Source organism: Malus domestica, chromosome 02 (assembly GCF_042453785.1).
Source record: "Malus domestica chromosome 02, GDT2T_hap1".
Lineage (NCBI taxonomy): Eukaryota > Viridiplantae > Streptophyta > Magnoliopsida > Rosales > Rosaceae > Malus > Malus domestica.
Window position 1 is genome coordinate 24,163,587 of NC_091662.1, and position 131,438 is coordinate 24,295,024.

Below are 131,438 nucleotides of genomic sequence, written 5' to 3' on the forward strand. Positions count from 1 at the left end.
TGGTTGCCAATTCCGATTTAGGAAAGATCAACCCAAAATGGAAACTTTTAGGCTTAGCTTTCCTACTTCAAGTAGGAAACCTCAAATCTCGAACTCTTCAATTTCATCCCAACCTTGTGTTCCAAGCATGTCCTTTTCATTCCAAGCTCACTTTTTGCTCCAAAAGCTCCAAATTGCATCATTTCATGTAATATGTCCTTTAAACCTGAAAACACATGAAAGTAGCTTAAAAGACTACTTTAACGAAGAAAACATAACAAAGATGCGTAAGAACTAGCTAACTAAGGCGCATAAATATGCTCCTATCAAACGATCCCTACTTACATACTTTGCTACAATTGATAAAAAGAGGGTTTAATTTGTGTGCTTATATATTTCGCATCAATTCACAACTTATGAAACACAATTAGAAGTAATCAAATCATATTGCAAGCATAAACATGGTTTCGAATTCCCCCCTAGCTAAGGGGGGTTTAGTTTCTCATACTTACAAAGCAAAGATAAACAAATTTAGATATTGAAAACAAAAGAAAGAAAACACCTAAACGCTCCAACGATCCTAACTTGAATGGCATGCACGTCCAAGGCTTCTCCTCCTTCCTCTTTGCTGCGGCACAAGGTTTTGGGGATAGGTTTGGATGGTATTTGTATGGAGGAATGGATGGGAGATGGTATGGTGGTGTTTAGGATGGATGGGGGGGCGTATGGCAAAAGAGAGAGTGATTCTTTCTTTTAGGACATCTAACCTTCCCTAAAACCCATGCCGCACCTTGTGAGGGATTTCTGACCTTTCCTCTTCCTTGCCGTGCAAGGGAGAGTGATTCTTTCCTATTTTCTGAATTAAAAGACATTCCTTTTGTGTTTTAATCCCATGCCGCACCTTTTAGCTTATTTCCTTTAAATTTCTGATTTGTTTCCCTAATTCTAGAAGCTTTTGACTTAATTTCTATTTACCTAAATAACCTAGGGTTTTAATTCCTGAAATCCATTTTTATAAACTTCCTTTTTGCAGCCACAAATCATTCGTTCACTCCCATTCACGCCAGAAATCATTCACCCATCCTTGCCGCACCCATCCTTCACCATTCTCCATAGTTTCTGACCCCAAACACTCATAGCCGCACCATACATCCATCCTAAACACCATTCCACCCTTCTACACCATCCATAACCCCCAAAACTCACCACCAACCCTTGTGCTGCAGCAAAGAGGAAGGAGGAGAGCCCTTGGACGTGCTTGCCATTCGACTTAGGATTGTTGGAACGTTTTAGGTGTAATCTTTCTTTTGTTTTCAATGTTTCAATTCAATAAATTTTGTATTGTGAGTATGAGGAACTAAACCCCTCTTAGTTAGGGGGTGATTTGAAACCATGTACTTACTTGCAATATGATTTGATTACGTCCAGTTGTGATTCATAAGTTGTGAATTCAATTTACTTATCCGTTCGTATAAAAACTGATTTGTGTATGTTGGTTGAGAGTGCACGCTTAATTTTCATGCACGAATTTGACGCTAGAATATAAGGGAGTTTCACCTAATCGTTATGAACTTATATTCACAATTAGTGAAGGTTGCTAGTCACAATCGCATTAAGTAAATTCTTGGCATAAGTTTCATGCAATTCATAGTAACGAGTGCCTCATCAATGCTTATGTTTTTCATAGAACATAATGATTCTTGCTTGTATCTCTATTATGCAATTCATGTAAGGAATGTTTTGGGTTGTCGTATGCAATCATCTAACTCAATAACTTGTGGAAAAACTGAGGGTTAATTAGTGCAATTCACGGTTAATCTGGGGCGTTGAGTATTCATAGCTTATCGAAAATCAACTGGAAATCGTTTTGTATGCAAGTGTGACATGTGTGGAGAAGAACCTCCTAGCTAGCCTTCCATCCATAAGTTTCATTCAAATTCGTTCTACAATCTGTTTTAATTACAAAGTTTTGTCTTGTTTTCAATTTTGTCAAAACCAAATCCCCCTTTATTTTAAAGTGTTAGATTAGTTAGAAATCCATTTAGTTTGTGTTTTTAAGTGTTTTGATTCAAGTTGTAACCCAATTTCGTCCAAATTTGTGTTCGTGTTCAAAACTGCCCAGAAAGTGTTTTTAAGGCAGTTTCGAGTGTTTGTTTGCTGTTTTGACTCTTTTGGTTTGTTTTAGTGTTTGAAACTTTAGTTTTACATTCTTTGAGTCTAGCTTAGTGTTTTAAACTTTGTTTTTATGTTTTGAAGTCAGTTTTCAAGTGTTTAGCAATCCCTCCTAATCCCCGGTCCAGAACAATCCCTACTTACATACTTTACTACATTTGATAAAAAGAACGTTTAATTTGTGTGCTTGTATTTCACATCACTTAGGATTGTGCAATCCTTTTCCCTTCAGATTTGGGTGAACCGTAGTCCTTTTCCTTTATGAATTATGCCAAATACAGATTCCTTTCCTTAAAAAATTCGTGGGTTTCCCTAGCCCTATAAATACAAACCTTTGTGCAGCAATTAATCCGCCACCCTCTACCATAAATCACCTACATCCATCCACCACACCATCCACCACAATCCTCTTGTGCCGCAGCTAAGGAAGGAGAAGAAGGAGCCATCTGGAGTGTTTCAAGGTGTATTCTATCTTTGTTTTCAATGTTTAATTCAAGTTATCTTTGTTTAATTGTGAACATGAGGAACTAATTTCTTTATAGTTAGAGGGGAATTCGAAACCATGATTATACTTGCAATATGAATTGATTACTTTCAATTGCGATTTGATAAATTGTGAATGCAATTCGCTTAAGTGTTTTATTCAAAACTTATTCTTGTATGTTGATTAAGGTGGCCAACTTAGTTTGCATGCATGAATTTGATGCTAGAATATAAGGGTTTTTCACCTAATCGTTATGAACTTATATTCACAAGTAGTGAAGGTTGCTTGTCACGATCGTGTTAAGTGAATTCTTGGCATAAGTTTCATGCAATTCATAGTTACAAGTGCCTTATCAATGCTTATGATTTTCATAGAACTTAATGATCTTTGCTCGTATCTCTATTATGCAATTCATGTAGGGAACTTGTGGAGAATAATTTGGGTTGTTGTATGCAATCATGAAATTAGGAAAATCTGAGGGTTAATTAGTGCAATTCATGGTTAATCTGGGGTGTTGAGGTTCATGGTTTATTGAAAAGCAATTGGAGATTGATTTGTATGCAAGTGTGTCATGTGTGGAGAAGGACCTTCTAGCTAGACATCGCCCATCAACCATCCAATTTCCCAATTTTCGTCCAAAATCTGTTTTAGTCTTTAATTTGTTTGTTTTACTTTATTTTCGTCCAAAACCCAATCCCCCTTTACTTTGAAGTGTTTGATTAGTTAAAATCTGTTTACGTTTGTGTTTTTAATTGTCTTGAGTCAAGTTAAAACCAATTTTCGTCTAAATAACTGATAGGAGCATATTTATGCGACTTTGTTATCTTGTTTTCTTGCATTTACGTTGTTAGTTATTGTTTATTATAGTGATTTAAGCTAGTTTCGTGTGTTTGTAGGTTCATATGGCAATTGAAGCAAGAAAGTGCATTTTGGTGCATTTTAGAGCAAAAATGAGCTTAAATGGAATGTATGCTTATGGAGCATAGGGAATGGACAAATTTGAAGGTCAAATGAGTTTAAGAAATGAAGAAATGAAAGTGAAGAACAAAGAAGTCGGAATTGGCAACCAAAGTTTCTAATGTTGGAAGTTTCTATTCTTGAAGGTTTCCATTTTTGAGAGTTTCTATTCTTGGCTTTGGGCTTCTAGATGAAATAAGCTTTCTAGAAACCCTATTTTCCTTGCCTTGCAAGGCTTTCTAGAAACCCTATTTTCCTTGCCTTGCAAGGCTTTCTAGAAACCCTAATTCATTGTGGATCTCTACCCTTGCCGCACCCTAAACCCTAGCCCATTACTTGTGCTGATTTCTCTAGGGTTTTGTGGTGCCTATAAATACATATTTTAGGGTTGAATCACCTAATTTTCGTCCATACTTCCAGCCACACCATTCTACACATCCAAAAACCTCAAAAACACAATTCTAGCCATTTTTCTTCCTTGCCGCAAGCCATCTACCACCATTCTTCCATATTTTCTAACCTTCCCCCATCCTTTTGCCGCAACACTTCCATTCCACCAAAGAGAGGAGCTTTGCCGTGACCTTTGGAGAGGAGGAAGGCTTTGTCGCATGCAATCTTCAACCATTGGAGTTTCTAGAGTTCTTTCTTTCTTTGTTTCTGTTTTCATGTTTAATTTAACTTGCTTTTCAATTATGTTAAACATGTGGAACTAATTTCTTTTTAGTTAGAGGTGAATTTGAAGCCATGGACATATGTTTTATATGATTTGATTTCTTCCAATTATGATTTCAGAAATTGTGAATGTGATTTACTTATCTATTTGATTGATAACTTGTTTATGTATGTGGGTTGAGGGTCGACACTTAATTTGCATGCTTAAACTTGATGCTAGGGTATAAGGGAATTTCATCTAATCGTTATTAACTTATATTCATAAGTAGTGAAAGTCGCTAGTCACGATTGTGTTAAGTAAATCCTAGGCAAGAGTAACATGCGTATCCCATAGTTATGAATGCCTCGTCAATGCTTATGATTTCCATTGAACTTAATGATCTTTGATATGTGTCTCTATCATGCGTATTCCATAGTTAGGGTCCTTGATAAGAATAATTTGGTTGTAATGCGTATTCCATTCAATTCAATGAATCTAGGGAAATCTGAGAATTAATTGGTGCAATCTAGTTAATTTGGGGCATTGTCATTCATGGTTTGTTGAAAGAGTAATTGGAGATCGAGTTGTATGCATATGTTCATGTGTGGATAAGGAACCCTCTAACTAGTTTCTCACCATTCTATTTCATCACAATCTGTTTTGCTTTAAGTTTATTTTCAAAGTTTAAGTTTTAAAGTTTCAATTTTCGTCAAAATCATTCCCCCATTGATTTGAAAGTGTTAGATTAGTTAGAAATCAATTTAGTTTGTGTTTTTAAGTGCTTTGAGTCAAGTTATAGTCCAATTTCGTCCAAATTAGTGTTAGGTACTCAAAACTGCCCAGAAAGTGGTTTTAAGGCAGTTTTGAGTTTTTGGTTGATTTAAGTGTTTTAAACTCTAGTTTTGCATTAATTGAGTCTAGTTTAGTGTTCTACATTATGTTTTTATGTTCTTGAGTCAGTTTCACATTGATTAGCATCCCTAGTTAATCCCCGGTTTAGAACGATCCCTATTTGCTCATATACTACAATTGTTATCCATAGGGTTTAATTTGTGTGTCAAGTTAATTTTCACATCAATAACTCCCTAGAGTCAGTTTTGAGTCTATTTGGTTGTTTCGTGCTGTTTTGAGTCTTTCAAGTTTGTTTGGAGTCTTGTGAGTCTTGTTAAGTGTTTTTAAGTTTATTTTTGTGTTTCTAAGTCAGTTTCAATTAGATTAGCAATCCCTCCTAATCCCTGATCCATAACGATCCCTACTTATACATATACTACAATTGTCAAAAGAGGGTTTAATTTGTGTGCTTAACTTTTATCACATAAAATGTCTCAGCCAAGGGAAGGAAAATGTATTTGTGTTTGTGAAATGTGGGATTTATGGATGTATGGATGGAATGGCATGGAAAATGGAAGTGTATGGAGATGTGTTTGAATGTATGGATGAAATGGAATCGAGCTCACGGCAAGGGACTTGTGTTTGTGAAATGAAGCTCTTTTTTGATGGATCAAGATTCTGTTTAGGAAGGGGAATGGTGGATGTATTTATAGGCTAAGGAGAGGACCACTTCAATTCCTTGCATGTGCAGTTTGTATGGGTGTGTGCTGTCCATGTTTCCCTTTACATTTGCACACACATGACCTCCATCATTTCAGCCACAAAACCACCTCTTTTCTGCCCATGTGTCGTGTGTTACCATGTGATTTGTATTCTTTGCTTTCCCATGTGTGTGCTGCCATGTAATCATCATTTACACATTGTACTAGCTGTTACACTTGCACACACATGTTCTTCATCATTTCAACCACAAAACAAACACATTTTCTGCCCTCCAACATGTCCATGAGGTTTGCATGTGTGTTAGCTGTTTGATGTCTCCTCCCTTTGCATGTTTTTGTGCTGTCACCTTTGCACAAAAAGACCCTCACTTTGCGGTGGGTTTGCATGTGTGTGTGCTGTCCATGTTTACCTTTGCATTTGCACACACACATCTTCATCATATCAGCCACTAATCCACTTACTTTCTGCCCATGCCAAGCTGTCCATGGTGTGCCTTTCTCTTTTCCCATGTGTGTGTGTTTCCTTTTACATTTGCACACCCATGTTCTTCATCATTTCAGCCACTAATCCACCCATTTTCTGCCCATGCCAAGCTGTCCATGGTGTGTCTTCCTCTTTGCCCATGTGCCGTGCTGTCCATGTGTGTGTATGCATGTTGTCTTTGCATGTCCACACACATGCTCTTCACCATTTCAGCCCAAAATCAACACATTTGCACACACACATGCTGATTTCCAGCCTTCTAATCTTCAAAAACGTCCATCCCAATGTCTCCATGCTTGCACTATCCAATCTTGGCTAAAAAATGCTCCAACATGCACCAAAATGCACTTTCTTGCCAACTTTGTTATTAGGACCTACAAACACATCAAAATAGCTTAAACATACATAATTAACAAAGAAATAACAACATAAATGCACAAGAATGATAGGAACATATTTATGCGCCTTAGTTAGCTAGTTCTTATGCATTTTTGTTATGTTTTCTTAGTTAAAGTAGTCTTTTAAGCTATTTTCATGTGTTTTCAGGTTTTAAGGGCATAGTATACAAAAAAGATGCAATTTGGAGCTTTTTGGAGCAAAAGTGAGCTTCGATTGAATAGCACATGCTTGGAACAAAAGGTTTGGACGAAATTGAAGATTTGAAGATTTGAGGATTCCTAATTGAAGAAGGAGTCCTAATTGAAGAAGGATTCCTAATCAACGAGGGATTCCTAGAAGAATGAAGATTCCTACTCAAACAAGGTTTCCTACTTGAAGTAGGAAAGTTAAGCCTAAAAGTTGCTATTTTGGGTTGATCTTTCCTAAACCTAAATGGCCTTAAGTTTTGATAGGAGCATATTTAGGCGACTTAATTGGCTTGTTCTCGTGCATTTATGTTATGTTTCGTTAGCTATTTTAGTGTTTAAAGTTACTTTTGTGTATTTTCAGATTATAGAGGCAAAGTATGCATTTTGGAGCCTTCTGGAGCAAAATGGAGCTTGGAATGATTATCACATGCTTGGAGCAAAAGGAATGGATGAATTGAAGACTTGAAGAAATTAAGATTCCTAATCAACCAAGGATTCCTAATTGACGAAGGATTCCTAATTGATGAAGGATTCCTAATTGAAGATGGATTCCTAATCACATGAGGATTCCTAGAAGAACAAGGATTCCTACTTGAAGTAGGAAAGTTAAGCCAAGGTTTCCTATTTTGGTTTGACCTTTCCTAATTCTAAAAGTACTCATGTTCCAGCCATCTCAAGTACGTAGAAGTCCGCCGGGAAGATCAAATGATTAACCTGCACTAACACATCTTCCAAAACTCCCTTTGGATAGGCGTTAGATCTATCGGCTAATTGTATGATTACACCATCGTTTTTCAACGCTCCTAGGTTCATAGATGCATAAATTGAATATGGCATGACATTTATAGATGCACCTAGGTCTAACATGGCAGATTCAAACCTAGAATTACCAATAACACACGGAATTGTAAAACTACCCGGATCTTTGCATTTTGGGGGCAGCTTGCGTTGTAAGATGGCTGAGACGTTTTCACTTACTTTGACCACCTCCTTGGTCGAAATCCTCCTCCTATTGGTGCAAAGTTCCTTCAAGAACTTGGCGTACCTCGGGACTTGCTTGATTGCATCCAAAAGGGGGATATTGACTTGAACTTTCCGAAATGTCTCCAAAATGTCTTTTTCCGCTTCTTCTTTCTTTGTTTGCTTAAACCTACTAGGAAAAGGAATATTTGTAGGGAAATCATTAGTAGAAACTGAACTTGACACGTTTTTACCTTTCTTGGATGAATTGGACGAATTGGGATCACTTGGAACTTGCAGCACATTTGGTTCCACCTTGGCCGTGAGTGGCCTTTGTTCCTCCTCTTCAATTCTCAACTCTTCCTCCTCGTTGGAACGTGGCATGGATGGGTTGAGGTCAGATTCGACTTGCTTTCCACTTCGCAAATGCATAGCTTTTGCAGATTCAAATCCACCTTTCGGATTGACCACCGTTGAGCTAGGCAACCTTCCTTGCTCACGAAATTGCCCCATGAACTCGGCAATTTGTCCCACTTGCTTCTCCAAGTTGTCCACCCTCTTGTCTTGGATTTGCCTCTCTTTGTTTTGAGTTTGGACTTCCTGCGTCAAAGTAGTAAGTAATTGAAAAATCTTATCATTATCACTTGAATTACTTACATTGCTTTGGGCAGGTTGTGCTTGGACTTGTGGTGCTGCCAACGGCTTTTGATAGAACCCCGGGGGTTGTTGCCTAAATCCGCCTTGTTGTTGGCCTTGTTGGGGGTCTCGCCATTTGAAATTCGGATGATCACGCCAACCGGGATTGTAAGTATTGGAAAACGGGTCACCACGTGATTGATATTGGTTGCCATATCCCACGGCATTGAGTGTTTCCCATCCTCCATTCTCGATTAATTGTGGGCACTTGTCCGTAGGGTGTCCTTGCGTGGAGCATACGCCACAAGAAGCTACGGTTTTGACTTTTGGACCTTCCACCACCTGAGAAAGCAACGTAGTAAGGTTAGCCATTTGATTTTGAAGTTCAGTTATGGCACTTACCTCATTGACTTGTTGTTGCCGTGGCATGCTCCTTTGTCCAACACCTTCGTATTGTTGAGCGTTCAACGCTCGATTAGCAATCAACATCTTTGCAGCTGTAGGGGTCTTATCCACCAATGCTCCTCCCGCCGAGGCATCTAGCATTTGACGTTCAATTGGTAGAAGTCCCTCGTAGAAGTATTGTAGAAGTAGTTCCTCCTTCATTTGATGCTGTGGACATGAAGCAACAAGAGATTTAAAACGTTCATAATAAGTAGGAAAGGATTCACCTTCATCTTGTTGAATGCCACTTATCCTTTTACGTAGGAGGATGACTCGAGAAGTTGGGAAAAACTTCTCCAAGAAAGCTCGTTTCATGCTCTCCCATGACGTGACAGTTCCGGGAGCCAATTCGTACAACCAATCTTTCGCCTTCTCTAGGAGAGAAAAGGGAAAGGCCTTCATTTTCAAGATGCTCTCATCCACGTTCACCGGAGTCATGCTTGAGCAAACGACTTCAAACTCCTTCAAATGCTTGTTCGGATCTTCCATGGACAGCCCATGGTACTTCGGAATGTGATGTAACAAGCTTGACTTCAATTCAAACTCGGCAGTTTTGTCCTGAGCCGCCCTAGGGTATTGGATACATAGAGGTGCGGCATTATCCAATCCCGAAGCGGAAAGCTCCTTGATCGTTCGGTTGTCCACTGCCATTTCTTCCACTTCCTCTTCAAATTCAGAAACAGACTCGGAACTTGCACTTGATTCACTAGGTTCCGGGTTCTTCCTCTTTCGTCTCAACTCACGCTCAAAATCGTCGTCAAAGTCTAAAATATGTTCGTGAACCGGATTAGAACTCCGAGTCATAAACAAGTACCTAAAACAAGAAACAAAATAACATAAGAATCTGATCTACTAAGAAAAACGAAAATAACAATCCAAGGGATTAGCAAAGTTGCTAATCCCCGGCAACGGCGCCAAAATTTGATGTGAAATATATAAGCACTCAAATTAAACCCTCTTTTTATCAATTGTAGCAATGTATGTAAGTAGGGATCGTTCTAGACCGGGGATTAGGAGGGATTGCAAAATCACTTGGAATTGACTCAAATACGTAAAAACAAGTTTAAAAATACTAAACTAGACTCAAAGAATGCAAAACTAAACCTTAAAACACCAAAACAAACCAAAAGACTCAAAACAGCCCCAAAACACTCAAAACTGCCTTAAAAACACAATCTGGGCAGTTTTGGACACTAAGCACCAAATTGGACGAATTTGGGTTTTAACTTGAATCAAAACACTTAAAAACACAAAGTAAAACACTTACTAACTAATTTGACACTTTAAAACAAAGGGGGATTGGTTTTGGACGAATTTAAAAACAAAACAAACTTTGTAAATTAGAACAGATTGTAAAAACGAAATTGATTTAAATGGGTGGATGGAAGGCTAGCTAAGGGGTTCATCTCCACACATGTTATACTTGCATACAAAACGATTTCCAATTGCTTTTCAATAAACCATGAATTCTCAATGCCCCAAGTTAATTAGGTTCGCTTAAATTAACCTTCAGATTTTCCTAACATTATTGAATTGGATGATTGCATACGACAACCCAAACATTCCCCACAAGTCCCCTACATAATTGCATAATAGAGATACAAGCAAGAATCATTAAGTTCTATGAAAACCATAAGCATTGACGAAGCACTTGTTACTATGATTGCATGAAACTTATGCCAAGAATTTACTTAACGCGATTGAGATCATCAACCTTTACTACTTGTGAATATAATTCCATAACGATTAGGTGAAATTTCCTTATATCCTAGCATTCAATTTATGCATGATAATTAAGCGTGCACTCTCAACCAATACACATAAATCAATGTAATTCGCATAGATAAGTAAATTGAATTCACAACTTATGAAACGCAATTAGAAGTAATCAAATCATAACGCAAGCATAAACATGTATTTCGAATCCCCCCCTAGCCAAGGGGGGTTTAGTTCCTCATATGCACAAAACAAAGAGAATTGAATTTAAACATTGAAATCAAAGGAAAAGAAACACCTAGAAATTCCAGCGACGCGAACTTGAATTGCATGAACTTCCGAGCTTCCTTCTCCTCCTCCTTGGTGCGGCAAGGGTCTAGGGACAGGTTTAGGACCTTAGGTGTATGGATGCATGGTTATGGAGGGATGTAGTAGTGTTTAGGGGAAGGGAATGGTGCGGCAAAGGTGTGGAGAGAGTTTGGACGAATTTCTGGAGTGAATTCTGAATTGTGGTGAGTGGTGATCTGATTTAGAGGTTAATAGGAGTATATATAGGCACTTAAAACCCTAGGGTAATCAGATATGGACTTGGATAACCCAAATCCACAAGGAAATAGGTCTAAACAATCAGATTTTGCAAGGGAAAAGGGGTCCTAGGTGCGGCAGGGATAGGATAAGGTGGATAAGGCTTCTAGAAAGCCTTGCAAGGCAAGGAAATCAGATTTCTAGAAGCTAGGGTGCGGCACCAATGTAGGGATTAGGGATAGGGCTTCTAGAAAGCCCCAAAACTGATAGGAAATGTAGGAAACTCACGGCAAGGAGGGGAACACTCTAGAAACTTCTCATTTGTGTCCTACAACACTTAGGAGTCCTTCTAGCATTAGGAAAACATGTCTCAATCCTCCCTTGACTTGGAATTCTTCTCCTTCTTCATCTTGGATTCCTTTTCCTTCTTGGACTTGGAAAACTTCTTTGTTGCTGAAACTTGATGCCATTTGGATTTAAGTTTCCTACTTCAAGTAGGAAACCTTGTTTGAGTAGGAATCTTCATCTTCAAGGAATCCTAATTCAACTAGGAAACCCATTTTGACTAGGAATCCTAATTCAACTAGGATTCCATCTTCACTTAGGCGCTTTCCTACTTCGACTAGGAAACCTTGTTCAAGTAGGAAACATCATCTTCAAATCTTCAATTTCGTCCATCCTCTTGGTTCCAAGCATATGACATTCATTCCAAGCTCAACTTTGCTCCAAAAGGCTCCAAAATGCATCCTTTTTCATACTTTGCCCTTAGAACCTGAAAACACATAAAACTAGCTTAAAAGACTACTTTACTAAGCAAAAACACTATAAATGTACAAGAACAAGCTAAACTAAGGCGCATAAATATGCTCCTATCAATGATTATGCTTGCAAGATGAATTGATTACGTCTAATTGTTATTTCATGAATCGTGAATGCAATTCGCTTAACCGTTTGATTGATGACTTATTTTTGTGTGTTAATTAAGATGGCCAACTTAGTTTTCTTGCAGGAATTTGAAGCTAAAACATAAGGAAGTTTCACCTAATAGTTACAACTTTATGTTTGAAAGTAGTGGAGGTCGCTTATAAACGATCGCATTAAGTGAATTCTTGGCAAACGTTTCATGCTTTTCATAGTAACAATTGCCTCGTCAATGCTTATAGTTTTCATGAAGCTTAATGATCTTTGATTGTATCTTTATTGTGCTTTTCACGTAAGGAACTTGTAGAGAATATTTTGAGTTGTTGCATGTGCATTCCCATCCAATTCACTAACTTTAGGAAAACTTGAAGGTTAAAAAAGTGCTATCACAGTTAACCTAGGGCGTTGAGATTCATAATTCATTGAAAGAAACAATTGGAAATCAAAGTTGAATGCAAGTCTATCATGTGTGGAGAAGAACCCTCTAGTTGATCTATCACCCATCAATTTACTTAACTTTGTCTTAAAATCTGTTTACTTTGTTCTTGCTTTGTTTTAATTAATTTCGTCCAAAATCAACCCCACCTTATTTCTTTGAGTCATATTACTTAGAACTTGTCATAGAATATGTTTTTAGGTGTTTTAGGTCATTAGGGAACCAAAATTCGTTCAAGTTGTGTTAGAGTCTCAAAACTGCCCAGAAAGTGGTTTTTAGGCAGTTTTGAGTGTTTGGTTGCTGTTTTGATTCTTTTGGTTCGTTTTAGTGTTTTAGAGTTTAGTTTTGCATTCTTTGAGTCTAGTTTCGTATTTTAAACTTTGTTTTACAGATTTGAGTCAGTTTAGAGTGTTTTAGCAATCCCTCCTAATCCCCGGTTTAAGAACGATCCCAACTTATCCATACTACAATTGTCAACAAGAGGGTTAATTTGTGTGTTAAGTTAATTTACGCATCAAATTTTGGCACCGTTGCCGGGGATTAGCAACTTGCTAATCCCTCATTCTTTTTGTTTATTTGTTATTTTCGTTTGTTTTCTATTGCAGATTGCTAATTTGTTTTGTTTCTTTGTTTTTTAGGTACTAGTGCATGACTCGAAGCTCTAAACCTGTTCGTGAGCATATTTTGGACTTCGACGACGATTTCGAGCGAACTTTGAGAAGGAGGAACCAACAAGAGTCTAACCCACCTAGCCCGGAACCACACCTTGAAGAACAAGTTCTAGAAGAAGAGGAGGATCCCACGTCACAAGAGGGTGAACAAGAGCAAGGCATGGCCATGGACAACCGTACCCTCAAGGAGCTTTCCGCCTCGGGTTTGGATAATGCCGCACCATTGTGTATCCAATATTCCACGGCTGCTCAAGGTAAAACCGAAGAATTCGAGTTAAAGTCAAGTTTGCTCCACCACATTCCAAAGTTCCATGGGTTGTCCATGGAGGATCCAAACAAACATTTGAAAGAATTTGAAGTGGTGTGCTCAAGTATGACTCCGGTTAACGTTGACGGAAGTATCTTAAAGATGAAGGCTTTTCCATTCTCTTTAATGGACAAGGCCAAGGATTGGTTATACGAGTTGGCTCCCGGAACAGTTATGTCTTGGGAGAGTATGAAGAGGGCGTTTCTGGAGAAGTTTTTCCCAACTTCTCGCATCATTCTTCTTCGTAAAAAAATAAGTGGAATTCAACAAGATGAAGGTGAGTCTTTTCCTACATATTATGAACGATTTAAGTCACTTGTTGCTTCTTGTCCACAGCATCAGATGAAGGAGGAGTTGCTTTTGCAATACTTCTACGAAGGGCTCCTACCACTAGAACGTCAAATGCTCGATGCTTCGGTGGGTGGATGATGTGAAAAATAAGTTAACACACAAATTAACCCTCTTGTTGACAATTGTAGTATGGATAAGTAGGGATCGTTCTTAAACCGGGGATTAGGAGGGATTGCTAAAACACTCTAAACTGACTCAAATCTGTGAAACAAAGTTTAAAAATACGAAACTAGACTCAAAGAATGCAAAACTAAACTCTAAAACACTAAAACGAACCAAAAGAATCAAAACAGCAACCAAACACTCAAAACTGCTGATAGGAGCATATTTATGCGCCTTAGTTAGCTAGTTCTTATGCATTTCCATGGTGTTTTCTTAGTTAAAGTAGTCTTTTAAGCTAGTTTTATGTGTTTTCAGGTTTTAAGGCCAAAGGATGCAAGAAGATGCATTTTGGAGCATTTTGGAGCAAAATTGGGCTTGGAATGATTATCACATAATTGGAGCCAAGGTTTGGACGAATTTGAAGACTTGAAGATGATGATTCCTACTTGAACAAGGTTTCCTAGTTAAAGTAGGAAAGTGCTTACATGAAGGAGGATTCCTAATCGACGAAGGATTCCTAATCAACGAAGGATTTCTAATTGAAGATGGATTCCTAACCACATGAGGATTCCTAGAAGAACAAGGATTCCTCCTCCAACAAGGATTCCTCATCCAACAAGGATTCCTACTTGAAGTAGGAAAGTTAAGCCAAAGTTTCCTACTTTGGTTTGATTTTTCCTAATTGTCCCTAAAAGTTCCAGCAATTATGAAAACTTTCTAAGCATTCTAGGACACAAAACAAAAGCCTAGAACCCTTTTGAACAAAACAAAAGCCTAGAACCCTTTTGAACCCTTGCCGCACCCCCCTTTGCATTTCCTCTTCCTTGTTTCCTGTTTTTATGCTTTAAAACACCTTCCTTTTGTGTTTTAAACCCTAGCCGAATTTCCCTTGCCCTTTCCTTTAATTTTCTGATTTATTTCCTAATTCTAGAATCCTTAGACTTAATTTCTGATTTCCTAATCAACCTAGGGTTTTAATTTCTGTTTTCCTTTAAATAAACCTCCTTGTTGCAGCCACAAATCACCATTGAATCAACCATTCACGCCAGAATTCATCCACCATCCCTAGCCGCACCTATCCTTCACAAAACTCCATAGTTTCTGACCCCAAACCCCCCTAGCCGTGCCATACACCTATCCTAGACACTTTTCCACCATTCGACCTCATCCAAAACCATCCCAAACCATCTCCATACCTTGTGCCGCAGCAAGAAGGAAGAAGGAGTGCCCTTGAATGTGCTTGCTAGTCTATTGCAGATTGCTGGAACTTTTAGGTGTAATCTTTCTTATGTTTTCAATGTTTCAATTCAATAAACTTTGTGTTGTGAGTATGAGGAACTAAACCCCCTTAGTTGGGGGGTGATTCGAAACCATGTACATGCTTGCAATATGATTTGATTACATTCAGTTGTTATTTCATAAGTTGTGGATTCAATTCGTTCATCTACTTGATTGATAAATTTTTTGTGTATGTTGATTGAGAGTGCACGCTTAGTTTTCATGCATGAATATGATGCTAGATTATGAGGGAGTTTCACCTAATAGTTACAATCTTATAATCACAAGTAGTGAAGATCGCTTGATGCGAAATAGATAAGCACACAAATTAAACCCTCTTTTTGTCAAATTGTAGTAAAGATGTAAGTAGGGATCGTTCTAGACCGGGGATTAGGAGGGATTGCTAAACACGTGGAAACTGACTTAAAAACTCTAAAACAAGGTTTAAAACACTAAACTAGACTCAAAGAATGCAAAACTAAAGGTTAAAACACTTAACAAGCCTAAAACTCAAAACAGCAACCTAATGACTCAAAACTGCCTAAAAACCACTTTCTGGGCAGTTTTGAGAACCTAACAAGAACTTGGACGAAATTGGGTGAAAACTTGAATCAAAACACTTAGAAACACAAATCAAAACACTTTCTAACTAATCTAAGACTTCAGAATAAAGGGGGATTTGTTTTGGACGAAAATTGAAAACAAAACAGAGACTTAAAACTAAACAGATTGTAAAACGTTTTTGGATGAAAAGGATGGATAAAAGGCTAGTTAGGAGGTTCTTCTCCACACATGTCACACTTGCACACAAAACGATTTTCAGTTGTTCTTCCAATAAATTATGAATACTCAACGCCCCAAATTAACCGTGAATTGCACTAATTAACCCTCAGTTTTTCCACAAGTTATTAGGTTGGATGATTGCATACGACAACCCAAAACATTCCCTACAAGTTCCCTACATCAATTGCATAATAGAGATACAAGCACGAATCATTACGTTCTATGAAAAACATAAGCATTGACGAAGCATTTGTTACTATGAATTGCATGAAACTTATGCTAAGAATTCATTCAACGCGATCGTTTTCAAGCGACCTTCACTACTTGTGATTATAAGATTGTAACTATTAGGTGAAACTCCCTCATAATCTAGCATCATATTCATGCATGAAAACTAAGCGTGCACTCTCAATCAACATACACAAATAAATTATCAATCAAATAGATGAACGAATTAAATCCACAACTTATGAAATAACAACTGAATGTAATCAAATCATATTGCAAGCATGTACATGGTTTCGAATTACCCCCCAACTAAGGGGGTTTAGTTTCTCATACTCACAACACAAAATTTATTGAATTGAAACATCGAAGACATAAGAAAGATTACACCTAAAACGCCCAACAATTCCACTTTGAATTTCTGACTTCAAGCTCCTCTTTCTTCTTCTCCTTGCTGCGGCAGAGAGGGTTTAGGGTGTTTTTGGATGTGATTTTGGTTTTAGAAGGGAGTTAGGATGGTATGGTGGTGCAGCAAGGGGTATGGATGGTGTATGGAGGTGTAGAATGGTGGCTGGAAGGGTAGAATGGTTGCGGCAAGGTGGTATATGGGTGATGGTGGCTGCGGCAAGGTGGGGAAATAAGGTTGGAATAATTTCTGAATTGTGTCTAGAGATGATACATGCGGCAAGGAGTAAAACACATATATATAGGCACCTAAAACCCTAAAGAAATCAGATTAGACCATGGGCTAGGGTTTAGGTGCGGCAAAGGCTTAAAAGTCCATCAGAAACATAGGTTAAACAATCAGAAATTTGGTGAGAAAAAGGGCCTAGGGTGCGGCAAGGAGTGGGCTAGGGTTAGGGCTTCTAGAAAGCCTTGCAAGGCAAGGAAATTGGTGTTCTAGAAGGGGAGAGGTGCGGCCCAAACCCTAGGGGAGATAGATTAGGCTTTAACTTGGCAGAAATTAAATGAAAAAGGGCTTAGGGTGCGGCATAGGCTTAGGATCCACAAGGAATTAGGGTTTAGGTCATCTCAAAGCCCAAAGCCAAACATAGAAACTCACGAAAATGGAAACCTCCAAGAATAGGAACTTCCAACTTTAGAAACTTTGGTTGCCAATTCCGACTTCTTTGTTCTTCACTTTTATTTCTTCATTTCTTAAGCTCCTTTGACCTTCAAACTTGTCCATTCCTCGTGCTCCATTAGCATACACAACATTCCGGCTCAATTTTGCTCCAAAAAGCTCCAAATTGCATCATTTCATGTAATATGTCCTTTAAACCTGAAAACACATGAAAGTAGCTTAAAAGACTACTTTAACGAAGAGAACATAACGAAAATGCATAAAAACTAGCTAACTAAGGCGCATACATATGCTCCTATCAAATTCCCCCACACTTAGCTTTTGCTAGTCCTCGAGCAAAACAAACAAAAGAAAGAAAACAAAACGAAACAAACTAACCAAAACAAAACCTAAACCTTCCAACGTTTGCCTCAGGGATTTCCAATGCACATGACATGTTAAAGATTGCTATCCCCACAGATTTGAGTCATCTTTACTTAAGCACATACTTAATTAAAGCCACTACTCACTAGTTCACAAGTAATCAATTAAAACAATGCTTTGAATGTAGTAACGTGCCTTAGAGAATTCCCTCAATTCCTTACAAGATATACACTCTATTTTCACTCAGATTTTCTAACTCCACACCCTACACTAGTCATATGTGAGAAGATTGATGTAGATATGAGAACGAATGCTCACATATATGTTTCACAAAGAACGTAATTTCTAGAGTTAAGAAGCATGTTTAGATATGATCTCATGAATGGAATGCTACTACTTAGATGCGAGAACCAGTGACACCATATGCTCATACCAAATTCAAACTCCACAAATTGAAACACATAACACTCAAGATAGAAGTTACGGGTTGTAATGGGGCTTAAGGTATTGGCTAACAAAAACGGATATGGAAAACAAACGTTCTTCAAGCAATAGTAAGCAAAGCAATGAAATTGAGACTTAGAATTCACTTAGATTGCAGAAATTAACTTTAACACACAAGGGGGATACTTAAACAACTTCTTAGGCCCGAATTCATTGTTTTGGACCCTTACTTCAACAAACAATACTTTGGAACTCTTTTTCTCAATTTTTCAACTCTTTTTTGTTTTTTTTTTTTCAAACTTTTCATATTTTTTTCTTCAACTTTTCTTTTTCCACGAAATTTTTTTTTTTTTCTTTTCTTTTCTTTGCCGTGCCTTTGGCACACAATTCCTCATGAAAAACACTTCCCCCACACTTATTTTCTGCCAACACAAGTCAAAAGGAATTCAATTTGAATCATGCTTTACTATGCTTCAAGAACAAGGGTATGGATAGTCCTAATCTAGGCTAGGTGAGGGTAATGTGGGTTAACAAAGAAAAGGCTAAACAAGGCTCAACGGGGTTAAACTTAAACATATAATGGAGTAGGGCACACGGCTTTTTGGCTAAGGTGGTGGTCACTACACAACTTCATCTTGAATATGTGTTATGCAATTCAATGACATGCTTTGAATGAAATGGGCATGAGTTCTAGCATTTGGAACTAAATGATGAAACGCCTTCTAAGTAGCAACCAAGCAAGGAATAATGAGATCATGCAACGACTTAGAAAACAAAGAATGCACAGATTTTAACTCTCCAAATAAACGTTTAGGCTTAAGTCTAACAAGGTTGTAGCGTTAGTTTGAGTTCCTTCCTTCAAGCATGTTACAAAAACTGATTTTTCCTTTATGATTGCATGTGAATTCATGCGTTATAACCACAACTAAGCATAAACAAAGAGTACATCAAACTTTCATCCATGTTAATAACTATCTTTAGCAGCCATGTAATTACAAACCGAATCCTCATCATTGTGTTGGAAGGTACCCTAAGACACAAACAAACACACAAAAACAACTCTTTTTGGGTTTTTTAAAACAAATTTTTCAAATTTTTATGTGATTTTCGGATTTTTGCATCAAAACACACTAAAACACATCAAAACTGCTCAAAAACACTTAAAAACAGCAAGGAACAAGTATCCAAGTTAAGGGTGATAAAATCCCACGAATTTGCATCTAAAACACTTAGTTACCCCCCCCACACTTAAATCAAACATTGTCCTCAATGTTTCAAGCATAAAATCACACTAAACAAAAAGAAACACACAAACAGCAACTACAACAACTAAATAGGCAGATTCAAAATAAATAACAAAGTGAAGAGTTTAGGAACGCAAATCTGGAATTGGAGTAATTCCTTGGTCTTCCTTTGTTGAATTGCATGGGTTGCCTCCCAAGTAGCGCTTTCTTTAACGTCGTACAGCCGGACGAAAAGCCCATTCATTCTCCATTTGTGCCCACGGCACCCAAAGAAATATCATCCACGGTTTGTTCAACAAAGTTCTCATAATATGGCTTCAAACGGTGTCCGTTCACTTGGAATTCATGACCTGTTTTGAGACTTTGAATCTGGATGGCACCATAAGAAGATATGTTAGTAATAACAAACGGTCCAATCCACTTAGAACGTAACTTACCGGGAAACAAACGTAAACGGGAATTGAACAATAGCACTTTCTGCCCAATTGAGAATGATTTCCCACGGATCATGTTGTCATGGAAAGCTTTGGTCTTTTGTTTGTAAATGCTTGCATTATCGTACGCCTCGTGCCGTATCTCATCAAGCTCATTCAATTGCAATCTCCTTTGACTTCCTGCTTCCTCGAGGTTCATGTTAAACTTCTTGATGGCCCAAAGTGCTTTGTGCTCCAATTCAACAGGAAGATGGCACGCCTTGCCATAGACAAGTCGGAAGGGGGACATCCCAATGGGGGTTTTGTACGCCGTACGATACGCCCAAAGTGCATCATCTAACCGTAAGCTCCAATCCTTCCGTGTTGGCCCAACGGTCTTCTCAAGTATTTGCTTGATCTCTCGGTTGGAAACCTCGGCTTGGCCATTCGTTTGAGGATGGTAAGGTGTAGAAACCTTATGGGTGACACTGTATTTCCTCAATAACACTTCAATGGTCCGATTGCAAAAGTGTGACCCTCCGTCACTAATGATCACTCGTGGCATTCCGAACCTTGCAAAAATGTTAGTTCTAATAAAATCTGCAACCACTTTAGAATCATTAGTTCGGGTGGCCTTTGCTTCCACCCACTTCGACACATAATCAACCGCAAGCAAAATATATGTAAAACCATACGAAGAAGGAAAAGGACCCATAAAATCAATAACCCAAACATCAAAAATTTCAACATTTAGGATAGAAACCTGCAGCATTTGGTCCCTAGCACTAATACCACCCATTCGTTGGCTTTTATCACATGTTAAGCAAAAAGTTTTAGCATCTTTGAAAATACTAGGCCAATAAAATCCACATTGTAACACCTTAAGGGCTGTGCGTTGTGTGCCAAAGTGCCCTCCACATGCATACGTGTGACAAAAACTCAAAATTGAATAACATTCAGAATCGTGCACACAACGACGTATAATCTGATCGGGGCAAAATTTCCATAAATACGGATCATCCCACACATAAAACCGTGCATCATGCCTAAGTTTATCACGTTGGTGCCTAGTGAACTCACTTGGAATACGTTTTGACACCAAATAATTAACAATATCGGCATACCAAGGTGCACTAACCTTAATGGACAGCAATTGTTCATCGGGGAATGTCTCCAAAATTGATGTGAAAATTATGTTGACACTCAAATTAACCCTCTTTTTATCAATTGTAGCAAATTATGTAAGTAGGGATCGTTCTAAACCGGGGATTAGGAGGGATTGCAAAATCACTTGAAAACTGACTCAAATATGTAAAAACAAGTTTAAAACACTAAACTAGACTCAAAGAATGCAAAACTAAACTTTAAAACACCAAAACAAACCAAAAGACTCAAAACAGCACCAAAACACTCAAAACTGCCTTAAAAACACAATCTGGGCAGTTTTGGACACTAAGCACCAAATTGGACGAATTTGGGTTTTAACTTGAATCAAAACACTTAAAAACACAAAGTAAAACACTTACTAACTAATTTGACACTTTAAAACAAAGGGGGATTGGTTTTGGACGAATTTAAAAACAAAACAAACTTTGTAAATTAGAACAGATTGTAAAAACGAATTTGATTTAAATGGGTGAATGGAAGGCTAGCTAAGGGGTTCATTGATGCGAAATAGATAAGCACACAAATTAAACCCTCTTTTTGTCAAATTGTAGCAAAGATGTAAGTAGGGATCGTTCTAAACCGGGGATTAGGAGGGATTGCTAAACACTTGAAAACTGACTCAATGATGTAAAAACAAAGTTAAAACACTAAACTAGACACAAAGAATGTAAAATTAAAAGTTAAAACACCAAAACAAGGCAACGGAACCAAAACAGCAAATAAACACTCAAAACTGCCTTAGAAGCACAATCTGGGCAGTTTTGAGTACTAACACAAATTTGGACGAATTTATGTTATAACTTGACTCAAAACACTAGAAAACATAAACTAACACACTTTCTAACTAATCTAAGACTCTAAAATAAAGGGGGATTTTGTTTTGACGAAAATTAAAATAAAGAAAACAGATTGGAAATAGGGCAGATTGTAAAAACGATTTTTGTGAAATAGATGGGTAGAAGGCTAGTTAGGGGCTCTTTCTCCACACATGACAAGTATGCAAACGACTCAATTTCCAGTTATTCCTTCGTTGAATTATGAATGACAATGCCCCAAATTAACCGTGACATCACTAGTTAATTCTCAAGTTTTCCTTGTGTTATTGGATTGGATGACATCATTCGACAACCCTTAGCATTCCTCAAAAGTTCCCTACATGACATCATAATAAAGATACAATCAAAGATCATTACGTTCAATGAAAACTATAAGCATTGACAAAGCACTTGCAACTATAGCATCATGTCACTCATGTTAGGAATTGAACTTAACGCGATCGTGACTAGCGACCTTCACTACATATGAATATAAGTGTGTGACGATTATGTGAAACAACCTTATATTCTAGCAACATATTCATGCAAGCCAATTAAGTGTCGACCCCTAATTAACAAACACAAATAAGTTATTACTCGCACAGTTAAGCCAATTGCATTCACGATTCAAGAACTCATAACTGGAATTTATTAAATCAACTTGCATACATAGTCATGGCTTCGAAATTACCCCTAACCAATAGGGGTTTAGCCACTCATGTTCGTAGCAAAACGAAAGGAAAAGAAATTAAACATTGAAAGCATAAAACGAATTACACCTAGAATGCACCAACGATGAAGCTTAAGCATCCAAGAGTCCTTCCTTCTTTCTCCTTGCTGCTGCACACGAATGGGTGAGTTTTGGGGGTTATGAATGGTGTAGAACGATGGGTTTATGACTGGGATAGGTGTATGGGACGGCTAGGGTGGTTTTTGGTCAGAAAATTTGGTGAATGGTGAAGGATAGGTGCGGCAGAGAGAGTGGTGATGTTTCTGGCGTGAATGGGACTGAATGGGCAGATTCTTGGGTATTTGAATGATGTAGAATGGATGGAGGATGTATGGAAGTGTTTAGGGTTGATGGGTGGTGCGGCTAGGGTGGTTTTGTGGCAGAAATTTGGGTGAATGGTGAAGGAATGGGGCTGTTGAAGATGGAGAATGGTTTCTGGCGTGAAGGATTATTTTCTGGATGAATGGCTCTGTTTGTGGCTGCACAAACATGTTTATTTAAAGGGATTAGGAAATTAAAAACCCTAGGCTAATTAGGTAATCAGAAATTAAGTCTAAGGATTCTAGAATTAGGAAATAAATCAGAAAATTAAAGGAAAGGGCAAGGGAAATTCGGCTAGGGTTTAAAACACAAAAGGAAGGTGTTTTAAAGCATAAAAACAGGAAATAAGGAAGAGGAAATGCAAAGGGGGGTGCGGCAAGGGTTCAAAAGGGTTCTAGGCTTTTGTTTTGTGTCCTAGAATGCTTAGAAAGTCTTCATAATTGCTGGAACTTTTAGGGACAATTAGGAAAAATCAAACCAAAGTAGGAAACCTTGGCTTAACTTTCCTACTTCAAGTAGGAATCCTTGTTGGTGTAGGAATCCTTGTTCTTCTAGGAATCCTCATGTGATTAGGAATCCATCTTCAATTAGGAATCCTTCGTTGATTAGGAATCCTTCGTCGATTAGGAATCCTTCGTCGATTAGGAATCCTCCTTCATGTAAGCACTTTCCTACTTCAACTAGGAAACCTTGTTCAAGTAGGAATCATCATCTTCAAGTCTTCAAATTCGTCCAAACCTTGGCTCCAATTATGTGATAATCATTCCAAGCCCAATTTTGCTCCAAAAAGCTCCAAAATGCATCTTCTTGCATCCTTTGGCCTTAAAACCTGAAAACACATAAAACTAGCTTAAAAGACTACTTTAACTAAGAAAACACCATGGAAATGCATAAGAACTAGCTAACTAAGGCGCATAAATATGCTCCTATCAAATTCCCCCACACTTAGCTTTTGCTAGTCCTCGGGCAAAACAAAACAAACAAAAGAAACAAAACACACTCTTGACCTTCCAACAATTGGCTTAGGGATTTCCAATGCACATGACATGTTAAAAATTGTTATCCCCATAGATTTGAGTCATCTTTACACAAGCACATACATAATTAAAGCCACCACTTACTAGTTCACAAGTAATCAATTAAAACAATGCTTTGAATGTAGTAACATGCCTTAGAGAATTCCCTCAATTCCTTACAAGATATACACTCTATTTTCACTCAGCTTTTCTAACTCCACACCCTACACTAGTCATATGTGAGAAGATTGATGTAGATATGAAAACGAATGCTCACATATATGTTTCACAAGGAACGCAATTTCTAGAGTTAAGAAGCATGTTTAGATATGATCTCATGAATGGAATGCTACTACTTAAATGCGAGAACCAGTGACACCATATGCTCATACCAAATTCAAACTCCACAAATTGAAACACATAACACTCAAGATAGAAGTTAAGGGTTGTAACGGGGCTTGGGGTATTGGTTAACAAAGAAAGGATAGGGAAAACAAACGTTCTTCATGCATTAGTAAGCAAAGTAGTGAAATTGAGACTTAGAATTCACTTAGATTGCAGAAATTAACATTAAAACACAAGGGAAAGATTTAGACAACTCCTTAGGGCCGAATTCATTGTTTTGGACCCTTACTTCAACAAACAATACTTTGGAACTCTTTTTCACATCTTTTCAACTCTTTTTTCATACTTTTCACACTTTTTTTCTTCATTTTTTTCTTTTTCCACGAATTTTTTCTTTTCTTTTCTTTCCACACGTGCCTATGGCACACAAAATCACCAAAAGAAATACTTCCCCCACACTTGTTTTCTGTCAACATAAATTAAAAGGAATTCAATTTGAATCATGCTTTACTATGCTTTAAGAACAAGGGTATGGATGGTCCTAATCTAGGCTAGGTGAGGAAAACATGGGTTAACAAAGAATAGGCTAAACAAGGCTCAACGGGGTTAAAAACCTACAAAACATAATAACAGAGGGGATTTACGGCTTTTTGGCTATGGTGGTGGTCACTACACAACTTTATCTTGAATATGTGTTATGCAATTCAATGACATGCTTTGAATGAAATGGGCATGAGTTCTAGCATTTGGAACTAAATGATGAAACGCCTTCTAAGTAGCAACCAAGCAAGGAATAATGAGATCATGCAACGACTTAGAAAACAAAGAATGCACAGATTTTAACTCTCCAAATAAACGTTTAGGCTCAAGTCTCACAAGGTTGTAGCATTAACTCGAGTTCCTTCCTTCAAGCATGTTACAAAAACTGATTTTTCCTTTATGATTGCATGTGAATTCATAAGTTATAACCACAACCAAGCATAAACAAAGAGTAAATCAAACTTTCATCCATGTTAATCACTCTCTTTAACAGTCATGCAATTAAAAACCAAATCCTCATCATTGTGTTGGAAGGTACCCTAAGACACAAACAAACACACAAAAACAACTCTTTTTGGGTTTTTAAAACAAATTTTTCAAATTTTTATGTGATTTTCGGATTTTTACTTCAAAACACCCTAAAACACACCAAAAGAGCTTAAAAACAGCAAGGAACAAGTCTATAAGTAAAGGGTGATAAAATCCCACGAATTTGCATCAAAAACACTTATTTACCCCCCCACACTTAAATCAAACATTGTCCTCAATGTTTCAAGCACAAACTCACACAAAACACAAAGAAACACACAAACAGCAAGTTCAAAACAAAATTGGCAGATTAGAAACAAGCAACAAAGTGAAGGGTTTTAGAAACTCAAATCTGGTTGTTAGAGCAATTCCTAGGTCCCACGGCATTGTCCTCAATCTTCCTTATTTGAATGCTTCTCTTTAAGCTCCCCTAGGTCCCACGGCATGGATTTGATCTTTGAATGGACGATGATACTTGAAATGAACCGGCATTGGTTTAGATTCTAGTGTAGGTACCTGATTCATCAAAATCAGCAAGTTAGTATAAAATGTAATGGAAATTGGAGAAGATGACTGACTTGCTTTGTCCGACAAGAACTCAATGACAAACACCACTCCTTTGAAAGTTTCAGGGATATTGGACTTGGCCAGATTTACTATGATGGTTGTGACTTGTCCAATGTCATCAAATTCAACTTCTTTGGGCTTTGTTGTTTCAAATTTGTCCTCTTTGATGAAGTCTTGACATTCTTTAGCCACTACTTTCTCTTGAATCATTCTTCTTGGGAAACAAAGGCCTTTGAAATATTCAACACGATCTAGAACTTGCTTTGTTGCACCAAGAATTGGAATATCCTTTTGCACCTTTGGAAGAGCTTCCACAATGTCTTTTTCACTCACTTCTTGCTTGGGAATCAAAAACCTGCTAGGAAAAGGGACTTTGGGTGGAATAACATTAGAATGAAATGAAATTGGGACGTCCTTACTTGTGGTGGGCGGGTTAGAAGGCTTAGGGGGTTGCGGCAAGGGTTGTTCTACCCTTGCCGTGTGTATGTCTTCTTCCTCCTCCTCAATCAGCAGCTCCTCATCCACTTCTAGGCAATGTTTGGACGTTTTTAGGTCAGCTCCAACCTCCATAGCACTTCCCAAAGTGATAGCATCATGGATTTCAAAATCTTCCTTCGAATTTTCAATAGTTGAGTTGGAAACTTCACTTTGCTCTTGAATTTGTGCCATGAACTCCATAATCTGCCCAATATGCTTCTCCAATTCACCCGTCTTCTTGGTTTGAATTGGCATCTCTTTGTTTCGATTTTCTACTTCCTGGTACAAAGAGGTGAGTAACTTATTAAACATATCATTATCCAAAGACGTACCTGAATTGAATTGGGCAAATTGTTGTGATGGATGTGATAGTTCATATGGCCAATGATAGAACTCCTCTTCTTGCTGCCAATATCCACCTTGTTAAGCCTCCTTGGCTTGATTTTGTGAGCCCTGCAACAAAGAATTTAATTCATTAAGAATTTGATTATAATCTATTGACGAACCTAAATTTGATTGAGCATATTGTATATGAGGTTGTGGTGGCTGCATAGGTCTTGAATAGAACTCTTCATATGGCTGCCAATATGCTTTGTGTTGAACTTGTTGAGCTTCCCACCACATAGAGTTTGAATGATCACTCCAATCGCTTTGTGGATATAGATTGGCTTGGTATCCTTGCCTATAAGACGCACCAAATGTAGGGACACTTTGCATTGTGGTCCTTTCGGCAATCTGTGACAATTGAGAAGTAAGATTTGCTAATTGAGCTTGAATGCTAGCAAAATCCATGTCTTACTTCTCTAGTACCTAAAATCAAAGAAAGAGAACTAAATCAAATATAAAAAGTAACACACAACAAGGAAAACAAAATTAAGTCAGAAACTAAAACAGAAACAAACTAAACAAAAAGAAAAGAACCAAGGGATTAGCAAAGTTGCTAATCCCCGGCAACGGCGCCAAAAATTTGATGCGAAATAGATAAGCACACAAATTAAACCCTCTTTTTGTCAAATTGTAGCAAAGATGTAAGTAGGGATCGTTCTAAACCGGGGATTAGGAGGGATTGCTAAACACTTGAAAACTGACTCAATGATGTAAAAACAAAGTTAAAACACTAAACTAGACTCAAAGAATGTAAAATTAAAAGTTAAAACACCAAAACAAGGCAACGGAACCAAAACAGCAAATAAACACTCAAAACTGCCTTAGAAGCACAATCTGGGCAGTTTTGAGTACTAACACAAATTTGGACGAATTTATGTTATAACTTGACTCAAAACACTAGAAAACATAAACTAACACACTTTCTAACTAATCTAAGACTCTAAAATAAAGGGGGATTTTGTTTTGACGAAAATTAAAATAAAGAAAACAGATTGGAAATAGGGCAGATTGTAAAAACGATTTTTGTGAAATAGATGGGTAGAAGGCTAGTTAGGGGCTCTTTCTCCACACATGACAAGTATGCAAACGACTCAATTTCCAGTTATTCCTTCGTTGAATTATGAATGACAATGCCCCAAATTAACCGTGACATCACTAGTTAATTCTAAAGTTTTCCTTGTGTTATTGGATTGGATGACATCATTCGACAACCCAAAGCATTCCTCAAAAGTTCCCTACATGACATCATAATAAAGATACAATCAAAGATCATTACGTTCAATGAAAACTATAAGCATTGACAAAGCACTTGCAACTATGGCATCATGTCACTCATGTTAGGAATTGAACTTAACGCGATCGTGACTAGCGACCTTCACTACATATGAATATAAGTGTGTGACGATTATGTGAAACAACCTTATATTCTAGCAACATATTCATGCAAGCCAATTAAGTGTCGACCCCTAATTAACAAACACAAATAAGTTATTACTCGCACAGTTAAGCCAATTGCATTCACGATTCAAGAACTCATAACTGGAATTTATTAAATCAACTTGCATACATAGTCATGGCTTCGAAATTACCCCTAACCAATAGGGGTTTAGCCACTCATGTTCGTAGCAAAACGAAAGGAAAAGAAATTAAACATTGAAAGCATAAAACGAATTACACCTAGAATGCACCAACGATGAAGCTTAAGCATCCAAGAGTCCTTCCTTCTTTCTCCTTGCTGCTGCACACGAATGGGTGAGTTTTGGGGGTTATGAATGGTGTAGAACGATGGGTTTATGACTGGGATAGGTGTATGGGACGGCTAGGGTGGTTTTTGGTCAGAAAATTTGGTGAATGGTGAAGGATAGGTGCGGCAGAGAGAGTGGTGATGTTTCTGGCGTGAATGGGACTGAATGGGCAGATTCTTGGGTATTTGAATGATGTAGAATGGATGGAGGATGTATGGAAGTGTTTAGGGTTGATGGGTGGTGCGGCTAGGGTGGTTTTGTGGCAGAAATTTGGGTGAATGGTGAAGGAATGGGGCTGTTGAAGATGGAGAATGGTTTCTGGCGTGAAGGATTATTTTCTGGATGAATGGCTCTGTTTGTGGCTGCACAAACATGTTTATTTAAAGGGATTAGGAAATTAAAAACCCTAGGCTAATTAGGTAATCAGAAATTAAGTCTAAGGATTCTAGAATTAGGAAATAAATCAGAAAATTAAAGGAAAGGGCAAGGGAAATTCGGCTAGGGTTTAAAACACAAAAGGAAGGTGTTTTAAAGCATAAAAACAGGAAATAAGGAAGAGGAAATGCAAAGGGGGGTGCGGCAAGGGTTCAAAAGGGTTCTAGGCTTTTGTTTTGTGTCCTAGAATGCTTAGAAAGTCTTCATAATTGCTGGAACTTTTAGGGACAATTAGGAAAAATCAAACCAAAGTAGGAAACCTTGGCTTAACTTTCCTACTTCAAGTAGGAATCCTTGTTGGTGTAGGAATCCTTGTTCTTCTAGGAATCCTCATGTGATTAGGAATCCATCTTCAATTAGGAATCCTTCGTTGATTAGGAATCCTTCGTCGATTAGGAATCCTTCGTCGATTAGGAATCCTCCTTCATGTAAGCACTTTCCTACTTCAACTAGGAAACCTTGTTCAAGTAGGAATCATCATCTTCAAGTCTTCAAATTCGTCCAAACCTTGGCTCCAATTATGTGATAATCATTCCAAGCCCAATTTTGCTCCAAAATGCATCTTCTTGCATCCTTTGGCCTTAAAACCTGAAAACACATAAAACTAGCTTAAAAGACTACTTTAACTAAGAAAACACCATGGAAATGCATAAGAACTAGCTAACTAAGGCGCATAAATATGCTCCTATCATTCATCTCCACACATGTTATACTTGCATACAAAACGATTTCCAATTGCTTTTCAATAAACCATGAATTCTCAATGCCCCAAGTTAATTAGTTCCGCTTAAATTAACCCTCAGATTTTCCTAACGTTATTGAATTGGATGATTGCATACGACAACCCAAAACATTCCCCACGAGTCCCCTACATGATTGCATAATAGAGATACAAGCAAGAATCATTAAGTTCTATGAAAACCATAAGCATTGACGAAGCACTTGTTACTATGATTGCATGAAACTTATGCCAAGAATTTACTTAACGCGATTGAGATCATCAACCTTTACTACTTGTGAATATAATTCCATAACGATTAGGTGAAATTTCCTTATATCCTAGCATTCAGTTTATGCATGATAATTAAGCGTGCACTCTCAACCAATACACACAAATCAATGTAATCCACATAGATAAGTAAATTGAATTCACAACTTATGAAACTCAATTAGAAGTAATCAAATCATAACGCAAGCATAAACATGTATTTCGAATCCCCCCCTAGCCAAGGGGGGTTTAGTTCCTCATATGCACAAAACAAAGAGAATTGAATTTAAACATTGAAATCAACGGAAAAGAAACACCTAGAAATTCCAGCGACGCGAACTTGAATTGCATGAACTTTCGAGCTTCCTTCTCCTCCTCCTTGGTGCGGCAAAGGGTCTAGGGACTAGTTTAGGACCTTAGGTGTATGGATGCATGGTTATGGATGTATGTAGTAGTGTTTAGGGGAAGGGAATGGTGCGGCAAAGATGTGGAGAGAGTTTGGACGAATTTCTGGAGTGAATTCTGAATTGTGGTGAGTGGTAATCTGATTTAGGGGTTAATAGGAGTATATATAGGCACTTAAAACCCTAGGGTAATCAGATATGGACTTGGATAACCCAAATCCACAAGGAAATAGGTCTAACAATCAGATTTTGCAAGGGAAAAGGGGTCCTAGGTGCGGCTGGATAGGGATAAGGTGGATAAGGCTTCTAGATGGCCTTGCAAGGCAAGGAAATCAGGTTTCTAGAAGGGATAGGTGCGGCACTTAAAGGATAGGCCAGATTAGGGCTTCTAGAAACCCTCTAATGGCAAGGATGGATAAGGTTTCTAGAACAAGGATAAGGTATCCTAAATGGATAAGGACTCCTCATTGCATTTGGAAACTTTGCCTATTAGGATTAGGAAACCTTGTCTTTGTCATTCCTTCTTCATTCTGGATTCCTTCTCCTTCTTGGACTTGGAAATCTTCTTTGTAGCTGCAACTTGATGCCTTTTGGATTTAACTTTCCTACTTCAAGTAGGAAACCTTGTTTGAGTAGGAATCTTCATCTTCAAGGAATCCTAATTCAACTAGGAAACCCATTTTGACTAGGAATCCTAATTCAACTAGGATTCCATCTTCACTTAGGCACTTTCCTACTTCGACTAGGGAACCTTGTTCAAGTAGGAAACATCATCTTCAAATCTTCAATTTCGTCCATCCTCTTGGCTCCAAGCATATGACATCCATTCCAAGCTCAACTTTGCTCCAAAAGGCTCCAAAATGCATTCTTTTGCATACTTTGCCCTTAGAGCCTGAAAACACATAAAACTAGCTTAAAAGACTACTTTACTAAGCAAAAACACTATAAATGCACAAGAACAAGCTAAACTAAGGCGCATAAATATGCTCCTATCAAAAATCGGCAAAGACTCCTCATTATGCACCATTCAGCTTAGGTGGTCAGCCACCATGTTTTCACTTCCCTTCGTGTTCCGAATCTCTATATCGAACTCTTGAAGTAGCAATATCCATCGAATTAGCCGTGGCTTGGCCTCCTTTTTGGTGAGCAAGTACTTCAGAGCTGCATGATCAGTGAAAACAATTACTTTAGTTCCAATTAAATATGATTGAAATTTATCTAAAGCAAAGACAACGGCAAGGAGTTCTTTTTCCGTAGTGGAGTAGTTCAATTGTGCATCGTTCAACGTCCGTGAGGCGTAGTAAATGACATGCGGCCTCCTGTCCTTTCTTTGTCCTAAAACAGCTCCTAAAGCATAGTCGGACGCATCACACATGAGCTCGAAAGGTAGACTCCAATCCGGTGGAACAATGATGGGTGCCGTGGTTAACAACTCCTTGAGTTGGTTGAATGATGCCATGCACTCCTTGGTGAATTCAAACGCCACTTCTTTTTGTAGGAGCCGGCAAAGAGGTTGTGCTATCTTCGAGAAATCTTTGATGAACCTACGATAGAATCCTGCATGGCCAAGAAACGAACGAACCTCTCTAACCGAAGTCGGAGAGGGTAAGTGACGTACAAGATCTATTTTCGACTTATCAACCTTAATACCCTTTTCAGAGATTATATGACCTAAAACGATACCTTGTTTAACCATAAAATGACACTTTTCCCAATTAAGTACAAGGTTAGTTTCAACACAACGTTTTAGGATCAAACTTAGATTATGCAAGCAACTATCAAACGAATCACCAAATACACTAAAATCATCCATAAACACTTCAATTATCTTTTCTACATAATCAGAAAATATGCTCATCATGCATCTTTGAAATGTAGCAGGTGCATTACATAAACCAAAAGGCATGCGACGATATGCAAAGGTACCAAACGGGCATGTAAAAGTGGTTTTTTCTTGGTCCTCGGGTGAAATGACAATTTGATTATAACCAGAATAACCATCAAGAAAACAATAAAAAGCATAACCCGCTAACCTCTCAAGCATTTGGTCAATGAACGGCAATGGGAAGTGGTCCTTCCTCGTGGTGGTGTTTAGCTTCCTATAGTCAATGCACACCCTCCAACCGGTTTGAATACGTTGAGGGACAAGCTCATTCTCGGCATTAGCTACCACCGTCACTCTGGATTTCTTTGGCACGCATTGAACGGGCGAAACCCACTTACTATCCGAGATTGGATAGATAACCCCACAATCTAGAAGCTTTATGATCTCCTTTTTCACTACTTCCATCATCGGAGGGTTAAGACGGCGTTGAGCCTCTCTAGTTGGTTTGGCCCCCTCCTCAAGAAATATGTGATGCATACAAGTTGTAGGGCTTATACCTTTAATATCGGCCAATGTCCAACCTAGGGCAGATTTGAACTCCTTCAAAACTCGAAGCAATTTCTCCTCTTCTTGTGCCGTGAGGGAGGAGGAAATAATGGCAGGTAGTGTTTCATTTTCTCCCAAGAAAATGTACTTCAAATGGCTTGGCAAAGGCTCGAGTTCAAGGATAGGTGCCTGAATTATGGATGGAAGCAATTTGTTAGTCGAAATGGGAATGGACTCACGGGTAGTATACTTACCATCAAGCTTAGGTGAGGACTCAAGGGCAGCCACAACTTCAATTATTTCCTCATTAGGGTGCACGGCATGGCCTAGTCCATGTATGCCGTGGGTTACACTAGAATCTGCCCCCTTGGTTGTAATTTCCATGCCTCGTGTAATGACTTTTTCAAGCGCATCGTCATTCAAATCGTCGAGATATCCCTGCGCCAAAGACTCAATTATATCAATAGAGAAACATGAATGGTCCTCACTAGGGTATTTAATGGAATCAGAAAGATTAAAATTAACAACTTCCCCATCGAATTCCATGGACAAAGTTCCACTATACACGTCAATCTTTGTCCGGGCCGTCTTCATGAATGGCCTTCCAAGTAGAATGGGCAGCGAAGGAGCATGGTCCGATTCATCCATTTCAAGGACATAGAAATCCGCCGGGAAAACTAAATGATTAACCTGCACAAGAACATCTTCCAAAACTCCCTTTGGATAGGCGCTAGATCTATCGGCCAATTGTATTATTACCCCATCATTTTTCAACGCTCCTAAGTTCATAGATGCATAAATGGAATATGGCATAACATTTATAGAAGCACCTAAATCAAGCATGGCGGATTCAAATCTAGTGTTCCCAATGACACAAGGAATGCTAAAGCTACCTGGATCTTTGCATTTGGGAGGTAGTTTGCGTTGCAAGATGGCGGACACATTCTCACCTACCTTTACCACTTCCTTAGTCGACATCCTCTTCCTAGTGGTACACAACTCTTTCAAGAACTTAGCATACCTTGGAACTTGCTTGATTGCATCTAACAAAGGTATGTTCACTTGAACTTTCCGAAAGGTTTCAAGGATATCCTTTTCTGCCTCTTCTTTCTTCGTTTGCATGAACCTACTAGGAAAGGGCACAATTGAAGGGAAAACATTAGTATGAACCGAATTTGACACATTCTTACCTTTGTGGGACAAATTGGGCAGATTTGGGGCCTTAGGGACTTGCGGCAAAGGTGGAACCACCTTTGCCGTGGGCAACCTTGATTCCTCCTCTTCCATTTGCAAAATTTCATCCTCGTTATGACCTGTTTTTGATGTAGGATCTGCCCCAACTTCCTTACCACTTCTTAGGGTGATTGCTTTTTGCACTTTCGAAACCTCTCTTCGGATTTGGAATGGTGGAACTAGGAAGTTGTCCGGGATCTCGAAACTTACCTACAAACTCGGCAATCTGCCCAATTTGTTTCTCAAGTTGATCCACCCTTTTATCTTGGTTTTGCATAGCCTTAACTTGATCTTCCTGCCCATTAGACAACTTAGTTAGTATCTTAAGAAGTGCATCATTGTCAAGAGACGTACCTGAGGCACTTGGGCCGGATTGGGCTTGATTTTGGGGTGGGCCGTAGGTTTTGGGAAAGAACCCCGGGGGTTGTTGCCTAAAGCCTCCTTGGTTTTGAGGTTGTTGGGGATCCCTCCACTTGAAATTTGGGTGGTCTCGCCACCCCGGATTATACGTGTTGGAGTATGGATCATGTCTTGACTGATTTTGGCTTTGAAACCCAATGGCATTCGCACTCTCCCATCCGCCATTCTCGATGAGTTGAGGACATTTTTCGGAGACATGTCCTTGGATAGAACATACGCCACATACCACAGGTCCTTGCATCTTCATTCCCTCGGCCATCTGTGAAACAATAGAAGTAAGATTAGCTAATTGTGAATGAAGATCGGAAGTCGAACTTACCTCATGTACTTGGTGCCGTGAGGGTCCTCTTTGGCCTACACCCTCGTACTGTTGAGCGTTCAACGCTCTATTAGCAATCAAGACCTTGGCAGCCATGGGTGTTTTATCCACCAATGCTCCGCCCGCCGAAGCATCAAGCATTTGACGTTCTAGAGGTAGGAGGCCCTCGTAGAAATATTGCAAGAGCAATTCCTCCTTCATCTGATGCTGTGGACAAGAAGCAACAAGTGATTTAAATCGTTCATAATATGTAGGAAAAGACTCACCTTCTTCTTGCTGAATTCTGCTTATCTTTTTGCGTAGGAGGATGATGCGAGAAGTTGGAAAGAACTTCTCCAAGTACGCTCTCTTCATACTCTCCCAAGAAGTGACAGTGCCGGGAGCTAACTCGTATAACCAATCCTTGGCTTTATCCATCAAAGAGAATGGAAAAGCCTTCATCTTCAAGATATTTCCGTCAACATTGACGGGAGTCATACTAGAGCAAACTACTTCAAATTCTTTCAAATGTTTGTTAGGATCTTCCATGGACAAGCCATGGTATTTAGGAATATGATGAAGCAAACTTGACTTTAATTCAAACTCGTCCGTCTTACCTTGGGCAGCCATGGGGTATTGAATGCACAAGGGTGCGGCATTATCCAAACCTGAGGCGGAAAGCTCCTTGAGTGTACGGTTGTCCATGGCCATGCCTTGGACTTCTTCAAATATTGATAGGAGCATATTTATGCGACTTTGTTATCTTGTTTTCTTGCATTTACGTTGTTAGTTATTGTTTATTATAGTGATTTAAGCTAGTTTCGTGTGTTTGTAGGTTCATATGGCAATTGAAGCAAGAAAGTGCATTTTGGTGCATTTTAGAGCAAAAATGAGCTTAAATGGAATGTATGCTTATGGAGCATAGGGAATGGACAAATTTGAAGGTCAAATGAGTTTAAGAAATGAAGAAATGAAAGTGAAGAACAAAGAAGTCGGAATTGGCAACCAAAGTTTCTAATGTTGGAAGTTTCTATTCTTGAAGGTTTCCATTTTTGAGAGTTTCTATTCTTGGCTTTGGGCTTCTAGATGAAATAAGCTTTCTAGAAACCCTATTTTCCTTGCCTTGCAAGGCTTTCTAAAAACCCTAATTCATTGTGGATCTCTACCCTTGCCGCACCCTAAACCCTAGCCCATTACTTGTGCTGATTTCTCTAGGGTTTTGTGGTGCCTATAAATACATATTTTAGGGTTGAATCACCTAATTTTCGTCCATACTTCCAGCCACACCATTCTACACATCCAAAAACCTCAAAAACACAATTCTAGCCATTTTTCTTCCTTGCCGCAAGCCATCTACCACCATTCTTCCATATTTTCTAACCTTCCCCCATCCTTTTGCCGCAACACTTCCATTCCACCAAAGAGAGGAGCTTTGCCGTGACCTTTGGAGAGGAGGAAGGCTTTGTCGCATGCAATCTTCAACCATTGGAGTTTCTAGAGTTCTTTCTTTCTTTGTTTCTGTTTTCATGTTTAATTTAACTTGCTTTTCAATTATGTTAAACATGTGGAACTAATTTCTTTTTAGTTAGAGGTGAATTTGAAGCCATGGACGTATGTTTTATATGATTTGATTTCTTCCAATTATGATTTCAGAAATTGTGAATGTGATTTACTTATCTATTTGATTGATAACTTGTTTATGTATGTGGGTTGAGTGTCGACACTTAATTTGCATGCCTAAACTTGATGCTAGGATATAAGGGAATTTCACCTAATCGTTATTAACTTATATTCATAAGTAGTGAAAGTCGCTAGTCACGATTGTGTTAAGTGAATCCTAGGCAAGAGTAACATGCGTATCCCATAGTTATGAATGCCTCGTCAATGCTTATGATTTCCATTGAACTTAATGATCTTTGATATGTGTCTCTATGATGCGTATTCCATAGTTAGGGTCCTTGATAAGAATAATTTGGTTGTAATGCGTATTCCATTCAATTCAATGAATCTAGGGAAATCTGAGAATTAATTGGTGCAATCTAGTTAATTTGGGGCATTGTCATTCATGGTTTGTTGAAAGAGTAATTGGAGATCGAGTTGTATGCATATGTTCATGTGTGGATAAGGAACCCTCTAACTAGCTTCTCACCATTCTATTTAATCACAATCTGTTTTGCTTTACATTTGTTTTTTAAAGTTTTAATTTCGTCAAAATCATTCCCCCATTTATTTTAAAGTGTTAGATTAGTTAGAAATCCATTTAGTTGTGTTTTTAAGTGTTTTGAGTCAAGTCATAGTCCAAATTCGTCCAAACTAGTGTTAGGTATTCAAAACCGCCCAGAAAGTGGTTTTAAGGCAGTTTTGAGCCTTTTAGTTGCTGTTTTGAGTTTTTAGTTTGTTTAGGTGTTTTAAACCCTAGTTTTGCATTAATTGAGTCTAGTTTAGTGTTCTACATTATATTTTTATGTTCTTGAGTCAGTTTTACATTGATTAGCATCCCTAGTTAATCCCCGGTTAGAACGATCCCTATTTGCTCATATACTACAATTGTCATCCATAGGGTTTAATTTGTGTGTCAAGTTAATTTTCACATCAAATATCCCTGCCGTGGCTTCCTCCTCCTCTTCTTGTACGTTTTCTTCAAGGTCAGATTCGGAATTGGGTGGATGGTGTTCTTGCTGGTTTCTAGCTCTTCTTAACTTCCTCTCAAAATCGTCGTCAAAATCCAAGATGTTTGCACGAATCGGTTGAGAGCTTCTAGTCATACATTAGTACCTAAGAAACAAGAAACAAAATTAGGTCAGAAACTTAAACAAAGTCAGAAACAAAGTGAAATAAAAGAAAGAAAAACAATCCAAGGGATTAGCAAAATTGCTAATCCCCGGCAACGGCGCCAAAAATTTGATGCGAAATAGATAAGCACACAAATTAAACCCTCTTTTTGTCAAATTGTAGTAAAGATGTAAGTAGGGATCGTTCTAGACCGGGGATTAGGAGGGATTGCTAAACACGTGGAAACTGACTTAAAAACTCTAAAACAAGGTTTAAAACACTAAACTAGACTCAAAGAATGCAAAACTAAAGGTTAAAACACTTAAACAAACCTAAAACTCAAAACAGCAACCTAATGACTCAAAACTGCCTAAAAACCACTTTCTGGGCAGTTTTGAGAACCTAACAAGAACTTGGACGAAATTGGGTGAAAACTTGAATCAAAACACTTAGAAACACAAATCAAAACACTTTCTAACTAATCTAAGACTTCAGAATAAAGGGGGATTTGTTTTGGACGAAAATTGAAAACAAAACAGAGACTTAAAACTAAACAGATTGTAAAACGTTTTTGGATGAAAAGGATGGATAAAAGGCTAGTTAGGAGGTTCTTCTCCACACATGTCACACTTGCACACAAAACGATTTTCAGTTGTTCTTCCAATAAATTATGAATACTCAACGCCCCAAATTAACCGTGAATTGCACTAATTAACCCTCAGTTTTTCCACAAGTTATTAGGTTGGATGATTGCATACGACAACCCAAAACATTCCCTACAAGTTCCCTACATGAAATGCATAATAGAGATACAAGCACGAATCATTACGTTCTATGAAAAACATAAGCATTGGCGAAGCATTTGTTACTATGAATTGCATGAAACTTATGCTAAGAATTCATTCAACGCGATCGTTTTCAACCTTCACTACTTGTGATTATAAGATTGTAACTATTAGGTGAAACTCCCTCATAATCTAGCATCATATTCATGCATGAAAACTAAGCGTGCATTCTCAATCAACATACACAAATAAATTATCAATCAAATAGATGAACGAATTAAATCCACAACTTATGAAATAACAACTGAATGTAATCAAATCATATTGCAAGCATGTACATGGTTTCGAATTACCCCCCAACTAAGGGGGTTTAGTTTCTCATACTCACAACACAAAATTTATTGAATTGAAACATCGAAGACATAAGAAAGATTACACCTAAAACGCCCAACAATTCCACTTTGAATTTCTGACTTCAAGCTCCTCTTTCTTCTTCTCCTTGCTGTGGCAGAGAGGGTTTAGGGTGTTTTTGGATGTGATTTTGGTTTTAGAAGGGAGTTAGGATGGTATGGTGGTGCAGCAAGGGGTATGGATGGTGTATGGAGGTGTAGAATGGTTGCGGCAAGGTGGTATATGGGTGATGGTGGCTGCGGCAAGGTGGGGAAATAAGGTTGGAATAATTTCTGAATTGTGTCTAGAGATGATACCTGCGGCAAGGAGTAAAACACATATATATAGGCACCTAAAACCCTAAAGAAATCAGATTAGACCATGGGCTAGGGTTTAGGTGCGGCAAAGGCTTAAAGTCCATCAGAAACATAGGTTAAACAATCAGAAATTTGGTGAGAAAAAGGGCCTAGGGTGCGGCAAGGAGTGGGCTAGGGTTAGGGCTTCTAGAAAGCCTTGCAAGGCAAGGAAATTGGTGTTCTAGAAGGGGAGAGGTGCGGCCCAAACCCTAGGGGAGATAGATTAGGCTTTAACTTGGCAGAAATTAAATGAAAAAGGGCTTAGGGTGCGGCATAGGCTTAGGATCCACAAGGAATTAGGGTTTAGGTCATCTCAAAGCCCAAAGCCAAGAATAGAAACTCACGAAAATGGAAACCTCCAAGAATAGGAACTTCCAACTTTAGAAACTTTGGTTGCATATTCCGACTTCTTTGTTCTTCACTTTTATTTCTTCATTTCTTAAGCTCCTTTGACCTTCAAACTTGTCCATTCCTCGTGCTCCATTAGCATACACAACATTCCGGCTCAATTTTGCTCCAAAAAGCTCCAAATTGCATCATTTCATGTAATATGTCCTTTAAACCTGAAAACACATGAAAGTAGCTTAAAAGACTACTTTAACGAAGAGAACATAACAAAAATGCATAAAAACTAGCTAACTAAGGCGCATAAATATGCTCCTATCAGCTTATAAACGATCGCGTTGAATGAATTCTTAGCACTAGTTTCATGCTCATCATAGTAACGAATGCCTCGTCAACACTTATAGTTCTCATTGCGCTTCATGATTCTTGATTGTATCTTTATTGTGCTCATAAGGAACCTTTGAGGAATGCTTTGAATTGTTGTATGCGCTTTCCCATCCAATTCATTAACTTTAGGAGAACTTGAAGGTTAATTTAAGCGTATCTAATTAACTTGGGGTGTTGAGTATTCATAATTTATTGGAAGAACAACTGAAAATCGTTTTGTTTGCAAGTGTGACATGTGTGGAGAAGAACCTCCTAACTAGCCTTTTATCCATCCTTTTCATCCAAAAACGTTTTAACAATCTGTGCTAGTTAAAGTTTCTGTTTTGTGTTAAATGGATGATGGAATGGCTAAGGGGTTCTTCTCCACACATGAACTATATGCAACCTAAATCGATTTCCAGTTATCAATTGAATAACTTATGAATATCGACACTCCAAGTTAATTAGGTCCGCTTAAATTAACCTTCAAATTTCCCTAGAATCATTGAATTGGATGAATATGCATCGCAAACAAATTATTCCTAACAAGTTCTTTATATGAACAGCATGATAAAGACACGAGTTAGAATCATTACGTTCTTTGGAAATCATAAGCATCGACAAGGCATTCGTAACTATGAAAAGCATGATACTCTTGCCAGGAATCTACTTAACATGATCGTGACTAGCGACCTTCACTACTTACGAATATAAATTCATAACGATTAGGTGAAACAAATTTATATCCTAGCATCAAATTCAAGCATGCAAATTAAGCGTGCACTCTCAACCAACATACAAGAATAAGTTCTAAATCAAATGGTTAAGCAAATTGTATTCACGACTTATGTAACAATAACTGGAAGTAATCAACTCATTTCACATATATAATCATGGTTTTGAATACACCCTTAGCCAAAAACGAAATTAGCGAATCATACTTAAAGCAGAACAGAGATTACATGAATTAGACATTGGTGCGAAATAGATAAGCACACAAATTAAACCCTCTTTTTGTCAAATTGTAGTAAAGATGTAAGTAGGGATTGTTCTAGACCGGGGATTAGGAGGGATTGCTAAACACTTGAAAACTGACTTAAAAACAGAAAACAAAGTTTAAAACACTAAACTAGACTCAAAGAATGCAAAACTAAAGGTTAAAACACTTAAACAAACCTAAAACTCAAAACAGCAACTAGAAGGCTCAAAACTGCCTAAAAACCACTTTCTGGGCAGTTTTGAGCACCTACACTAATTTGGACGAAATTTGATGAAAACTTGAATCAAAATACTTAGAAACACAAATCAAAACACTTTCTAACTAATCTAAGACTTCAAATTAAAGGGGGATTTGTTTTGGACGAAAATTTAACACAAAACAGAAACTTTAACTAGCACAGATTGTAAAAACGATTTTGGTGAAATAGATGGATAAAAGGCTAGTTAGGAGGTTCTTCTCCACACATGTCACACTTGCAAACAAAACGATTTTCAGTTGTTCTTCCAATAAATTATAAAGACTCAATGCCCCGAATTAACCGTGAATTGCACTAATTAACCCTCAGTTTTTCCAGAATTTATCAAGTTGGATGATTGCATACGACAACCCAAAACATTCCCTACAAGTTCCCTACATGAATTGCATAATAGAGATACAAGCACGAATCATTAAGTTCTATGAAAAACATAAGCATTGACGAAGCATTCGTTACTATGAATTGCATGAAACTTATGCTAAGAATTCATTCAACGCGATCGTTTTCAAGCGATCTTCACTACTTGTGATTATAAGATTGTAACTATTAGGTGAAACTCCCTCATAATCTAGCATCATATTCATGCATGAAAACTAAGCGTGCACTCTCAATCAACATACACAAATAAGTTATCAATCAAATAGATGAACGAATTGAATCCACAACTTCTGAAATAACAACTGAATGTAATCGAATCAAATTGCAAGCATGTACATGGTTTCGAATTACCCCCCAACCAAGGGGGTTTAGTTCCTCATACTCACAACATAAAGTTTATTGAATTGAAACATCGAAGACATAAGAAAGATTACACCTAAAACGCCCAAGAATTCCACTTTGAATTTCTGACTTCAAGCTCCTCTTTCTTCTTCTCCTTGCTGCGGCAGAGAGGGTTTAGGGTGATTTTGGATGTGATTTTGGTTCTAGAAGGGAGTTAGGATGGTATGGTGGTGCGGCAAGGGGTATGGATGGTGTATGGAAGTGTAGAATGGTGTATGGAGGTGGATGGTGGCTGCGGCAAGGTTGGGAAGTGGCTGGAATGGATGAAGGCTGCGACAAGGAGGTGTATGGGTGATGGTGGCTGCGGCAAGGTGGGGGAATAGGGTTTAAATGATTTCTGATTTGTGGAGAGGGATGTGATGTGCGGCAAAGGGGGTAAAACACCTATATATAGGCACCTAAAACCCTAATTAAATCAGATTGAAACAATGGGCTAGGGTTAAGGTTTGTGATTAGGCCCTAGGATGCGGCATGGACTTAGGGTTCACAAGGAATTAGGGTTTAAGTCATCTAAAAGCCCAAAGCCGAGAATAGAAACTCACGAAAATGGAAACCTCCAAGAATAGAAACTTCCAACTTTAGAAACTTTGGTTGCCAATTCCGATTTAGGAAAGATCAACCCAAAATGGAAACTTTTAGGCTTAGCTTTCCTACTTCAAGTAGGAAACCTCAAATCTCGAACTCTTCAATTTCATCCCAACCTTGTGTTCCAAGCATGTCCTTTTCATTCCAAGCTCATACCAAATTCAAACTCCACAAATTGAAACACATAACACTCAAGATAGAAGTTAAGGGTTGTAATGGGGCTCGGGGTATTGGTTAACAAGGAAAGGATAAGGAAAACAAACGTTCTTCAAGCGATAGTAAGCAAAGCAATGAAATTGAGACTTAGAATTCACTTAGATTGCAGAAATTAACTTTAACACACAAGGGGGATACTTAAACAGCTCCTTAGGGTCAAATTCATTGTTTTGGACCCTTACTTCAACCAACAATACTTTGGAAGTCTTTGTCTCAACTTTTCAACTCTTTTTTTCATACTTCTCATACTTTTTCTTCATTTTTTTCTTTTTCCACGAATTTTTTTTTTCTTTTTTTTTTTCTTTTCTTTCCACACGTGCCTATGGCACACAAAATCACAAAAGAAATACTTCCCCCACACTTGTTTTCTGCTAACATAAATCAAAGGGAATTCAATTTGAATCATGCTTTACTATGCTTTAAGAACAAGGTATGGATGGTCCTAATCTAGGCTAGGTGAGGATAATGTGGGTTAACAACAACATAGGCTAAACAAGGCTCAACGGGGTTAAACTTAAACATAAAATGATATGGGATACACGGCAGTTTGGCTAAGGTGGTGGTAACTACACAACTTTATCTTGAATATGTGTTATGCGAATCAATAACATGCTTTGAATGAAATGGGCATGAGTTCTAGCATTTGGAACTAAATGATGAAACGCCTTCTAAATAGTAACCAAGCAAGGAATAATGAGATCATGCAACGACTTAGAAAACAAAGAATGCACAGATTTTAACTTTCCAAATAAACGTTTAGGCTCAAGTCTCACAAGGTTGTAGCGTTAGTTTGAGTTCCTTCCTTCAAGCATGTTACAAAAACTGATTTTTTTCTTTTATGATTGCATGTGAATTCATAAGTTATAACCACAACCAAGCATAAACAAAGAGTAAATCAAACTTTCATCCATGTTAATCACTCTCTTTAACAGTCATGCACTTAAAAACCAAATCCTCATCATTGTGTTGGAAGGTACCCTAAGACACAAACAAACACACAAAAACAACTCTTTTTGGGTTTTTAAAACAAATTTTTCAAATTTTTATGTGATTTTCGGATTTTTACTTCAAAACACACTAAAACACACCAAAACTGCTCAAAAACACTTAAAAACAGCAAGGAACAAGTCTCCAAGTTAAGGGTGATAAAATCCCACGAATTTGCATTTAAAACACTTAGTTACCCCCCCCACACTTAAATCAAACATTGTCCTCAATGTTTCAAGCATAAAATCACACTAAACAAAAAGAAACACATAAACAGCAACTAAAACAACTAAATAGGCAGATTCGAAATAAATAACAAAGTGAAGAGTTTAGGAACGCAAATCTGGAATTGAAGTAATTCCTTGGTCTTCCTTTGTTGAATTGCATGGGTTGCCTCCCAAGTAGCGCTTTCTTTAACGTCCTACAGCCGGACGAAAAGCCCATTCATTCTCCATTTGTGCCCACGGCACCCAAAGAAATATCATCCACGGTTTGTTCAACAAAGTTCTCATAATATGGCTTCAAACGGTGTCCGTTCACTTGGAATTCATGACCTGTTTTGAGACTTTGAATCTGGATGGCACCATAAGAAGATATGTTAGTAATAACAAACGGTCCAATCCACTTAGAACGTAACTTACCGGGAAACAAACGTAAACGGGAATTGAACAATAGCACTTTCTGCCCAAGTGAGAATGATTTCCCCCGGATCATGTTGTCATGGAACGCTTTGGTCTTTTGCTTGTAAATGCTTGCATTATCGTACGCCTCACGCCGTATCTCATCAAGCTCATTCAATTGCAATCTCCTTTGACTTCCTGCTTCCTCGAGGTTCATGTTAAACTTCTTGATGGCCCAAAGTGCTTTGTGCTCCAATTCAACAGGAAGATGGCACGCCTTGCCATAGACAAGTCGGAAGGGGGACATCCCAATGGGGGTTTTGTACGCCGTACGATACGCCCAAAGTGCGTCATCAAGTCGTAGACTCCAATCCTTCCTCGTTGGCCCAACGGTCTTCTCTAGGATTTCCTTGATCTCACGGTTGGAAACCTCGGCTTGCCCATTAGTTTGAGGATGGTAAGGTGTAGAAACCTTATGGGTGACACTGTATTTCCTCAATAGCGCTTCAATGGTCCGATTGCAAAAGTGTGACCCTCCGTCACTAATGATCACTCGTGGCATTCCGAACCTTGCAAAAATGTTAGTTCTAATAAAATCTGCAACCACTTTAGAATCATTAGTTCGGGTGGCCTTTGCTTCCACCCACTTCGACACATAATCAACCGCAAGCAAAATATATGTAAAACCATACGAAGAAGGAAAAGGACCCATAAAATCAATACCCCAAACATCAAAAATTTCAACATTTAGGATAGAAACCTGCGGCATTTGGTCCCTAGCACTAATACCACCCATTCGTTGGCATTTATCACATGTTAAGCAAAAAGTTTTAGCATCTTTGAAAATACTAGGCCAATAAAATCCACATTGTAACACCTTAAGGGCTGTGCGTTGTGTGCCAAAGTGCCCTCCACATGCATATGTGTGACAAAAACTCAAAATTGAATGACATTCAGAATCGTGCACACAACGACGTATAATCTGATCGGGGCAAAATTTCCATAAGTACAGATCATCCCACACATAAAACCGTGCATCATGCCTAAGTTTATCACGTTGGTGCCTAGTGAACTCACTTGGAATACGTTTTGACACTAAAAAATTAACAATATCGGCATACCAAGGCGCACTAACCTTAATGGACAGCAATTGTTCATCGGGGAATGTCTCCAAAATTGGCAAAGACTCCTCATTATGCACCATTCGGCTTAGGTGGTCAGCCACCACGTTTTCACTTCCCTTCTTGTCCCGAATCTCTATGTCGAACTCTTGAAGTAACAATATCCATCGAATAAGCCGTGGCTTGGCCTCCTTTTTGGTGAGCAAGTACTTCAGAGCTGCATGATCAGTGAAAACAATTACTTTAGTTCCAATTAGATATGATCGAAATTTATCTAAAGCAAAAACAACGGCAAGGAGTTCTTTTCCGTAGTGGAGTAGTTCAATTGTGCATCGTTCAACGTCCGTGAGGCGTAGTAAATGACATGCGGCCTCTTGTCCTTTCTTTGTCCTAAAACAGCTCCTAAAGCATAGTCGGACGCATCACACATGAGCTCGAAAGGTAGACTCCAATCCGGTGGGACAATGATGGGTGCCGTGGTCAACAACTCCTTGAGTTGTTTGAATGATGCTGTGCACTCCTTGGTGAATTCAAACGCCACTTCTTTCTGTAGGAGTCGGCAAAGAGGTTGTGCTATCTTCGAGAAATCTTTGATAAACCTACGATAAAATCCTGCATGGCCAAGAAACGAACGAGCCTCTCTAACCGAAGTCGGAGAGGGTAAGTGACGTACAAGATCTATTTTCGACTTATCAACGTCAATACCCTTTTCAGAGATTATATGACCTAAAACGATACCTTGTTTAACCATAAAATGACACTTTTCCCAATTAAGTACAAGGTTAGTTTCAACACAACGTTTTAGGATCAAACTTAGATTATGCAAGCAACTATCAAACGAATCACCAAATACACTAAAATCATCCATAAACACTTCAATTATCTTTTCTAGAAGGAATCGTTCTAGACCGGGGATTAGGAGGGATTGCTAAACACTTGAAAACTGACTTAAAAACAGAAAACAAAGTTTAAAACACTAAACTAGACTCAAAGAATGCAAAACTAAAGGTTAAAACACTTAAACAAACCTAAAACTCAAAACAGCAACTAGAAGGCTCAAAACTGCCTAAAAACCACTTTCTGGGCAGTTTTGAGCACCTACACTAATTTGGACGAAATTTGATGAAAACTTGAATCAAAATACTTAGAAACACAAATCAAAACACTTTCTAACTAATCTAAGACTTCAAATTAAAGGGGGATTTGTTTTGGACGAAAATTTAACACAAAACAGAAACTTTAACTAGCACAGATTGTAAAAACGATTTTGGTGAAATAGATGCATAAATGGAATATGGCATAACATTTATAGAAGCACCTAAATCAAGCATGGCAGATTCAAATCTAGTGTTCCCAATGACACAAGGAATGCTAAAGCTACCTGGATCTTTGCATTTGGGAGGTAGTTTGCGTTGCAAGATGGCGGACACATTCTCACCTACCTTTACCACTTCCTTAGTCGACATCCTCTTCCTAGTGGTACACAACTCTTTCAAGAACTTAGCATACCTTGGAACTTGCTTGATTGCATCTAACAAAGGTATGTTAACTTGAACTTTCCTAAAGGTTTCAAGGATATCCTTTTCTGCCTCTTCTTTCTTCGTTTGCATGAACCTACTAGGAAAAGGCACATTTGAAGGGAAAACATTAGTATGAACAGAATTGGACACATTCTTACCTTTGTGGGATGAATTGGGCAGATTTGGGAGGCTAGGAGCTTGCGGCAAAGGTGGAACCACCTTTGCCGTGGGCAACCTTGATTCCTCCTCTTCCATTTGCAAAATTTCCTCCTCGTTATGACCTGTTTTTGATGTAGGACCTGCCCCAACTTCCTTACCACTTCTTAGGGTGATTGCTTTTGCACTTTCGAAACCTCCCTTCGGATTTGGAATGGTGGAACTAGGAAGTTGTCCGGGATCTCGAAACTTACCTACAAACTCGGCAATCTGCCCAATTTGTTTCTTAAGTTGATCCACCCTTTTATCTTGGTTTTGCATAGCCTTAGCTTGATCTTCCTGCCCATTAGACAACTTAGTTAGTATCTTAAGAAGTGCATCATTGTCAAGAGACGTACCTGAGGCACTTGGGCCGGATTGGGCTTGATTTTGGGGTGGGCCGTAGGTTTTGGGAAAGAACCCCGGGGGTTGTTGCCTAAAGCCTCCTTGGTTTTGAGGTTGTTGGGGCTCCCTCCACTTGAAATTTGGGTGATCTCTCCAACCGGGATTATATGTGTTTGAATATGGATCGTTCCTTGGTTGGTTTTAACTTTGAAACCCAATTGCATGGGCGCTTTCCCATCCACCATTTTCAATCAACTGTGGACATTTTTCTGAAACATGTCCTTGGATGGAACATACGCCACATACAATTGGTCCTTGCATCTTCATGCCCTCGTCCATCTGAGACACAAGAGAAGTAAGATTAGCCAATTGTGAATGACGATCAGAAGTTGAACTTACCTCATGTACTTGGTGCCGTGGGGGTCCTCTTTGGCCTACACCCTCGTACTGTTGAGCGTTCAACGCTCTATTAGCAATCAAGACCTTGGCAGCCATGTGTGTTTTGTCCACCAATGCTCCCCCCGCCGAAGCATCAAGCATTTGACGTTCTAGAGGTAGGAGGCCCTCGTAGAAATATTGCAAGAGCAATTCCTCCTTCATCTGATGCTGTGGACAAGAAGCAACAAGTGATTTAAATCGTTCATAATATTTAGGAAAAGACTCACCTTCTTCTTGCTGAATTCCGCTTATCTTTTTGCGTAGGAGGATGATACGAGAAGTTGGAAAGAACTTCTCCAAGAACGCTCTCTTCATACTCTCCCAAGAAGTGACAGTGCCGGGAGCTAACTCATATAACCAATCCTTGGCTTTATCCATCAAAGAGAATGGAAAAGCCTTCATCTTCAAGATATTTCCGTCAACATTGACGGGAGTCATACTAGAGCAAACTACTTCAAATTCTTTCAAATGTTTGTTAGGATCTTCCATGGACAAGCCATGGTATTTAGGAATATGATGAAGCAAGCTTGACTTTAATTCAAACTCATCTGTCTTACCTTGGGCAGCCATGGGGTATTGAATGCACATGGGTGCGGCATTATCCAAACCCGAGGCGGAAAGCTCCTTGAGTGTACGATTGTCCATGGCCATGCCTTGGACTTCTTCAAATATCCCTGCCGTGGCTTCCTCCTCCTCTTCTTGTACGTTTTCTTCAAGGTCAGATTCGGAACTGGGTGGATGATGCTCTTGCTGGTTTCTAGCTCTTCTCAACTTCCTCTCAAAATCGTCGTCAAAATCCAAGATGTTCGCACGAATCGGTTGAGAGCTTCTAGTCATACATTAGTACCTATTGAACAAGAAACAAAATTAGGTCAGAAACTTAAACAAAGTCAGAAACAAAGTGAAATAAAAGAAACAAAAACAATCCAAGGGATTAGCAATTTTGCTAATCCCCGGCAACGGCGCCAAAAATTTGGTGCGACAAGGGGTATGGATGGTGTATGGAAGTGTAGAATGGTGTATGGAGGTGGATGGTGGCTGCGGCAAGGTTGGGAAGTGGCTGGAATGGATGAAGGCTGCGGCAAGGAGGTGTATGGGTGATGGTGGCTGCGGCAAGGTGGGGGAATAGGGTTTAAATGATTTCTGATTTGTGGAGAGGGATGTGATGTGCGGCAAAGGGGGTAAAACACCTATATATAGGCACCTAAAACCCTAATTAAATCAGATTGAAACAATGGGCTAGGGTTAAGGTTTGTGAAATAGGGCTTCTAGGATGGACATGTGCGGCATGGGCTTAGGAGAAATGGATTAGGGTTTAACATGGCAGAAATTGAATGATTAGGCCCTAGGATGCGGCATGGACTTAGGGTTCACAAGGAATTAGGGTTTAAGTCATCTAAAAGCCCAAAGCCGAGAATAGAAACTCACGAAAATGGAAACCTCCAAGAATAGAAACTTCCAACTTTAGAAACTTTGGTTGCCAATTCCGATTTAGGAAAGATCAACCCAAAATGGAAACTTTTAGGCTTAGCTTTCCTACTTCAAGTAGGAAACCTCAAATCTCGAACTCTTCAATTTCATCCCAACCTTGTGTTCCAAGCATGTCCTTTTCATTCCAAGCTCACTTTTTGCTCCAAAAGCTCCAAATTGCATCATTTCATGTAATATGTCCTTTAAACCTGAAAACACATGAAAGTAGCTTAAAAGACTACTTTAACGAAGAAAACATAACAAAGATGCATAAGAACTAGCTAACTAAGGCGCATAAATATGCTCCTATCAGTGGAGCATTGGTGGAAAAAACGCCCATGGCTGCAAAAATCTTGTTCGCTAATCGAGCGTTGAACGCTCAACAGTACGAGGGTGTAGGCCAAAGAGGACCCCCACGGCAACAAGTTCATGAGGTAAGTTCCACATCCAATATTCAATCTCAGTTAGCTAATCTTACTTCTATTGTTTCACAGATGGCCGAGGGAATGAAGATTCAAGGATCCTTGGTGTGTGGCGTATGTTCTATCCAAGGACATGTTTCCGAAAAGTGTCCTCAACTCATCGACAATGGTGGATGGGAGAGTGCTAATGCCATTGGGTTTCAAAGCCAAAATCAGCCAAGACATGATCCATACTCCAACACGTATAATCCGGGGTGGAGAGACCATCCAAACTTCAAATGGAGAGAGCCACAACAAGCCCAACCACAAGGAGGCTTTAGACAACAACCCCCGGGCTTCTACACCAAACCATACGCACCCCCTCAAATCCAACCACAATCTGCCCCAAATACTTCAGGTAATGCTTTGGATAATGATACACTTGTTAAGTTACTAACCACTTTGACTCAGGGGCAAGAAAATCAAAACAAAAGGTGGACCAACTAGAGATACAAATGGGACAGATTGCCGAAGTTGTTGGGCAGATTAGAGACCAAGGAAGGCTTCCTAGTTCTACCATTCCAAATCCAAAGGGAGGGTTTGAATCAGCCAAATCAATCACCCTAAGAAGTGGTAAGGAGGTTGGAGCAAGTTCTTCATAAAAAACAGGTCACAAAGAGGATGAAATGATGCAAATGGAAGAGGAGGAATCAAATCAACCCACGGCAAAGGTGGAAGCACCTATGCCGCAAGTGTCCATGGCCCCTAAACCGTCAAATCTGTCCAATAAGGGTAAGAATGTGTTAAATTCAATTCCTACTAATGTTTTTCCTTTGAATGTCCCCTTTCCTAGCAGATTTTTGCAATCCAAGAACGAAGAGGAAGAAAAATATGTTCTAGAGACGTTTAGAAAGGTGCATGTCAACATTCCCCTCCTTGATGCCATAAAGCAAATCCCGAAGTATGCCAAGTGTTTAAAGAAGCTTTGTACAACAAAGAAACGTGCCCGGGAGAAAGAAGTGGTACATGTAAGCGAGAAGGTCTCCGCAATGTTGCAAAGAAAGCTGCCACCAAAATGTAAAGATCCGGGTAGTTTCACAAAGTGTCATTGGTAATACCTGTTTCAAATCTGCCATGCTTGATTTAGGTGCTTCTATAAATGTTATGCCATATTCCATTTATGCATCTATGAACTTAGGAGCATTGAAAAATGATGGTGTAATCATACAATTGGCCGATGATGTGAAAATTATGTTGACACACAAATTAAACCCTCTTGTTGACAAATGTAGTATGGATAAGTAGGGATCGTTCTTAAACCGGGGATTAGGAGGGATTGCTAAAACACTCTAAATTGACTCAAATCTGTAAAACAAAGTTTAAAATACTAAACTAGACTCAAAGAATGCAAAACTAAAATCTAAAATACTAAAACAAACCAATAGACTCAAAACAGCAAACAAACACTCAAAATTGCCTAAAAACCACTTTCTGGGCAGTTTTGGGACTCTAACACAACTTGGACGAATTTTGGTTTCCTAATGACCTAAAACACCTAAAAACATATTTCTAAGACAAGTTCTAAGTAATATGACTTAAAGGAATAAGGTGGGATTGATTTTGGACGAAAATAATTAAATGGGCAGATTGAAAAAGAAAACAGATTGTAAGACAAAATTGTAATGAATCAATGGATGATGGAATGGCTAAGGGGTTCTTCTCCACACATGAAATATATGCAATGTAAATCAATTTCCAGTTATCAATTTAATAAGTTGTGAACCTCGACACTCCAAGTTAATTAGGTCCGCTTAAATTAACCTTCAGATTTCCCTAGAATCATTGAATTGGATGAATATGCATCGCAAGCAAATTATTCCTAACAAGTTCTCTATATGAACAGCATGATAAAGATACAAGTTAGAATCATTACGTTCTTTAGAAATCATAAGCATCGACAAGGCATTTGTAACTATGAAAAGCATGATACTCTTGCCAGGAATCTACTTAACACGATCGTGACTAGCGACCTTCACTACTTGCGAATATAAATTCATAACGATTAGGTGAAACAAACTTATATCCTAGCATCAAATTCAAGCATGCAAATTAAGCGTGCACTCTCAAGCAACATACAAGAATAAGTTCTAAATCAAACGGTTAAGCAAATTGTATTCACAACTTATGCAACGATAACTGAAAGTAATCAACTTATTTCACATATCTAATCATGGTTTTGAATCCACCCTTAGCCAAAACGAATTTAGCCAATCATACTCAATGCAAAACAAAGATTACATGAATTAGACATTGAAATATAAGATAGAATACACCTAAAATTGTTCAACAACTCAGAATGAAGAGCCAAACAATTGAGTGAATCTGTCCCCTTTCCTTGCTTGCGGCAGATTGGATGTTGGTGGTTCCTAGGCTGTTTTGATGATGTAGAATGGATGGAGGACGTATGGAAGTGTTTAGGGTTGATGGGTGGTGCGGCTAGGGTGGTTTTGTGGCAGAAATTTGGGTGAATGGTGGTAGAATGGGGCTGTTGAAGATGGAGTTCAGTTTCTGGCGTGAATGGTGAGTTTCTGGATGAATAGGCATGTTTGTGGCTGCACAAACATGTTTATTTAAAGGGATTAGGAAATTAAAAACCCTAGGCTAATTAGGTAATCAGGAATTAAGTTTAAAGCTTCTAGAATTAAGGAAACAAATCAGAAAATTAAGGGAAAGGGCAAGGGAATTTCGGCTAGGGTTTAAAACACAAAAGGAAGGTGTTTTAAAGCATAAAAACAGGAAATAGGGAAGAGGAAATGCAAAGGGGGGTGCGGCAAGGGTTCAAAAGGGTTCTAGGCTTTTGTTTTGTGTCCTAGAATGCTTAGAAAGTCTTCATAATTGCTGAAACTTTTAGGGACAATTAGGAAAAATCAAACCAAAGTAGGAAACCTTGGCTTAACTTTCCTACTTCAAGTAGGAATCCTTGTTGGAGTAGGAATCCTTGTTCTTCTAGGAATCCTCATGTGATTAGGAATCCATCTTCAATTAGGAATCCTTCGTTGATTAGGAATCCTTCGTCGATTAGGAATCCTCCTTCATGTAAGCACTTTCCTACTTCAACTAGGAAACCTTGTTCAAGTAGGAATCATCATCTTCAAGTCTTCAAATTCGTCCAAACCTTGGCTCCAATTATGTGATAATCATTCCAAACCCAATTTTGCTCCAAAAAGCTCCAAAATGCATCTTCTTGCATCCTTTGGCCTTAAAACCTGAAAACACATAAAACTAGCTTAAAAGACTACTTTAACTAAGAAAACACCATGGAAATGCATAAGAACTAGCTAACTAAGGCACATAAATATGCTCCTATCAGCCGATAGATCTAACGCTTATCCAAGGGAAGTTTTGGAAGACGTTTTAGTGCAAGTTGATCATTTAATCTTTCCGGCGGATTTTTATGTGCTCGAAATGGATGAATCGGATCATGCTCCTTCATTGCCCATCCTCCTTGGAAGGCCATTCATGAAAACGGCTCAAACAAAGATTGATGTGGCCAAAGGATTAGTCACTATGGCATTTGGTGGTGACATGATTAGTTTTAAAATTTCTGAATCCATTGAAACTCCTAATGTTGTTCATTCTTGTTGTGCCATTGATAAAATTGAAAAGATAGGACCGGATCGTTCAGCACCAAGCACAAAGGATGCATCAACAACCATGCAAGACGAGGGAATTGGAGTGGAGTACAAGGACCATACGGCCACTGCCCTCACAATGCTCAAATTGGTCGAAAGCACCATGGGGAAGAATGTTCACATTGCTGCCACTTCATCACAACACAAAGGTAAGCCACCTAATCCAAATCCAATTCCCATTAAAGTTGATAGGTGGTTCCCTTCTTTGGTGCAGATACCCAAGCCAATCCCCGATGGTGGGCGCATGAACGTGAACCTTAGGCAACACAACGCACCCATCAACAAACATCACTATCCATTTCCGTTCAAGGATGCAATGTATGCGAACTTTGTTGAGCATGTTGTGGAGGAGATCCCACTGCATGCCGTGGGCTCCAATGAGAGCTGACTGAGCTATTCGTCCGGCTGCAAGACGTTAAAGAAAGAGCTACGTGGGAGGCAACCCATGCATACAACAAAGGAAGCCCTAGGAATCACTCCAATTCCAGATTTGCGTTCCTAAACCCCTTCTCTTTGTTGTTGTTTATAATCTGCCAGTTTATTTGTTTACTTGCTGTTTGTGTGTTTCCTTTTATTTGGTGTGATTTTATGCTTGAAACATTGAGGACAATGTTTGATTTAAGTGTGGGGGGGTAACTAAGTGTTTTTGTTGGAAATTCGTGGGATTTTACCACCCATAACTTAGAGACTTGTTCCTTGCTGTTTTTAAGTGTTTTTAAGCAGTTTTGGTATGTTTTAGTGTGTGTTAATGATAGGAGCATATTTATGCGACTTAATTGGCTTGTTCTCGTGCATTTGAGTTGTGTTTCCTTAGTTATTTTAGTGTTTAAAGTCACTTTTGTGTGTTTTCAGATTCCAAAGTCAAAGTGTGCAAAATGATGTAATTTGGAGCCTTTTGGAGTAAAAGGAATGGATGAATTTAAGACTTGAAGAACGAAGGATTCCTAATCGACGAAGGATTCCTAATCAACAAAGGATTCCTAATCAACGAAGGTTTCCAAATTGAAGATTGATTCCTAATCACATGAGGATTCCTAGAAGAACAAGGATTCCTACTCCAACAAGGATTCCTATTTGAAGTAGGAAAGTAAGCCAAGGTTTCCTATTTTGGTTTGACCTTTCCTAATTCTAAAAGTACTCATGTTCCAGCCACTTTGAGGACACATATGCATTTGAGGACACAAAACAAAGGCCCTATAACTCTTAGGGACCTTTGCCGCACCCTTCCCAAACTTCCATCCGCTTGCCGTGCAAGGGATCCACTTCCCCTTCAGTTTTAGGACATCAAACCTTTCCCTAAACCTTTCCCACATCACAGCCGCATTTCCTTGCCCTTTCCTCTTCCTTGCCGTGCAAGGGAGAGGGATCTTTCCTGATTTTATACGTTAAAACACATTCCTAATGTGTTTCAAGGTGTTGCCGCATATCCCTTGACCTTTCCCTTAATTTCTGATTTTGTTTCCTACTTCTAGAAGCTTTTGACTTAAATTTCTGTTTACCAAATTAGTCTAGGGTTTTTAATTTCCTAATCCCTTTAAATAAACATGTGTGTGCAGCCACAAACATCTCCATTCAGTCCCATTCATGCCAGAAACATCACCACTCTCTCTGCCGAACCTATCCTTCACCATTCACCAAATTTTCTGACCTAAAACCACCCTAGCTGTCCCATACACTTATCCCAGCCATAAACCCATCGTTCTACACCATCCATAACCCCCAAAACTCACCCATTCGTGTGCTGCAGCAAGGAGAAAGAAGGAAGGACTCTTGGATGCTCAAGCTTCATCGTTGGTGCATTCTAGGTGTAATTCGTTTTATGATTTCAATGTTTAATTTCTTTTCCTTTCGTTTTGCTATGAACATGAGTGGCTAAACTCCTATTGGTTAGGGGTAATTTCGAAGCCATGACTATGTATGCAAGTTGATTTGATAAATTCCAGTTATGAGTTCTTGAATCGTGAATGCAATTGGCTTAACTGTGCGAGTAATTACTTATTTGTGTTTGTTAATTAGGGGTCGACACTTAATTGGCTTGCATGAATATGTTGCTGATGCGTAAATAGATAAGCACACAAATTAAACCCTCTTTTGTCAAATTGTAGTAAAGATGTAAGTAGGGATCGTTCTAAACCGGGGATTAGGAGGGATTGCTAAACTCTTGAAAACTAACTCAATAGTGTAAAAACAAAGTTTAAAACACTAAACTAGACTCAAAGAATGTAAAATTAAAAGTTAAAACACTTAAACAAACATAAAACTCAAAACAGCAACCTAATGACTCAAAACTGCCTAAAAACCACTTTCTGGGCAGTTTTGAGAACCTAACAAGAACTTGGACGAATTTGGATCAAAACTTGGATCAAAACACTTAGAAACACAAATCAAAACACTTTCTAACTAATCTAAGACTTCAAAATAAAGGGGGATTTGTTTTGGACGAAAATTGAAAACAAAACAGATTGTAAAACGTTTTTGGATGAAAAGGATGGATAAAAGGCTAGTTAGGAGGTTCTTCTCCACACATGACACACTTGCAAACAAAACGATTTTCAGTTGTTCTTCCAATAAATTATGAAACTCAACACCCCAAGTTAATTAGATACGCTTAAATTAACCTTCAAGTTCTCCTTAAGTTAATGAATTGGATGGGAAAGCGCATACAACAATTCAAAGCATTCCTCAAAGGTTCCTTACGTGATGAGCACAATAAAGATACAATCAAGAAACATGAAGCACAATGAGAACTATAAGTGTTGACGAGGCATTCGTTACTATGATGAGCATGAAACTAGTGCCAAGAATTCATTCAACGCGATCGTTTTCAAGCGACCTTCACTACTTGTGATTATAAGATTGTAACTATTAGGTGAAACTTCCTCATAATCTAGCATCATATTCATGCATGAAAACTAAGCGTGCACTCTCAATCAACATACACAAATAAGTTATCAATCAAGTAGATGAACGAATTGAATCCACAACTTATGAAATAACAACTGAATGTAATCAAATCATATTGCAAGCATGTACATGGTTTCGAATCACCCCTCAACTATGGGGGTTTAGTTCCTCATACTCACAACCCAAAGTTTATTGAATTGAAACATTGAAAACATAAGAAAGATTACACCTAAAAGTTCCAGCAATCTGCAATAGACTAGCAAGCACATTCAAGGGCACTCCTTCTTCCTTCTTGCTGCGGCACAAGGTATGGAGATGGTTTGGGATGGTTTTGGATGAGGTTGAATGGTGGAAAAGTGTCTAGGATGGGTGTATGGCACGGCTAGGGGGGTTTGGGGTCAGAAACTATGGAGTTTTGTGAAGGATAGGTGCGGTTAGGGATAGTGGATGAATTCTGGCGTGAATGAAGTTGTGATAGGAGCATATTTATGCGCCTTAGTTAGCTAGTTCTGATGCATCTTTGTTATGTTTTCTTCGTTAAAGTAGTCTTTTAAGCTACTTTCATGTGTTTTCAGGTTTAAAGGACATATTACATGAAATGATGCAATTTGGTGCTTTTGGAGCAAAAAGTGAGCTTGGAATGAAAAGGACATGCTTGGAACACAAGGTTGGGATGAAATTGAAGAGTTCGAGATTTGAGGTTTCCTACTTGAAGTAGGAAAGCTAAGCCTAAAAGTTTCCATTTTGGGTTGATCTTTCCTAAATCGGAATTGGCAACCAAAGTTTCTAAAGTTGGAAGTTTCTATTCTTGGAGGTTTCCATTTTCGTGAGTTTCTATTCTCGGCTTTGGGCTTTTAGATGACTTAAACCCTAATTCCTTGTGAACCCTAAGTCCATGCCGCATCCTAGGGCCTAATCATTCAATTTCTGCCATGTTAAACCCTAATCCATTTCTCCTAAGCCCATGCCGCACCTAATGTTCTAGAAACCCAATTTTCTGGTGGATTTCCAACCCTAGCCGCACCTAACCCTAGCCCATTGTCTAATCTGATTTCTTTAGGGTTTAGGTGCCTATATATATGTGTTTTACATCCTTTGGCCGATCCTCTCCCATTCTAAAAATCAGAAATTCATCCAACCTTATTTCCCCATCCTTGCCGCAGCCATCATCACCCTTAGAACCCCTAGCCGCCACTCCTCCATACAAACCAGCCACTCCCCATCCTTGCCGCAGCCACCATCCACCTCCATACACCATTCTACACTTCCATCCACCACCCACACACCTTGCCGCACCACCATATCATCCTAACTCCATTCTTAAACCAAAACCACATCCAAAAACCCCCAGAATCATCTCTGCCGCAGCAAGGAGAAGAAGAAAGAGGAGCTTGAAGTCAGAAATTCAAAGTGGAATTCTTGGGCGTTTTAGGTGTAATCTTTCTTATGTCTTCGATGTTTCAATTCAATAAACTTTATGTTGTGAGTATGAGGAACTAAACCCCCATAGTTGGGGGGTAAATCGAAACCATGTACATGCTTGCAATTTGATTCGATTACATTCAGTTGTTATTTCATAAGTTGTGGATTCAATTCGTTCATCTATTTGATTGATAATTTATTTGTGTATGTTGATTGAGAGTGCACGCTTAGTTTTCATGCATGAATATGATGCTAGATTATGAGGGAGTTTCACCTAATAGTTACAATCTTATAATCACAAGTAGTGAAGATCGCTTGAAAACGATCGCGTTGAATGAATTCTTAGCATAAGTTTCATGCAATTCATAGTAACAAATGCTTCGTCAATGCTTATGTTTTTCATAGAACGTAATGATTCTTGCTTGTATCTCTATTATGCAATTCATGTAGGGAACTTGTAGGGAATGTTTTGGGTTGTCGTATGCAATCATCCAACTTAATAACTTGTGGAAAAACTGAGGGTTAATTAGTGCAATTCACGGTTAATCTGGGGCGTTGAGTATTTATAATTTATTGGAAGAACAACTGAAAATCGTTTTGTTTGCAAGTGTGACATGTGTGGAGAAGAACCTCCTAACTAGCCTTTTATCCATCTATTTCACCAAAAATCGTTTTTACAATCTGTGCTAGTTAAAGTTTCTGTTTTGTGTTAAATTTTCGTCCAAAACAAATCCCCCTCTCATTTGAAGTCTTAGATTAGTTAGAAAGTATTTTGATTTGTGTTTCTAAGTATTTTGATTCAAGTTTTCATCAAATTTCGTCCAAATTATTGTAGGTGCTCAAAACTGCCCAGAAAGTGGTTTTTAGGCAGTTTTGAGCCTTCTAGTCGCTGTTTTGAGTTTTAGGTTTGTTTAAGTGTTTTAACCTTTAGTTTTGCATTCTTTGAGTCTAGTTTAGTGTTTTAAACTTTGTTTTTGAGTTTTTAAGTCAGTTTCCAAGTGTTTAGCAATCCCTCCTAATCCCCGGTCTAGAACGATCCCTACTTACATCTCTACTACAATTTGACAAAAGAGGGTTTAATTTGTGTGCTTATCTATTTCGCATCAACCCACATTAACTTCACCTAGCCTAGTTTAGGACCATCCATACCCTTGTTCTTAAAGCCTAGTAATGCATGATTCGAATTAAATTCCTTTTGTTGGCAGAAAACAAGTGTGGGGGAAGTATTTCTTTTGGTGATTTTGTGTGCCATAGGCACATGTGGAAAGAAAAGAAAAGAAAAGAAAAAAAAAAAAAAAAAAATTCGTGGAAAAAGAAAAAAATGAAGAAAAAGTGTGAAAAGTATGAAAAAAGAGTGAAAAGATGTGAAAAAGAGTTTCAAAGTATTGTTTGTTGAAGTAAGGGTCCAAAACAATGAATTCGGCCCTAAAGAGTTGTCTAAATCTTTCCCTTGTGTTTTAAAGTTAATTTCTGCAATCTAAGTGAATTCTAAGTCTCAATTTCATTACTTTGCTTACTATCGCTTGAAGAACGTTTGTTGTCCTTATCCTTTCCTTGTTAACCAACACCCCAAGCCCCATTACAACCCTTAACTTCTATCTTGAGTGTTATGTGTTTCGATTTGTGGAGTTTGAATTTGGTATGAGCATATGGTGTCACTGGGTCTCGCATCTAAGTAGTAGCATTCCATTCATGAGATCATATCTAAACGTGCTTCTTAACTCTAGAAATTGCGTTCTTTGTGATACATATATGTGAGCATTCGTTGTCATGTCTACATCAATCTTCTCACATATGACTAGTGTAGGGTGTGGAGTTAGAAAATTTGAGTGAAAATAGAGTGTATATCTTGTAAGGAATTGAGGGAATCCTCTAAGGCATGTTACTACATTCAAAGCATTGTTTTAATTGATTACTTGTGAATTAGGAAGTAGTGGCTGTAATTAAGTATGTGCTTGTGTAAAGATGACTCAAATCTGTGGGGATAACAATCTTTAATACGTCATGTGTATTGGAAATCCCTGAGGCAAACGTTGGAAGGTTTAGGTTTGTTTTGGTTAGTTTGTTTCGTTTCGTTTTCTTTCTTTTGTTTGTTTTGCTCGAGGACTAGCAAAAGCTAAGTGTGGGGGAATTTGATAGGAGCATATTTATGCGCCTTAGTTAGCTAGTTCTTATGCATCTTTGTTATGTTTTCTTCGTTAAAGTAGTCTTTTAAGCTACCTTCATGTGTTTTCAGGTTTAAAGGACATATTACATGAAATGATGCAATTTGGTGCTTTTGGAGCAAAAAGTGAGCTTGGAATGAAAAGGACATGCTTGGAACACAAGGTTGGGATGAAATTGAAGAGTTCGAGATTTGAGGTTTCCTACTTGAAGTAGGAAAGCTAAGCCTAAAAGTTTCCATTTTGGGTTGATCTTTCCTAAATCGGAATTGGCAACCAAAGTTTCTAAAGTTGGAAGTTTCTATTCTTGGAGGTTTCCATTTTTGTGAGTTTCTATTCTCGGCTTTGGGCTTTTAGATGACTTAAACCCTAATTCCTTGTGAACCCTAAGTCCATGCCGCATCCTAGGGCCTAATCATTCAATTTCTGCCATGTTAAACCCTAATCCATTTCTCCTAAGCCCATGCCGCACATGTCCATCCTAGAAGCCCTATTTCACAAACCTTAACCCTAGTCCACTTAAGTGCCGCACCTAAACCCTAGCCCATTGTTTCAATCTGATTTAATTAGGGTTTTAGGTGCCTATATATAGGTGTTTTACCCCCTTTGCCGCAGATCACATCCCTCTCCACAAATCAGAAATCATCTAAACCCTATTCCCCCACCTTGCCGCAGCCACCATCACCCATACACCTCCTTGCCGCAGCCTTCATCCATTCCAGCCACTTCCCAACCTTGCCGCAGCCACCATCCACCTCCATACACCATTCTACACTTCCCTACACCACCCACACACCTTGCCGCACCACCATATCATCCTAACTCCATTCTTAAACCAAAACCACATCCAATAACCCCCAAAACCATCTTTGCCGCAGCAAGGAGAAGAGAAGAGGAGCTTGACGTGCAGAAATTCAAAGTGGAATTCTTGGGCGTTTTAGGTGTAATCTTTCTTATGTCTTCGATGTTTCAATTCAATAAACTTTATGTTGTGAGTATGAGGAACTAAACCCCCTTGGTTGGGGGGTAATTCGAAACCATGTACATGCTTGCAATTTGATTTGATTACATTCAGTTGTTATTTCATAAGTTGTGGATTCAATTCGTTCATCTATTTGATTGATAACTTATTTGTGTATGTTGATTGAGAGTGCACGCTTAGTTTTCATGCATGAATATGATGCTAGATTATGAGGGAGTTTCACCTAATAGTTACAATCTTATAATCACAAGTAGTGAAGATCACTTGAAAACGATCGCGTTGAATGAATTCTTAGCATAAGTTTCATGCAATTCATAGTAACGAATGCTTCGTCAATGCTTATGTTTTTCATAGAACTTAATGATTCGTGCTTGTATCTCTATTATGCAATTCATGTAGGGAACTTGTAGGGAATGTTTTGGGTTGTCGTATGCAATCATCCAACTTGATAAATTCTGGAAAAACTAAGGGTTAATTAGTGCAATTCACAGTTAATTCGGGGCACTGAGTCTTTATAATTTATTGGAAGAACAACTGAAAATCGTTTTGTTTGCAAGTGTGACATGTGTGGAGAAGAACCTCCTAACTAGCCTTTTATCCATCTAGTTCACCAAAATCGTTTTTACAATCTGTGCTAGTTAAAGTTTCTGTTTTGTGTTAAATTTTCGTCCAAAACAAATCCCCCTTTAATTTGAAGTCTTAGATTAGTTAGACAGTGTTTTGATTTGTGTTTCTAAGTATTTTGATTCAAGTTTTCATCAAATTTCGTCCAAATTAGTGTAGGTGCTCAAAACTGCCCAGAAAGTGGTTTTTAGGCAGTTTTGAGCCTTCTAGTTGCTGTTTTGAGTTTTAGGTTTGTTTAAGTGTTTTAACCTTTACTTTTGCATTCTTTGAGTCTAGTTTAGTGTTTTAAACTTTCTTTTTGAGTTTTTAAGTCAGTTTCCAAGTGTTTAGCAATCCCTCCTAATCCCCGGTTTAGAACGATCCCTACTTACAACTTTGCTACAATTTGACAAAAAGAGGGTTTAATTTGTGTGCTTATCTATTTCGCACCAGGAAGAACAACTGAAAATCGTTTTGTTTGCAAGTGTGACATGTGTGGAGAAGAACCTCCTAACTAGCCTTTTATCCATCCTTTTTATCCAAAAACGTTCTACAATCTGTTTAGTTTAAAGTTTCTGTTTTGTTTTCAATTTTAGTCCAAAACAAATTCCCCTTTATTTTGAAGTCTTAGATTAGTTAGAAAGTGTTTTGATTTGTGTTTCTAAGTGTTTTGATTCAAGTTTTCACTCAAATTCGTCCAAGTTCTTGTTAGGTTCTCAAAACTGCCCAGAAAGTGGTTTTTAGGCAGTTTTGAGTCATTAGGTTGCTGTTTTGAGTTTTAGGTTTGTTTAAGTGTTTTAAAGTTTAGTTTTGCATTCTTTGAGTCTAGTTTAGTGTTTTAAACCTTGTTTTAGAGTTTTTAAGTCAGTTTCCAAGTGTTTAGCAATCCCTCCTAATCCCCGGTTTAAGAACGATCCCTACTTATCCATACTACAATTGTCAACAAGAGGGTTTCATTTGTGTGTCAACATAATTTTCACATCAGTTAGAAACCCATTTAGTTTGTGTTTTTAGGTGTCTTGAGTCAAGTTTAAACCAATTTTCGTCCAAATTCTTCCCTAGTGTCCAAAACTGCCCAGAAAGTGGTTTTAAGGCAGTTTTGAGTGTTTATTTGCTGTTTTGAGTCTTTTGGTTTGTTTTAGTGTTTTAAAGTTTAGTTTTACATTCTTTGAGTCTAGTTAGTGTTTTAAACTTGTTTTTACGTTTTTGAGTCAAGTCCAAGTGATTTTGCAATCCCTCCTAATCCCCGGCCTAGAACGATCCCTACTTACATACTTGCTACAATTAATAAAAAGAGGGTTAATTTGAGTGTCAACATAATTTTCACATCATGCATATCTAGTAAGGAATTGAGCAAATTCTCTAAGGCATGTTACTACATTTAAAATCATGTTTTAATTGGTTAAATGTGAACTAGTACGTGGTGACTATGATTAAGTATTTGCTTAAGTGTGAAGATGACTAAAATCTGTGGGAATGATGATTTTTAATATGTCATGTGCATTGGAAATCCCTGAGGCAAACGTTGGAAGGTTTAGGTTATGTTTTGATTATTTTGTTTCGTTTCGTTTTTACTTTGTTTCGTTTTGTTTTGCTCGAGGACTAGCAAAAGCTAAGTGTGGGGGAATTTGATAGGAGCATATTTATGCGCCTTAGTTAGCTAGTTCTTATGCATGTTCGTTTTGTTTTCTTAGTTTAAAGTAGTCTTTTAAGCTAGTTTCATGTGTTTTCAGGTTTTAAGGGCATATTACATAAAATGATGTAATTTGGAGCCTTTTGGAGCAAAATGGAGCTTGGAATGGAAGTCACATACTTGGAGCCAAGGGAATGGATGAGAATGAAGATTTGAAGATTTGAAGAGTCCTAGTTGAAGAAGGATTCCTAATCAACGAAGGATTCCTAATTAAAGAAGGATTCCTAATCAACGGAGGAGTCCTAGCTAAGGATGGATTCGTAGTCAAAGATGGATTCCTAGAAGGATGAGGATTCCTACTCAAGCAAGGTTTCCTACTTGACGAAGGAGAATTAAAGTCAAAAAATCAGCTCCAGTGAAGAAATCTTATCCAAAACATCATCCATAACCTTATCTTATCCAAACAAACCTTATCCTATCCTATCTTATCCAAATCTGAATCCATTGATACTTTAGCTGAGAAGGGGGGTTCATAACTAGATTAGAATGCTTAAAACTAGATTTCTAGAAGCCCTATCCCTGCACATATAAGGTGCCGCACCTATCCCCTTTCTAGAACTTGTTTTCCTTGCCTTGCAAGGCATTCTAGAAGGCCTATCCATATCCTATAATTCTTGCCGCACCTTGGTGAACCTTTTCCCTTGTGGATTCTGATTTCTTAGCCTAATTCCTTGTGGATTTGGGTTATTCAATTCCATATCTGATTCCCCTAGGGTTTTATGTGCCTATATATACTCATATAAACCCCTAGATCAGATCACCACCTCTCATACACAACCATTCACGCCAGAATTCAATCCTTGATTTCTGCCGCACCTTTCCCTCACCATAGTCCCTAATTTCTGTCCAAAATCATCCCTAGCCGTACCCCCCATCAACCCTAAACACCATCACCCATTCCCCATCCATTCTCCACCATTTAAAGAATCCAAAGAACCTGTCCAAAGTCCAAGTGCCGTGGCAAAGAGAAGGAGGAACCTTGGAACGTGCATGCCATTCAAGTCCGAGTTGCTGGGAGTTTTAGGTGTTTCCTTTCCTTTGATTTCAATGTTTAAATTCTATACTCTTTGTTTCGTACGTATGAGGAACGAAACCCCCCTTGGCTAGGGGGGGATTCGAAACCATGATTATGCTTGCTATATGATTTGATTACTTCTAATTGCGTTTCATAAGTTGTGGATTCAATTTACTTATCTATATGAATTAAAACTGATTTGTGTATGTTGGTTGAGAGTGCACACTTAATTTTCATGCATAAGTTTGATGCTAGAATGTAAGGGAGTTTCACCTAATAGTTATGAATTTATATTCCTAAGTAGTAAAAGTTGTTGATCACAATTGCGTTAAGTGAATTCTTGGCATAAGTTTCATGCGCTTTCATAGTTACGAGTGCCTCGTCAATGCTTATGACTTCCATTGAACGTAATGATCTTTGATTGTATCTCTATTATGCGCTTTCATGTAGGGAACTTTTGAGGAATAATTTGGTTGCGATGCGCTTTTTCCGTCCAATTCATTGATATAAGGGAAATCTGAAAGTTAATTTAAGCGGACCTAATTAACTTGGAGTGTTGAGTATTCATGGCTTATTGAATTGCAATTAGAAATCGTTTTGCATGCAAGTATAACATGTGTGGAGAAGAACCCCTTAGCTAGCTTTCCATCCATTCCCTTTCACCAAATTCGTTTTAAAATCTACTCTAGTTTACAAGTTTTGTTTTGTTTTTAAATTCGTCCAAAATCAATCCCCCTTTATTTTGTTGAGTCATAGTAGTTAGAAATCACTTTAGTTTGTGTTTTTAAGTGTCTTAAGTCAAGTTAAAACCAATTTTCGTCCAAGTTGTGTTTAATGTTCAAAACTGCCCAGATTGTGGTTTTAAGGCAGTTTTCAGTGTTTCTGGGCTGTTTTGAGTCTTTAGGTTTGTTTTAGTGTTTTAGAGTTTAGTTTTGCTTTCTTTGAGTCTAGTTTAGTGTTTTAAACTTGTTTTTACGTATTTGAGTCAGTTTTCAAGTGATTTAGCAATCCCTCCTAATCCCCGGTCTAGAACGATCCCTACTTACATACTTTGCTACAATTGATAAAAAGAGGGTTTAATTTGAGTGCTAGTTAATATCATATCACCATGCTTGATTTAGGTGCTTCTATAAATGTTATGCCATATTCCATTTATGCATCTATGAACTTAGGAGCATTGAAAAATGATGGTGTAATAATACAATTGGCCGATAGATCTAACGCCTATCCAAAGGGAGTTTTGGAAGATGTTCTTGTGCAGGTGAATCATTTAGTCTTCCCAGCGGATTTCTATGTCCTCGAAATGGATGAATCGAACCATGCTCCTTCGCTGCCCATCCTCCTAGGAAGGCCATTCATGAAAACGGCCCGGACGAAGACTGACGTGTATAGTGGATGCTTTTCATAGTATCATGCTTTTCATAGTTACGAATGCCTTGTCAATGCTTATGATTTCCAAAGAACGTAATGATTCTAACTTGTGTCTTTATCATGCTGTTCATATAAAGAACTTGTTGGGAATAATTTGTTTGCGATGCATATTCATCCAATTCAATGATTCTAGGGAAATCTGAAGGTTAATTTAAGCGGACCTAATTAACTTGGAGTGTCGAGATTCATAACTTATTAAATTGATAACTGAAAATTGATTTAGGTTGCATATATTTCATGTGTGGAGAAGAACCCCTTAGCCATTCCATCATCCATTGATTATTCACAACTTTGTGTTACAATCTGTTTCTATTACAATCTGTTTTCCTTGCAATCTGTCCATTTAGTTCATTTTCGTCCAAATCAATTCCCCATTTATTTTGAAGTCCTAGATTAGTTAGAAAGTGTGTTGGTTTATGTTTTTAAGTGTTTTGGTACAAGTTAAAACCCAAATTCGTCCAAATTGGTGCATTGTGTTCAAAACTGCCCAGAAAGTGTTTTTAAGGCAGTTTTGAGTCTTTTAGTTGCTGTTTTGAGCTATTGGTTTATTTTAGTATTTTAAACGTGAGTTTTGCATTCTTTGAGTCTAATCTATTGTTTTAAACTTTGTTTTTACATTTCTAAGTCAGTTTTCAAGTGTTTAGCAATCCCTCCTAATCCCCGGTTTAGAACGATCCCTACTTACATACTTTGCTACAATTGATAAAAAGAGGGTTTAATTTTGTGTGTTAACTTATTTCTCACATCAGTACGTGGTGACTATGATTAAGTATTTGCTTAAGTATGAAGATGACTACAATCTGTGGGAATGATGATTTTTAATATGTGATAGGAGCATATTTATGCGCCTTAGTTAGCTAGTTCTTATGCATTTTCGTTATGATTTCTTTGTTAAAGTAGTCTTTTAAGCTACTTTCATGTGTTTTCAGGTTTAAAGGACATATTACATGAAATGATGCAATTTGGAGCTTTTGGAGCAAAAAGTGAGCTTGGAATGAAAAGGACATGCTTGGAACACAAGGTTGGGATGAAATTGAAGAGTTGAAGATTTGAGGTTTCCTACTTGAAGTAGGAAAGCTAAGCCTAAAAGTTTCCATTTTGGGTTGATCTTTCCTAAACCGGAATGGCCTTGCGTTTGAGCAACATTAGAAGGTTCCGAAGCGTTGGAAGACACAAAGAAAGGTGTTAGAATATTTTCTCATCCTTGCCGTGGGTTAGGGCTTAATTTCTCTTGGTTTTGGGCTTTTTAGAAGCCCTATCCACATTCCCACTAACCAGCCGCACCTTTCCCCTTCTAGAACACATATTTCCTTGCCTTGCAAGGCTTTCTAGAAGCCCTAACCCTAGCCCACTTAATTGCCGCACCCTAGGCCCTTTTCTCACCAAATTTCTGATTGTTTAACCTATTTTTCTGGTGGATTTGGGTTTCTAGAAACCCTAATCTGATTTGCTAGGGTTTTTAAGTGCCTATATATATATTTCTACACCAAGCCGCACACATCACCTCTCCACAATTCAGAAATTCATCCAACCCTATTTCCCCACCTTGCCGCAGCCACTATCACCCTAATATCTCTTAGCCGCAACCCTATTTCCCCACCTTGCCGCAGCCACTATCACCCTAATATCTCTTAGCCGCCAGTTCTCCATCACACCAGCCACTCCCCCTCCTTGCCGCAGCCATTCCTCTAATCCAGCCACCACTCTACACCTCCATACACCATTCTACACCTCCATACACTACCCATTGATGCGAAATAGATAAGCACACAAATTAAACCCTCTTTTTGTCAAATTGTAGCAAAGATGTAAGTAGGGATCGTTCTAGACCGGGGATTAGGAGGGATTGCTAAACGCTTGGAAACTGACTTAAACACTAAAAAACAAAGTTAAAAACACTAAACTAGACTCAAAGAATGCAAAACTAAAAGTTAAAACACTTAAACAAACCTAAAAACCAAAACAGCAACTAGAAGACTCAAAACTGCCTAAAAACCACTTTCTGGGCAGTTTTGAGCACTTACACTAATCTGGACGAAATTGGTTGAAAACTTGAATCAAAACACCTAGAAACACAAATCAAAACACTTTCTAACTAATCTAAGACTTCAAAATAAAGGGGGAATTGTTTTGGACGAAAATTGAAAACAAAACAGAAACTTTAATTAACACAGATTGTAAAAACGATTTTGGTGAAATAGATGGTTAAAAAGCTAGTTAGGAGGTTCTTCTCCACACATGTCACACTTGCAAACAAAACGATTTTCAGTTGTTCTTCCGATAAATTATGAATACTCAACGCCCCAAGTTAACCGTGAATTGCACTAATTAACCCTCAGTTTTTCCACGAGTTATTAAGTTGGATGATTGCATACGACAACCCAAAACATTCCCTACAAGTTCCCTACATGAATTGCATAATAGAGATACAAGCAAGAATCATTACGTTCTATGAAAAACATAAGCATTGACGAAGCATTTGTTTTTATGAATTGCATGAAACTTATGCTAAGAATTCATTCAACGCGATCGTTTTCAAGCGATCTTCACTACTTGTGATTATAAGATTGTAACTATTAGGTGAAACTCCCTCATAATCTAGCATCATATTCATGCATGAAAACTAAGCGTGCACTCTCAATCAACATACATAAATAAGTATCAATCAAATAGATGAACGAATTGAATCCACAACTTATGAAATAACAACTGAATGTAATCGAATCAAATTGCAAGCATGTACATGGTTTCGAATCACCCCCCAACTAAGGGGGTTTAGTTCCTCATACTCACAACACAAAGTTTATGAAATTGAAACATCAAAGACATAAGAAAGATTACACCTAAAACGCCAAAGAAGTCCACTTTGAAATCTGCACAGAAAGCTCCTCTTTCTTCTTCTCCTTGTTGCGGCAGAGTTGGTTTAGGGGGTTTTTGGATGGTTTTGGATGACTTTGGATGAGGGAGAATGGTGGAAAACTATCTAGGATAGGTGTAGGGCACGGCTAGGAAGGTTTGGGGGCAGAGAATATGGATTTGGGTGTAGGTTGGGCTCGGCAAAGGTGAGGGACAGGTTCTGGCGTGAATGGAGTTGCTGGATGTGTTTTTGGTTTTTAGAAGGGAGTTAGGATGGTAGGGTGGTGCGGCAAGGTGTGGGAAAGAGTTATGGAGGTGTGGAATGGTGTCTAAAGGAGGAGGATGGTGGCTGGAATGGACTAAAGGCTGCGGCAAGGGATGGGTTTGGTGATGGTGGCTGCGGCAAGGTGGGGAAAGGGAGATGGTTTTCTGATTTTTAGTGAGAGGGAAGATGAAGTTCGGCTAGGGTGGTAAAACACAAATATATAAGCACCTAAAACCCTAATGAAATCAGATGGGCTAGGGTTAGGTGCGGCACTTAAGTGAACATGGGCTAGGGTTTGTAAAATAGGCTTCTAGGATGGAAAGGTGCGGCTTGGGTTTAGGAGGAATGGACTAGGGTTTAACATGGCAGATTTTAGATGATTAGGCCCTAGGGTTCGGCATGGGTTGAAGGTCCACAAGGAAATTTGGGTTTAGGTCATCTAAAAGCCCAACGCCAAGAATAGAAACTCTCGAAAATGGAAACCTCCAAGAATAGAAACTTCCAACTTTTAGAAACTTTGGTTGCCAATTCTGATTTAGGAAAGATCAACCCAAAATGGAAACTTTTAGGCTTAGCTTTCCTACTTCAAGTAGGAAATCTCAAATCTTCAACTCTTCAATTCCATCCCAACCTTGTGTTCCAAGCATGTCCTTTTCAATCCAAGCTCATATTTTGCTCCAAAAGCTCCAACTTGCATCATTTCATGTAATATGTCCTTTAAACCTGAAAACACATGAAAGTAGCTTAAAAGACTACTTTAACGAAGAAAACATAACAAAGATGCATAAGAACTAGCTAACTAAGGCGCATAAATATGCTCCTATCAAATTCCCCCACACTTAGCTTTTGCTAGTCCTCGAGCAAAACAAACAAAAGAAAGGAAACAAAACGAAACCAACTAACCAAAACAAAACCTAAACCTTCCAACGTTTGCCTCAGGGATTTCCAATGCACATGACATGTTAAAGATTGTTATCCCCACAGATTTGAGTCATCTTTACACAAGCACATACTTAATTAAAGCCACCACTTACTAATTCACAAGTAATCAATCAAAACAATGCTTTGAATGTAGTAACATGCCTTAGAGAATTCCCTCAATTCCTTACAAGATATACACTCTATTTTCACTCAGATTTTCTAACTCCACACCCTACACTAGTCATATGTGAGAAGATTGATGTAGATATGAAAACGAATGCTCACATAAATGTATCACAAAGAACGCAATTTCTAGAGTTAAGAAGCATGTTTAGATATGATCTCATGAATGGAATGCTACTACTTAGATGCGAGAACCAGTGACACCATATGCTCATACCAAATTCAAACTCCACAAATTGAAACACATAACACTCAAGATAGAAGTTAAGGGTTGTAATGGGGCTTAAGGTATTGGCTAACAAAAACGGATATGGAAAACAAACGTTCTTCAAGCAATAGTAAACAAAGTAATGAAATTGAGACTTAGAATTCACTTAGATTGCAGAAATTAACTTTAAAACACAAGGGGAAGACTTAAACAACTCCTTAGGGCCGAATTCAATGTTTTGGACCCTTACTTCAACAAACAATACTTTGGAACTCTTTTTCACACTTTTCATATTTTTTTCTTCATTTTCTTCTTTTTCCACGAATTTTTTCTTTTCTTTTTTTTTTCTTTTCTTTCCACACGTGCCTATGGCACACAAAATCACAAAAGAAATACTTCCCCCACACTAGTTTTCTGCCAACATAAATCAAAAGGAATTCAATTTGAATCATGCTTTACTATGCTTTAAGAACAAGGGTTTGGATGGTCCTAAACTAGGCTAGGTGAGGAAAACATGGGTTAACAAATAACGAAGGCTAACAAGGCTCAATGGGGTTAAAACCTACAAATCACAATGACATAGGGCACACGGCTTTTTGGCTAAGGTGGTGGTCACTACACAACTTCCTCTTGAATATGTGTTATGCAAATCAATAACATGCTTTGAATGAAATGGGCATGAGTTCTAGCATTTGGAACTAAATGATGAAACGCCTTCTAAGTAGCAACCAAGCAAAGAATAATGAGATCATGCAACGACTTTAGAAAACAAAGAATGCACAGATTTTAACTCTCCAAATAAACGTTTAGGCTCAAGTCTTACAAGGTTGTAGCGTTAGTTTGAGTTTCTTCCTTCAAGCATGTTACAAAAACTAATTTTTTTTTCTTTTATGATTGCATGTGAATTCATAAGTTATAACCACAACTAAGCATAACATAGAGTAAATCAAACTTTCATCCATGTTAATCACTCTCTTTAACAGCCATGTAATTACAAACCGAATCCTCATCATTGTGTTGGAAGGTACCCTAAGACACAAACAAACACACAAAAACAACTCTTTTTGGGTTTTTAAAACAAATTTTTCAAATTTTTATGTAATTTTCGGATTTTTACTTTAAAACACACTAAAACACCTCAAAACTGCTCAAAAACACTTAAAAACAGCAAGGAACAAGTCTCCAAGTTAAGGGTGATAAAATCCCACGAATTTGCATCTAAAACACTTAGTTACCCCCCCCCCACACTTAAATCAAACATTGTCCTCAATGTTTCAAGCATAAAATCACACTAAACAAAAAGAAACATAAAACAGCAAGTAAAACAACTAAATAGGCAGATTCAAAATAAACAACAAAGAGAAGGGTTTAGGAACGCAAATCTGGAATTGGAGTGATTCCTTGGGCTTCCTTTGTTGAATTGCATGGGTTGCCTCCCAAGTAGCGCTTTCTTTAACGTCGTACAGCCGGACGAAAAGCTCTTTTATTCTCCATTTGTGCCCACGGCACCCAAAGAAATATCCTCCACGGTTTGTTCAACAAAGTTCTCATAATATGGCTTCAAACGGTGTCCGTTCACTCGGAATTCATGACCTGTTTTGAGACTTTGAATCTGGATGGCACCATAAGAAGATATGTTAGTGATAACAAACGGTCCAATCTACTTAGAACGTAACTTACCGGGAAACAACCGTAACCGGGAATTGAACAATAGCACTTTCTGCCCAATTGAGAATGATTTCCCACGGATCATGTTGTCATGGAAAGCTTTGGTCTTTTGCTTGTAAATGCTTGCATTATCGTACGCCTCCAGCCGTATCTCATCAAGCTCATTTAATTGCAATCTCCTTTGACTTCCTGCTTCCTCGAGGTTCATGTTAAACTTCTTAATGGCCCAAAGTGCTTTGTGCTCCAATTCAACAGGAAGATGGCACGCCTTGCCATAGACAAGTCGGAAGGGGGACATCCTAATGGGGGTTTTGTACGCCGTACGATACGCCCAAAGTGCGTCATCAAGTCGTAAGCTCCAATCCTTCCTCGTTGGCCCAACGGTCTTCTCAAGTATTTGCTTGATCTCCCGGTTGGAAACCTCGGCTTGCCCATTAGTCTGAGGATGGTAAGGTGTAGAAACCTTATGGGTGACACTGTATTTTCTCAATAACGCTTCAATAGTCCGATTGCAAAAGTGTGACCCTCCGTCACTAATGATCACTCGTGGCATTCCGAACCTTGCAAAAATGTTAGTTCTAATAAAATCTGCAACCACCTTAGAATCATTAGTCCGGGTGGCCTTGGCTTCCACCCACTTTGACACATAATCAACCGCAAGCAAAATATATGTAAAACCATACGAAGAAGGAAAAGGACCCATAAAATCAATACCCCAAACATCAAAAATTTCAACATTTAGGATAGAAACCTGCGGCATTTGGTCCCTAGCACTAATACCACCCATTCGTTGGCATTTATCACATGTTAAGCAAAAAGTTTTAGCATCTTTAAAAATACTCGGCCAATAAAATCCACATTGTAACACCTTAAGGGCTGTGCGTTGTGTACCAAAGTGCCCTCCACATGCATATGTGTGACAAAAACTCAAAATTGAATGACATTCAGAATCGTGCACACAACGACGTATAATCTGATCGGGGCAAAATTTCCATAAGTACGGATCATCCCACACATAAAACCGTGCATCATGCCTAAGTTTATCACGTTGGTGCCTAGTGAACTCACTTGGAATACGTTTTGACACCAAAAAATTAACAATATCGGCATACCAAGGTGCACTAACCTTAATGGACAGCAATTGTTCATCGGGGAATGTCTCCAAAATCGGCACCAACTCCTCATTATGCACCATTCGGCTTAGGTGGTCAGCCACCACGTTCTCACTTCCCTTCTTGTCCCGAATCTCTATGTCGAACTCTTGAAGTAACAATATCCATCGAATTAGCCGTGGCTTGGCCTCCTTTTTGGTGAGCAAGTACTTCAGAGCTGCATGATCAGTGAAAACAATTACTTTAGTTCCAATTAAATATGATCGAAATTTATGTAAAGCAAAGACAACGGCAAGAAGTTCTTTTTCCGTAGTGGAGTAGTTCAATTGTGCATCGTTCAACGTCCGTGAGGCGTAGTAAATGACATGCGGCCTCTTGTCCTTTCTTTGTCCTAAAACAGCTCCTAAAGCATAGTCGGACGCATCACACATGAGCTCGAAAGGTAGACTCCAATCCGGTGGAACAATGATGGGTGCCGTGGTCAACAACTCCTTGAGTTGGTTGAATGATGCCGTGCACTCCTTGGTGAATTCAAACGCCACTTCTTTTTGTAGGAGTCGGCAAAGAGGTTGTGCTATCTTCGAGAAATCTTTGATAAACCTACGATAAAATCCTGCATGGCCAAGAAACGAACGAACCTCTCTAACCGAAGTCGGAGAGGGTAAGTGACGTACAAGATCTATTTTCGCCTTATCAACCTCAATACCCTTTTCAGAGATTATATGACCTAAAACGATACCTTGTTTAACCATAAAATGACACTTTTCCCAATTAAGTACAAGGTTAGTTTCAACACAACGTTTTAGGATCACACTTAGATTATGCAAGCAACTATCAAACGAATCACCAAATGCGCTAAAATCATCCATAAACACTTCAATTATCTTTTCTACATGATCAGAAAATATGCTCATCATACATCTTTGAAATGTAGCAGGTGCATTACATAAACCAAATGGCATGCGACGATATGCGAATGTACCAAACGGGCATGTAAAAGTGGTTTTTTCTTGGTCCTCGGGTGAAATGACAATTTGATTATAACCAGAATAACCATCAAGAAAACAATAAAAAGCATAACCCGCTAACCTCTCGAGCATTTGGTCAATGAACGGCAATGGGAAGTGGTCCTTCCTCGTGGTGGTGTTTAGCTTCCTATAGTCAATGCACACCCTCCAACCGGTTTGAATCCGTTGAGGGACAAGCTCATTCTCAGCATTAGCTACCACCGTCACTCATGATTTCTTTAGTACGCATTGAACCGGCGAAACCCACCTACTATCCGAGATTGGATAGATAACCCCACAATCTAGAAGTTTTATGATCTCCTTTTTCACTACTTCCATCATCGGAGGGTTAAGACGGCGTTGAGCCTCTCTAGTTGGTTTGGCCCCCTCCTCAAGAAATATGTGATGCATACAAGTCGTAGGGCTTATACCTTTAATATCGGCCAATGTCCAACCTAGGGCAGATTTGAACTCCTTCAAAACTCGAAGCAACTTCTCCTCCTCTTGTGCCGTGAGGGAGGAGGAAATAATGGCAGGTAGTGTTTCATTTTCTCCCAAGAAAATGTACTTCAAATGGCTTGGCAAAGGCTTGAGTTCAAGGATAGGTGCCTGAATTATGGATGGAAGCAATTTGTTAGTCGAAATGGGAATGGACTCACGGGTAGTATACTTACCATCAAGCTTAGGTGAGGACTCAAGGGCAGCCACAACTTCAAGTAATTCCTCACTAGGGGGCACGGCATGGGATGACTCATGTATGCCGTGGGTATGCATGCAATCTGCCCCCTTTGTTTTGAGTTCCATGCCTCGTGTAATGACTTTTTCAAGCGCATCGTCATTTAACTCGTCGAGATATCCCTGCGCCAAAGAGTCAATTATATCAATAGAAAAGCATGAATGGTCCTCACTAGGGTATTTAATGGAATCAGAAAGATTAAAATTAACAACTTCCCCATCAAATTCCATGGACAAAGTTCCACTATACACGTCAATCTTTGTCCGAGCCGTCTTCATGAATGGCCTTCCAAGTAGAATGGGCAGCGAAGGAGCATGGTCCGACTCATCCATTTCGAGGACATAGAAATCCGCCGGGAAGACCAAATGATTAACCTGCACAAGAACATCTTCCAAAACTCCCTTTGGATATGCGTTAGATCTATCGGCCAATTGTATTATTACCCCATCATTTTTCAATGCTCCCAAGTTCATAGATGCATAAATGGAATATGGCATAACATTTATAGAAGCACCTAAATCAAGCATGGCAGATTCAAATCTAGTATTCCCAATAACACAAGGAATGGTAAAGCTACCTGGATCTTTACATTTGGGAGGTAATTTGCGTTGCAAGATGGCGGACACATTCTCACCTACCTTGACCACGTCCTTGGTCGCCATCCTCTTCCTTGTGGTACACAACTCCTTCAAGAACTTTGCATACCTCGGAACTTGCTTGATTGCATCTAACAAAGGTATGTTAACTTGAACTTTCCTAAAGGTTTCGAGGATATCCTTTTCTGTCTCTTCTTTCTTCGTTTGCATGAACCTACTAGGAAAAGGCACATTTGAAGGGAAAACATTAGTATGAACTGAATTGGACACATTCTTACCTTTGTGGGACGAATTGGGCAGAATTGGGATATTAGGGACTTGCGGCAAAGGTGGAACCACCTTTGCCGTGGGCTGCTTTGATGCCTCCTCTTCCAATTCCAAAAGTTCATCCTCATTATGACCTGTTTTTGGTGTAGAACCTGCCCCAACTTCCTTACCACTTCTTAGGGTGATAGCTTTGGCACTTTCGAAACCTCCCTTCGGATTTGGAATGGTGGAACTAGGGAGTTGTCCGGGATCTCGAAACTTACCTACAAACTCGGCAATCTGCCCAATTTGTTTCTCAAGTTGATCCACCCTTTTATCTTGGTTTTGCATAGCCTTAGCTTGATCTTCCTGCCCATTAGACAACTTAGTTAGTATCTTAAGAAGTGCATCATTGTCAAGAGACGTACCTGAGGCACTTGGGCCGGATTGGGCTTGATTTTGGGGTGGGCCGTAGGTTTTGGGAAAGAACCCCGGGGGTTGTTGCCTAAAGCCTCCTTGGTTTTGAGGTTGTTGGGGATCCCTCCACTTGAAATTTGGGTGGTCTCGCCACCCCGGATTATACGTGTTGGAGTATGGATCATGTCTTGACTGATTTTGGCTTTGAAACCCAATGGCATTCGCACTCTCCCAACCGCCATTCTCGATGAGTTGAGGACATTTTTCGGAGACATGTCCTTGGATAGAACATACGCCACATACCACAGGTCCTTGCATCTTCATTCCCTCGGCCATCTGTGAAACAATAGAAGTAAGATTAGCCAATTGTGAATGAAGACGTTAAAGAAAGCGCTACTTGGGAGGCAACCCATGCATTCGACAAAGGAAGACCTAGAGAGCACTCCAATTCCAGATTTGCATTCCTAAAACCCTTCTCTTTGTTGATTATTTCTAATCTGCCAGTTTACATGTTTAGTTGCTGTTCGTGTGTTTCCTTTTATTTGGTGTGATTTTATGCTTGAAACATTGAGGAAAATGTTTGATTTAAGTGTGGGGGGGTAACTAAGTGTTTTTGATGCAAATTCGTGGGATTTTACCACCCATAACTTAGAGACTTGTTCTTTACTGTTTTAAGTGTTTTTGAGCAGTTTTGGTGTGTCTTAGTGTGTGTTAACATAAAAGTGTTTTGAAAAGCCTAAAAAGAGTGTTTTGAGTCATTTTTGTGTGTTTGTGTCTAGGGTACCTTCCAACACAATGATGAGGATTCGGTTTGTAATTGCATGGTTGTTAAAGAAAGTTATTAACATGATAAAAGTTTGAATTACTCTTTGCTTATGCTTGGTTGTGATTATAGCTTATGAATTCACATGCAATCACAAAGGATAAAAATTAGTTTTTGTAACATGCTTGAAGGAAGGAACTCAAACAAACGCTACAACCTTGTGAGACTTGAGCCTAAACGTTTATTTGGAGAGTTAAAATCTGTGCATTATTGTTTTCTAAAGTCGTTGCATGATCTCATTATTCTTTGCTTGGTTACTACTTAGAAGGCGTTGCATCATTTAGTTCCAAATGCTAGAACTCATGCCCATTTCATTCAAAGCATGTTATTGATTTGCATAACACATATTCAAGATGAAGTTGTGTAGTTACCACCACTAAAGCCAAACTGCCATGTATCCCATATCATTTTATGTTTAAGTTTAACCCCGTCGAGCCTTGTTAGCCTTCATTCTTTGTTAACCCACATTAACCTCACCTAGCCTAGATTAGGACCATCCTTACCCTTGTTCTTGAAGCATAGTAAAGCATGATTCAAATTGAATTCCTTTTGATTTATATATGGCAGAAAACAAGTGTGGGGGAAAGGTTTCAACTTGGGTATTTTGGGTATTTTGGCAGAAAACAAATGAAATTCATGGTAAAAGAAAAAGAAAAAGTGTGTGAAAAGAATGAAAAGGAGTTGAAAAGATGTGAAAAAGAGTCCCAAAGTGTTGTTTGTTGAAGAAAAGGTCCAAAACTTTGAATTCGGCCCTAAATTTTGCTTGAATCTTCCCGTCGTGTTTAAAAGTTGATTTCTGCAATCTAAGTGAATTCTAAGTTTCAATTTCATTACTTTGCTTGCTATTGCTTTAAGAACATTTGTTATCCCTATCCTTCATTTGTTAGCCAACACCTCAAGCCCCGTTACAACCCTTGACTTCAATCTTGAGTGTTATGTGTTTCAATTTGTGGAGTTTGAATTTGGTATGAGCATATGGTGTCACTGGTTCTCGCATCTAAGTAGTAGCATTCCATTCATGAGATCATATCTTAACATGCTTATTAACTCCAGAAATTGCGTTCTTTGTTATACATATATGTGAGCGTTAGTTTCCATATCTACATCAATCTTCTCACATATAACTAGTATAGGGTGTGTAGTTAGAAAATCTGAGTAAAAATTGAGTGCATATCTTGTAAGGAATTGGGCGATTTCTCTAAGGCATGTTACTACATCAAAAACATTGTTTTAATTGCTTAAATGTGAACTAGTAAGTAGTGACTATGATTAAGCATGTACTTAAGTGTAAAGATGACTCAAATCTGTGGGGATAGTGATTTTTAACATGTCATGTGCATTGGAAATCCCTAAGGCAATTGTTGGAAGGTTTAGGTTGTGTTTTATTTGTTTTGTTTCGTTTTATTTCTTTGTTTTGCTCGAGGACTAGCAAAAGCTAAGTGTGGGGGAATTTGATAGGAGCATATTTATGCAACTTAATTGGCTTGTTCTCGTGCATTTGAGTTGTGTTTCCTTAGTTATTTTAGTGTTTAAAGTCACCTTTGTGTGTTTTCAGATTCCAAAGTCGAAGTGTGCAAAATGATGTAATTTGGAGCCTTTTGGAGCAAAAGGAATGGATGAATTGAAGACTTGAAGAACGAAGGATTCCTAATCGACGAAGGATTCCTAATCGACGAAGGATTCCTAATCAACGAAGGATTCCTAATCAACGAAGGTTTCCAAATTGAAGATTGATTCCTAATCACATGAGGATTCCTAGAAGAACAAGGATTCCTATTTGAAGTAGGAAAGTTAAGCCAAGGTTTCCTATTTTGGTTTGACCTTTCCTAATTCTAAAAGTACTCATGTTCCAGCCACTTTGAGGACACAAAACAAAGGCCCTAGAACTCTTAGGGACCTTTGCCGCACCCTTCCCAAACTTCCATCCCCTTGCCGTGCAAGGGATCCACTTCCCCTTCAGTTTTAGGACATCAAACCTTTCCCTAAACCTTTCCCACATCACAGCCGCATTTCCTTACCCTTTCCTCTTCCTTGCCGTGCAAGGGAGAGGGATCTTTCCTGATTTTATACATTAAAACACATTCCTAATGTGTTTCAAGCTGTTGCCGCATATCCCTTGACCTTTCCCTTAATTTCTGATTTTGTTTCCTACTTCTAGAAGCTTTTGACTTAAATTTCTGTTTACCAAATTAGTCTAGGGTTTTTAATTTCCTAATCCCTTTAAATAAACATGTGTGTGCAGCCACAAACATCTCCATTCAGTCCCATTCATGCCAGAAACATCACCACTCTCTCTGCCGCACCTATCCTTCACCATTCACCATATTTTCTGACCTAAAACCACCCTAGCTGTCCCATACACCTATCCCAGCCATAAACCCATCGTTCTACACCATCCATAACCCCCAAAACTCACCCATTCGGGTGCTGCAGCAAGGAGAAAGAAGGAAGGACTCTTGGATGCTCAAGCTTCATCGTTGGTGCATTCTAGGTGTAATTCGTTTTATGATTTCAATGTTTAATTTCTTTTCCTTTCGTTTTGCTATGAACATGAGTGGCTAAACCCCTATTGGTTAGGGGTAATTTCGAAGCCATGACTATGTATGCAAGTTGATTTGATAAATTCCAGTTATGAGTTCTTGAATCGTGAATGCAATTGGCTTAACTGTGCGAGTAATAACTTATTTGTGTTTGTTAATTAGGGGTTGACACTTAATTGGCTTGCATGAATATGTTGCTAGAATATAAGGTTGTTTCACATAATCGTCACACACTTATATTCATGATATGATATTAACTAGCACTCAAATTAAACCCTCTTTTTATCAATTGTAGCAAAGTGTATGTAAGTAGGGATCGTTCTAGACCGGGGATTAGGAGGGATTGCTAAATCACTTGAAAACTGACTCAAATATGTAAAAACAGGTTTAAAACACTAAACTAGACTCAAAGAAAGAAAAACTAAACTCTAAAACACTAAAACAAACCTAAAGACTCAAAACAGCCCAGAAACACTCAAAACTGCCTTAAAACCACAATCTGGGCAGTTTTGAACAATAAACACAACTTGGACGAAAATTGGTTTTAACTTGACTTAAGACACTTGAAAACACAAACTAAAGTGATTTCTAACTACTATGACTCAACAAAATAAAGGGGGATTGATTTTGGACGAATTTAAAAACAAAACAAAACTTTATAAACTAGAGCAGATTTTAAAACGAATTTGGTGAAAGAGAATGGATGGAAGGCTAGCTAAGGGGTTCTTCTCCACACATGTTATACTTGCATACAAAACGATTTCTAATTGCAATTCAATAAACCATGAATACTCAACACTCCAAGTTAATTAGGTCCGCTTAAATTAACGTTCAGATTTCCCTTATATCAATGAATTGGACGGAAAAAGCGCATCGCAACCAAATTATTCCTCAAAAGTTCCCTACATGAAAGCGCATAATAGAGATACAATCAAAGATCATTACGTTCAATGGAAATCATAAGCATTGACGAGGCACTCGTAACTATGAAAGCGCATGAAACTTATGCCAAGAATTCACTTAACGCAATTGTGATCAACAACTTTCACTACTTGTGAATATAAGTTCATAACTATTAGGTGAAACTCCCTTACATTCTAGCATCAAACTTATGCATGAAAATTAAGCGTGCACTCTCAACCAACATACACAAATCAGTTTTAATTCATATAGATAAGTAAATTGAATCCACAACTTATGAAACGCAATTAGAAGTAATCAAATCATATAGCAAGCATAATCATGGTTTCGAATCCCCCCTAGCCAAGGGGGGTTTAGTTCCTCATACTCGCAAAGTAAAGATACATAAATTTAGACATTAAAAACCAGGGAAAGAAAACACCTAGACGATCCAATTTGGACAGCAGGTGCATCCACAAGTCTCCCTTCCTCCTTGCTGCGGCACTTGGACTTTGGACAGGTTCTTTGGGGTTATGGATGGTGTAGAATGGATGGGGGATGTGTGATGGTGTTTAGGGTTGATGGGTGGTGCGGCTAGGGATGATTTAGGGCAGAAAATATGGAATATGGTGGTGGAAGGGTGCGGCAGAGAGCAAGGAATGATTTCTGGCGTGAATTGATGTGTATGAGAGGTGGTGATCTGATCTAGGGGTTTATATGAGTATATATAGGCACTTAAAACCCTAGGTGAATCAGATATGGACTTGTATAATTAAAACCCATCAGGAAAAGGCTTAAAACAATCAGATTTTGAATGGGAAAAGGCCTCCTAGGTGCTGCAGGTAAGGGATAGGGTGGATAAGGCTTCTAGAAAGCCTTGCAAGGCAAGGAAAACAAGTTCTAGAAAGGGGATAGGTGCGGCACCTTATGTGTGCAGGGATAGGGCTTCTAGAAATCTAATTTTAAGCATTCTAATCTAGTTAGGAACCCCACTTTGCAGCTAAAATATCAATGAATTCAGATTTGGATAAGATAGGATAGGATAAGGTTTGTTTGGATAAGATAAGCTAAGATAAAGTTATGGATGATGTTTTGGATAAGATTTCTTCACTTGAGCTGATTTTTTTACTTTAATTCTCCTTCGTCAAGTAGGAAACCTTGCTTGAGTAGGAATCCTCATCCTTCTAGGAATCCATCTTTGACTATGAATCCATCCTTAGCTAGGACTCCTCCGTTGATTAGGAATCCTTCTTCAATTAGGAATCCTTCGTTGATTAGGACTCCTTCTTCAACTAGGACTCCTCAAATCTTCAAATCTTCATTCTCGTCCATTCCCTTGACTCCAAGTATGTGACTTCCATTCCAAGCTCTATTTTGCTCCAAAAGGCTCCAAATTGCATCATTTTATGTAATATGCCCTTAAAACCTGAAAACACATGAAACTAGCTTAAAAGACTACTTTAAACTAAGAAAACATAACAAACATGCATAAGAACTAGCTAACTAAGGCGCATAAATATGCTCCTATCAAATTCCCCCACACTTAGCTTTTGCTAGTCCTCGAGCAAAAGAAAACGAAACGAAACAAAATAATCAAAACATAACCTAAACCTTCCAACGTTTGCCTCAGGGATTTCCAATGCACATGACATATTAAAAATCATCATTCCCACAGATTTTAGTCATCTTCACACTTAAGCACATACTTAATCATAGTCACCACGTCATAGTTCACATCTAACCAATTAAAACATGATTTTAAATGTAGTAACATGCCTTAGAGAATTTGCTCAATTGCTTACTAGATATGCACTCAATTTTCACATAGATTTTCTGACTACACACCCAATACTAGTTATATGTGAGAAGATTGATGTAAATATGAAAACGAATGCTCACATATATGTATAACAAAGAAAGCACTTTTCGGATTTAATAAGCATGTTTATCAATATGATCTCATGAATGGAATGCTACTACTTAGATGCGAGAACCAGTGACACCATATGCTCATACCAATTTTAAACTCCACAAATTGAAACACATAACACTCAAGATTAAAGTGAAGGGTTGTAACGGGGCTTGTGATAGGAGCATATTTATGCGCCTTAGTTAGCTAGTTCTTATTCATTTCCATGGTGTTTTCTTAGTTAACGTAGTCTTTTAAGCTAGTTTTATGTGTTTTCAGGTTTTAGAGACAAAGTATGCAAGGAAGTGCAAAATGGAGCATAATTGAGCTAAAATGGCGTTTTTACTTATGGAGCACAAGGAATGGACGAGTTGAAGGTCAAAGGGAGCTTAAGAAATGAAGAAAAGAAAGTGAAGAACAAAGAATTCAGAATTAGAACCCAAAGTTTCTAAAGTTGGAAGTTTCTATTCTTCGAGGTTTCCATTTGTGAGAGTTTCTATTCTTGGCTTTGGGCTTCTAGATGACCCATCCTTACATTCTTGGACATTGCCGCACCATAAGCCCAATCCTTTTCAGATTTGGACCCGTTGCCTTGCAAGGCATTCTAGAAGCCCTAACCCTAGCCCATTGAACTTGCCGCACCCTAGGCCCTTTTCCTACTAAAATTCTGATTGTTTTAGCCCATTTTCTGGTGGATTTGGGTTTCTAGAAACCCTAATCTGATTTGCTAGGGTTTTTAAGTGCCTTTATATATTCATTAAACCCTTTGGCCGCATATATCACCCTCTCCATACTTCAGAAATTCGTCTAAATAATTTTCCCCACCTGGCCGCAGCTTTCATTCACCAACCAGCCACTTCCCACTCCTTGCCGCAGCCATTCCTTTACTCCAGCCACCATTCTACACCTCCATACACCACCCATACCCCTTGCCGCACCACCATACCATCCTAACTCCCTTCCAAAACCAAAATCACATCCAAAAATTCCCTAAACCCTCTCTGCCGCAGCAAGGAGAAGAAGAAAGAGGAGCTTGACGTGCAGAAATTCAAAGTGGAATTGTTGGGCGTTTTAGGTGTAATCTTTCTTATGTCTTCGATGTTTCAATTCAATAAACTTTGTGTTGTGAGTATGAGGAACTAAACCCCCCTTGGTTAGGGGGGAATTCGAAACCATGTACATGCTTGCAATATGATTTGATTACATTTAGTTGTTGTTTCATAAGTTGTGAATTCAATTCGTTCATCTATTTGATTGATAACTTATTTGTGTATGTTGATTGAGAGTGCACGCTTAGTTTCCATGCATGAATATGATGCTAGATTATGAGGGAGTTTCACCTAATAGTTACAATCTTATAATCACAAGTAGTGAAGGTCGCTTGAAACCGATCGCGTTGAATGAATTCTTGGCATAAGTTTCATGCAATTCATAGTAACAAAGGCTTCGTCAATGCTTATGTTTTTCATAGAACTTAATGATTCTTGCTTGTATCTCTATTATGCAATTCATGTAGGGAACTTGTAGGGAATGGTTTGGGTTGTCGTATGCAATCATCCAACTCAATAACTTGTGGAAAAACTGAGGGTTAATTAGTGCAATTCACGGTTAATTTGGGGCGTTGAGTATTCATAATTTATTGGAAGAACAACTGAAAATCGTTTTGTTTGCAAGTGTGACATGTGTGGAGAAGAACCTCCTAACTAGCCTTTTATCCATCCTTTTCATCCAAAAACGTTTTACAATCTGTTTTGTTTTAAAGTTTCTGTTTTGTTTTCAATTTTCGTCCAAAACAAATCCCCTTTTATTTTGAAGTCTTAGATTAGTTAGAATATGTTTTGATTTGTGTTTCTAAGTGTTTTGATTCAAGTTTTCACCCAAATTCGTCCAAGTTCTTGTTAGGTTCTCAAAACTGCCCAGAAAGTGGTTTTTAAGCAGTTTTGAGTCATTAGGTTGCTGTTTTGAGTTTTAGGTTTGTTTAAGTGTTTTAAACTTTGTTTTTATGTTCTTTAGTCAGTTTCCAAGTGTTTAGCAATCCCTCCTAATCCCCGGTTTAGAACGATCCCTACTTACATCTTTACTACAATTTGACAAAAAGAGGGTTTAATTTGTGTGCTTATCTATTTCGCATCAGCTTGGGGTATTGGCTAACAAAGAAGGGTACGGGATAAACAAACGTTCTTAAAACAATAGTAAGCAAAGCAATGAAATTGACACTTAGAATTCACTTTAGAGTACAGAAAACAACTTTAAACACAAAGGGGAATACGCATGCATACTTAGGGTCAAATGCAACGTTTTGGACCCTTTCTTCAACAACCAACAACTTAGAGCTCATTTTTATGCTCTTCCAACTCCTTTTCATACTTTTCACAACTTTTTCTTTTTATCTTTCTATTTTGCACGAATTTTTCATTTTTTTTTTCTTTCTTTGCCGTGCCTCAATATTTCTTTTGGCACACAAAAGTTCCTTCCCCCACACTTATGTTTCTGCAATACCATGATCAAAAGGAATTCATCTTGAGTCATGCTTAACTATGTTTTAAGAACAAGGGTATGGATAATCCTAAACTAGGCTAGGTAAGGATAATGTGAGTTAACAAACAACATAGGCTAAACAAGGCTCAACAGGGTTAAACCTACAAAAAAAAATGCATGGAATGAAGGCTTTTTGGCTATGGTGGTAACTACTAACTTCATCTTGAATATGTGTTATGTAATTCAATAACATGTTTTGAATGAAATTGGCATGAGTTCTAGCATTTGGAACTAATTGATGAAACGCCTTCTAATTAGTAACCAAGCAAAGAATAATGAGATCATGCAACGACTTTAGAAAACAAGAATGCACAGATTTTAACTCTCCAAATAAACATTTAGGCTCAAGTCTCACAAGGTTGTAGCGTTTGTTTGAGTTCCTTCCTTCAAGCATGTTACAAAAACTAATTTTTCTTTATGATTACATGTAAATTCATAAGTTATAACCACAACCAAGCATAAACCAAAGAGTAAATCAAACTTTCATCCATGTTTATAACTCTCTTTAATAGTCATGCAATTACAAACCGAATCCTCATCATTGTGTTGGAAGGTACCCTAAGACACAAACAAACACACAAAACAACTTTAAAACTACTCTTTTTGGGTTTTTCAAAACATTTTTTCAAAATTTTTATGGGATTTTCGAATTTTTATGTCAAAATACACTAAAACACACCAAAACAGTCTAAAAACACCTAAAAACAGCAAGGAACAACATTTGAAATTATGGGTGATAAAACCCTACGAATTTGTATCAAAACACTTTGGTTACCCCCCCACACTTAAATCAAACATTGTCCTCAATGTTTCAAGCATAAACTAACACAAATAAACAACAAACAAAGAAAACAGCAACTAAACAATCTAACATGGCAGAAACGTAATAACAACAAAGAGAAGGGTTTAGGAACGCAAATCTGGAATTGGAGTGCTCTCTAAGTCTTCCTTTGTCGAATGCATGGGTTGCCTCCCAAGTAGCGCTTTCTTTAACGTCTTGCAGCCGGACGATGCTCCATTGAAGGTTTATGGAACCCCAAGGCATGGAGGGGTTTTTCCACAACCTGTCCTACGAAATACTTCATTCTTTGGGTCCTTGAATGGGATGGGATAATGATCCTTTCTTATTGTCGTGTTTTGCTTCTCTAAATCAACACGAACTCTCCCACCACGTTGACTTCGATTAGGTACCTGCACCATACAAGGTAGCAACCTATTAGTTGAAATGGGAATCGAAATTGGAATAGGTGGCTTACTTTTGTACGGCAAAGAAGTGGTAGCACTATGGACAGATGCAAAAAGAGTGCACTCGGCCAGATTTGGTGATTTCAAGGTTGGGGCCGTGCACTCTTTGTTGTTCACTCCAATTCCTTCCTCGATGGTGGGTTGTGGTACCTTCTTCTTGACTAGTGTTGAACATTCTTGCCCTATATTTTCAATTACATTAATAGCACAACAAGAACGAACATCATTAGTATTCTCAACCGATTCAGAAATCTTAAAGTTAATCATATCACCACCAAAGGCCATAGTTACTGCTCCCTTGGCCACGTCAATCTTGGTTTGAGCCGTTTTCATGAATGGTCGTCCAAGTAAGAGTGGTGATGGTGAAGAGTGGGTTGAGTCCTCCATATCAAACACATAGAAATCTGCAGGAAAAATCAAGTGGTCTACCTGCACCAAAACATCTTCCAACACTCCTTTGGGATATGCATTAGATCGATCGGCTATTTGAATAATAACTCCATCATTTTTAAGCTTTCCTAGATTCATAGATGCATAAACAGAATATGGCATGACATTTATAGATGCACCTAAATCTAACATAGCATGATCAAACCTCGTATTGCCAATAACACAAGGGATAGTGAAACTACCTGGATCTTTGCAACAATGCAAATACATTCTCACTTACGTGTACCACCTCTTTCTCCCGAATCCGTTTCCTTGTTGTACAAAGCTTCTTTAAAAACTTGGCATACTTCGGGATTTGCTTTATAGCTTCGAGGAGAGGGATATTGACATGCACCTTTCTAAACGTCTCAAGAACGTCTTTTTCCTCTTCTTCATTCTTGGCTTGCAAAAATCTGCTAGGAAAGGGTACATCCGGAGGAATAACATTAGAATTAACTTGAATTGTACCTTCCTTACCCTTATTGGCCGAATTGGATGGCTTGGGTGGTTGCGGCAAGGATTGCTCAATCCTTGCCGTGGCCTTTGCTTGCTCCTTCTCTTCTATTTGCAACTTCTCGTCCTCCTTGAGGGCAGATTTGGATGGTTTTGGCTCGGTTCCTACTTCTTTCCCACTTCTTAGTGTGATAGCTTTGGCAGTTTCGACTCCTCCCCTCGGATTGACAACAGTTGAACTTGGCAACTTGCCTTGCTCTCGAAATTGGCCCATGAAGTCCGCAATCTGCCCTACTTGCTTCTCCAACTCATCCATCCTTTTGTCTCTATTTTGCATACCCTGCGCCATAGAAGTTAGTAATTGAAAAATCTGATCATTATCAATGGACGAACCTGAATTGGTTTGGGTAGGTTGTGCTTGAGGTTGTGTGGGTGCAAACGGATTTTGATAGAAACCCGGGGGTTGTTGCCGAAATGTGCTTTGTTGTTGGCCTTGTTGGGGTTCTCGCCATTTGAAATTTGGATGATCACGCCAACCGGGATTGTAGGTGTTAGAAAAGGGATCATTCCTTTGTTGGTATTGCTGCCCAAAACCCACGGCATTGAGGGTGTCCCACCCTCCGTTCTCGATCAATTGTGGGCATTTGTCCGTAGGGTGTCCTTGCATGGAACATACGCCACACGCACTTACATTTTGAACTTTTGGCCCTTCCACAACCTGAGAAAGCAAAGTAGTAAGGTTAGCCATTTGATTTTGAAGTTCGGTTATGGCACTTACCTCATTCACTTGGTGTTGCCGTGGGGTGCCTCTTTGTCCAACACCTTCGTATTGTGATATGATATTTAACTAGCACACAAATTAACCCTCTTTTTATCAATTGTAGCAATGTATGTAAGTAGGGATCGTTCTAGACCGGGGATTAGGAGGGATTGCAAAATCACTTGGAATTGACTCAAAAACGTAAAAACAAGTTTAAAACACTAAACTAGACTTAAAGAATGCAAAACTAAACTTTAAAATACCAAAACAAACCAAAAGACTCAAAACAGCACCAAAACACTCAAAACTGCCTTAAAAACACAATCTGGGCAGTTTTGGACACTAAGCACCAAATTGGACGAATTTGGGTTTTAACTTGAATCAAAACACTTAAAAACACAAAGTAAAACACTTACTAACTAATTTGACACTTTAAAACAAAGGGGGATTGGTTTTGGACGAATTTAAAAACAAAACAAACTTTGTAAATTAGAACAGATTGTAAAAACGAATTTGATTTAAATGGGTGAATGGAAGGCTAGCTAAGGGGTTCATCTCCACACATGTTATACTTGCATACAAAACGATTTCCAATTGCTTTTCAATAAACCATGAATTCTCAATGCCCCAAATTAATTAGGTCCGCTTAAATTAACCCTCTGATTTTCCTAACGTTATTGAATTGGATGATTGCATACGACAACCCAAAACATTCCCCACAAGTCCCCTACATGATTGCATAATAGAGATACAAGCAAGAATCATTAAGTTCTATGAAAACCATAAGCATTGACGAAGCACTTGTTACTATGATTGCATGAAACTTATGCCAAGAATTTACTTAACGCGATTGAGATCATCAACCTTTACTACTTGTGAATATAATTCCATAACGATTAGGTAAAATTTCCTTACATCCTAGCATTCAATTTATGCATGATAATTAAGCGTGCACTCTCAACCAACACACACAAATCAATGTAATCCACATAGATAAGTAAATTGAATTCACAACTTATGAAACGCAATTAGAAGTAATCAAATCATAACGCAAGCATAAACATGTATTTCGAATCCCCCCCTAGCCAAGGAGGGTTTAGTTCCTCATATGCACAAAACAAAGAGAATTGAATTTAAACATTGAAATCAAAGGAAAAGAAACACCTAGAAATTCCAACGACGCGAACTTGAATTGCATGAACTTCCGAGCTTCCTTCTCCTCCTCCTTGGTGCGGCAAGGGTCTAGGGACAAGTTTAGAGCCTTAGGGGTATGGATGCATGGTTATGGAGGGATGTAGTAGTGTTTAGGGGAAGGGAATGGTGCGGCAAAGGTGTGGAGAGAGTTTGGACGAATTTCTGGAGTGAATTGTGAATTGTGGTGAGTGGTGATCTGATTTAGGGGTTAATAGGAGTATATATAGGCACTTAAAACCCTAGGGTAATCAGATATGGACTTGGATAACCCAAATCCACAAGGAAATAGGTCTAAACAATCAGATTTTGCAAGGAAAAAGGCTCCTAGGTGCGGCTGGATAGGGATTGATAGGAGCATATTTATGCGACTTAGTTGGCTTGTTCTTAAGCATTTATGTTGTTTTTCTTTAGTTATTTTAGTGTTTAAAGTCATTTTCGTGCAATTTCAGGTTTAGAGACGAAGTATGCAAAGAAGTGCAAAATGGAGCATTTTAGAGCAAAATTGAGCTAGAATGGAGTGTATGCTAATGGAGCACAAGGAATGGACGAGTTTGAAGGTCAAAGGAGCTTAAGAAATGAAGAAATGAAAGTGAAGAACAAAGAATTCAGATTTGGAAACCAAAGTTTCTAAAGTTGGAAGTTTCTATTCTTGGAGGTTTCCATTTTCGAGAGTTTCTATTCTTGGTTTTGGGCTTTTAGATGACCTAAACCCTAATTCCTTGTGGACCCTAACCCTAGCCGCACCTAGGCCTCTAGAATATCTGATTTCCTTGCCTTGCAAGGCATTCTAGAAGGCCCATCTCTAAACCCTAACCCTAGCCGCACCTTAGGCCTTATTCCCACTAAAAATCTGATTGTTTTAACCTAATTTCTGGTGGATTTGGGCTTCTAGAAACCCTAATCTGATTACCCTAGGGTTTTGGATGCCTATATATACTCATTATAACCCCTAGATCAGATCACCACCTCTCATACACAATCATTCACGCCAGAAATCTGCCCTTGCATTCTGCCGCACCTTCCCATCACCAAAGTCCCAAAATTCTGCCCAAAAATCATCCCTAGCCGTACCCCCATCAACCCTAAACCTTTCCCTACCATTCCCCATCCATTCTACACCCTAAATACCACCCAAAACCTGTTCTAAACTTCTCTGCCGCAGCAAGGAGGAAAGGGAAACCATTGATGATCTTGCTGCCAAGTTGGAGCCTTCTAGGTGTTTTCTTTCTTTGGGTTTTAATTTCTAAATTTATGTATCTTTACTTTGCGAGTATGAGGAACTAAACCCCTCTTCGTTAGGGGGTGATTCGAAACTATGTACATGCATGAATATGATGCTAGATTATGAGGGAGTTTCACCTAATAGTTACAATCTTATAATCACAAGTAGTGAAGGTCGCTTGAAAACGATCGCGTTAAATGAATTCTTGGCATAAGTTTCATGCAATTCATAGTAACAAATGCTTCGTCAATGCTTATGTTTTTCATAGAACGTAATGATTCTTGCTTGTATCTCTATTATGCAATTCATGTAGGGAACTTGTAGGGAATGTTTTGGGTTGTCGTATGCAATCATCCAACTCAATAACTCGTGGAAAAACTGAGGGTTAATTAGTGCAATTCACGGTTAATTTGGGGCGTTGAGTATTCATAATTTATTGAAAGAACAACTGAAAATCGTTTTGTTTGCAAGTGTGACATGTGTGGAGAAGAACCTCCTAACTAGCCTTTTATCCATCCTTTTCATCCAAAAACGTTTTACAATCTGTTTAGTTTTAAGTTTCTATTTTGTTTTCAATTTTCGTCCAAAACAAATCCCCCTTTATTTTGAAGTCTTAGATTAGTTAGAAAGTGTTTTGATTTGTGTTTCTAAGTGTTTTGATTCAAGTTTTCACTCAAATTCGTCCAAGTTCTTGTTAGGTTCTCAAAACTGCCCAGAAAGTGGTTTTTAGGCAGTTTTGAGTCATTAGGTTGCTGTTTTGAGTTTTAGGTTTGTTTAAGTGTTTTAACCTTTAGTTTTGCATTCTTTGAGTCTAGTTTAGTGTTTTAAACTTTGTTTTTGAGTTTTTAAGTCAGTTTCCAAGTGTTTAGCAATCCCTCCTAATCCCCGGTTTAGAACGATCCCTACTTACATACATTGCTACAATTGATAAAAAGAGGGTTTAATTTGAGTGCTAGTTAATATCACATCAAATTTTGGCGCCGTTGCCGGGGATTAGCAACTTTGCTAATCCCTTGGTTCTTTTCTTTTTGTTTAGTTTGTTTCTGTTTTAGTTTCTGACTTAGTTTTGTTTTCCTTCTTTTGTGTTACTTTTGATATTTGATTTAGTTCTCTTTCTTTGATTTTAGGTACTAGAGAAGTAAGACATGGATTTTGCTAGCATTCAAGCTCAATTAGCAAATCTTACTTCTCAATTGTCACAGATTGCCGAAAGTACCACAATGCAAAGTGTCCCTACATTTGGTGCGTCTTATAGGCAAGGATACCAAGCCAATCTATATCCACAAAGCGATTGGAGTGATCATTCAAACTCTATGTGGTGGGAAGCTCAACAAGTTCAACACAAAGCATATTGGCAGCCATATGAAGAGTTCTATTCAAGACCTATGCAGCCACCACAACCTCATATACAATATGCTCAATCAAATTTAGGTTCGTCAATAGATTATAATCAAATTCTTAATGAATTAAATTCTTTGTTGCAGGGCTCACAAAATCAAGCCAAGGAGGATCAACAAGGTGGATATTGGCAGCAAGAAGAGGAGTTCTATCATTGGCCATATGAACTATCACATCCATCACAACAATTTGCCCAATTCAATTCAGGTACGTCTTTGGATAATGATATGTTTAATAAGTTACTCACCTCTTTGTACCAGGAAGTAGAAAATCGAAACAAAGAGATGCCAATTCAAACCAAGAAGACGGGTGAATTGGAGAAGCATATTGGGCAGATTATGGAGTTCATGGCACACATTCAAGAGCAAAGTGAAGTTTCCAACTCAACTATTGAAAATTCGAAGGAAGATTTTGAAATCCATGATGCTATCACTTTGGGAAGGGCTATGGAGGTTGGAGCTGACCTAAAAACGTCCAAACATTGCCTAGAAGTGGATGAGGAGCTGCTGATTGAGGAGGAGGAAGAAGACATACACACGGCAAGGGTAGAACAACCCTTGCCGCAACCCCCTAAGCCTTCTAACCCACCCACCACAAGTAAGGACGTCCCAATTTCATTTCATTCTAATGTTATTCCTCCCAATGTCCCTTTTCCTAGCAGGTTTTTGATTCCCAAGCAAGAAGAGAGTGAAAAAGACATTGTGGCAGCTCTTCCAAAGGTGCAAAAGGATATTCCAATTCTTGGTGCAACAAAGCAAGTTCTAGATCGTGTTGAATATTTCAAAGGCCTTTGTTTCCCAAGAAGAATGATTCAAGAGAAAGTAGTGGCTAAAGAATGTCAAGACTTCATCAAAGAGGACAAATTTGAAACAACAAAGCCCAAAGAAGTTGAATTTGATGACATTGGACAAGTCACAACCATCACAGTAAATCTGGCCAAGTCCAATATCCCTGAAACGTTCAAAGGAGTGGTGTTTGTCATTGAGTTCTTGTCGGACAAAGCAAGTAAGTCATCTTCTCCAATTTCCATTACATTTTATACTAACTTGCTGATTTTGATGAATCAGGTACCTACACTAGAATCTAAACCAATGCCGGTTCATTTCAAGTATCATCGTCCATTCAAAGATCAAATCCATGCCGTGGGACCTAGGAATTGCTCTAACAACCAGATTTGAGTTTCTAAAACCCTTCACTTTGTTGCTTGTTTCTAATCTGCCAGTTTTGTTTTTAACTTGCTGTTTGTGTGTTTCTTTGTGTTTTGTGTGAGTTTATGCTTGAAACATTGAGGACAATGTTTGATTTAAGTGTGGGGGGGGGGGGGGGGTAAATAAGTGTTTTTGATGCAAATTCGTGGGATTTTATCACCCTTTACTTATAGACTTGTTCCTTGCTGTTTTTAAGCTCTTTTGGTGTGTTTTAGGGTGTTTTGAAGTAAAAATCCGAAAATCACATAAAAATTTGAAAAATTTGTTTTAAAAACCCAAAAAGAGTTGTTTTTGTATGTTTGTTTGTGTCTTAGGGTACCTTCCAACACAATGATGAGGATTCGGTTTGTAATTACATGGCTGTTAAAGAGAGTGATTAACGTGGATGAAAGTTTGATTTACTCTTTGTTTATGCTTGGTTGTGGTTATAACTTATGAATTCACATGCAATCATAAAAGAAAAAAATCAGTTTTTGTAACATGCTTGAAGGAAGGAACTCAAACTAACGCTACAACCTTGTGAGACTTGAGCCTAAAAGTTTATTTGGAGAGTTAAAAACTGTGCATTCTTTGTTTTCTAAGTCGTTGCGTGATCTCATTATTCCTTGCTTGGTTACTATTTAGAAGGCGTTTCATCATTTAGTTCCAAATGCTAGAACTCATGCCCATTTCATTCAAAGCATGTTATTGATTTGCATAACACATATTCAAGATGAAGTTGAAGTTGTGTAGTGACCACCACCTTAGCCAAATGCCGTGTGCCCTATGTCATTATGTTTTGTAGGTTTTTAACCCCGTTGAGCCTTGTTAGCTTTCATTATTTGTTAACCCATGTTTTCCTCACCTAGCCTAGTTTAGGACCATCCATACCCTTGTTCTTAAAGCATAGTAAAGCATGATTCGAATTGAATTCCTTTTGATCTATGTTAGCAGAAAACAAGTGTGGGGGAAGTGTTTTTCATGAGGAATTGTGTGCCATAGGCACGGTAAAGAAAAGAAAAAAAAAAAAAAGAAAAAAAAAATTTCGTGGAAAAAGAAAAAAAATTGAAGAAAAAAGTATGAAAAGTTTGAAAAAAGAGTTGAAAAGTTGAGAAAAAGAGTTCCAAAGTATTGTTTGTTGAAGTAAGGGTCCAAAACAATGAATTCGGCCCTAAGGAGTTGTTTAAGTCTTCCCCTTGTGTTTTAAAGTTAATTTCTGCAATCTAAGTGAATTCTAAGTCTCAATTTCATTGCTTTGCTTACTATTGCTTGAAGAACGTTTGTTTTCCCTATCCTTTCCTTGTTAACCAACACCCCAAGCCCCATTACAACCCTTAACTTCTATCTTGAGTGTTATGTGTTTCAATTTGTGGAGTTTGAATTTGGTATGAGCATATGGTGTCACTGGTTCTCGCATCTAAGTAGTAGCATTCCATTCATGAGATCATATCTAAACATGCTTCTTAACTCTAGAAATTGCGTTCTTTGTGAAACATATATGTGAGCATTCGTTTTCATATCTACATCAATCTTCTCACATATGACTAGTGTAGGGTGTGGAGTTAGAAAATCTGAGTGAAAATAGAGTGTATATCTTGTAAGGAATTGAGGGAATTCTCTAAGGCATGTTACTACATTCAAAGCATTGTTTTAATTGGTTAAATGTGAACTAGTACGTGGTGACTATGATTAAGTATGTGCTTAAGTGTGAAGATGACTAAAATCTGTGGGAGTGATGATTTTTAACATGTCATGTGCATTGGAAATCCCTGAGGCAAATGTTGGAAGGTTTAGATTGTGTTTTTGTTTTGTTTGGTTTCTTTGTTTTGCTCGAGGACTAGCAAAAGCTAACTGTGGGGGAATTTGATAGGAGCATATTTATGCGACTTAGTTGGCTTGTTCTTAAGCATTTATGTTGTTTTTCTTTAGTTATTTTAGTGTTTAAAGTCATTTTCGTGCAATTTCAGGTTTAGAGACGAAGTATGCAAAGAAGTGCAAAATGGAGCATTTTAGAGCAAAATTGAGCTAGAATGGAGTGTATGCTAATGGAGCACAAGGAATGGACGAGTTTGAAGGTCAAAGGAGCTTAAGAAATGAAGAAATGAAAGTGAAGAACAAAGAATTCAGATTTGGAAACCAAAGTTTCTAAAGTTGGAAGTTTCTATTCTTGGAGGTTTCCATTTTCGAGAGTTTCTATTCTTGGTTTTGGGCTTTTAGATGACCTAAACCCTAATTCCTTGTGGACCCTAATCCTAGCCGCACCTAGGCCTCTAGAATATCTGATTTCCTTGCCTTGCAAGGCATTCTAGAAGGCCCATCTCTAGTGTAGGTACCTGATTCATCAAAATCAGCAAGTTAGTATAAAATGTAATGGAAATTGGAGAAGATGACTTACTTGCTTTGTCCGACAAGAACTCAATGACAAACACCACTCCTTTGAAAGTTTCAGGGATATTGGACTTGGCCAGATTTACTATGATGGTTGTGACTTGTCCAATGTCATCAAATTCAACTTCTTTGGGCTTTGTTGTTTCAAATTTGTCCTCTTTGATGAAGTTTCAGGGATATAGGAGCATATTTATGCGCCTTAGTTAGCTAGTTCTTATGCATTTCCATGGTGTTTTCTTAGTTAACGTAGTCTTTTAAGCTAGTTTTATGTGTTTTCAGGTTTTAGAGACAAAGTATGCAAGGAAGTGCAAAATGGAGCATAATTGAGCTAAAATGGCGTTTTTACTTATGGAGCACATGGAATGGACGAGTTGAAGGTCAAAGGGAGCTTAAGAAATGAAGAAATGAAAGTGAAGAACAAAGAATTCAGAATTAGAACCCAAAGTTTCTAAAGTTGGAAGTTTCTATTCTTGGAGGTTTCCATTTGTGAGAGTTTCTATTCTTGGCTTTGGGCTTCTAGATGACCCATCCTTACATTCTTGGACATTGCCGCACCATAGGCCCATCTCTAAACCCTAACCCTAGCCGCACCTTAGGCCTTATTCCCACTAAAAATCTGATTGTTTTAACCTAATTTCTGGTGGATTTGGGCTTCTAGAAACCCTAATCTGATTACCCTAGGGTTTTGGATGCCTATATATACTCATTATAACCCCTAGATCAGATCACCACCTCTCATACACAATCATTCACGCCAGAAATCTGCCCTTGCATTCTGCCGCACCTTCCCATCACCAAAGTCCCAAAATTCTGCCCAAAAATCATCCCTAGCCGTACCCCCATCAACCCTAAACCTTTCCCTACCATTCCCCATCCATTCTACACCCTAAATACCACCCAAAACCTGTTCTAAACTTCTCTGCCGCAGCAAGGAGGAAAGGGAAATCATTGATGATCTTGCTGCCAAGTTGGAGTCTTCTAGGTGTTTTCTTTCTTTGGGTTTTAATTTCTAAATTTATGTATCTTTGCTTTGAGAGTATGAGGAACTAAACCCCTCTTAGTTAGGGGGTGATTCGAAACCATGTACATGCTTGCAATATGATTTGATTACATTCAGCTGTTATTTCATAAGTTGTGGATTCAATTCGTTCATCTATTTGATTGATAACTTATTTGTGTATGTTGATTGAGAGTGCACACTTAGTTTTCATGCATGAATATGATGCTAGATTATGAGGGAGTTTCACCTAATAGTTACAATCTTATAATCACAAGTAGTGAAGGTCGCTTGAAAACGATCGCGTTGAATGAATTCTTGGCATAAGTTTCATGCAATTCATAGTAACGAATGCTTCGTCAATGCTTATGGTTTTCATAGAACTTAATGATTCTTGCTTGTATCTCTATTATGCAATTCATGTAGGGAACTTGTAGGGAATGCTTTGGGTTGTCGTATGCAATCATCCAACTCAATAACTCGTGGAAAAACTGAGGGTTAATTAGTGCAATTCACGGTTAATTTGGGGCTGATGTGAAAATTGACTTGACACACAAATTAAACCCTATGGATGACAATTGTAGTATATGAGCAAATAGGGATCGTTCTAACCGGGGATTAACTAGGGATGCTAATCAATGTAAAACTGACTCAAGAACATAAAAATATAATGTAGAACACTAAACTAGACTCAATCAATGCAAAACTAGGGTTTAAAACACCTAGACAAACTAAAAACTCAAAACAGCAACTAAAAGGCTCAAAACTGCCTTAAAACCACTTTCTGGGCAGTTTTGAGTACCTAACACTAGTTTGGACGAATTTGGACTATCACTTGACTCAAAACACTTAAAAACACAACTAAATGGATTTCTAACTAATCTAACACTTTAAAATAAATGGGGGAATGATTTTGACGAAATTAAAACTTTAAAACTCAAACTTTAAAAACAAATGTAAAGCAAAACAGATTGTGATTAAATAGAATGGTGAGAAGCTAGTTAGAGGGTTCCTTATCCACACATGAACTTATGCATACAACTCAATCTCTAATTACTCTTTCAACAAACCATGAATGACAATGCCCCAAATTAACTAGATTGCACCAATTAATTCTCAGATTTCCCTAGATTCATTGAATTGAATGGAATACGCATTACAACCAAATTATTCTTATCAAGGACCCTAACTATGGAATACGCATGATAGAGACACATATCAAAGATCATTAAGTTCAATGGAAATCATAAGCATTGACGAGGCATTCATAACTATGGGATACGCATGTTACTCTTGCCTAGGATTTACTTAACGCAATCGTGACTAGCGACTTTCACTACTTATGAATATAAGTTAATAACGATTAGGTGAAATTCCTTATACCCTAGCATCAAGTTTAGGCATGCAAATTAAGTGTCGACCCTCAACCCACATACATAAACAAGTTATCAATCAAATAGATAAGTAAATCACATTCACAATTTCTGAAATCATAATTGGAAGAAATCAAATCATATAACACATATGTCCATGGCTTCAAATTCACCTCTAACTAAAAAGAAATTAGTTCCACATGTCTAACATAATTGAACAACAATTTAAATTAAACATGAAAACAGAAACAAAGAAAGAAAGAACTCCAAACACTCCACTAATGGCAGATTGCATGTGCAAGGTGTCTTCCTCCTTTGGACTGCACGGCACTCCTTCTTCCTCCTCCTTTAGTGGCTGCACAAGGTGGATGAATGGTTATGGAAGGATGTAGGAATGGTTTGGGGAAGGGGATGGTGCGGCAATGGTGTAGAAATCAGAAATATGGAAGTTTTAGGGTGAAAGGCTGCGGCAAGGATGTAACTAGGGTTTTTGGCGTGAATGAATTAGATGGGGAGTGGTGGTTCGGCCAAAAGGGTTTTAAGGAGTATATATAGGCACTTCAAACCCTAGCAATCAGATTAGGGTTTCTAGAAACCCAAATCCACCAGAAAATAGGTTAAAACAATGAGAATTTTTAGTGGGAAAAGGCCTAGGGTGCGGCTGGTTTGTTAGGGTTAGAGATGGGCCTTCTAGAATGCCTTGCAAGGCAAGGAAATCAGGTATTTAAAACCCTAGGTGCGGCATAGGATTAGGGAGATCAGATTTGGAAATGGGCTAGGGTTTAGGTGCGGCATAGGGTGAATATCCACAAAGAATTAGGGCTTAGGTCCACTTAGTTTTAAACAGGGATTGGTATAACCCAAATCCACAACTAAAGGCCCTAATAAGTCAGAATTTAAGAGAGAATGGGCTAGGAAGTGCGGCTCAAGTCCAAGAGGTAAGGATAGGTCATCCAAAAGCCCAACGCCAAGAATAGAAACTCTCACAAATGGAAACCTCCAAGAATAGAAACTTCCAACTTTAGAAACTTTGGTTTCTAATTCTGAATTCTTTGTTCTTCACATTCATTTCTTCATTTCTTAAGCTCCTATGACCTTTAAACTCGTCCATTCCTTGTGCTCCAAGCATGTACTTTCCAATCTAAGCTCCATTTTGCTCCAAAAGGCTCCAATTTGCATCCTTTTATGTCATATGCCCTTTAAGCCTGAAAACACATGAAAGTAGCTCAAAAGACTACTTTAACGAAGAAAACATAACGAAAATGCATAAGAACTAGCTAACTAAGGCGCATAAATATGCTCCTATCAAATTCCCCCACACTTAGCTTTTGCTAGTCCTCGAGCAAAACAGAGAAACAAAAGAAAAACAAAACGAAACATAACCTAAACCTTCCAACGATCGCCTCAGGGACTTCCAATGAACATGACAAATTAAAAATCATCATTCCCACAGATTTTAGCCATCTTTACACTTAAGCACATACTTAATTATAGTCACCACGTACTAGTTCACATTTAACCAATTAAAACATGATTTTGAACTTAGTAACATGCCTTAGAGAATTTGCTCAATTCCTCACTAGATATGCACTCAATTTTCACACAGATTTTCTGACTACACACCCTATACTAGTTATATGTGAGAAGATTGATGTAAATATAAAAACGAATGCTCACATATGTTATAACAAGGAAAGCTTTTTCTGAATTTAATAAGCATGTATATGATCTCATGAAAGGAATGCTACTACTTAGACGCGAGAACCAGTGACACCATATGCTCATACCAATCCCAAACTCCACAAATTGAAATACACAACACTCAAGATAGAAGTTAAGGGTTGTAATGGGGCTTGGGGTATTGGCTAACAAAGAAAGGTGAAGGGTAAACAAACGTTCTTAAAACAATAGTAAGCAAAGCAATGAAATTGACACTTAGAATTCACTTTTGAATGCAAAAATCAACTTTTAAACTCAAAGGGGAAATTCATGCAACACTTAGGGTCAAATTCAATGTTTTGGACCCTTTCTTCAACAACCAACACCTTAGAGCTCCTTTTCATGTTCTTTCAACTCTTTTTCACACTTTTCACAACTTTTTTTCTTTTTTTCTTCTTTTTTTTCTACGAATTTTTTTTCTTTTTCTTTTCTAACCCATGCCTCATTTAAGACTTTGGCACACAATACACAAGGCTCACTTTCCCCCACACTTGTTTTCTGCACACCCTTGATCAAAAGGAATTCATTTTAAGTCATGCTTACTATGCTTTAAGAACAAGGGTATGGATGGTCCTAATCTAGGCTAGGTAAGGATAACGTGGGTTAACAAACAATATAGGCTAAATAAGGCTCAACGGGGTTAAACCTACAAAACAAATGTATGGAATGAAAGCTTTTTGGGTATGGTGGCAACTACTAAACAACTTCTTCTTGAATATGTGTTATGCAATTCAATAACATGTTTTGAATGAAATTGGGATGAGTTCTAGCATTTGGAACTAAAGTGATGAAACGCATTCTAAGTAACAACCAAGCAAAGAATAATGAGATCATGCAACGACTTTAGAAAACAAGAATGCACAGATTAATAACTCTCCAAATAAAGTTTAGGCTCAAGTCTCTCAGGGATGTAGCGTTAGTTTGAGTTCCTTCCTTCAAGCATGTTACAAAAACTAATTTTTTTCTTTATGATTACATGTGAATTCATAAGTTATAACCACAACCAAGCATAAACGAAGAGTAAATCAAACTTTCATCCATGTTTATAACTCTCTTTAACAGTCATGCAATTAAAAACCGAATCCTCATCATTGTGTTGGAAGGTACCCTAAGACACAAACAAACACACAAAAACAACTCGTTTTTGGGTTTTTTAAAACAATTTTTCAAATTTTTATGGTATTTTCGGATTTTTGAATCAAAACACATTAAAACACACCAAAACAGCTTAAAAACACCTAAAAACAGCAAGAAACAACATTGGGAAGTATGAGTGAGAAAACCCTACGAATTTGCATCAAAACACTTTGGTTACCCCCCCCACACTTAAAGCAAACATTGTCCTCAATGTTTCAAAGCATAAACTAACACAAAAACACATAAACAAACAAACAAACACTAACAAACTAAACATGGCAGAAACGAAATAAACAACAAAGAGAAGGGTTTAGGAACGCACATCTGGAATTGGAGCGCTCTCTAGGTCTTCCTTTGTCGAATGCATGGGTTGCCTCCCAAGAAGCGCTTGCTTTAACGTCTTCCAGCCGGACGGTACCTCCGTTTAAGCTTGACTAGGTTCCATGGCATGGAGGGGTACATCCTCCATGACATGCTCCTTGAAATACTCATGCATTGGGTCTATGTATGGCAGTGGATAATGATGGTCCCAGATTGTGGCATTGAGCTTCCCAAGGTCAAAGTAAGAACTCCCATAATCATGGATTCGATTTGGTACCTGCACCACAGAAGGCAATAACTTATTAGTGGAAACGGGAATTGGAATTAGAGGAGGAGGCTTACCAATGCATGTAGATGAAGACTCAAAAGGGGCAGCAAAGGTGGTGCTCTCGGCCAGATTTGGTATTTTGGGTGTAATGACATGTTTCGTATGCTCCACTCCAATACCCTCTTTGGTGATGCATCTAGGGACATCCTTCTTGATTGGTGCGCATGAATGTTCCTTCCCCACATTTTTAATCACATCTATTGCAAAACAAGAACGAACATCATTAGGATTCTTAACATATTCAGGAACTTTGAATTTAATCAATTCATCACCAAACTCCATTGTTAACTCTCCCTTAGCCACATCAATCTTGGTTTGGGCTGTCTTCATGAAGGGCCTCCCTAATAGTATCGGCAATGAGGTAGAATAGGGTGAATCCTCCATGTCAAGCACGTAAAAGTCCGCTGGAAAAATCAAATTGCCCACTTGCACCAAAACATCTTCCAAAACACCCTTTGGATATGCATTAGAACGATCGGCTAATTGAATAATCACACCATCGTTTTTAAGCTCACCTAAGTTCATAGATGCATAAATAGAGTATGGCATAACATTAATCGAAGCCCCTAAGTCTAACATGCATTGGTCAAACTTAGTCTTGCCAATAACGCACGGAATTGTAAAACTACCCGGATCTTTGCATTTAGGGGGTAATTTCCTTTGTAACATGGCAGAAACATTCTCACTTACTTGGACCACCTCTTTGTTCGAAATCCTTCTCCTTGATGTACAAAGTTCTTTTAAAAACTTAGCATACCTCGGGACTTGCTTAATTGCATCAAGGAGCGGAATATTGACTTGAACTTTCCGAAAGGTCTCTAGAATGTCCTTCTCGGCTTCTTCCTTCTTTGATTGCCTAAACCTGCCAGGAAAGGGCACATTTAGTGGAATGGAACTAGAAAAAGTCGAATTTGGACTTACTTTGGTGGTTTGGGACGGCTTAGGAGGGCTAGATGGTGTCGGCAAGGATTGTTCATCCTTGGCCGTGAGTTTTGGTCCCTGTGCTTCCTCTTGTAGCAACTTTTCATCCTCATCGTGACTTGATTTGGATGATTTTGGTTCGGCTCCAACCTGTGTACCACTTCTCAACATGATTGCATTGACGGTTTCAAAGCCTCCTTTAGGATTCATAATAGTTGAACTAGGCAATTTGCCTTGTTCTCTAATCTGCCCCATGAATTCCGCTATTTGCCCCACTTGCTTTTCCAAGTTATCCACCCTTTTGTCTTGGATTTGCCTCTCTTTGTTTTGATTTTGTACTTCCTGCGTCAAAGTAGTAAGTAACTTAACAACTTGATCATTATCCAAAGACAGACCTGAGTTTGTTGGGGCAGATTGCACTTGGTTTTGATTGGGGATGAATGGCTTTGTATAAAAACCCGGTGGTTGCTGCCTAAATCCTCCTTGTTGTTGGGGTTGTTGAGGATCCCGCCATTTGAAATTTGGATGGTCCCTCCACCCCGGATTGTAGGAATTAGAGTATGGATCGTGGCGTGGATGATTTTGGTTCCCAAAACGCACGGCATTGGCAGATTCCCAACCCCCATTCTCAATCAACTGAGGGCATTGATTGATAGGAGCATATTTATGCGACTTAGTTGGCTTGTTCTTAAGTATTTATGTTGTTTTTCTTTAGTTATTTTAGTGTTTAAAGTCATTTTCGTGCAATTTCAGGTTTAGAGACGAAGTATGCAAAGAAGTGCAAAATGGAGCATTTTAGAGCAAAATTGAGCTAGAATGGAGTGTATGCTAATGGAGCACAAGGAATGGACGAGTTTGAAGGTCAAAGGAGCTTAAGAAATGAAGAAATGAAAGTGAAGAACAAAAAATTCAGATTTGGAAACCAAAGTTTCTAAAGTTGGAAGTTTCTATTCTTGGAGGTTTCCATTTTCGAGAGTTTCTATTCTTGGTTTTGGGCTTTTAGATGACCTAAACCCTAATTCCTTGTGGACCCTAACCCTAGCCGCACCTAGGCCTCTAGAATATCTGATTTCCTTGCCTTGCAAGGCATTCTAGAAGGCCCATCTCTAAACCCTAACCCTAGCCGCACCTTAGGCCTTATTCCCACTAAAAATCTGATTGTTTTAACCTAATTTCTGGTGGATTTGGGCTTCTAGAAACCCTAATCTGATTACCCTAGGGTTTTGGATGCCTATATATACTCATTATAACCCCTAGATCAGATCATCACCTCTCATACATAACCATTCACGCGAGAAATTAAACCTTGATTTCTGCCGCACCTTTCCATCACCAAAGTCCCAAAATTCTGCCCAAAATCATCCCTAGTCGTACCCCCATCAACCCTAAACCTTTCCATACCATTCCCCATCCATTCTACACCACAAATAACCCCAAAAACCTGTTCTAAAGTCTCTGCCGCAGCAAGGAGGAAGGAGAATTCGTTGGATGCGCTTGCTGCCAAGTTGGAGCGTTCTAGGTGTTTTCTTTCTTTGGATTTTAATTTCTAAATTTATGTATCTTGGCTTTACGAGTATGAGGAACTAAACCCCCCTTGGCTAGGGGGGATTCGAAACCATGTTTATGCTTGCTATATGATTTGATTACTTCTAATTGCGTTTCATAAGTTGGGAATTCAATTTACTTATCTACAAGAATTAAAACTGATTTGTGTATGTTGGTTGAGGGTCGACACTTAATTTGCATGCATGAATTTGATGCTAGGATATAAGGAAATTTCACCTAATCGTTATGGACTTATATTCATAAGTAGTAAAGGTTGATGATCTCAATCGCGTTAAGTAAATTCTTGGCATAAGTTTCATGCAATCATAGTAACAAGTGCTTCGTCAATGCTTATGGTTTTCATAGAACTTAATGATTCTTGCTTGTATCTCTATTATGCAATCATGTAGGGGACTTGTGGGGAATGCTTTGGGTTGTCGTATGCAATCATCCAATTCAATAATGTTAGGAAAAATCTGAAGGTTAATTTAAACGGACCTAATTAACTTGGGGCATTGAGAATTCATGGGTTATTGAAAAGCAATTGGAAATCGTTTTGAATGCAAGTATAACATGTGTGGAGATGAACCCCTTAGCTAGCTTTCTATCCATTCAATTCAATCAAATTCGTTTTAAAATCTGTTTTGATTTACAAGTTTATGTTTTGTTTTCAATTTCGTAAAAACCAAATCCCCCTTTGTTTTCAAGTGTCAAATTAGTTAGAGAGTGTGTTAGTTTGTGTTTTTAAGTGTTTTGAGTCAAGTTAAAACCTATTTTCGTCAAAATCTTGTTTAGAGTTCAAAACTGCCCAGAAAGTGGTTTTAAGGCAGTTTTGAGTGTTTTTGTGTTATTTTGAGTCTTTTGGTTTGTTTTGGTGTTTTAAGTTATAGTTTTACATTCTTTGAGTCTGGTTTAGTGTTTTAAACTTTGTTTTTACGTTTTTGAGTCAGTTTTCAAGTGATTTAGCAATCCCTCCTAATCCCCGGCCTAGAACGATCCCTACTTACATACTTACTACAATTGATAAAAAGAGGGTTAATTTGAGTGCTAGTTAATATCATATCAAATTTTGGCGCCGTTGCCGGGGATTAGCAACATTGCTAATCCCTTGGATTGTTTATTTTAGTTTGTTTTAATTCGTTCCAGATTCTGAGTTTGTTTTGTTTCTTGTTTTAGGTACTAGTTTGTGAGTCGGAGTTCTCATCCGATTCGTGAACACATCTTGGACTTTGACGACGATTTTGAGAGGACTTTGAGAAGGAATAGGAATCAACAAGATCAAATTCCTGAACCTGAGCGTGAGGAACATCCCCTTGAAGAAGTGGAAGTTATGGCACAAGACAATCGTACAATCAAGGAGCTTTCTGATGCGAAATATATAAGCACACAAATTAAACCCTCTTTTTGTCAAATTGTAGCAAAGATGTAAGTAGGGATCGTTCTAAACCGGGGATTAGGAGGGATTGCTAAACACTTGGAAACTGACTTAAAAACTCAAAAACAAAGTTTAAAACACTAAACTAGACTCAAAGAATGTAAAACTATAACTTAAAACACCAAAACAAACCAAAAGACTCAAAATAACACAAAAACACTCAAAACTGCCTTAAAACCACTTTCTGGGCAGTTTTGAGCACCTACACTAATTTGGACGAAATTGGTTGAAAACTTGAATCAAAATACTTAGAAACACAAATCAAAACACTTTCTAACTAATCTAAGACTTCAAATGAGAGGGGGATTTGTTTTGGACGAAAATTTAACACAAAACAGAAACTTTAATTAGCACAGATTGTAAAAACGATTTTGGTGAAATAGATGGATAAAAGGCTAGTTAGGAGGTTCTTCTCCACACATGTCACACTTGCAAACAAAACGATTTTCAGTTGTTCTTCCGATAAACTATGAATACTCAACGCCCCAAGTTAACCGTGAATTGCACTAATTAACCCTCAGTTTTTCCACAAGTTATTAAGTTGGATGATTGCATACGACAACCCAAAACATTCCCTACAAGTTCCCTACATGAATTGCATAATAGAGATACAAGCAAGAATCATTACGTTCTATGAAAAACATAAGCATTGACGAAGCATTTGTTACTATGAATTGCATGAAACTTATGCTAAGAATTCATTCAACGCGATCGTTTTCAAGCGATCTTCACTACTTGTGATTATAAGATTATAACTATTAGGTGAAACTCCCTCATAATCTAGCATCATATTCATGCATGAAAACTAAGCGTGCACTCTCAATCAACATACATAAATAAGTATCAATCAAATAGATGAACGAATTGAATCCACAACTTATGAAATAACAACTGAATGTAATCGAATCAAATTGCAAGCATGTACATGGTTTCGAATCACCCCCCAACTAAGGGGGTTTAGTTCCTCATACTCACAACACAAAGTTTATTGAATTGAAACATCGAAGACATAAGAAAGATTACACCTAAAATGCCAAAGAAGTCCACTTTGAAATCTGCACAGAAAGCTCCTCTTTCTTCTTCTCCTTGCTGCGGCAGTGAGAGTTTAGGGGCTGTTTGGATGTGATTTCGGTTTAGGGATGGATTTGGGATGATATGGTGGTTCGGCAAAGGGTAAGGGAGGTGTATGGTGGTGCGGCAAAGTGGGGTAGGTTGCTCGAATGGATGAGTGGCGGCTGGAATGGATGGATTTTGGGTGATGATGGCTGCGGCAAAAGGTGGGGAGAAGGAGAGATGATTTTCTGATTTTGGGGAGAGGGGAAGATCTCTGCGGCTAGGGTGTAAGGGTGGTATATATAGGCACTTAGAAACCCTAATGAAATCAGATTTTTAACAATGGGCTAGGCTTAGGTGCGGCTTGGGTTTAGGAGAAATGGACTAGGGTTTAACATGGCAGATTTTAGATGATTAGGCCCTAGGGTTCGGCATGGGTTGAAGGTCCACAAGGAAATTTGGGTTTAGGTCATCTAAAAGCCCAACGCCAAGAATAGAAACTCTCGAAAATGGAAACCTCCAAGAATAGAAACTTCCAACTTTTAGAAACTTTTGTTGCCAATTCCGATTTAGGAAAGATCAACCCAAAATGGAAACTTTTAGGCTTAGCTTTCCTACTTCAAGTAGGAAACCTCAAATCATCAACTCTTCAATTCCATCCCAACCTTGCGTTCCAAGCAAGTCCTTTTCAATTCAAGCTCACTTTTTGCTCCAAAAGCTCCAAATTGCATCATTTCATGTAATATGTCCGCTAAACCTGAAAACACAAGAAAGTAGCTTAAAAGACTACTTTAACGAAGAAAACATAACAAAGATGCATAAGAACTAGCTAACTAAGGCGCATAAATATGCTCCTATCACTTTCGGCTTCGGGATTGGACAATGCCGCACCCCTATGCATTCAATACCCAGCAGCTGCCCAAGGAAAGACCGAGGAATTCGAGTTGAAGTCAAGTTTGCTACACCACATTCCGAAGTACCATGGTTTGTCCATGGAGGATCCTAACAAGCATTTGAAAGAATTCGAGGTGGTGTGTTCAAGCATGACTCCAATCAACGTGGATGGGAGCATATTGAAGATGAAGGCCTTTCCCTTTTCTCTCTTGGAAAAGGCGAAAGATTGGTTGTACAAATTGGCTCCCGGAACTGTCACATCTTGGGAGAGCATGAAACGGGCCTTCTTGGAGAAGTTTTTTCCAACTTCTCGAGTCATCCTCCTACGAAAAAGGATAAGTGGAATTCAACAAGATGAAGGTGAGTCTTTTCCTACGTATTACGAACGTTTTAAATCTCTTGTTGCTTCATGTCCACAGCATCAAATGAAGGAGGAGCTTCTTTTACAATATTTCTACGAGGGACTTCTACCAATCGAACGGCAAATGTTAGATGCCTCAGCAGGAGGAGCATTGGTGGACAAGACCCCTACGGCTGCAAAAATGTTGATTGCTAATCGAGCGTTGAACGCTCAACAATACGAAGGTGTTGGACAAAGGAGCATGCCACAGCAACATCAAGTCAATGGGGTAAGTGCCATAATCGAACTTCAAAATCAAATGGCTAACCTTACTACGTTGCTTTCTCTGGTGGTGGAAGGTCCAAAAATCAAACCCGTAGCTTCTTGTGGCGTATGCTCCATGCAAAACCACAATACGGACAAGTGCCCACAATTGATCGAGAATGGAGGGTGGGAGACACTCAATGCTGTGGGATATGGCAACCAATACCAATCACGTGTTGATCCGTTTTCCAATACTTACAATCTCGGTTGGCGTGATCATCCGAATTTCAACTGGCGAGACCCCCAACAAGGCCAACAACAAAGCGGATTTAGGCAACAACCCCAGGGTTTCTATCAAAAGCCGTTGGCACCATCACAAGCCCAAGCACAACCTGCCCAAAGCAATGCAGGTAATTCAAGTGATAATGATAAGATTTTTCAATTACTTACTACCTTGACGCAGGAAGTCCAAAATCAAGCCAAAGAGAGGCAAATCCAAGACAAGACTTGGAGAAGCAAGTGGGACAAATTGCCGAGTTCATAGGGCAATTTCGTGAGCAAGGAAGGTTGCCTAGCTCAACGGTGGTCAATCCGAAAGGTGGATTCGAATCTGCAAAGGCTATCACGCTAAGAAGTGGGAAAGAAGTAGGAATCGAGCCAAAACCATCCAAATCTGGCCCCAAGGAGGACGAGAAGTTGAAAATTGAAGAGGAGGACCAAGCAAAGGCCACAGCAAGGATTGAGCAATCCTTGCCGCAACCACCCAAGCATTCCAATTCGGCCAACACAGGTAAGAAAGGTCCAATTCCATTTAATTCTAATGTTATTCCTCCGGATGTACCCTTCCCTAGCAGATTTTTGCAATCCAAGAACGAAGAGGAGGCAAAAGATGTTCTAGAGACATTTAGGAAAGTTCAAGTCAACATACCCCTTTTGGATGCAATCAAGCAAATCCCGAAGTATGCCAAGTTCTTAAAGAAGCTTTGTACAACAAGGAAACGTTTTCGGGAGAAAGAAGTGGTACATGTAAGTGAGAATGTCTCCGCCATGTTGCAACGCAAACTACCCCCCAAATGCAAAGATCCGGGTAGTTTTACAATTCCTTGTGTCCTTGGTAACACTCGCTTTGATTCCGCTATGTTAGATTTAGGTGCATCTATAAATGTCATGCCATATTAAGTTTATGCATCTATGAATTTAGGCGAGTTGAAAAATGATGGCGTGATTATTCAATTGGCCGATCGATCTAATGCCTATCCAAAGGGAGTTTTGGAAGATGTTTTGGTGCAGGTAGACCACTTGATTTTCCCGGCAGATTTCTACGTGCTCGATATGGAGGATACTGATATGTAAAATAACTAAACACACAAATTAAACCCTCTTGTTGACAAATGTAGTATGGATAAGTAGGGATCGTTCTTAAACCGGGGATTAGGAGAGATTGCTAAAACACTCTAAACTGACTCAAATCTGTAAAAGAAAGTTTAAAATACTAAACTAGACTCAAAGAATGCAAAACTAAAATCTAAAATACTAAAACAAACCAAAAGACTCAAAACAGCAAACAAACACTCAAAATTGCCTAAAAACCACTTTCTGGGCAGTTTTGGGACTCTAACACAACTTGGACGAATTTTGGTTTCCTAATGACCTAAAACACCTAAAAACATATTCTAAGACAAGTTCTAAGTAATATGACTTAAAGGAATAAGGTGGGATTGATTTTGGACGAAAATAATTAAATGGGCAGATTGAAAAAGAAAACAGATTGTAAGACAAAATTGTGATGAATCAATGGATGATGGAATGGCTAAGGGGTTCTTCTCCAGACATGAAATATATGCAACGTAAATCAATTTCCAGTTATCAATTCAATAAGTTATGAACCTCGACACTCCAAGTTAATTAGGTCCGCTTAAATTAACCTTCAGATTTCCCTAGAATCATTGAATTGGATGAATATGCATCGCAAACAAATTATTCCTAACAAGTTCTCTATATGAACAGCATGATAAAGATACAAGTTAGAATCATTACGTTATTTGGAAATCATAAGCATCGACAAGGCAATTGTAACTATGAAAAGCATGATACTCTTGCCAGGAATCTACTTAACACGATCGTGACTAGCGACCTTCACTACTTGCGAATATAAATTCATAACGATTAGGTGAAACAAACTTATATCCTAGCACCAAATTCAAGCATGCAAATTAAGCGTGCACTCTCAATCAACATACAAGAATAAGTTCTAAATCAAACGGTTAAGCAAATTGTATTCACGACTTATGCAACGATAACTAAAAGTAATCAACTTATTTCACATATATAATCATGGTTTTGAATACACCCTTAGCCAAAACGAATTTAGCCAATCATACTCAAAGCAAAACAAAGATTACACGAATTAGACATTGAAATATAAGATAGAATACACCTAAAATTGTTCAACAACTCAGAATGAAGAGCCAAACAATTGAGTGAATCTGTCCCCTTTCCTTGCTTGCGGCAGATTGGATGTTGGTGGTTTATTGGGTTATTGAATGATGTAGAATGGATGGAAGACGTATGGAAGTGTTTAGGGTTGATGGGTGGTGCGGCTAGGGTGGTTTTGGGTCAGAAAATATGGTGAATGGTGAAGGAATGGTGCGGTTAGGGATGGTGGATGAATTATGGCGTGAATGGAGTTGTATGGATGTCTGTGGAAAGTTTTGTGGCTGCAACAAGGAGGTTTATTTAAAGGAAAACAGAAATTAAAACCCTAGGTTGATTAGGAAATCAGAAATTAAGTCTAAGGATTCTAGAATTAGGAAATAAATCAGAAAATTAAAGGAAAGGGCAAGGGAAATTCGGCTAGGGTTTAAAACACAAAAGGAAGGTGTTTTAAAGCATAAAAACAGGAAATAAGGAAAAGGAAATGCAAAGGGGGGTGTGGCAAGGGGTCCATAAGGGTTCTAGGCTTTTGTTTTGTGTCCTAGAATGCTTAGAAAATCTTCATAATTGCTGGAACTTTTAGGGACAATTAGGAAAAATCAAACCAAAGTAGGAAACCTTGGCTTAACTTTCCTACTTCAAGTAGGAATCCTTGTTGGAGTAGGAATCCTTGTTCTTCTAGGAATCCTCATGTGATTAGGAATCCATCTTCAATTAGGAATCCTTCGTTGATTAGGAATCCTTCGTCGATTAGGAATCCTTCGTCGATTAGGAATCCTCCTTCATGTAAGCACTTTCCTACTTCAACTAGGAAACCTTGTTCAAGTAGGAATCATCATCTTCAAATCTTCAAATTCGTCCAATCCTTGGCTCCAATTATGTGATAATCATTCCAAGCCCAATTTTGCTCCAAAAAGCTCCAAAATGCATCTTCTTGCATCCTTTGGCCTTAAAACCTGAAAACACATAAAACTAGCTTAAAAGACTACTTTAACTAAGAAAACACCATGGAAATGCATAAGAACTAGCTAATTAAGACGCATAAATATGCTCCTATCAGATACAGGCCACTCTCCACCACCACCATTGTTGCTTGGCCGACCTTTCATGAAAACGGCTCAAACCAAGATTGACGTGGCCAAAGGAGAAGTCACTATGGCATTTGGTGGTGACATGATTTGTTTTAAAGTTTCTGAATTTATTGAGACTCCTAATGTTGTTCGTTCTTGTTGTGCCATTAATGTAATTGCAAATATAGGGCAGGAATGTTCAACACTCATCAAGACGAAAGTACCTCAAACTACCATCGAGGAAGGAATTGGAGTGAACAACAAGGGGAGCACGGCCCCACCCCTAAAGTCACCAAATCTGGCCGAGTGCACTCCTTGTGCATCTGTCCAGAGTGCTACCATTTCTTTGCCGTACAAAGGTAAGCCACCTATTCCAATTTCGATTCCCATTTCAACTAATAGGTTGTTACCTTGTATGGTGCAGGTACCAAATCGAAGACAACGTGGTGGGAGAGTTCGTGTTGATTTCGAGAAGCAAAACATGACAATAAGAAAGGATCATTATCCCATCCCATTCAAGGACCCAAAAGATGAAGTATTTCGTAGGTCAGATTGTGGAAACAACCCTCAATGCCGTGGGGTTCCATAAACCTTCGATGAAGCATCGTCCGGCTGGAAGACGTTAAAGCAAGCGCTACTTGGGAGGCAACCCATGCATTCAACAAAGGAGGACATAGAAAGCACTCCAATTTCAGATTTGCGTTCCTAAACTCTTCTCTTTGTTGTTAATTTCGTTTCTGCTATGTTAGGTTGTTTAGATGTTGTTTTGTTTGTTTGTTTGTTATTTGTGTGAATCTATGCTTGAAACATTGAGGACAATGTTTGATTTAAGTGTGGGGGGGTAACCAAAGTGTTTTGATGCAAATTCGTAGGGTTTTGTCACCCATAATTTCAAATGTTGTTTCTTGCTGTTTTTAAGCCTTTTTAAGCTGTTTTGGTGTGTTTTAATGTGTTTTGATATAAAAATCCGAAAATCCCATAAAAATTTGAAAAATTGTTTTAAAAAACCCAAAAAGAGTTGTTTTTGTGTGTTTGTTTGTGTCTTAGGGTACCTTCCAACACAATGATGAGGATTCAGTTTGTAATTGCATGATTGTTAAAGCGAGTTATAAACATGGATAAAAGTTTGATTTACTCTTTGGTTTATGCTTGGTTGTGGTTATAACTTATGAATTCACATGTAATCATAAAGAAAAAAAAAATTAGTTTTTGTAACATGCTTGAAGGAAGGAACTCAAACAAACGCTACAACCTTGTGAGACTTGAGCCTAAACGTTTATTTGGAGAGTTAAAATCTGTGCATTGTTGTTTTCTAAAGTCGTTGCATGATCTCATTATTCTTTGCTTGGTTATTACTGAGAAGGCGTTTCATCATTTAGTTCCAAATGCTAGAACTCATGCCAATTTCATTCAAAACATGTTATTGAATTGCATAACACATATTCAAGATGAAGTTAGTAGTTACCACCATAGCCAAAAAGCCTTCATTCCATGCAGTCGTTTTTGTAGGTTTTAACCCCGTTGAGCCTTGTTTAGCCTATGTTTTCTTCGTTAACCCACATTATCCTCACTTAGCCTAGATTAGGACCATCCATACCTTCGTTCTTGAAGCATAGTAATGAATGACTCAAAATGAATTCCTTTTGGTCATTGTTGGCAGAAAACAAGTGTGGGGGAAGTGAGTTTTGTTGTGGGTGTGCCAAAGTCTTGAATGAGGCACGAAAAAGAAAAGAAAAAGAAAAATTTCGTGGGAAATAAAAAGAAAAAAAAAAGAAAGAAAAAGTTGAAAAGATGTGAAAAAGAGTTCTTAAGTGTTGTTTGTTGAAGGAAGGGTCCAAAATAGTGAATTCGGCCCTAATTGTTGTTAAATCTTCCCTTTGTGTTTAAAAGTTAATTTCTGCATGCTAATGGGAATTCTGAGTACGATTTCATTGTTTTGCTTACTATTGCTTAAAGAACGTTTGTTTTCCCTATCCTTTCGTTGTTAGCCAACTCCCCTAGCCCCGTTACAACCCTTGACTTTAATCTTGAGTGTTATGTGTTTCAATTTGTGGAGTTTAAAATTGGTATGAGCATATGGTGTCACTGGTTCTCGCATCTAAGTAGTAGCATTCCATTCATGAGATTATATCTAAACATGCTTATTAACTCCGAAAAGTGCTTTCTTTGTTATACATATATGTGAGCATTCGTTTTCATATTTACATCTATCTTCTCACATATAACTAGTATAGGGTGTGTAGTCAGAAAAGCTGTGTGAAAATTGAGTGCATATCTAGTAAGGAATTGAGCAAATTCTCTAAGGCATGTTACTACATTCAAAATCATGTTTTAATTGGTTAAATGTGAACTAGTACGTGGTGACTATGATTAAGTATGTGTTTAAGTGTGAAGATGACTAAAATCTGTGGGAGTGATGATTTTTTACATGTCATGTGCATTGGAAATCCCTGAGGCAAATGTTGGAAGGTTTAGATTGTGTTTTTGTTTTGTTTGGTTTCTTTGTTTTGCTCGAGGACTAGCAAAAGCTAAGTGTGGGGGAATTTGATAGGAGCATATTTATGCGACTTAGTTGGCTTGTTCTTAAGTATTTATGTTGTTTTTCTTTAGTTATTTTAGTGTTTAAAGTCATTTTCGTGCAATTTCAGGTTTAGAGACGAAGTATGCAAAGAAGTGCAAAATGGAGCATTTTAGAGCAAAATTGAGCTAGAATGGAGTGTATGCTAATGGAACACAAGGAATGGACGAGTTTGAAGGTCAAAGGAGCTTAAGAAATGAAGAAATGAAAGTGAAGAACAAAGAATTCAGATTTGGAAACCAAAGTTTCTAAAGTTAGAAGTTTCTATTCTTGGAGGTTTCCATTTTCGAGAGTTTCTATTCTTGGTTTTGGGCTTTTAGATGACCTAAACCCTAATTCCTTGTGGACCCTAACCCTAGCCGCACCTAGGCCTCTAGAATATCTGATTTCCTTGCCTTGCAAGGCATTCTAGAAGGCCCATCTCTAAACCCTAACCCTAGCCGCACCTTAGGCCTTATTCCCACTAAAAATCTGATTGTTTTAACCTAATTTCTGGTGGATTTGGGCTTCTAGAAACCCTAATCTGATTACCCTAGGGTTTTGGATGCCTATATATACTCATTATAACCCCTAGATCAGATCATCACCTCTCATACATAACCATTCACGCCAGAAATTAAACCTTGATTTCTGCCGCACCTTTCCATCACCAAAGTCCCAAAATTCTGCCCAAAATCATCCCTAGCCGTACCCCCATCAACCCTAAACCTTTCCATACCATTCCCCATCCATTCTACACCACAAATAACCCCAAAAACCTGTTCTAAAGTCTCTGCCGCAGCAAGGAGGAAGGAGAATTCGTTGGATGCGCTTGCTGCCAAGTTGGAGCGTTCTAGGTGTTTTCTTTCTTTGGATTTTAATTTCTAAATTTATGTATCTTGGCTTTGCGAGTATGAGGAACTAAACCCCCCCTTGGCTAGGGGGGATTCGAAACCATGTTTATGCTTGCTATATGATTTGATTACTTCTAATTGCGTTTCATAAGTTGGGAATTCAATTTACTTATCTACAAGAATTAAAACTGATTTGTGTATGTTGGTTGAGGGTCGACACTTAATTTGCATGCATGAATTTGATGCTAGGATATAAGGAAATTTCACCTAATCATTATGGACTTATATTCATAAGTAGTAAAGGTTGATGATCTCAATCGCGTTAAGTAAATTCTTGGCATAAGTTTCATGCAATCATAGTAACAAGTGCTTCGTCAATGCTTATGGTTTTCATAGAACTTAATGATTCTTGCTTGTATCTCTATTATGCAATCATGTAGGGGACTTGTGGGGAATGCTTTGGGTTGTCGTATGCAATCATCCAATTCAATAACGTTAGGAAAAATCTGAAGGTTAATTTAAGCGGACCTAATTAACTTGGGGCATTGAGAATTCATGGGTTATTGAAAAGCAATTGGAAATCGTTTTGAATGCAAGTATAACATGTGTGGAGATGAACCCCTTAGCTAGCTTTCTATCCATTCAATTCAATCAAATTCGTTTTAAAATCTGTTTTGATTTACAAGTTTACGTTTTGTTTTCAATTTCGTAAAAACCAAATCCCCCTTTGTTTTCAAGTGTCAAATTAGTTAGAGAGTGTGTTAGTTTGTGTTTTTAAGTGTTTTGAGTCAAGTTAAAACCTATTTTCGTCAAAATCTTGTTTAGAGTTCAAAACTGCCCAGAAAGTGGTTTTAAGGCAGTTTTGAGTGTTTTTGTGTTATTTTGAGTCTTTTGGTTTGTTTTGGTGTTTTAAGTTATAGTTTTACATTCTTTGAGTCTAGTTTAGTGTTTTAAACTTTGTTTTTACGTTTTTGAGTCAGTTTTCAAGTGATTTAGCAATCTCTCCTAATCCCCGGCCTAGAACGATCCCTACTTACATACTTACTACAATTGATAAAAAGAGGGTTAATTTGAGTGCTAGTTAATATCATATCATTGATCGTTGGCATGTCCTTGCATAGAGAACACACCACACACACTTGGTCCATGAATCTTCATTCCCTCGGCCAACTGAGAAACAATAGAAGTAAGGTTAGCTAATTGGGATTGAATTTCGGGCATAGAACTTACCTCATTCACTTGTGGCCGTGGGGGGTCTCTTTGTCCAACACAAAGGAGGTTTTGAAACCGCCAATGCAATCATGCTAAGGAGTGGAAAAGAAGTTGGGGCAGCTCCTACACCACCAAAATCAGGTCCCAAAGAGGATGAAACGTTGAAATCTGAAGAGGAGACACCAAGTCCACTCACGGCAAAGGTAGCACCACCTTTGCCGCAAGCACCCATGGCCCCTAAGCCATCCAATCCGTCCACCCTAGGTAAGATGAGTCCAAGTTTGGTTAATTCTAACATTATTCCACCCAATGTGCCCTTTCCTAGCAGATTTTTGCAATTCAAGAATGAAGAAGAGGAAAAAGATGTTCTAGAGACATTTAGGAAGGTTCAAGTTAACATACCTCTCTTGGATGCAATCAAGCAAATCCCGAAGTACGCCAAGTGTTTGAAGAAGCTTTGTACAACAAAGAAACGTTTTCGGGAGAAAGAAGTGGTACAGGTAAGTGAGAATGTGTCTGCCATGATACAACGTAAACTACCTCCTAAATGCAAAGATCCGGGTAGTTTCACCATTCCTTGTGTCATTGGTAATACTAGGTTCAAATCTGCCATGTTAGACTTAGGTGCATCCATAAATGTTATGCCATATTCAATTTATGCATCTATGAACCTAGGCAAGTTAAAAAATGATGGTGTAATCATACAATTGGCCGATAGATCTAATGCATATCCAAAGGGAGTTGTGGAAGATGTTTTGGTGCAGGTTAATCATTTGATCTTTCCGGCGGATTTCTATGTTCTTGAGATGGATGAATCAGATCATGCTCCTTCATTGCCCATTCTCCTTGGACGGCCTTTCATGAAAACGGCTCAAACCAAGATTGATGTAGCCAAAGGAGAAGTAACTATGGCATTTGGTGGTGATATGATTTGTTTTAAAATTTCTGAATCCATTGAAACTCCTAACGTTGTTCGTTCTTGTTGTGTTATGGATACAATAGAAAAGATAGGGACAGACCATTCAGCCCCTAACACAAAGGTTGCATCAAGAGCCATGCAAGACGAGGGAATTGGAGTAGAGCATAAGGACCCCACGGCCACTGCCCTTAAGATACCCAATGTGGCCGAAAACACCATGAGAAAAAAAGTTCATGTTGCTGCCACTTCATCACAACACCAAGGTAAGGCACCTAGTCCAAATCCAATTCCCATTAAAGTTGATAGGTGGTTTCCTTCTTTGGTGCAGGCACCCAAGCAAATCTCCGATGGTGGGCGCATGAACATGAACCTTAGGCAACACAACGCACCCATCAACAAACATCACTATCCATTTCCGTTCAAGGATGCAATGTACAAGAACTTTGTGGGGCAGGTTGTGGAGGAGATCCCACTCCATGCCGTGGGCTCCAATGGGGCATGATTGTGTTTTTCGTCCGGCTGTACGACGTTAAGGAAAGCGCTACTTGGGAGGCAACCCATGCAATTCAACAAAGGAAGACCAAGGAATTACTTCAATTCCAGATTTGCGTTCCTAAACTCTTCACTTTGTTATTTATTTCGAATCTGCCTATTTAGTTGTTTTAGTTGCTGTTTGTGTGTTTCTTTTTGTTTAGTGTGATTTTATGCGTGAAACATTGAGGACAATGTTTGATTTAAGTGTGGGGGGGTAACTAAGTGTTTTAAATGCAAATTCGTGGGATTTTATCACCCTTAACTTGGAGACTTGTTCCTTGCTGTTTTTAAGTGTTTTTAAGCAGTTTTGGTGTGTTTTAGTGTGTTTTGAAGTAAAAATCCGAAAATCACATAAAAATTTGAAAAATTTGTTTTAAAAACCCAAAAAGAGTTGTTTTTGTGTGTTTGTTTGTGTCTTAGGGTACCTTCCAACACAATGATGAGGATTTGGTTTTTAATTGCATGACTGTTAAAGAGAGTGATTAACATGGATGAAAGTTTGATTTACTCTTTGTTTATGCTTGGTTGTGGTTATAACTTATGAATTCACATGCAATCATAAAAGAAAAAATCAGTTTCTGTAACATGCTTGAAGGAAGGAACTCAAACTAATGCTACAACCTTGTGAGACTTGAGCCTAAACGTTTATTTGGAGAGTTAAAATCTGTGCATTCTTTGTTTTCTAAGTCGTTGCATGATCTCATTATTCCTTGCTTGGTTACTATTTAGAAGGAGTTTCATCATTTAGTTCCAAATGCTAGAACTCATGCCCATTTCATTCAAAGCATGTTATTGATTTGCATAACACATATTCAAGATGAAGTTGTGTAGTTACCACCACCTTAGCCAAGAAGCCATGAATCCCCTATGTCATTATGTTTTGTAGGTTTTAACCCCATTGAGCCTTGTTTAGCCTTTTCTTTGTTAACCCACATTAACCTCACCTAGCCTAGTTTAGGACCATCCATACCCTTGTTCTTAAAGCATAGTAAAGCATGATTCGAATTGAATTCCTTTTGATCTATGTTGGTAGAAACCAAGTGTGGGGGAAGTATTTTTCATGAGGAATTGTGTGCCATAGGCACGGCAAAGAAAAGAAAAGAAAAAAAATAAAAATTTCGTGGAAAAAGAAAAAATTGAAGAAAAAAGTATGAAAAGTTTGAAAAAAAAAAAGAGTTGAAAAGTTGAGAAAAAGAGTTCCAAAGTATTGTTTGTTGAAGTGAGGGTCCAAAACAATGAATTCGGCCCTAAGGAGTTGTTTAAGTCTCCCCCTTGTGTGTTAAAGTTAACTTCTGCACTCTAAGTGAATTTGAAGTCTCAATTTCATTACTTTGCTTACTATCGCTTGAAGAACGTTTGTTTTCCCTACCCTTTCTTTGTTAACCAAAACCCCAAGCCCCGTTACAACCCTTAACTTCTATCTTGCGTGTTGTGTATTTCAATTTGTGGAGTTTGAATTTGGTATGAGCATATGGTGTCACTGGTTCTCGCATCTAAGTAGTAGCATTCCATTCCTGAGATCATATCTAAACATGCTTCTTAACTCTAGAAATTGCGTTCTTTGTGATACATATATGTGAGCATTCGTTTTCATATCTACATCAATCTTCTCACATATGACTAGTGTAGGGTGTGTAGTTAGAAAATCTGAGTGAAAATAGAGTGTATATCTTGTAAGGAATTGAGGGAATTCTCTAAGGCATGTTACTACATTCAAAGCATTGTTTTAATTGATTACTTGTGAACTAGTTAGTAGTGGCTTTAATTAAGTACGTGCTTGTGTAAAGACGACTCAAATCGGTGGGGATAACAATCTTTAACATGTCATGTGCATTGGAAATCCCTGAGGCAAACGTTGGAAGGTTTAGGTTTGTTTTGGTTAATTTGTTTCGTTTTGTTTCCTTTCTTTTGTTTGTTTTGCTCGAGGACTAGCAAAAGCTAAGTGTGGGGGAATTTGATAGGAGCATATTTATTGGCCTTAGTTAGCTAGTTCTTATGCATTTCCATGGTGTTTTCTTAGTTAACGTAGTCTTTTAAGCTAGTTTTATGTGTTTTCAGGTTTTAGAGACAAAGTATGCAAGGAAGTGCAAAATGGAGCATAATTGAGCTAAAATGGCGTTTTTACTTATGGAGCACATGGAATGGACGAGTTGAAGGTCAAAGGGAGCTTAAGAAATGAAGAAATGAAAGTGAAGAACAAAGAATTCAGAATTAGAACCCAAAGTTTCTAAAGTTGGAAGTTTCTATTCTTGGAGGTTTCCATTTGTGAGAGTTTCTATTCTTGGCTTTGGGCTTCTAGATGACCCATCCTTACATTCTTGGACATTGCCGCACCATAGGCCCATCTCTAAACCCTAACCCTAGCCGCACCTTAGGCCTTATTCCCACTAAAAATCTGATTGTTTTAACCTAATTTCTGGTGGATTTGGGCTTCTAGAAACCCTAATCTGATTACCCTAGGGTTTTGGATGCCTATATATACTCATTATAACCCCTAGATCAGATCACCACCTCTCATACACAATCATTCACGCCAGAAATCTGCCCTTGCATTCTGCCGCACCTTCCCATCACCAAAGTCCCAAAATTCTGCCCAAAAATCATCCCTAGCCGTACCCCCATCAACCCTAAACCTTTCCCTACCATTCCCCATCCATTCTACACCCTAAATACCACCCAAAACCTGTTCTAAACTTCTCTGCCACAGCAAGGAGGAAAGGGAAATCATTGATGATCTTGCTGCCAAGTTGGAGTCTTCTAGGTGTTTTCTTTCTTTGGGTTTTAATTTCTAAATTTATGTATCTTTGCTTTGCGAGTATGAGGAACTAAACCCCTCTTAGTTAGGGGGTGATTCGAAACCATGTACATGCTTGCAATATGATTTGATTACATTCAGTTGTTATTTCATAAGTTGTGGATTCAATTCGTTCATCTATTTGATTGATAACTTATTTGTGTATGTTGATTGAGAGTGCACACTTAGTTTTCATGCATGAATATGATGCTAGATTATGAGGGAGTTTCACCTAATAGTTACAATCTTATAATCACAAGTAGTGAAGGTCGCTTGAAAACGATCGCGTTGAATGAATTCTTGGCATAAGTTTCATGCAATTCATAGTAACGAATGCTTCGTCAATGCTTATGTTTTTCATAGAACTTAATGATTCTTGCTTGTATCTCTATTATGCAATTCATGTAGGGAACTTGTAGGGAATGCTTTGGGTTGTCGTATGCAATCATCCAACTCAATAACTCGTGGAAAAACTGAGGGTTAATTAGTGCAATTCACGGTTAATTTGGGGCGTTGAGTATTCATAATTTATTAGAAGAACAACTGAAAATCGTTTTGTTTGCAAGTGTGACATGTGTGGAGAAGAACCTCCTAACTAGCCTTTTATCCATCATTTTCATCCAAAAACGTTTTACAATCTGTTTTGTTTTCAACTTTCGTCCAAAGCAAGTCCCCCTTTATTTTGAAGTCTTAGATTAGTTAGAATATGTTTTGATTTGTGTTTCTAAGTGTTTTGATTCAAGTCTTCACCCAATTTCGTCCAAGTTCTTGTTAGGTTCTCAAAACTGCCCAGAAAGTGGTTTTAGGCAGTTTTGAGTCATTAGGTTGCTGTTTTGAGTTTTGTGTTTGTTCAAGTGTTATAAACTTTAGTTTTGCATTCTTTGAGTCTAGTTTAGTGTTTTAAACTTTGTTTTTATGTTTTTAAGTCAGTTTTCAAGTGTTTAGCAATCCCTCCTAATCCCCGGTCTAGAACGATCCCTACTTACATCTTTACTACAATTTGACAAAAAGAGGGTTTAATTTGTGTGCTTATCTATTTCGCATCAGATTTCTAGCCTTCTAATCTTCAAAAACGTCCATCCTCATGTCTCCATGCTTGCACTATCCAATCTTGGCCCAAAAATGCTCCAAAGTGCTCCAAATAGCACTTTGTTGCCAACTTTGTTATTTGAACCAACAAACACACGAAAATAGCTTAAAGTACTAAAATAACTAAAATTAGACTAAGTAAATGCCAAGAAACAAGCTCACTAAGTTGCATAAATATGCTCCTATCAAATTCCCCCACACTTAGCTTTTGCTAGTCCTCGAGTAAAACAAAAGAAACAAGACGAAACAAAACAAACAAAATGATAGGAGCATATTTATGCGACTTAGTTAACATGTTTTCTTGCATTTACTTAGTTATTGCTTATAAGAGTGTTTTAAGCTATTTTCGTGTGTTTGTAGGTCCTAATAACAAAGTTGGAAAGAAAGTGCATTTTGGTGCAATTTGGAGCAATTTTGGGCCAAAATGGATTGCATGCATATGGAGCAAGTGGGATGGACGTTTTTGGTGTTTTAAAAAGGGTTTCAACACATGCAAAAATCTGAATAATGAAGTTGACGTGTGGAAGTGTGCAGATACATACACTTAAGGAACAATTTGAAAGAAAAGAAGTGAAAGATGCCATTTGTTGGATTGCTTTACAAGATGTATTCACATTTTCAGCAACTACAAACATAATTGCAAGCTGAAATGATGCAAAACATGTGTGTGAAAGTTGTCTAACAGCTAGTACATGTGGAAAAAGGGATGGAATAGAAGGCAAATGCATCAAAAATTGAAGAATGAAGGCACATGGACAGCTACAAAGGAGTTGAATTAGCAAAAGAGGAATGATTGCCTTTTGTTAAAGGCAAGACACAATGATAAAAGAGCATGTAAGCTAGCTGTTTTTGCATCATTTTGGTCTTTGTTTGTATTGTTTATTGAAGCCACTTGAGTGATTCTTTGCTTTGGAGTTTCTATAAATAGGGAGTGAAGGGAAGAACACTACACATTACACTACATCAAAAACACAATCAGCCACACCACCCATTCTTTTAGCCAAACCCATCTACACATTCATACACTACGTCACAAACACATTTTCAGCCATCTTTCTCTCTTTTGCCACACCCCCCATACCATCTCCCATCCATTCCTCCATACAAATACCATCCAAACCTGTCCCCAAAACCTTGTGCCGCAGCAAAGAGGAAGGAGGAGAAGCCTTGGACGTGCATGCCATTCAAGTTAGGATCGTTGGAGCATTTAGGTGTTTTCTTTCTTTTGATCTCAATGTTTAAATTCTATACTCTTTGTTTTGTACGTATGAGGAACTAAACCCCCCCTTGGCTAGGGGGGATTCGAAACCATGGTTTATTGAGAAGCAATTGGAAATCGTTTTGTATGCAAGTGTGACATGTGTGGAGAAGAACCCCTTAGCTAGCTTTCCATCCATTCACTTTTATCAAATTCGTTTTATAATCTGTTCAATTTACAAAGTTTGTTCTTGTTTTCAATTTTCGTCAAAACTCAATCCCCATTTATTTTGAAGTGTTATATTAGTTAGAAATCAATTTAGTTTGTGTTTTTAAGTGTCTTGAGTCAAGTCATAACCCAATTTCGTCCAATTTAGTGTTAGGTGTTCAAAACTGCCCAGAAAGTGTTTTTAAGGCAGTTTTGAGTGTTTATTTGCTGTTTTGAGTCTTTTGGTTTGTTTTGGTGTTTTATAGTTTAGTTTTGCATTCTTTGAGTCTAGTTTAGTGTTTTAAACTTTGTTTTTACGTTTTGAGTCAGTTTCAAGTGATTTGGCAATCCCTCCTAATCCCCGGCCTAGAACGATCCCTACTTACATACTTTGCGTTTCTAAAAACCTTCCCTTTTTTGCATTTCTATTTTGCCATGATTGTCATTTTTTATTTTTGTTGTTTATTTAATTATTTTTGGGTGTGGGTTTATTTTTGAAACATTGACAGATATGCAAGGTATTCTTACATTCATTTTCATGAAAAAAAGGAACATTAAGCAGAAAATTACAAGAGGGAGCCTTCACAAAGGCTGCTTAGGAGAAGTCTGAGTAGTCGACGGAGCCTCAGCAATCGGTGGAGCCCTAGAAGAAGGAAGCAGCGGAGGTTGATCATTTGGAGCTTCAGTATGCGGTACAGCCCCAGAAGACGAAGGCAAATGCTGTTGGAACAAACCAACAAACCTCTGATGATCAAGTAAAATCTGACCATTAGATTCCTGCATCTGGTCAATCTTCCTATTCATGTTTGTAGCATAGTTATGTCCGAGCCTGTGCAACTATTTATTCTCATGCTTGAGCCCTCTAATCTCCTGGTTGAGACTCATCACTTCAGCCGCCAATGATTCAATTTGACGGGTTCGAACAAATAGGCGTTAGGCCATATTAGACACAGAACCTGCACACTGCACACTGAGAGCCAGAGAATCCTTAATAGCCAACTCATCAAACCGTTTGGAAAGTAGTATGTTATCTTTGGGAGTGACAAGGTTCCGGGCCACCACCGCAGCGGTCATGTCATTCTTCATCACCGAATCCCTAACGGTAAGAGTACCAGTAGAGGATATGAAGGATGGGCACCATATGTTGTCTGGAGAAGGCGGGACTACCTCTTCACCAAGGTTCAAGTCAAAACGACGGTCGGAGGGGCCAGACATTTTCAGAGGTGTTAAAGAAAGAAGAGGTCGGACAAGTCAAAGTCGTAGAAGTGCAAGAAGGGAGTTTCTACAGGCAGAAATTCAAGTGTGCTTTGAACGTCCTGCGTACCTCTATAAAAATCAGCACTCGACGGGATTTCAGAGATCTAAGAGGCGAGCTCAGAAATCGAAGAAGCCAACTCAAAAATCGAAGAGGCGCTAGCTTTCTCAAAAGCTGGGCTTGCTCAGAAACCACGAGCTAATCTTCTTTTCCAAATTTGTCTGCACTTGTCACATGCAACCTCTGCACTCGACGGGATTTCAGAGATCGAAGAAGCGAGCTCAGAACTCGAAGTGGCAAGCTCAGAAATCGGAGAAGCATCTGCTTTTCTAGACGTGTCAACATCTGTCACATGCAGAGTCAGCTTTGCGGAAATCACGGGCAGTTTGTTGAAGCGCCGAATCCAGATATCGAAGAGGCACTTGCTTTTCCAGACGTGTCAGCGCCTGTCACATGCACACTCAGCCTTGCACAAATTACGGGCAATCTGTCGAAGATCTCTTGTGAAGTAGAAAACACGTGAAATTTACTATTAATCATCAAACGGTAGCTGACAAGGGTGAAAGAATAGTACCGGTTATTAATTCCTATAAATGTCACCCTTCACCCTCCATTGCAAGGCAGACATACATAACCCTTATTCTTTTCCGAGAATGCCTTTCCAACAAACCCTCTCGAGTCACTCAGTGTTCCTTATTCCTTGGGGTACCTCTGCAAACAACTCATCCAAAGCAAAAGTATTTCATATCATGAAGGTTGAAAGAAAAAATATCTCATATCATGCTTTTTCCCTGTCTTTCTCCTTGTCGTTGTTTTAGGACAAGGAGAAAAAGAGCAATCAGCCAGCACTTGGTATCAATCTTCCAATCTGGAACTGACTGCCTGGAACCCCTTCCTGATTGCTTACCTAGCCTTGCTCTCGATTACTCATCTTCATCATTTTATGCTTCCTCTTTGTCTACCACATCTGCCTGGGGAACAGATAAGGGAAGTGAAAATGATACCTCGAAGCATGTGGATACAATTTGCCAATTCATCCTCAGCTAGGGACAAGGAGAAAGAAAGCAAGAGGTGGGCACTTGGAAAGATTGAAGAAAGAAACAGACCAACACCTCTACCTCGTGCCTGCCTGCCGTGCAGAAGAAACAAGCAAAGAAGAATGCAGACTGTATCATCAAATCAACCCAACAGAAGGAGTCTGATTTGAAACCAAGGAACTCTTATATTCCTCGCTCAGAATTCCAAACCAGTTCGAGATCAAAGATGTGGAAAGACAACAAGATCATCTATCTCCAAAACCATATTTGCGTTCTTAAACTCTACTCTGTCTGGTTTTTACTTTGCCATACTTGTCATGTTTATTCGTTGTTTGTTTGTTTGCTTGTTTTTTTTGTGTGAGTTTATGCTTGAAACATTGATGACAATGTTTGATTTAAGTGTGGGGGGGTAACCAAGTTGTTTTGCATGAAATTCGTGGGAGTTTATCATCCATTACTTCTAATTGTTGTTCCTTGATGTTTTTAAGTGTTTTTAAGCTGTTTTGGAGTGTTTTAGTGTGTTTTGACATAAAAATCGGAAAATCTCATAAAAATTTGAAAAATTGTTTTGAAAAACCCAAAAAGAGTTGTTTTTGTGTGTTTGTTTGTGTCTTAGGGTACCTTCCAACACAATGATGAGGATTTGGTTTTTAATTACATGACTGTTAAAGAGAGTTATAAACATGGATGAAAATTTGATTTACTCTTTGATGTATGCTTGGTTGTCGTTATAAATTATGAATTCACATGTAATCATAAAGGAAAAATCAGTTTTTTTAACATGCTTGAAGGAAGGAACTCAAATGAACGCTACAACCTAGTGAGACTTGAGCCTAAACATTTATTTGGAGAGTTAATAATCTATGCACCATTGTTTTCAAAAAGTCGTTGCATGATCTCATTATTCTTTGCTTGGTTGCTACTTAGAAGGTGTTTTATCATTTAGTTCCAAATGCTAGAACTCATGCCTATTTCATTCAAAGAATGCTATTGATTTGCATAACACATATTCAAGATGAAGTTGTGTAGTGAACACCAAAGCCAAATTGTCGTGCCCCTATTTCATTATGTGTTTAAGTTTAACCCCGTTGAGCCTTGTGTTGCCTATGTTCATTGTTACCCACACTATCCTCACCTAGCCTAGTACCATCCATACCCTTGTTCTTGAAGCATAGTAAAGTATAATTTAGAAGGAATTCCTTTTGTTGAACTCTTGCAGAAAAACAAGTGTGGGGGAAGTGATTCTTGTGTGTGTGTGTGACAAAGTCCTTCATAAGGCATGGGTAGAAAAGGAAAAGAAAAAGAAAAATTGGTGGAAAATAGAATGAAAAGAAGAAAAGTTATGAAAAGAGTTGAAAAATTTATGAGAAAGAACTCTAAAGTGTTGTTTGTTGAAGAAAGGGTCCAAAGCATTGAATTCGACCTTAAGTGTTGCATGAATCTTCCCTTTGTGATTAAAAGTTGATTTTGCATTCTAAAGTAAATTCCAAGTGTCGATTCCATTACTTTGCTTGCTATCGCTTTAAGAACGTTTGTTATTACTATCCTTTCTTTGTTAGCCATTACCCCCAAGCCCTGTTACAACCCTTGACTTCAATCTTGAGTGTTGTGTGTTTCAATTTGTGGAGTTTGAAATTGATATGAGCATATGGTGTCACTGGTTCTCGCATCTAAGTAGTAGCATTCCATTCATGAGATCATATATATACATGAATTAATAATTCCAGAAATTGCTTCTTTGTTGAAAAACATATGTGAGTACTAGTTTTCATGTTTACATCAATCTTCTCACATATACCTAGTATAGGGAGTGTAGTAAAAAATTCTTGTGTGAAAATAAGAGTGTATCTAGTAAGGAATTGAGGAAATTCTCTAAGGCATGTTACTATATTCAAAATGTTGTTTTAATTGATTAAATGTGAGCTAGTGAATGGTGACTATGATTAAGTATGCTCGAGGGTAAGAAAGGCTTAAATCTATGTAAGTGGTGATCTTTGGCATGTCATGTTTCATTGAAAATCCCTGAGGCAAATGTTGGAAGGTTAGGCTGTGTTTTGTTTGTTTTGTTTGTTTTGTTTCGTTTTGTTTCTTTTGTTTCTTTTGTTTTACTCGAGGACTAGCAAAACCTAAGTGTGGGGGAATTTGATAGGAGCATATTTATGCAACTTAGTTAGCTTGTTTCTTGGCATTTACTTAGTTTAATTATAGTTATTTTAGTACTTTAAGCTATTTTCGTGTGTTTGTAGGTTCAAATAACAAAGTTAGCAACAAAGTGCTATTTGGAGCATTTTGGAGCATTTTTTGGCCAAGATTGGATAGTGCAAGCATGGAGACATGAGGATGGACGTTTTTGAAGATTTGAAGGCTAAAAATCAGCATGTGTGTGTGCAAGTGTGTTGACCTACAACTCCAAACATCCATCCACTACACCCAGTACATCCACTCATTACCAAACACTCATCCACTACACCCATTACATCCACTCATTACCAAACATCCATCCACTACACCCATTACATCCACTCATTACCAAATATTCATCCATGATGCGTAAAAATAACTAAACACACAAATTAAACCCTTTTTTATCAATTGTACCAAAGTATGTAAGTAGGGATCGTTCTAAACCGGGGATTAGGAGGGATTGCTAAACACTTGAAAACTGACTTAAAAACGTAAAAACAAAATTTAAAACACTAAACTAGACTCAAGGAATGCAAAACTACAATTTAAAACACTAAAACAAACCAAAAACTCAAAACAGCAACTAAAAGACTCAAAACTGCCTTAAAAAAACTTTCTGGGCAGTTTTGAACTCTAACACAAATCTGAACGAATTTGAGTTTTAACTTGAATCAAAACACTTAAGAACACAAACCAAAACACTTTCTAACTAATCTAGGACTTCAAAATAAAGGGGAGATTGGTTTTGACGAAATTGAAACAAAACACAAACTTTGTAATTAAAACAGATTGTAAAACAATTTGGGAGTTTAAATGGATGATTGATTAGTTAGAGGCTCTTTCTCCACACATGACATATATGCAAACGATTCGATTTCCAATTATTCCTTCATAGAAATATGAACGACTGATGTGAAAATTAAATTGACACACAAATTAAACCCTATTGATGACAATTGTAGTAATGATGCAAGTAGGGATCGTTCTAGACCGGGGATTAACTAGGGATGCTAATCAACACAAATAAGACTCAAAAACACTAAACTAGACTCTATAGACTCAAAACTAACTCAAAACACTCAAAACAGCAAATAACAATCAAAAAGACTCAATTCTAGACCTAACAAGTGATTTGGACGAAAATAGAACTTCAAAAACTCAAAAGACTTAAAGGAAACAAGTTTGGACTCTGAAAACAAAACTTAAAAGCAAGGGGTTTGGTTTTGACGAAATTGAACTTTAAAACATAAACTTTAAAAACAAACTTAACAAAACCGATTTTGGATGAAAAAGAATGGTGAAAGGCTAGTTAGAGGGTTCCTTCTCCACACATGAAACATATGCATACGACTCGATTTCCAGTTACTCTTTCAACAAACCATGAATGACAATGCCCCAAATTAACTAGATTGCACCAATTAATTCTCAGATTTCCCTAGATTCATTGAATTGAATGGAATACGCATTACAACCAAATTATTCTTATCAAGGACCCTAACTATGGAATACGCATGATAGAGACACATATCAAAGATCATTAAGTTCAATGGAAATCATAAGCATTGACGAGGCATTCATAACTATGGAATACGCATGTTACTCTTGCCAACGATTTACTTAACACAATCGTGACTACCGACTTTTACTACTTATGAATATAAGTTAATAACGATTAGGTGAAATTCCCTTATACTCTAGCATCAACTTCATGCATGCGAACTAAGTATACATCCTTAATTAACACACAAGAACAAGTTATCAATCAAATAGATAAGTAAACCACATTCACGATTTATGAAATCATAACTGGAGGAAATCAAATCATATAAAACATATGATCATGGCTTTGAATTCCCCTCTAACTATAAAGAAATTAGTTCCTCATGTTCGCAAATAAACAAAGATAAATAAATCTAAACATTGACATAAAGATAGAAAACACCTAGAAACGCTCCAACAATCCAAGCTCCTTGAATGGCATGCACGGCTCCAAGAGTCTCCTTCCTTCTCCTTTGCAAACTCACGGCACAAGAGGGATGTTTGGGTGAATGGTGTAGAGAAAATATGGTAGAGGGTGGTGAGAATGAAAGGGTGCGGCACTACATATATATAGGCTGAAAATCACAGCCCCTAGGTAGCAAAGGAAAAGGATTTAAAGGCCTAATTTGCATAGGAAAATAAAACACAATCCTTGAAGGAAAACAAATCAGAAATCCAAAGGGAATGGGAGGATAAGGTGCGGCACTAAACTAGGAAGGGATAAGGGCTTCTAGAAACCAAAATCCCAAGGGAATTGGGTAAAAACTCACGGCACCATTTGGAGGGAAAGTGGCTGAATTGCAATGCAAGGCAAAGGTCTTCTAGAAAGGTTCTAGGCGCCACCTTTGTAGGAAAGGATTAGGTCTTCTAGAAATCTGATTTTAAGCATTCTAATATAGTTAGGAATCCTCCCAAGTAGCTGAAATATATGTGGATTAGGATTAGGATAAGATAGGATAGGATAAGGTTTGGATAATGTTTTGGATAAGGTTTCTTCACTTGAGCTGATTCTTTGGCTTTAACTTCCCATCTTCAAGTAGGAAACCTTGTTTGAGTAGGAAACTTCAATCTTCTAGAAATCCAAGTTCAACTAGGAATCATTCTTCAACTAGGAATCCTTCTTCAACTAGGAATCCATTGTTGACTAGGATTTCATCTTCAATTAAGCACTTTCCTACTTCACTTAGGAAACTTTGCATCTTCAATTCTTCAACTTTGAAACACATTCCTAGCCTCATTAATCCTTCAAATTCGTCCATTCTTTGTGCTCCACATGCATGAGCTCCATTCTAGCTCAATTTTGCTCCAAAATGCTCCAATTTACATCTTTTTGCTTACTTTGTCCTTAAAACCTGAAAACGCATGAAAATAGCTTAAAAGACTAACTTAACTAAGAAAACACAACATAAATGCATAAGAACTAGCTAACTAAGGCGCATAAATATGCTCCTAAACGACATTGCCCCAAATTAACCGTGACATCATTAGTTAACTCTCAGATTTTCCTTGTATTATTGGATTGGATGGCATCATTCAACAACCCAAAACATTCTTCAAAAGTCCCCTACATGACATTGATAGGAGCATATTTATGCGCCTTAGTTAGCTAGTTCTTATGCATTTCCATGGTGTTTTCTTAGTTAAAGTAGTCTTTTAAGCTAGTTTTATGTGTTTTCAGGTTTTAAGGCCAAAGGATGCAAGAAGATGCATTTTGGAGCTTTTTGGAGCAAAATTGGGCTTGGAATGATTATCACATAATTGGAGCCAAGGTTTGGACGAATTTGAAGACTTGAAGATGATGATTCCTACTTGAACAAGGTTTCCTAGTTGAAGTAGGAAAGTGCTTACATGAAGGAGGATTCCTAATCGACGAAGGATTCCTAATCGACGAAGGATTCCTAATCGACGAAGGATTCCTAATCAACGAAGGATTCCTAATTGAAGATGGATTCCTAGAAGAACAAGGATTCCTACTCCAACAAGGATTCCTACTTGAAGTAGGAAAGTTAAGCCAAGGTTTCCTACTTTGGTTTGATTTTTCCTAATTGTCCCTAAAAGTTTCAGCAATTATGAAGACTTTCTAAGCATTCTAGGACACAAAACAAAAGCCTAGAACCCTTTTGAACCCTTGCCGCACCCCCCTTTGCATTTCCTCTTCCCTATTTCCTGTTTTGATGCTTTAAAACACGTTCCTTTTGTGTTTTAAACCCTAGCCGAATTTCCCTTGCCCTTTCCCTTAATTTTCTGATTTGTTTCCTTAATTCTAGAAGCTTTAAACTTAATTCCTGATTACCTAATTAGCCTAGGGTTTTTAATTTCCTAATCCCTTTAAATAAACATGTTTGTGCAGCCACAAACATAGCCATTCATCAAGAAAATAATCCTTCACGCCAGAAACCATTCTCCATCTTCAACAGCACCTATCCTTCACCATTCACCATATTTTCTGACCAAAAACCACCCTAGCCGTCCCATACACCTATCCCAGCCATAAACCCATCGTTCTACACCATTCATAACCCCCAAAACTCACCCATTCGTGTGCAGCAGCAAGGAGAAAGAAGGAAGGACTCTTGGATGCTTAAGCTTCATCGTTGGTGCATTCTAGGTGTAATTCGTTTTATGATTTCAATGTTTAATTTCTTTTCCTTTCGTTTTGCTACGAACATGAGTGGCTAAACCCCTATTGGTTAGGGGTAATTTCAAAGCCATGACTATGTATGCAAGTTGATTTGATAAATTCCAGTTATGAGTTCTTGAATCGTGAATGCAATTGGCTTAACTGTGCGAGTAATAACTTATTTGTGTTTGTTAATTAGGGGTCGATACTTAATTGGCTTGCATGAATATGTTGCTAGAATATAAGGTTGTTTCACATAATCGTCACACACTTATATTCATATGTAGTGAAGGTCGCTAGTCACGATCGCGTTAAGTCCAATTCCTAGCATGAGTGACATGATGTCATAGTTGCAAGTGCTTTGTCAATGCTTATAGTTTTCATTGAACGTAATGATCTTTGATTGTATCTTTATTATGATGTCATGTAGGGAACTTTTGAGGAATGCTTTGGGTTGTCGGATGATGTCATCCAATCCAATAACACAAGGAAAACTTGAGAATTAACTAGTGATGTCACGGTTAATTTGGGGCATTGTCATTCATAATTCAACGAAGGAATAACTGGAAATTGAGTCGTTTGCATACTTGTCATGTGTGGAGAAAGAGCCCCTAACTAGTTCATCATCCATTTAAAACCCCAAAAACGTTTTCAAAATCTGTTTTACTTTGCAACCTGTTTTATCAAATTTATTTTCGTCCAAATCAAATCCTCATTTACTTTGAAGTCTCAATTTAGTTAGAAAGTGTTTTGGTTTATGTTTTTAAGTATTTTGAGTCAAGTTTTCACCCAATTTCGTCCAAATTAGTGTAGGTGCTCAAAACTGCCCAGAAAGTGGTTTTTAGGCAGTTTTGAGTCTTCTAGTTGCTGTTTTGAGTTTTTGTTTTGTTTTAGTGTTTTAAACTTTAGTTTTTCATTCTTTGAGTCCAAATTAGTGTTTTAAACTTTGTTTTTAAGTTTTTAAATCAGTTTTCAAGTGTTTAGCAATCCCTCCTAAT

General features: G+C 38.2%; 1 protein-coding gene across 1 annotated transcript; it reads right to left on the minus strand.

Annotated features, from left to right (window-relative positions):
* Positions 1–25,653: 25,653 nt before the first annotated feature.
* On the minus strand, positions 25,654–86,811 carry LOC139191533 (uncharacterized). Its single transcript, XM_070812419.1, has 6 exons — positions 86,534–86,811; positions 86,213–86,422; positions 26,610–26,730; positions 26,474–26,556; positions 25,846–26,155; positions 25,654–25,749 (listed from the first exon to the last, which is right to left on the minus strand). The coding sequence occupies exons 1-6, from the start codon at positions 86,809–86,811 to the stop codon at positions 25,654–25,656; spliced, it is 1,098 nt and encodes a 365-aa protein (XP_070668520.1).
* Between the last annotated feature and the right edge of the window lie 44,627 nt (positions 86,812–131,438).

Excerpts from the sequence above, each read along its gene's own strand:
- LOC139191533 (XM_070812419.1), bottom strand. The coding sequence starts at position 86,811 with ATGGCGCAGGGTATGCAAAATAGAGACAAAAGGATGGATGAGTTGGAG. Across the intron at positions 86,423-86,533 it reads AAGGCCACGGCAAGGATTGA|ATTTTTGCAAGCCAAGAATG; the intron begins GCAATCCTTGCC and ends CTTTCCTAGCAG. Across the intron at positions 26,156-26,473 it reads CATATTGGGCAGATTATGGA|GTTTTTGATTCCCAAGCAAG; the intron begins GTTCATGGCACA and ends TTTTCCTAGCAG.